This window comes from Leopardus geoffroyi, chromosome A1 (assembly GCF_018350155.1).
Source record: "Leopardus geoffroyi isolate Oge1 chromosome A1, O.geoffroyi_Oge1_pat1.0, whole genome shotgun sequence".
NCBI classification, from domain to species: Eukaryota; Metazoa; Chordata; class Mammalia; order Carnivora; family Felidae; genus Leopardus; species Leopardus geoffroyi.
The window spans coordinates 237,618,896-237,763,074 of record NC_059326.1 but is presented as its reverse complement, the minus strand read 5'-3'; positions in this window follow the sequence as shown (position 1 = coordinate 237,763,074).

Below are 144,179 nucleotides of genomic sequence, written 5' to 3'. Positions count from 1 at the left end.
TGGACGGATGTGCGGTGTCGTCAGGGACGAGGCTGGCGGTACGGTCTCATGTCTCTCAGCAAGGTGGGAGGGCACTGGCTGCTTCACACGCGTGCCAACACTTGGCATGCTCAGTCTCTTCCACTTAGCCGCTCTGGTGGCTATGACAGGTGTTTTCTCAGATTCTGTATTTGTGTGTTTGATGTCCATGCATCACAGCGCCAACATGTCTCATCAACATAGAAACAAGAGTCCTCATGCGTGTAAGGGAACCAAGTCCCGCAGCCTATCAGAGGGTAAAGCACCATGCACAAATGGGGTTCATCCCGGGAACTGAGAGTTGACTCAACTTGGAAAAATCGATGTAATTCACTATGTCAAGAGAGTAAAGGGGATAAATCATGTCAGTAGATGGAGAAAAATATGGACAACGTTATGACTCCTTTATTAAGAACGCTCAGAAAACCATGGGCAGAATGAAATTGCTCAATTGAACGGAGAACACCAACATGCACCACAGCGGACATCAGTGTTAACCAGAGAAGAGTTAATGCCTTTCAGGGTTGGGAGCATGATAAGGATTTGCGCTGGATCTTGGCATTGCACTGGGCATGTACATTGCACATGTAATGTATTGCATTACATAGCCAGTGTAATAAGATAATAAGCAGACAAGCAAACAAGCAAATGAAGAAATAAGGCAAAATTTGGAAGGTTTCTTAGGCAGCATGATTGTGAAAAACAAAGTATCTATCAGAATTAGTATGTGAATGTAGCAAGGTCACAGGATAGAAAATCCATATTAAAACAATTGCATTTCTCTTTATTTTATTTTGTTTTATTTTCATCATGACAAGTGTACTCTTTAATCCCCATCACCCATTTCTCCATCCCCTGACCCACCTCCCCGCTGGTGACCATCGATATGTTCTCTGTAGTTAAGAGTTTGTTTCTTGGTTTGTCTCCTCTTTTTTTTCCCCTTTGCTCATTTGTTTCGTTTCTTAAATTCCACGTAAGTGAAATCATATATTTCTCTTTCTCTGACTGACTTACTTTGCTGAGCATAATACTGTCTAGTTCTATCCATGTCATTGCAAATGGCAAGATTTCATTCTTTTTTATGGCTGAGCAGTATTCCATTTTCTATGTATACCACATCTTCTCTATCCATCCATCAGTTGATGGACATTTGGGCAAGAGGTTTCCTTTTTCTCCACATCCTCACCCGTACTTCTTGTTTCTTCTGGTTTGTTTTTTTTTTTTTTTTGTCTTTATAGATTTTATTTTTAAGTGATCTCTACACCCAATGTAGGGCTCAAACTTACAACCCTGAGGCTGAGTTTCATGCTCTACTGACTGAGCCAGCCAGGCCCCCTACTGCGTTTCTGATTTTGGTCATTCTGACAGGCGTGAGGTGATAAATCTCCAAGGTTTTAATTTATATTTCTCTGATGATGAGTGATGCTGAACCTCTTTTCATGTGTCTGTTGGATGTCTTCTTTGGAGAAATGCCTATTCATGTCTTCTGCCCTTTTTTAAATTGGATTATTTGTTTTGGGGGTGTTGAGTCGATCAATTCTTTATATATTTTGGTTACTAACCCTTTGGCAGATGTTTTATTTGCAAATATCTTCTATTCAGTTGGTTGCCTTCTAGTTTTGTTGATTGTTTCCTTTGCTGTGCAGAAGCTTTTTATTTTGATGTAGTCCCGATAGTTTATTGTTGCTTTTGTTTCCTTTGCCTCAGGAGATATATCTAGAAAAATGCTGCTATGGCTGATGTCAGACAGATTACTGCCTGTGCTCTTCCGAGATCTTTATGGATTTATGTCTCACATTTAGGCCTTTAGTCAATTTTGAGTTTATTTTTGTGTAGGATGTAAGAAAGTGCTCCAATTTCATTCTTTTTCATGTTGTTGTTCAGTTCTCTCAACACCATTTGTTGGAGAGACATTTCCCCCATTGTATATTCTTTCCTGCTTTATCGAAGATTAATTGACCATTTAATTGTGGGTTCATTTCTGGGTTTTTTTTTTTTTTTTGTTCAATTCCATTGATCTATATGTCTATTTCTTTAAAGTTTATTTATTTATTTTGAGAGAGAGATTGAGAGAGAGACCAGATGTACATGGGCATCCATGAGCAGGGGAGGGACAGAGAGGAAGAGAGAGAATCCCAAGCAGGCTCTGCACTGACTGTGTGGAGCCTGACCTGGGGTTTGAACTCACAAACTCAAATCATGACCTGAACTGAAATCAAGAGTCAGATGCTCAGCCAACTGAGCCACCCAGGCACCCATCTGTCTGTTTTTATGCCAGTACCATACTGTTTTAGTTACCACTCCTTTTTTAATGTAACTTGAAACCTGGAATTATGGCACGTCCAGTTTTGTCGTTCTTCTTTCAATTGCTTTGGCTATTCAAGATCTTTTGTGGTTGCATACAAATGTTAGGATTGTTTGTTCTCGTTCTGTGAAAATGTTGGTATTTTGCTAGGGATTACACGAAATCTGTAGATTGCTTTCAGTAGAATAGACATTTGAGAAAAAACAATTATATTGCTACAATGTAGCAATAAGTTATAGGAAATTTAATTTTTGACAATTTTTTAACAAAGAAGCATTTAAATTTGAACGAGTATGAATCAATTGAGTCAGATGTATCACACAAAAACTCTACCCAGAACACTACGCAAGAGTGAGGGAGGGAAGTGTCAATAAAATGAGAGTGTCACACTCCTGGATTGCAAACTCCATCTGTTAAGATGTCCATTCTCCCCGGATTGGTATGTAGACATATGGCATCAATCAACACATCGGTGGTTTGTTTTGTTTTGTTTTGTTTTGTTTTGTTTTGTTTTTTCGGAGAAACTGATAGACTTATTCTACAGTTTATGTGCAGTTACAATGAACAAGATAAGTTGAACAATTTTGAAGGAGAACCAACTTGGAAAGCTTACGCCACTTGACTTTAAGCCTGACTATAAAGTTATGGTAATTAAGACAGCTTGACACCGGTGAATAGAAAGACCTATAGACCCACAGAACAGAATAGGGAGCCCAACGTGGATCTGTACATAGATGATCACTTAGTCTTTTATTTATTTATTTTTTAAAAATCCATGTTAGTTAACACACAGTATAGTCTTGGCTTCAGGAGTAGAACCCAGTGATTCACTACTTACATATGACACCCAGTGCTCATCCCAACAGGTGTCCTTCTTCATGCCCATCACCCATCTAGCCCATCCCCCCACCACCTCCCTTCCAGCAACCCTGTTTGTTCTCTGTATTTGAGAGTCTCTTATGTTTCGCCTCTCTGTTTTTATCTTATTTTTCCTTCTCTTCCCCTATGTTCATTTGTTGTGTTTCTTAAATTCCACATATGAGTAAAAGCATATATTTGTCTTTCTCTGCCTGACTTATTTCGCGTAGCATAATACACTCCAGTTCCATCCATGTTGTTGCAAATGGCAAGATTTCATTTTTTTTGATTGCTGAGTAATATTCCATTGCATGTATATACATATATATATATATATACACACAACGTCTTGTTTATTCATTCACCAGTTCGATGGACATTTGGGCTCTTTCTGTAATTTGGTTATTGTTGATGGCGCTGCTATAAACCTTGGGGTGTGTGTATCCCCTCGAAATAGCATTTTTGTGTCTTTTGGATAAATTCCTAGTAGTGCAATTTCTGGGTCATAGGGTGGTTCTATGTTTAGTTGTTTAGGAGCCTCCATACTGTTTTCCACAGTGGCTGCACCAGTTTGCATTCCCGCCAACAGTGCAAGAGGGTTCCCCTTTCTCCACATCCTGGCCAACATCTGTTGTTTCCTGAGTTGTTACTTTTAGCCATTCTGACAGGTGTGAGGTGGTATCTCATCATGGTTCTGATTTGCATTTCCGTGATGATGAGTGACGTTGAGCATCTTTTCATGTGTCTGTTGGCCATCTGGATGTCTTCTTTGGAGAAGTGTCTATTCATGTCTTTTGCCCATTTCTTCACTGAATTATTTGGTTTTGGGGTGTTGAGTTTGATAAGTTCATTATGGATTTTGGATACTACCCCTTTAGATGGTCACTTAGTTTTGACATAAATACCTTGGTGCAAAAGCAACTCAATATCCACATGAAAAAAAATGAAGTATGTGTTCTACCTCAGACCATACACTGAGTTATTTTGAAATGGATCATAAATCTAAATGCAAAAGCTAAAACATCTGGAAAAAAATCATATGAGCATATCTTCACAGTTTCAGTGATTCAAATATTCCTTAGATAGGACACACACAAGAATATCCTTAAAAGAAAAAAGGCATTAGTTGGAGTTCAAGTGATCTGTAAGTGACAAGGACAATACAATGAAAGGACAAGCCACAGTGTATAATTTGTGTATAGATTATATTGTTTATAGCGTGAATCCTGTGATATAAGATATATTGTATGCGGTGTATAATTTGACCAAAATACATATATATGAACACATCATACACTTTGATAAGACAAGGAGCCTAATAAAAAATGGGTAAAAGTCTTGAATGGACACTTGCCAAAAGAAGACGTAAAATGGCCAATAAGCCTTTCAGAAATGGTCAATGTCATTAGTCATAAGAGAAATGCAAACTTAAAGCACAAGATACTACTACAAACCCATTAGAGTCAGGCTAAAACTAAAGCCTGAGAATATCAAGTGTTAGCAACGATGAGGAACAAGCCAGACTCTTCACTACCGCTGGTGGGGTGTGAAATCACACGCACACTTGGAAAACTCTTGGCACTTTTATATATAGTTCAGCATCCACTTGCCACTTGTCTAAGAGATTCTACTCTTAGGTATTTACCCAGGAGAAAAGAATACACATGTCCTGCAAACTATCTGACCCAAATGTTTATTGTGGTACTATTCATAACAGCCCCAAACTGGAAACAAGTCAAGTATTTATCAATAGATGAATGGAGAGTTAAATTGTAGTCTATTTACCAAATGTAATAATGCCATAATCAAAAGGCTGAACTACCACACACAACATGGGTGGATCTCAAAAACATTTTGTTGAAACAAGAAACTGGATACAAAAGAAGGTAGATAGTCTAGAAGGGCGTGCTGATGGTGTTCTAGAACAGTACTGGCTAAGATTAATCAGGAGCCTAGAAGCCGCCTGGGATGTCAGTGGTGGAGGACTAAGACGGGTCGGGGCAGGTGGAGACCTGACCCGATATGCTGATCGGTGTCATGATTGCATGCATGTGTATATTTATGAAAGCTACCAAATTTGACACTTACCATCTGATCTTTGTATCATATATAAATTATGCTTTAAGTAGCAAACATATACGTCTTACGTTTTACTAAAATTACAAAACGATGTTTAAAATACTCCTGGGGCTCCTGGGTGGCTCAGTTGGTTGAGCGACCGACTTCGGCTCAGGTCACGATCTCGCGGTCTGTGAGTTCGAGCCCTGTGTCCGGCTCTGGGCTGACAGCTCGGAACCTGGAGCCTGCTTCGGATTCTGTGTCTCCCTCTCACTCTGTCCCTCCCCCACTCATGCTCTGTCTCTATCTCAGAAATAAACAAACATTAAAAAAAATTTTTTTTAAATACTCGTAAAGAGTTTATGTTTACATCCCTCCGCCTGTTTACCAAATCCTGTCCGACCTGGACGTTCTCCATCATTTCTGTCTTTGCCAGTCTGACTGGAGATAAATAACGTTTTACCCGTGTGCTAACTCTCCTTGGTCTTTTGTTACATTGGAGCCTGAACACATCTCATATTTATTGGTCAGTTAGCTTTCTGCTTCTGTGAATTGTCCCTTTAGTTTCTTTTCTTTTTTTTAAATTGTATTGTTGATCTTTCTGTTATTAATAAGTGATCTTGTAACTTATGATACTAAGCCTTTTACATCCATGTAAATTGAAATTATTTTCCTAACGTTTTGATCTTTCAACTCAATTTAAAGTATTTTTTAACTTAAATAAGTCCTTGATTTATCAAGGACTTAGTATCGTCTGTCAGTGGTTTATAAGTTGTGACCTTTTGGTTGATTGAAGACATTTCTTCAAAGAACCTAGAACGCCAAATATGTGTTTCTTTTTGTAACTATAGGCCTTTCACAGTAACATTTTTTGTTCATTGGGAATTATCTTTTTAACGATGTGAGGTAACATTTACTGAATGGATAGCAAATTTTCCCAAGCTTCGAATTTGTTTCTCCTACAAATGACAAGTTGAAACAGCCTCCACTCTTTCATATTATGTTTCCACAGATTTGCGGGTCTCGTCTAGTGTGTCTTTTTTTCTAAGTTGGTTTTTATTTTTATCAAAGTTATATATCGTCATCATTTGAAAACTCAGCCCCCTCCTCCCCTTCCCTGTTGTTTGCTCTGCCCAGACTGTGCCCCTCACAGGCTCCTCACACCAGGAGGGAGAGGCCAGCCCCCTCTCCTTGCACCTGCACAAGCCTCAGGACAGGTTTTCATCAACAGAGTACAACGGAAGCAACTTTCAACGACATCCAGCTCCAGCAGGGGACGGGGGCTTTGCTTCCTGGGCCCCCGGCTACCATGTTATAAGGAAGCTCAGGCCAGACCCCCTCCTCCCCCAGGCAGACAGAGGCCACACAGACAGAGGCCCCGCCGGGAGAGGGTATCTCGGACGCTTCTGTGAGCTCCCGGCTGGATGTGGCCAACAGGAGGGGCTCCCATCTGAGTGCAGGCAGCTCACAGAATCATGAGACATAACACAATGTCCGTGATTTAAGTCACTAGGTTTGGGACAATTTGTGTCCCAGCAACAGGTAACTGTTACACTGACCTTGGCCAATTATTGGTTCTCTGTGACCTTCAGTCTTCTGCCCTGTGCAATAGGGCTACAATGGCTTCCTTAGAAGGCTGCCCTTTTTAACAAATTATTATTATTTTTTATTTAAATTCAAGTTGGGTAACTATAGAGTAGTACTAGTTTCAGGAGTACAATCTGGGGATTCATCACTTGCATACGACATCCCGACAGGCGAGGGGGCTGTTCCTTAGCAGGAACAGACCCTGGGGACCTAGCCCAGGGCCTGACACACACACCCGGTGTGTGGGGGTCAAGAGCCACACGTGGCTTTGGACGATATGCTTGCTCTCCTGGTTTCTCTGTAGCTGAGAACACTTTAACACTTTCTTCCATACTTTTTAATTTGGGGGGGGGGGAGGGGACGTTGGCGGAGGCATGGAAATCGACTTCAGCGTGCTGACCTCGCACGTTCCTGTCCTCTGATGGGGACGATGGCGACAGATCCCTGTTTTAGACTAAATCCAGCCACAGTCCCCGAGGGAAAACGGGGCAGTGACTACAACCGGCGTGACACAGGAAGAGGCGGAAAGGTGTCCGTGTCACATCTGAGCGATCCCCGCCGGCTCGTCACTAGACCGCCAGATTGGACGTGCCGTGGCGGAGACGGGGGTGCATGGACGTGGCCCCGAGAGGCAGCTTGGCCTGGAAGCATGGAAGCACTCCATGGCCCCACCAGAGGCGGCCCGCGGGACGCGCTCACTCCCGGCTCAGCAGGATGGGGCTGCTGTTGGCATTTGGAAAGAGTTGGCCGTTGAATGACTGAGTCAGTAACAACGCAGAGGTTGTCTAGGTATCTGTTAGAAGTAGCTACTTGGACTTCACAGTGGATGCGGTGTGGTTTCTGCCAAGGGCAAGGAGGGTGTCTCCAAAGCCTGGCCTCTGGGCAGTGGTGGTGGAGAGCCGCGGGCCCGGCCATGTTTCAGGCTGAAGGTGGCACCAGGCGCGAGGGCCACCAGGACGGCAGAGGCCAGGGCCCGAGCTTAGTGGCGCTCCCAGGAAAACTCCTCCCTCCCAAAGACAGGAGGATTGAGGCCGTTGAGAAAGGGCGAGCACAGAGGCTCGTAGCTGTCAGCGCAGAGGACAGCAGGTGCACACTGAAAATAAGCACCAAGACCTTGACGTGGGGGTTTCAGAGGAAATGGAACAGGGGTAAGAGGCAGTTCGTTAAATTCTGGGAAAGGGACGGTGGAAGGTGGTGGCCGTGGGCCGCTGTCGAGATCGCCTTGCAGCCCCCGGGACGGCGTCCACCGTGCGCGTGTGATCTTCTGGCATCACGATCGACCCTGGGGGCCTCTGCGGTTCCTGTCTTTGGGGTGTCCAGGCTCCCCACCACCTGCTTCGTCCTCACCACCGGTCCAGAACAGCACACCTGCCCAGGCAGCTCTGTCCTCGTGACTGGAGGCGTGAGCCAGTCCCCCGGCGCTCTTTGCTGGGCGTTACGTTTCTGTCTGTTCATTCGTTTGTTAGTCAAATACACCAGCAAATAGTTGTTGACAATGGTTGTGTGGTGAACCGTGTCCCCCAAATTCATCCTTTAAAGCCCTAACCTCAGTACCTCTACGAGCGACTGTATTTGGACATAAGCTCTTTTAAGAGGTGACGAACCCAGGGGCACGTGGGTGGCTCAGTCGGTCGAGCGTCCGACTTCAGCTCAGGTCATGATCTCACAGTCTGTGAGTTCAAGCCCTGAGTTGGGCTCTGTGCTGCCGGCTCGGAGCCTGGGGCCTGCTTCGGACTCTGTGTCTCCCCCTCTCTCTGCCCCTCCTCTGCTCATGCTCTGTCTCTCTCTGTCTCAAAAATAAATAAAAACGTTAAAAAAAATTTTTTAAAGGGGTGACCAACCCAAATGAGACCATTAAAAGTGGCCCTAACCCCATGTGACAGGTGTCCTTATAAGAAGAGGAGAGTAGAACACAGGCACGCACAGGGGGACGGCCACGTGAGGACACGGGGAGAGACGGCAGCCGGGAGAGAGGCCTCACAAGGAACCAGCCATGCAGACCCCCGTTTCGGGCTTTGGCTTCCAGAACCAGAGAATACATTTCTATTGTTCAGTCTGTCCAGGCCTGGCACTTTGTTACGACAACCTGAGCAGACCAACACAAGCACCTGCAAAGCGGTAACCCCTGGACACAGTCGTTGTTTTATTTTAAAAAAGGGGGGGCTGGTTGTTTCTCACGCGGGGGAGGACAGAAAGTCACTGGTTATGGCATCGGCCCGGCCAGCAGGAGCCTCCTACGGCCTGTCCTGGTGGCAGGTCCGTCCTTCCACTGGGTTCGCAGCAGACTCCTGCCCACTACGCTCAACCTCCTAATCAAATCAGGGGAGAATGCCACAGGCCGCTTATATCTCCCAGTTGGTGGGTTACACAAAATACAGGTTAGGGCCTTACGTTGGCAGGGAATATTGGCCGAGCCCTCGAGGGTGCGAGGCCATGGCCTGCGGCCTGAGTCAACACGCTCCCTGGGCAGCTGGGCCACGCCCGTGCCGCTGGCTGACGCAGACACCGAGGGCCTTGGCCCGAGCTTTGTGCCCATTGGACAAGAAGGGGTTCAGTGAGACCCAGTCCTATTTCCCTTGGGGACTGATGTCCACACAAGTGAGGAGGAGTGTTGACAGGGGAATATTTGGTTATTTATTTACATTCTGACTGTGTCCTCACTTTGCGTGAACAAACTCAGCGGGGTGGGGGGCGGGGGAAGCCTGTGTCGCGAGTGTCCTCCCCGGGCCGCTGGGGGCTGGGGACACACGCTCCCAGCCTGCACCGGGTCGCGCCACGCAGAAGCTGATGCGGTGCGGACGGCGTTGAGAGTTCAGAGCAGGAGCTGCAAACCATTGCCAGCATCCAGAGTGACCGTGGCTGCGTTGTGCCGGCCCGTCACCCACTCTCCACACGTGTGTGTCTGTGGTTTACGTGGACGCCTTCCGTGTTCTGCAGGATTATCGCTGACGCTCCTCTGATTTCCCTTCTCTGTCTCTCAGGTTTGCAAGTTTGCGGATGAGCGTATGAGTCTTCCGAGGGCTTAGAGCACGCTTCACTTTTTCATTTTCAAAAGTATTACAGCGTCTTGGGGCGCCCAAGTGGCTCAGTCGGGTAAGCGTCCGATTTCATCTCAGGCCATGATCTCACGGTATGTGAGTTTGAGACCCATGTCGGGCTCTGTGCTGACAGCTCGGAGCCTGAGCCTGCTTCGGATTCTGTGTCTCCCTGTCTCTCCACCCCTCCCCTCCTTGCTCTCTCTCTCTCTCTCTCTCTCAAAAATAATAAATATTTAAAACAAAAAAAAGTATTACAGCGTCCTCTCCAAAGAGCCTCTCCCTCACCTGCCTTTCTTTCTAATTGTTTTAAATTTTCTTTCTAATTGTTTTAAATCTTTATTTATTTTTGAGAAAGAGGGAGAGGGAGACAGAGTGAGAGCAGGGGAGGGGCAGAGAGAGAGGGAGACACAGAATCCGAAACGGGCTACAGGCTCCAGGCTCCGAGCCGTCAGCACAGAGCCCGACGCGGGGCTCGAACTCACAGACTGCGAGATCATGACCTGAGCCGAAGTCGGACGCTCAACCGACCGAGCCACCCAGGCGCCCCATCGATGTGCTTTTTTAATCAACCGTGAGCTACGCACGGTCTCTCACCCGTACCTCCCTCACCTGTGTGTTTGGAAACAAGAGCGTATTAATGGGCGTCTATCTCAGTGGGCTCTTCTAACTCACATGGGTTTTCAGGCTTGTGCTCCAAGGGTAAAAGAAGGACCCAGGCTTCTATTTCCAGAATGCTCTGTTGGTATTTGCTGGCGCACAGACAGATGTGTACACGGGGTCCCTGAATCCATGAGCTCAAGGCTGGGGCTTGTCCGTGTGGCTAGTGGTGGCCGGCCTGGACCGAGGCCCCTGGAGCTGTCTTGTGTTGTAAAGGCACATGTCTGAGACGGCTGTGGCCTGACCAGCTGTGCTGGACACATCGTCGTTTCTCAGGGGGTGAAAGGTGCTAGAGGCACAGGGAAACAGGGTAGGCGATCCGAGGGCTCTTTTATCAGTGCCCACGAGAGAAGGTCACGAGGTGACATCTGAGAAGAAACCAGAACGGAGGGAGAGTGAGTTTCCGGAAGGCGTGGGGAGGTCAGAGGGTTTATCTGGGGAATGTGGCCACAGACTTCCAAAGTCTTAGAGGGAGCAGCCCATGGATCCAGAAGACGGTTCTTCCCGGAGGCGGGTGTAAAAAAGGACCGCAAATGGGGTGGCTTAAAGCAACGGGAATTTATGGTGTCAGAACTCGAGGCCAGAAGTTGGAAGTCAAGCTGCCGGCAGGTGTGGGTCCCGCGTCCCTCGGTGTCTGGGGCCCCAGGCGTCCTGCCTGCCCTGTGGCCACACTGCTCCGGTCTCTACCTTCCCCACAGCCCCCCCTTCTGGGAAGGGCCCCCACCCTTAAATCCAGGCAGGTCTTTACCTTAGTCAGGTGTGCAGAGACCCTGTGTGTGAATCAGGCCACGTTACCAAGTGTGGGTGGAGGCTTTCTCTGTCGGGGGAGGGGAAAGGCAGGAAATGCAGACTCCAGGAGGAATTAAGACGAGAATGTTTGTTGACCACTTTCCAGAAGTGGGGGGAGAGAGCGGCCAGCCCCGGGCAGGTAGGTGCGGGTGGGTCACCCGGGGACAGGACTGTTCACCTTGAGACCAAAGCTGATTCACGCTGACCTGAGGGTCCTGGGGGGGGGGGGGAGGACTGGGCAGGTCTGCCCGGCTGGTCTCTGGCTTCTCGCTCCCCCTCGTCTCTGGTGACCCCGTCCTTTCTTTACCCCCAGTTTCAGGGGTCCCTATATTGTGCTAGGGCTGCCCAAGCTAGAATTTGTCATGGGCCTCCCTGCGCTCCGGCAAGGACCAGCTTCCTCTGTGTCCGCTTCCCGGCCCCTGACCCCCGGCAGCCGGGGTGGGGGGAGCAGGCACTTGAGTCCTTTTGAGATTGCTGTGCTGATGGCCGCCTCTAAGTGAGGAGCATGCTTTGGTTGTGTTTGGGGTTGCCCGGGGCCTGGTGTGTGCTGTTTGTTGCAGGGGCTGCCCCCACTCCCGGCCTTGCCCCCACCCCCCACGGCTGGAATGTGCCCTCAGGTGCCACACACCTCAGTGCAGGTGAGAGGTGCTCCCGGCACAACTGGTTCGACCTGTTTCCACCACCGGGACCAGGAACCTGGAACCTGGGCCATTCCAGGGCTAGCCCTTCCCGGGGCAGGCTCTACCCCACCCCCCCACCCGGCCTGGGCACAGGTCTGCAGGCCAGGGCGGCTCCGGGTCCCCGGTGCAGGCCACTCTCCACACCTGCTCTCCCAGGAGGCTCTGCCCTGCCAGCTGCCTCTGCCGCACCTCTGCAGGCAGGAGCCCCGCTTTGCTGGACGTGGGAGGAGGCCTGGGGTGGGGAGAGGGGGGGTGGGTTTGCTTCAAGATAAAGGCAGCTTCAGCTTTGATGTGGGGCTGTTTCCCCTGCATGGTCGCCTCCCTCTTTCCTGCTGTTCCCCTCTGCACATCCCCCTAGGGAGGGGGCAAGCCCCCAGCACCCACTCTCGCTCAGGAAGAGCGACGTTGCACAGTGTTCGTGAGCTGGCTTCTGCCGATGGCCACAACGCCAGGGTTAAGTTCCTTACGAAGGGTTTGCACCGACAAAGATCCTTGTCTCTCTAAGGGGAATTCTTGTACCGGCCGTTACTTCATTCATGTTATGGAACCAAATTAGAAATGGTGTTAGAGTTTCGCAAATATGTATGTATATATATTCACATATTTCCCACAAATAAAGATACATATGCTTGTAAAATACGTATGAAAAGATGCAAGTTTGAGGTTGCAAAATTATTGCATGGCTCCCCAAACAACACACGTCCAGGCAACAATGATATAAATTAACAACAAAATGACCCCCAAATAGCCTACCGGAAATTAAACATCAACAACAACAACAAAAGAGCTCAAGCTATTTCGTGAGCAAATGGGAGAATGTGCTCAAGGTGGAGGGAACAGAAATCATCTATTTCGGGGCATAGATATAAACTATGCTTTTTGGAAGCAATTAAAAAAATTTTTTAATGTTTATTTATTTTTGAGAGAGACAGAGACAGAATGCGAATGGGTTGGGGCAGAGAGAGAGAGGGAGACACAGAATCCGAAGCAGGCTCCAGGCTCCGAGCTGTCAGCACAGAGCCCGACGCAGGGCTCGAACTCACGAGACATGAGATCATGACCTGAGCCGAAGTAGGACACTCAACCGACTGAGCCACCCAGGCGCCCCTGGAAGCTATTTTTAAATGTTTGTCAAAATATAGAATCTTCGTAGTCTCTGAATAAGAATGCTGTTTCTGGAAATTTCAACTATGGAAATATCCCAAACTACGTGCATAGGAGCATTACGAAGGTGTGCTTGTCATAGCAGAAAACTGGAACTGGCTTAAACACCTGTCAGGAAGTGTAGTAGGTAATTATACACTGGCAGAGGACCATCCGTCAGCTCTAAAATCATGCCCACACCAGCTACATACGCAAGGAAGTATTTGTCAAGATTCGCACCATGTGGTTGGAGGTTTAACTTCTGAGGAATCGAATAAAGGGTCTAGGGTGAGTATGTGTCCTTATCAATGTTCATATTGCTTCTCACCACAAATATGTGGCCTTTTGTAAGTAAGAAAGACAGGGACGCCTGGGTGGGTCAGTCAGTTAAGCATCCAACTGTTGATTTTGGCTCAGGTCATGATCTCATGGTCCTGAGATCAAGCCCCGAGTTAGGCTCTGCCCTGACGGCATGAAGCCTGCTGGAGATTCTCTCTCCCCCTCCCTCTCTGGCCCTCCCCCACTCGTTCTCTCTCTCTCTCTCTTTCAAAATAAAAAAAAGAAAAAAGAAAAGAAACTATAATTAAAAATATAAAAAAATAAAATAAAAAAAGAAGTAGAGAAGAGGTCCTTGGTCAAAACTGCCGCGATGCAGCCTCGCGGTGGAACCCTGAGTAGACACTGAACAAGAAGGGCGCAGAGCCATATGGAAAGCATTGCAAGGAGAGCCACTACCAGTGGCTAGCTTGTGTGTGCGATAAAGCAGGTGCGATACTAATGAAACGCTGGAAATAATAAGTCACAGAAAATCTGGAAATAAAAGCCTGGAAAGCTGAGTCAGTGCTTCTGTGATGGAGCACGTGGCCGCGGGGTCTCCTTCCTCAATATCTGTGTTTGAGTGACGTCGGGGACCGACTGTGGAGGGTGACCCGTAGGAGCGGCTGTCTGTCCTTCACCAGCACCCCCTCCTACAGAGCAGCGATGTGACTATGACTTTTAATTGTCGTCATGACCGAGAAGCTGAATAGTTGAGGACCCTAGCGCACAGCAGATCACCCACCGCCCTTTCACAGGTCCTGGGTCACAGTGGTAGGACCCTGTGACAGCTCCCTCAGAGGCTCCGGGGAGAATGCTTTCATCCCTGTCTCTCTTGCTGTCGGGTACTTGCTCGTGATCCTGGGTGTTCCCGGGCTTGGGGCCGCCTTGCTCCAGCCTCTGCCTCCAAGTTCAAGTGGCTGTCCTCCCCGACACAGCCTCTCCTCTTCGGTCTGTCCTGGGGGCTGTCACTGGACTCAGGACACACACAGATAATCCAGGATGACTTTATCTCAAGATCCTTAACTTACTTACATCTGCAGACAATGGTTTTCCAAATAAAATCCTAGTCACAGGTTCTGGGATTAGGACACGGGAGAATGTTTCTGGGGGTCACCATTCAACCCCCTGTAGACCACAACCCCAAAGTCATTCCCCCTCCCCAGACTCAGTGTGTACCCCCAGCACTTTCTCTAAGCACTTCTATACGTCTACATGTACCTACAGACATGTAAGGCGTGTGTGCATGTATGTGCATACGCACCCACGGTCCCGTAAGTCGTGTGTACATACACATGTGCGCACCTGCGCTCACGGAAGCCATAGGCTACATATGCCAAAGCCTTCCAACAGTCAGTTCGTGGGCTGGGAAGACAGCCCTCCACCCCACCTCGCAAGACACTTTGAGTCACTCAACTTTCTGAACCACAGAACCGTGACAGAATAATTGTACTCACAGCGGACGATAGAGTAAGTTTTACGGAACACACTGCGGTCTGACACTTTCTTCTTGTGCTAACGTGTCTTGAGGGAGTTTCCATATCACCAAGGTCCTTGGTTTTTATTGACCACATAGTAATCCAGTGCTTTAGATTCCAGTTTTGAGACAGTGTTGGCTATTTATACCTCCAAGATCGTTTCATCATGGGTCGGTTTTACAATGTATTCCTATAAAGTTTTGATTACCTTCTACCTTGAATTTTGGTTACTTGTGCCTGTGCATTAATCTTTCCTATTCAATTTACATACAGTTTGAATATTATTTCTTTTCAAAGAACCGCTTTTTATATTTGTTGAAAGATAGTGTATGCAAAGATGGATGGATTGATTTAAAATATGTTGAGATTTCTATATGCAGTAATAAAGGCTCAGTTTTTGTGATCGTTTCATGAATATTTTAAAATAATGTGTATTCTCTAATTGTTCAATTTCAGTAGCAAAAGGCAAATTAGACCAAGCTTATTAAAGATAGTATCCAACTTTGCCACTTTTCTTTTTTCTATTTGATTTGTTAGTTTCTGAGCTATAAGTTCATGTCTCTTTACTATGGTTCAGACTTTTCTACGTGTCAATTTGCTTTGTGTGTTTTCAAGTTCTGTCTTTGGGTGCAAAAAGTTTCCAGTCGACATAAGTTTAGTCCTTCATTCCTTTTATCGTATGAAGATCTAACTTTCTCCACTGTGTTTTCACTCTGAATTCAAATTTATTTCACATCCACACGCTCCATTTGCTTGCTCGTTTTTAGAGTTTGATGATCACATCTCTATCCTTCCCGTCTTTCCCTCTTCATGTTTGATGTGTCTCTTCAACCGACTGGTAGTAGGATTTTTTTACCTAGTGTGTAAGCTTCTGTCATTTACAACATGAAAGGAGCTCTTACATTTATCATGAGCACTGATCTGTCTACTTAGCTTTTCTTTTCAGTATATTTTTGTCTGTTTCTGCTTTCGCAGATACCGTATTTTTCCATTTCATTCTTCCTTTATAAACTTTCATTTGTTTGACTTGATCATGCTTTCTTAGTTCCTTCTCAGCTTCTCTCTAATTGTATTTGTAAGCATATGACTTAGGGCATAACTTTAAATGTGCTCATTTACTGGCTGTTGAGAGCAAAACTGCTGTGAACACACATGAGCTGGTCTTTGTGTGGAATATTCTTTTGATTTCTCTTGTGTAAACACCCGGGAGTTTGTGTGCTGGGCCATAAAGTAAGTGCATGCTCAACTTTGTAAGAATCTTCCAAATAGCTCTCTGGAGTGGCGTACCGTTCTACATTTCCACCAGTGATTATAATGCTACCATTGGTCACCGTCCGAACCCGGTATTTTCAGGATTTAAAACGTTCATTATTCTGGTGGGTTTGCGCTGGTAACTTCTCGGGATTTTAATTTGCATTTCTTTGATGATTTGAAGAAACATGTTCCATGTGTTTATTGATCATTCACATATTTTTTGCTTACAGATGGAATGTTGAGACATTTGTCAACATTTAAAAAAAAACGTGGCTGTTTGTATTGTTTTTATTGAGTGATATTTTGGACATCAGCCTTTGGTCTGACATGCATATTGTGAATATTTTCTCCAGTCCGTGGCATGCCTTTCTATTTCTGTGACATCCTCCCGAGCACAAAGTCTTTAATTTGTGGAAGTTGCACTTGTCAGTTTCTCTTTTATGAGGTCTATGCGTTTTAGGTCCTAAATAATCTTGGCCTGTATCCGTGTCACAAAGATTTCTTATTATTTCTTCAAGAACTTTTATAGTTTTATATGTAGGGCCGTGACTCACTTCAAGTTAAAATTTGCGTTTGACGTCCACTTGTCCTAGAACCATTTAGTAGACAGACTGTCTCTCCCCCACGAACTTGCCCTGCCCTCTTTGTAGAAACGCCACTGACCGCGTCCGTATGATCTGTCTCTCGGTAATTGATTCTGTGCCATCGGCTGCACGTCCCTTTCAATGTCAGGACCACATGGGCTTCACTGCTGTAACAAAACAGCAAGCTTTGAAACTAGACTGTGGCGGCCCTCCCTCTCGGGTCCAGTTTACGACAGTCTTGGTTCCTCCAGGTCCTTTGCCTGTTTGGTCAAGTTTTCAAGTCAGCCTGTCGTTTTCCACTGGAAAGCCTGTTGAGGTTTTCATTTGATTGCAATAAATCTACTGATTAATGAAAGGACAATTGGTACTATAACAAATTGGGTGTTCTGATCCAGGTACATGATGTATCTCACTATTTACGTAGGTTTGTTTCATTTTCTTCAGCAATATTCTGTAGTCTTCAGGATGTGAGCACAGCACATATTTGGACATTTTTGTTTTTACGTATTTGTGATGCTATCGATAATGGATATTAAAATTCATTTTCCAGTTGCTTTTTGCTGGCATATAATGAATTATGCATATTGACCTTTCATCGTATGCCTTTGCCAAATCCATTCTGAATTCTAGACACTTTTGATGATTCCATATGATTTAGGACTTACATGTAAAAATTATGTCATCCACAAAATATATTATCCACAAATAAAGACAACTTTATTTCTTCTTTGAGAATCTGTGTGATGATGGCTTCTTTTTTGGGCCTTATTGCACTAAATAGAGTGTCTGCTACAGCGTTGATTAGAGGTGGTGGGAAGGGACACCCTCGCCTTGTTCCTGATCCTGGAGGAAAACATTCAGTCTTTCACCACTAAAGATGATGTTGATTGTAAGTAACTTCAGATGATCTTTACTGGTTTAAGGATGTTCTCTGCTCCCTTAGTTTGCTGATTTTTTGTTTTTGTTTTTGTTTCCCCCACTCAGTGCTCATCAAGATAGTGTTCTCTTAATCCTCTTTGTCTATTTCAATTACCACCCTTCACCTCCCTTCTGGCAACCACCTGTTTGTTCTCTGTGTATAAGAGTCTTTGTTGTTGTTGTTTGCTTATCTCTTTTTGTTGTTGTTGTTCATTTTTTTTAAATTTTTTAATATGAAATTTATTGTCAGATTGGTTTCCATACAACACCCAGTGCTTATCCCAAAAGGTGCCCTCCTCAATGCCCATCACCCACCCACCTCATCCCTCCTGCCCCCCATCAACCCTCAGTTTGTTCTCACTTTTTAAGAGTCTCTTATGCTTTGGCTCTCTCCCTCTCTAACCTCTTTTTTTTTTAATTTTTTTAAATGTTTATTTATTATTTCCAGAGAGAGAGAGGAGAGAGAGAGAGGCCTAGTGCGAGTGGGAAAGGAGCAGAGAAAGAGAGAGAGAGCATGAGCAGGGGAGGGGCAGAGAGAGGGAGACACAGAATCCAAAGCAGGCTCCGCGCTCTGAGCTGTCAGCCTAACAATGGGCTAGAACCCATCAACTGTGAGATCATTACCTGAACCAAAGTCGGATGCTCAACCAACTGAGCCACCCAGGTGCCCCCATTTGTTTTGTTTCTTAAATTCCATACGTGAACGAAAACATATCATATTCATCTTTCCCTGAATGACTTAACTTCACTTAGCATTATACTTTTTACCTCCATCCACGTCATTGCAAATGGCAAGATTTCTTTTTCATGGCTGAGTAATATTCTATTGTATATATACACCACATCTTCTTTATCCATTCATTGATTGATGGATACTTGAACTCTTTCCATAGTTTGGTGTTGTTCATAGGGCTACGATAAATGTGGGTGTGCATGTATCCCTTTCAATTAGTGTTTTTGTATTCTTTGGGTAAATACTTGGTGGTGGAATTACTGTATCACATGTATTTCTATTTTCAATTTTTAGAGGATCCTCCATACCGTTCTCCTCAGTGGCTGAACCACTTCGCGTTCCCTCAAACAAAGCATAAGGGTTCTTTTTTTCTCCACATCTTCGCCAACATTTGTTATTTCTCGTGTTTTTGATTTTAGCCTTTCTGACAGGTGTCAGGTGATATCTCATTGCAATTTTAATTTGCATTTCCCTGATGATGAGTGACGTTGAGCATCTTTTCATGTGTCTGTTGGCCATCTGGATGTCTTCTTTGGAAAAAATGTCTGTTCAGGTCCTCTGCCCATTTTTAATCGGATTATTTGGGTTTTGATTTTCAGTTGCATGAGTTCTCTATGTATTTTGGACATTACCTTTTATTGAGTGTGTAATTTGTAAATATCTTCTCCCATTGAGTAGTTTGCCTTGTTGTTTTGTTGACGCTTCCTTCATGTTTAAAAGATTTTGATTTTGGTGTAGGTCTAATAGTTTAATTTTTCCTTTTGTTTCCCTTGCCTTAGGAGACATATCTAGAAAAATAATTCTATGGCTGATGCCAAAGATATTACTGCCTATGTTTTCTTTCAGGAATTTTATGGTTTCGCGTCTCACATTCAGGTCTTTGTTCCATTTCGAATTTATTTTTGTGTATGGTGTGTAAAAATGGTCCAGTTTTTCCCATTGTATGTTCTTGCTTCCTTTGTTGTAAGTTAATTGACCAGATAAGCATGGGTTTATTTCTGGGTTCCCCATTCGGTTGCATTGATTTATGTGTCCACTTTGTGCCAGGACCATACCATTGCACTACAGCCTTATGTAGTACATCTTGAAACCTCAGTTGTGATACCTCTAGTTTTATTCTCCTTTCTCAAGATTGCTTTGGCTATTTGGGGTCTTTTCTGGTTTCATACCGATTTTAGGATTATTTGATCTATTTCTGTGAAAAATGTTGGCATTTTGACAGGGATGGAATTAATCTGTAGATGGCTTTGGGTAATATCTACATATTAACAATATTGGTTCTTCTAATCAGTGAGCCTGGGATATCTTGCTACTTGATTTTGTGATCTTCAATTTATTGTTTTCAGTTTGCTGAGCCTTAAATCATGAAAAGGTATTGAATTTTATCAAATATTTTTTTCCATCTGTTGAAGTAATTTCTTCTTCCTCTTCTCCTTCTTCTTCTCCTCCCTCCTTTTCTCCTTCTCTTTCTTTGTCTTCTTGTTAATATGGTGAATTATATTGATTGATTTTCGAACGCTAACTTAATCTTAAATTTTTGAAATGAACTCTATTTGGTCATAATATATTTTCTTTTTGTTGCAGTTTTTATTTGCTGATATTTTGTAAAAGAATTTGCATCCTTTTTTTTCATAATGGATTTTGATAGTTTTTTTTTCTTCTGTTTTTGGTGTCTTAGTAACAAAGTAGTTTTGGTTCACAAAATGAGATCGGAAGTATTTCCCTCCTCCTTTATTTTCTGAAACATTTTTATTGTTGTTGTTGTTCTTATTTCTGAAAATATTAATAGAATTGATCACTGAATTTTTGGAGGGACTGGGTGGCTCAGTCAGTTAAGGGTCTGACTTCAGATCAGGTCATGATCTCATAGTACATGGGTTCAAGCTCTCCATCGGGCTCTGCTGATAGTGTGGAGCCTGCTTGGGATTCTCTCTCTCCCTCTCTCTCTCTGCCCTTCCCCCCACTCACTTGTGCTCTCTCTCTCTCTCTCTCTCTCAAAAATAAATAAACTTAAAAAAATAATTGATCACTGAATTTTCTTTGTAGGGAATTTTTTCATGATAAATTTAATATTTCGATAAATATAGAACTACTCATATTTTCTATTCTTCCTTATGTTTGATATCTTTCAAGAAATTGTCTCAGTTTTATATAAGTGATTGAATGCATTGCCATAAAACACATTATAATGTTTCCTTATTATCTCTTTAATATCTGTGGGATCTGTAGTGATGTGCCTTCTTTGATTCTGGATATTAATAATTTATATCTTCTCGTTTTTCGTGTTAAGTAAACTAGAGATTCATGAATTTTATTGATTTTTTTTCAAAGAATGAGCTTTTGGTTTCATTGATTTTTCCCTATTGTAAGTCTTTTTTTTTTAATCATTGATTTCAGCTCTGATCTTAATATTTCACTCCTTCTCTTATTTATTTGATATTCTTTTTTTTTTAGCTTCTAAGGGGAGGCCTAGACCACTGATTTTCAACTTTTCTTCTTTTCATATTTAGCATTAAACTACAAATTACCTTCTAAGCATTGCTTTTGCTGAAGCTTACACATTTTTATGTGCTGTGTTTTCATTTTTATTTAAACTATTTTCTCAATTCCCTTTCTTCTCACCCTCTTCTTTGACCCATTGGGTTATTTAAATATATTTTGCTTAGTTTCCAAATATGCAGGAATATTATAGATGTATTCTTATTATTTATTCCTAATTTAATACCACTATATCAGAGAATATGCTCTGTATAATTTCATCCCTCTTAAGTTTATTGAAACTTGTTTCATGGTCAATTATTTGGTCTATATTGGGGAAGATACCAGATTCACTTGAGAAATGCATTCTGCTGTTGTTAGGCAGAGTATTCTATATAGATCAATTGATTAAAGTTGGTTGATGATGTTATTTAGGTCTTCTATGTCCTTATTGATTTTCTTTCTACTTGTTCTATCAATTACTGAGAGAGGAGTGTTAATATCACCAACTGTTCTTGTCTAGTTCTCCTTCACTCTGTCAATTTTTTTTGCCTCATGTATTTCAACACGTTATTATTGGGTGCATACAAATTTAGGATTGCTTTTTTTTTCTTTATTAACTACTTTATCACTATGAAATATCCATATATATATATATATATATATATATATATATATACACACACACACACATGCACACACAAATATTCCCAGTCCCGAAGTGTATATTGTCTGATACTAAAATAGTCCCTTCTGCTTCCTTATGATTAGTGTTTTCATTGTGTGCCTTTTTTGATCCTATTATTTTAACAAAGCTCTGTCTCTTTTTTTAATGTTTAAGCTTATTTCTTATAGACTTGCAGTCTATACTCGGGTCTTACATTTTATTATGTCTAACAACCCCTGCCTTTTAGCTGGTGTCTTAGATTTTTTAAATATTTAATATCACTTGTTGTGGTTTGGCTTAAATCTACTATATTGCTGCTTATCTATTCTCTCCTGTACCTTTATCTTTTCCTGTCTTTTTTAGATTGATTTTTCTGTTTATTTCACTTAATTTCCATTATTGGCTTATTAGTTATATCTGTTTTTAATTATATTTTTAGCGGTCTCTGGAGCTTACAGTATGCAACTTTAATTCAAGAAATCTACCTTTAAATATTGTCTATCTATGTATATAATATAAGACCCTTACAATTTCCAGTGTCATACTTTTATTTATACATATGATATTAACCTCATAATATATTATTACATTTTGTCTTTAAATGATCGATTATCCTTTTAAAAATTCAAAATTGAGGGGTGCCTGGGTGGCTCAGTCTGTTAAGCCAGTCTGTTAAGTCTGACTTCGGTTCGCGTCATGATCTCGTGGTTCCTGAGTTCGAGCCCCGCACTGGGCTCTGTGCCAACAGCTCAGAGCCTGGAGCCTGCTTCGGATTCTGTGTCTCCCTCTTTCTCTGTCCCTCTTCTGCTCAGGCTCCGTCTCTCTCAAAGATAAAATGAACTGGGGCACCTGGTTGGCTCCGTTAAGTTAAGCATCTGATGCTTGCTCTCGGCTCAGGTCATGGTCTCACAGTTTGTGAGTTTGAGCCCGGCATGGGGCTCTGCACTGATGGTGCAGAACCTGCTTGGGATTTTTATGTTTCCTTTTCTGTGCCCCTCCCCTGCTTGGGCGTGCGCTCTCTCTCTCTCTCTCTCAAAATGAATAAATCAACATAAAAAATGTTTTTAAATAAAATAAACATTAAAACAATTAAAATAAATAAATAATTCAAAACTGAGAAAAATGACCTTAGTATTTATCTACGTATTTACCATTTTTGGAGCTCTTTGTTCCTTTCCATAGACCCAAGTTCCTATCTAGCATTATTTAATTTCAGCAAGAAGAAGGTTTCTTTTTTTTAAAAAACATTTATTTATTTTTTAAGAGACTGAGAGAGACAGAGCATGAGCAGGCAGGGGCAGAAAGAGAGAGGGAGACACAGTATGTGAAGCAGGCTCCAGGCTCTGAGCTGTCAGCACAGAGCCCGACGCGGCTTTGAACCCGTGAACCACGAGATCATTGCCTGAGCCGAAGTCAGACACTTAACCGTTTGAGCCACCCGGGTGCCCCCAGCATGAAGAACTTTTGAAATTAACATTGTTTATAGTAAATGTCTTCTAGTGATAAATTCTTCCCGCTTTTATTGATCTGGACAAATATTTTGCCTTATTTAAAAAAATGTTTCTCTGGACACAGAATTATAGCTTGATTCTTTCTCCTTTCAGCACTTTATAGATTTTGTTTTTTCGTTGTTCTGGCTTTCACTGATTCTCAGAAGTCTGCAGTCATTGTTATCTGCGGTCCCCTGAATTGTGCACTCCCGCCCCTTACCCCAGCTGCCTTGCATGGTTTTCTTTGTATTTATCCTGACTGGGCTTTGCTAAGTTTTTTCATTGATTTGTAAAAGTATCCACTGTCATTTATTCAGATGTATTTCTGACCCTTTCTCTTTCTCAGAGATTCCAAATGGGTTTACATTAGATTGTTTGACCTTTTTCCGCTGAGGCTCTAGCTTTTGTTGTTATCCTTGATGTTTTGACTTTTTTCCTCCTCTGTGTGCTCCTTTTTGGATACATTTTATTGCTGTATCTTCAAGTTCCCTAATCTTTCCTTTTGTGGTGTCTAGCACTTTCTCTGTCTCTTTGATTCTTTTTTAAATGTCTATTTATTTAGAGAGAGAGAGTGTGAGCCGGGGAGGGGCAGAGAGAGAGGGAGAGAGGGAGAATCCCAAGCAGGCTCCACGCCGTTAGCTCAGAGCTCAATGTGAGGCTCAAACTCACGAGCCGTGGGATCATGACTCGAGCTGAAATCAAGAGTTGGACAGTTAACCGACTGAGCCACCCAGGCATCCCTTTCTCTCTCTTTTTTGCATGGTGGTGTTATATTCTGTGGCACAAAAGTAGCTTATCGTAATTTATTCACCCATTTCCCCAAGGAAACACATGTATATTCATTCTAGGTGTTTGCTGTTCGCAATGGTCATACAAAAAACATCCTTGCACATATATTCTCATTCAATTTTATTTGTGTGTGATAAGGTACTGCGTGTCTGGGATTTCTGAGCCAAAAAGCATATGTATGTGTATATGTATGTATATGTATAATTTATATATATGTGTGTGTATATATATATATATATATATATATATATATTTCATTTTAAAACTATTGCCCAATGCTCTTCTATCTCAAACATGTCTGTTTGATTATACACTTGCATAATCTACAGCACACAATTAATGTGAAGATTTCATACATTTTGCTTTAGCGCAGTCCTTCTTTCTTTCCTTCTGTGCTCGGATGTCTGCTCCTTCTGCCCTCCGAATTTTCCTTTTCTGTGGCACTTAATCTGCTAAGTCCATCAGCCACTTTTCTTTTCAGCTCTTGACTTTTTTACCTTTAGAAGTTCCACTGGGCTCTTGGCTGAAGTTTTATAAGTTGTAGCACGAGAAGGCCTAACACATAACACTGAGCACAATATAAATCAATGACTCAAACCAACCAAACAAAAACCCTGTATGTGCTTTGATGTAATAATACGTATGTATTTAGTGTAAAATACATACCAGATTGTCTAAAGGTAGGAAGGCACAGCGCTACTATAAATAAATAATGCCAAAATTAACTTTCTTATACGAGAACCTATGTGCATAAGTCTGTCTACAGTTTAAACTTAAGTGGAAATGCTGGCGTATAAGACGTGGCTCCTTCAACCGCACCAGACACACCACCTGAGCCGGGTGATGATGATGATGGTGAGGGAGAGGAAGCAGTGGGGAATCTGTATTTGGCCGCTGATATTTTTTTAAAAGAGCATATTAATTGATTTATATTCTCCCTTCTGGCCTCAGTTTTAGAAGTGGATGTTATTCTTTTAATTTGTCCGTTCCATTCAAGTCTGAAGCAGCTTGGTCTAACCTAAGCCAGGAAGGGAAGGAAAAGCATAAATGGGAAAAGGTTATCTAGGGCATATTTTCCTTGCTTGCCAAACATTCAGTTCCTAAGTCCAAGTTACTAATTGCCGTTAGCCAGAGTGAGTATGCGTCGTATGCTATGTTGAAAATTCATCGATAAATTAGAATTGCAGACAATCGTTTCTAAAAAGGAAAGACTAATATTTACAAAAGTGTATGATTTCTCTTTATAAAAGCTATTTTTTAACCCTCTTGGCAGATCTCAAGATCCTGTCTGCCATAGAAGAAAATAATATATCTGATATAGATGAAAATTTTCGAACATTAAATATCAGTCTCTTAGCAACCATAGAGATTTAAAGAGTTGACTTTCTTAATACCCATTGAGAAGTGTGTCGATGATTAAATGTTTCCTAAAAGAAAGATATGGAACACCACCGGCTTGGGAGGGTCCCGTGGAAGGCTCACGTGATTGATGGCCCCGACCCCCCTGATAACACTTGACGGTGGTCTTGATGTATGGTCCACCTTCACAGCCATCTTGGGAAGCAAAACTGTGTGTCAGGGTCTGGGATCACATTTACGGGCTTTCGGGTGACTTTCTCTGAGTGGGTCTCATTTGTAATCCGTTTGATGCTTTGATATATAGTATTATGGGGAAGTAAATGTGATATTTCTGAGGATTGATAGCCAAATTCTTCACAGTCCAAATGTTTACACTCCGGGTTCTGAACAAAGCAGATAACAAGAGCTCAGTTAGTCATTTCTAAGAAAGAAAAGTTACATTCAAGGAATGGAATAATTTTATAAATATGGTTCAACTTCCAGTACTTAATAAAAATAAGTGCCCAATTTGAGAGAGATTCTCCGAGAGGGCATTGAAAGATGCCAAGTGAACTGAAACATTATCGTCAGAGTAAACTTTTCTAACATGACAGCATTGTTTTAGACTTTGGGTATGATCTATAATTTGGCTCAGGTTTGGATTGTTCTTGGAATAATAATGCATCGCTCTGCTCTTTGCTGACGTCACGCAAAGCCGTGGTGTTTCATTTCCTTGGCTGGTTCCTCTTAGCCCGTCCAGGTGCAGGGCCGTAGGAGGGCTGGAAATACCCGGCAGGTTGGTGGAGGAAGCCTCTGCTCTTCTGGTGTTTTTTCCTTGGGACATGCAGGCTTTTGTGGAGATCTCTACTCTGGGACAACGGGGCAGCATGGCTCTGGCAGTTCTGTACGTCCTGTCCGCCACACTGCCATCTGTGACATGACATTCCTTCTGGGGACAGTAGTAAGTTCTCCGCCTGGGAGTGAAGATCCACATAGAACGTTCCTTAGGCCAGAGCAAGGAGTCGACCCTGAACTCACATTTGCCAGGAGAAAAAAGCCTAAGGGCACACACCTAGCCTAAAACAAAAGCAACTTCAAAACGTCAGATAGATGATCAATCATGAATTTCTACATAAGAATATATGTGAAAATAATTAGGGCTTTTGATGACGTATAAATTCCCAATAAATCAGCAATGATAAGGATTCTGTCACAATCCGATGTCGTCTTAGTTCTTATTCATAAATACCTGGTATCTAGATGCGGACTAGGAGGCTGTGTGCACTGGTCAGACAGTACAACAGCTAAGATGTTCAATCTGGGGATGCATATTTGAAAATGAGATAACTGGGTCAGGGGGACGTTTCAGTGCCTGGGACTGAGGACGAGAACACTTTCTTCTGAAAGAAAATACAGGAATTGTCCCCTAAACTGACGCAAGTAGGATTGACTTCAGAAGAGGTTTCTTTGGGGCTCTCTTCACAGGGTTATTTGTCCAAGGGGACGAGGAACCCGTTATGAAACAATTTGTGTATAAAGCTATTGCAGGGAGGAAATTCTGAGGCAGCTGTTAAACTGAACTTCAAGTATGGGGAACTCAGGGCTGTGTATCGGTCTGCACGGGTTGCTGTAACAAAATATCCCGGCCTGGGGGCTTAAACAACAGACTTATTTTTTTCCCCCACAGTTTTGGAGACTGGGTGTTTAAAATCAAGGCATCAGCAGGAATGCTTTCTGGTGTGCGCTGTCCTAGGCTTGCAGGTGGCCTTCCTGGTGTCTCTTCCTCTAGTCAGAGCCCACGTCCGCTGGATTAGGGTCCACCCTTCGGCTGTTTACTTCTTTATGAGGGCCCCGTCTCCACATAGCTGCATTCCAAAGTGCCCGAGGGTAGGGCTTCAACCTACAAATGTGGGGGGAGCACAGTTCCGTCTGTAAGGGACAACATGAGATCTAAATGGCTTCTCAAAGTGAGGATGGCTGGAAGCAGATTCCCAAGACTTAAGTTGGCCTTTCCTGAAAGTTCCTCCTCGTGTTGGAGGAATTTTTGTTTTTTCAATGCTTAATTACTGTGTGTGTGTGTGTGTGTGTGTGTGTGTGTGTTCTGCTTTCACCAGGAGAGGTGGTGCTAAGAATGACAACAACATCCCACTTCCCAGAAATAATAAAATTCAGGTTCGACTGTAAGTAAGCAGATCTTACAAATGGGGAGCCATCCACTCTTGAGAGGAGCTTCTCCGGCATTTTCTCCCGCGCCCTTCATGTCAAGGCTCAGCAGCCTTACCCTCCAGTACACCGTGAATGCAGCTTCTGGCTCGGGCTCATGTGTCCAGATGTCGAGTGTACGAATTTGTCACCGGCAAAGCCCCCCTGTCAGGGCGCTTGGGATCAGGCAGCTCTCCCCTCCCTTAGGGAACAGACCTCTCAGGGGCTCAGCGACACAGCTCTTTCTCCGTGGGCACTTGTGGTCAGAAAAGAGCCAGGCAAACCCTGTTAGTAGGTGTCTTGGGTGAGCAGAGGCCGTCTGACCAGCGTGTGACAGGGTGATGGGTTCTCCACTTGGAGGGGCTCATGCCTGAATTTCATGACCAGAAATCAGCAGGCTACATGAAGGAATGAATGAATGAATGATCCAATAAATCAATCCAATACCTGGGATCCCTTGCAGGCACTCCTGAAAGCTGCCGTTCACATTTGTATTTCGCAGTCCTGGTAATCGCTTCCTTTCTGCGCCCTATGGCTGCGATAGATTTTTTTCCTCATCATTATAATTTCAGCAAATTTTTTTGCAATTGTAAAATACTGAAATTTTAGAGAAATCCAGCTACTGGTACCCACTGAGCAGAGCCTCGACTATGTTGTTAATTCAGTTGTCTTCCTCACCCTGGGCACCCAGCTCCAAGGACTCTTTACAGGGATGGATTTATGATGGATGCCATCTGGTCTGATAGAAGGAAACAGATATTGATTTTTAATATTTTCTCCCAACGTGTTTACTCCAGGATAATACAGCAGCTATGTGGCAGCTTGTCTGGGAGTGGAAAGGATTATTACCACTGCCTTTTGATGAGATAAATTACCTAGGATGCATAGCTAAAGGGTTTACTTTGATGTTATGTCGCTTCATTTACCCATATGACTAAATGATTATTGATTTTATATTTTTGAGCTCTTGAAACGTGAAAATAAGTTGGTGGAGGAGCCCGGCTGTGTTAGTTTTATTAATTTATTTCTGCGGGGCATAATTCACTTTGGACCAGGTTGTGAAGGTTTTGGGTTCATGACCGGCTGTAGATACAGTTGCAAAGAAATGGCTTATTTATATAGTCATTGCAAGTAGTCCCAAAATCAATACAGTCTGGGATTGGATGATTAAACTCAGTCCCTTTGTGGGACTCATTCCTGTAGCTGCTGCTGGAATCATCTGGACACCAGCAGACCCATGTGATCAAGTGTACAAATAGCAAGTTTGTTCAAGTTGAAATATTATATTTTTTTTGCTCATCATTTTTTTTACCTGCTAGGCTCACTCGGTGACATTTTAACAGCCTGGAAAAAAAAAAGGGGGCCGGGGGTTGATTGACTACTTCAGTGAAATCAGCCATCTGCATTCTGAGCTGCCTCCGGGGCCTTCTGGAACGCCAGCGCGTGGCTGGACGCGGTGCGCGTCTCGATCGGAGGTCCCGCTGCGCGCTGGGTGTCACCCAGTGGGAATCCGGGGTGCCCGCTAACCCTTGGCGGCTCCGCACGGTTCAGACGGCTCGGCGTCTCCCTGTGTGAGGAGCAGAGACACTTCTGTGAAGTGTTGACTTTCCTACGCTCGTTGAATGTGCCGCACCGTTTGGCCTCTGTCTGGAGCACGCTTGTGACGCTCTATTTCTCACCGGCTGCTCCGCGGTCAAGTGCAGAGACCCCGTCTGCAGAAAACTGGCCTGTTTTGTTTGAGTTTTCGTGATTTTCGCTCCATTTATTTTCACAGGTTTTTAAACATAATTCACCACATCACACCTATTCCTCGTTAATAATAAAATTTGGTATAATTTCTGGGCCTCATGGGCGTCTTTGAGGTGGAGTTTACATTCGAAATTGGGAATTTCTGCTTGCCCCACACTCAGATGAAGACAGCTCGGATGCTGGGTCAGGGGACATGAGCAGGAAGGAGCCACAGTCTAGGAAGATTCCGCATGTATTTACGCAGACGGTCAAAACCCAGGGTGAATGGAAGCTGGGAGTTGTGGAGAGGAAGGGAGTCTGGGCTTTATTTTTATTTATTTATTATGTATTATTTATTATTAACTTATTATTATTGATTTATTATTTATTATTTTATTTCTTTATTATTTTATTTATTATTTATTCATTATTTTATTTATTATTTATCATTTTATTTATTTATTATTTATCATTTTATTTATTTATTGTTTATTCTTTATTTTATTTGTTTATTTTTTATTTATTATTTTATTTATTTATTTTTAATTTTTAATTATTTATTTATTTATTTACTTATTTATTATTTTTATCCAACCAAGTTCCCGGTCCATGACTTCCCTTCTCTGTGCCTCATTCTCACTCACCTCAATGGTTAGCCCAGGGTGCTTCAAGAAAAGGATGAGCAAAGTTCAATGATGGGCCTCATCCTGGGATGGTCTTTTCCTTTTCCTTCTCTTTTTTCTTTTTCTTCCTTTCTCTTCTCTTTTTTCTTTCTCCTCAATCTCTCTCTCTCTCTCTTTCTTAAGTAGGCTTCACACCCAATGTGGAACCCAACACGATGCTTGAACTCAAGACCCTGAGATCAAGTAACCAACTGAGCCACCCAGGTGCTCCCCTGGGATGATATTTTAAAAGCCAAAATTTCACACATCAATTAAATATATATATATATATATATATATATATATATATATATATATATATTTCCCCCCCCCCCCCCGGAAACTTACTTCACATAAAGCTACGTGTTTGCAGAATCTGAAACCTGCTAGGCAAGGTAACTACTCTATACACGCCGGAAGTGAATGTAAGACATCTCGTTTCCCAGACTGGACTTCTCAATGTTGTAAGTGATAGTGGCACGTTTTACAGAGTTAAAAAAGGCGTAAAACACTCCTTACTTTAGTCAGCGTGTATGTATAATTAATGTGTAGTAAATTATATGGCTGCGGTTTAAAGCTTGTTTAAATGCATAGAATTTGAAGTCGAATGAAGAAATAAAATAACTTTTGGAGCAGTGTAATGTAATATGTTGATCAATTTTATAGGGGAGTGGTGAATATTTAATTAATCACCTTTTGACAATTATTCACACTGGTCGGGATCAAGGTCTCCATTAAAGCCAAAGAATAGCTTCATTACAAACGACCCATAAAACTGTCAAGTGCTGGCTGGGAAGACAAGTAATTTCCTTTCCCTTTAAAACCATTAGATGGAATGATGGGGGTGGGGAAGGTGACAAAGTGTATAATCGCGTGATTACAAAGAAAAGCTTAAACAGTAAATTTGACAGCTAGGTTGCACAGGGTAGGGGATAAGGGTTATAAAGCGACGCCTGTATTCCTTCCAGGAGCTTTTAATTTTCTAAGAGGACAGGAATGGCTGCGTTCTATTTTTTGCTGGACTTTTTCTTCATCTTGCAGTATTTGCTTAGGGCTCAGGCGTGCCAAGTTTTTAGTGCCGGTGGATGTAAATAGAGGAATAACACGGACTTTTTTTCTCCGAACGCCTCTCTCTCGATGACTCTCAGCAGAGGGAGAACACGCTCGCTGCCATCCGGATTAATGCCTGAGAAAGTTGTCCTATCAGAATGGCGTCTGGACGGCAAAGAGGGACCAATATGTCAATGGAATCAGCACATGCATTTTCGGGCCCGGCTTTGAGGACTCAGAACAGATTGATCATCGTGACTCGTCTTCTGCCCGAGTACAATCTGGAAAGTTGATAACCGCTTGCATTTTACTGAATCCATTTCTTAATTCTTCAATATTGACCAAGAATCCTTGACTCTCATCAATTTTCACATGCCCGGAGAGGTCTCTGGGCTGCCGGAACTCGTGCAGGTATTTCCCTGAGTGAAAACGATGTTCTTTCCCAAATGACTCAGTGGTGAAAAGTCATTTATGAGAACCTCAGGACTCCACTGCCTTGAAGAAAATAACACAGAACAGACCTGTTCGCAAGATCCTCTCCTCCCCAACTGGTGGAGAGAGGCATGTCAGGTGTTAGCAAATTTCAGCCGTAAAGGAGCCTGCTAGAGGCCAAGGCTTAGAGGCCGAGCTCTCCGCGTTAAGTGTTTCAGACACTTGAATTTAACTGTAATTGTACAGAACCTCCTTAGCCGGTAGAATTTCCCTAAAAACTGAGCAAAATGTAAACAGCCGTTTCTTGCTTCAATGGAAACAGATAATACTGGGGTTTACAAAAGTTCAGCAAGCCGTAGCCGCCACTAAGACGGGTCTCTTAGACCCGACTTCTCTTTATTTCTTTGAACCTCGTCTATTTTAAGATCCTACACCCAGGGCTCCAATGCACACGCCCACACGCACAAGTTCAAGTGGCCACTCTTAAAAACTAATGGCTATTGACTCTTGTTGGGATCTCTGTGATGTTATCTCGCCCCGTAAAGATTTTGCGGTATGCCGTTTACACTGTATCTGGTGATTGTATAATCATTATTGATTTTCCTTGTGTGTGGTACCTATGTCAAACAACCTAATATATTTAAATGGTGATTATTTCAGTTCTCTATCTGCTATTAGATAAGATCAAAGGTAGTTAAATGTGCGGTAGATGGGGGGGGAGAGATAGCGTAACTCACTTGCGCCTCTGTCCCTGCTATTGTACAACTCAACGACAATCGAGGGTATTTAATAATTAACTTTCTAAAACGTGTGGAGATTTTGGGCCTGCAGAAGAATGAGGCTGTCAGATGGAGGGAGAGCGTCCCAGACGCGCAGCTAAAGGCGCGCGGCCGCGTGAGTGCCAGCGCTGGGATGGATTGCTTTTCAAAGATCCTGGGAAATCACTCTGTGTGCTTAATTTACTCCTTGTTTTTGTACAAATGCTCCTGAAGACACGAGAGCCAAATCCGGAGCGCTGGGTAATTTCCCCCAGGATGTTGTCACTGCTAATCCAAGGAGTGGGGTGCACGGGAACCCGGGCCGGGGGGTGAGCGGGCCTCGGCAGGTCAATCTCAGGGGCGGCATCCTTACGGGGCTTCATTAATCATGGGCCGGGGCCCTGCTCGTGCCGCTGGGGAGGCTGTCTGCCCGGGCACATTTATCTGAAGGCAAAGCCAGCTGATTTTGTGGCTCCTTCACAATTTTCTTAATGTCATCCCCTCCCCCCCCCCCATACACTGTGGATTACAGTTTTTGGAATCCTTTGTAACCTATGTAAATAGGTGCTTATTATTTTGAAAGGTGCTAACACGACATCTAAGACCATCTAATGAACACTTTTCAATCCCGTTAGAAAACTAAATCTTGAAATGAGGCTTCACGTTCCCACCGCGATAGACACCATGGGCGGCCATCGTTCGTCAGGTGTCTGTGCTACGACCCGTGCCGAGTGTGAATGTGGCCCCCCTGCCCCGTTGTCCCTCCCTGGGCTCTGGGTGAGGGGAGCCTGACGGAGGTTCGTTGCTTCCTTGGCGTCCCGAGAATATTTCCGCAGAGGGTCTCCTGGCCCTGCGTATTCCCCCCTTACGTAATGTTGGTGACAAGTTCCCTGTTTTGTCGAGGTGGCTGACGGAACACAGGGCTTTTCCTGGGAACTGCCGAGGGTGCTGAGAGTCCCGTGCTTCCATCGGAACGGTTCGCTTTCCCGGACTGGCTCACGTCAGCAGACGGAAAGTTCTTGGTGCAAAATGCACCGAAACATCTTTCAAATTTCTAAAACGCTTTTGGATGTTATTTCACATACAGCCAAACGATGCTTGGCAGGGCAGTGCCCCGGACGACGATGGCCCTAGAACCCAGGTGGAAAATCCGATGGCGAAGCAGGTGTGTGGCCTGCCCCGGGAGGCCAGGTCGGCCAGCGTGTGCCTGCGTCTCTGAGTTCTGGGGTGCTGCCCCCCCCCAAGCCACCTGTCGTGGGATGGAGGGGACACGGTCGGACACACTTTCCTGCATTTCCCTCAGTTTCCCCGAACACCGTGCTCGGCTGCCCCGTAAACACTGAGGTCCCAGAGACCCTTGTGCACGCTTCGCCGTGACCCTGGTGGGGAAGCATGACCGGGTCATTCCTCTCCACACCCAGCGTCCTCGCTGGGAACATTTGATTAGGTTTTCATTGGATTTGCTGATTTTCACTGACTTCATATTTAGTTTTGGGGTCCAATTCTTGACACGAGTTACCCCTTCAACTAAGTTCATGAGTTGAATGACCTACATTTTTTAGTTGTTTAAAAAATATTTTTTAACGTTTATTCATTGTTGAGAGGCAGAGACAGAACATGAGTGGGGGAGGGGCAGAGAGAGGCGGACACAGAATCCGAAGCAGATGCCAGGCTCTGAGCTGCGGCGTGGAGCCTCATGCAGGGCTCCAACCCATGGACGGGGAGATCGTGACCTGAGCGGAAGGCCGCCACTTAACCCACTGAGCCACCCAGGTGGCCCTTTTTAGTTATTTTCCATTGTTTTCTTGTAGATCAGACCGTAGAAGATGTTTTACATTAAAGGGGGTGCATTACAGACTGTTTTTTTTTGCACCCTTCTTGCTTTCAAACACGACATTTTAGGCACTATGAGAAAAGGCCACTTTCGGCCTCGGTGAGGTAGAAAGCCTGCGGTCTCGCGCTCGATAGCGCATTTGGTCACCAGCGTTGGCACCCGTGTGGGTGACAGGCAGGGAAGCGTCTGTGGAGTTGACAGGAAGTCACCCCGTGCCCCGCTCGCGGCCCGCGGGGAACGGAGGCAGGGTGGGTGCACCCCCAGCCTTCGGGGCACACCGGACACGCGCACACGGCCTGCAGGGGCGGGAGCCCTCCAGGAGCGAGCTGGCCGCACGCGGAGTCTCGGCCTTGGCCGGGCAGCCTCCACAGTGGCGTCCTGACCGCGTGGAAGCCGTGAGGGGAGAGCCCGTGCTGTGTCAGGTTGGGTTCCCCCAGACCCGCTTGGAGGCAGGCGCGGAACCTGGAAGCGGGGAGCCGCGCTGGGCGGGCGTCCGGCCAACCCCACGGAGGGAGCCTGTCGGTGCCCCAGGAAGAGCTATCCACGGGGTAAGGGGGAGGGGGCCTGGGACACCCACTCCCCTACCCTGCAAGGATTGCTTGGGGGAGCCCTGGGAAGACGTCGCCTGCCAATTTGCAGGCAGAGGAGGTTCTGGAAGCCAGGGCAGCCTCTGACAGTGACTCAGGTGCACGGTGAGGGGTCCAAGGGGAGCTCACAGACCACCAAGAGGCCAGGAGACACATTGGCTTTAGGCCGTTTCTTGGAGTACAGGATCCCTTGGACGAACAGCCTTTGGGCAGAATAAGCATGACCTGGACAATGTTTTTATAGGTGAGCAGGGAGAAGGCGTGGGCCGGGAGGGGCGTGGGCCGGGAGGGGGCGTGGGCCGGGAGGGGGCGTGGGCCGGGAGGGGGCGTGGTCCGGGAGGGGGCGTGGGCAGTGGGGGGTTGTGCCTGGGACGGGGTGTGAGCGCTGAAGAGGTGTGCCCAGGGAGGGGGTGAGACAGAGTGGGGGTGTGTCCACACTAACTTAACAGAGCTGAAAGGGTCCCTCTGAACCCCGCCACACTTAATGCTGGCCTCCTTCGCACACACACCCGCGCACTCCAGTGACAGCGTGCATGAACACGGGGGCACACCTGAGCACGCGTGCGCACCCACGCACCCCGTACACACTCATCGACAGGCACACGTTTATGTCCACACTCTCTGCGCAAGGCCGCTTCTTGCAGGCATGTGTCCTCACCCCCTTGTCAAATGTCCTCCGTTGTCCTCTCCAGATGGACGGCAGGTTGACCCTTAGGTGGGATTTCCTCCTGGTGCTGCAGGAAGATGGAATCTCGGTGTGAAGCCTGAGCATTTAGTTCACACCAGTGAGTGGCCGTTTCTGCCCAACCAGACCGCTGTCTGTCTGGTCTCCCCAGGACCGACTTCTCCCGGGAGATGTGTCTTTAAGGGTGACCTCGAGTAGGCCTGTGGCGGCCACGCGTCCTCGAATGCAACATTACAAGTTGACTGATCCTAACCACTCTGCAGATATTTAAATATCAATTACCCCTCCTTATTATTTTGATATGTTTTTACCCGGATGGCTAGCTAACTTCCCAACTGTTGTCTGAAAAAGGTCATTTGGTCGTGATGGCTCAGCAGAAATGACGAATGACGCCCCTGGCAGGTGGATAGGGCACAGGGCCGGAGCGTGTCCCGTGGGGGTGCGGGTGCAGTGGGGACAGTTACGCTGCAAACGAAGTTTTTACTTCACATTCAGGGAACGTCTTTGTATTTAATTCACGTCTTTTGACTTCCACACGCTGCAGAAGCATCTCTGGCCGTGGCGTTTTTATTAGCAATTTCCCGTGTCCCACCAAGAGGGCTCTAACGTCAGGGCTACCTTCCCTCCAGTAGTCGGTCCCTGCCATGTCCTTTGCTCCTCGTAGTCCTATGTTTTATTTTTGTTTTTGTTTAATAGGAGTTTATTGGCTCTCACAACAGCTAAGCCCAGGGGTTGGTACGGAATTCAGGGATGGCTCGATCAAGCGTCTGGCTAGTTTAGCTTCAATCATCTAAGAATTGCCCTCCACCACTTGTAGCTGTCACCCCGGAATCACTTCTCTTACAGTGATGAATAAGGAACCATTGCTACTCTGTGCTTTCCTGAGGACGGAGGGTGGTTCTGACCAGATGTTTTCTCCGGGTTCATCCACCTGAATGGGGCCGTAAGGCTTTGCTGCCCCCAGGACCGAGCCAGGAGATCGGGTTGTGCTCATTGACCTTCCATTGCCGTGTGCCTTACTGCACATGCTGCTGTGGTCTGCTTCCCGCAGACCAGACACACAGCAGGGGCGGCTGGCGGATAACCTTGTCGTTCTCCACGCCCTTCAGCACACGGACAGTCATTCAGTAGTAGTGGCCATCCTGTTGTAAGCTTCAAGAATTGGTCTTGGTGGCGGGGGAGTGTCTGGAGAGAGGGCCAGAAGTGCCTGCTCTCCCTTCCACCCGGACCTGCCCACGCCCTGCCTCTCGGCGCGGGCAGCCCTGCGCTCCAGGTCTTGTGTGCCACGTGTGCAGGTAGAAGGTGCCACTCTGCACTTCGTTCCCTTTGACCCCACCTTGTCATGATTCTGAGCTCTCAGGCCGACCCCCCGACCTCAACCCAAGCCTTGTTGTCCCGATATTAGGAACACAGCTCTCTCCTGCTACGTTGAATAGACTCACTCACCAGCCCTGGAGTCAAGTGTGGGCTTTCAGGGAGGCTCCCACCATGACCTTGTCCGTGGCTGAGGTCCCTCCACACCTGACAGCTGCCTGGGAGGGCAGGGCACACTTGGATAAATACATCAGACAGTGTTTCGGAGGAGGGCCTGTAACATCACCGAGCTCCCCTGGGGCTTGGTGATCAGAGTGACCCAGAGGAGGCCAAGGCCATCACACTCATGGCAGGAGGCCAAGCCCATCAGAGGCTCCTGGAAAATGCCAGGACCATATGTTCAGCGTTGTTTCAAGACAGAAAAGCAGCCAGGTGCTCTGGAGTAAGATGGTGTTCAAAATCAGACCCTTGCCTCTCGGGGCACCTTCTTTCTTCTTTGTCTTTCTCTCTCTTTGTCTTTCTTTGTCTTTGTCTTGTCTCTCTCTCTCTCTCTCTCTCTCTCTGTCTCTCTCTCTCTCCCTTTCCTTTCCTTTCCTTTCCTTTCCCTCCCTCCTTCCTTCCTTTCCCTTCCTTCCATCTTGCCTCCTTTCTGTCTTTCTGTCTTTTTCCCTTGGCAGACAAGTGATTTATGCAGACAGTGATAAATCTGTTGTGAAAGCACATTTTCCACTTAAGGGCGAGCCTGGGTTTCCGCCCAGCTTGGCGGCCTGCGGGCACGTGCTTGCCCTGGAGGAGACCCTGTTAGGGGACGAGGGTGGGGTCGGGACGCTGGGTCCTCGATGCCGCGAGAAAGCCCTTCATTTGTGGAGCGGGAGCCGTCTGTCCGTCCTTTGTGAGGCAGGAAGTATCAGAAACTCATTTCGATTCAACCAGAAAACTGGGGCCGGCTCAGGGGTGAGTCACGGAAGGGCAAGTTGTGAACAGGGGTGGAGGGGACCTTGAAGCGGGGCAGGCCAGTGGGAGCAAAAGCGTGAGAGCACCCTGTCCCGAGCGCAGAGCGAAAGCAAGAGCAGTCTCGACCTTTCTTGCCCACCTGAGGAGGACGATGTGATGCTGAACCGGGAAGCCCTGGATGAGAAGGAGCTGGGGAAGGGCAGGGCCATCTGGTCGACCCACGTGCTCGGGGCTGGAATAAGGACCGGAAATGGAGAAGGGTGGTCTTTGAGGGGGCCGGGAGGGAGAAGTTTTGGACGCCTCCACTCCTTCCTCTCAGGAGTCCCTCTCGGGACACCCTCCATACCCTCTGAGGCCATGGGACCGACAGGAGGAAGGCAGCTTACCCCACTCGGCCTCGTGCTGAGGGGAGACCCAGAGGCGTGTTGTGAGCCCCGTCTGGGTGCAGGACGAGCCAAGTGCAGAGGGCCGCCTGGGATCCCTGGCGTCCTTATAAAGGAAGACTGTCCTTGGAAAATAAGAAAGTCTGAGCCCCGGCGGGACCCCTGGGCCCCACGAGTCAGCCTGGCTCCGAGGCCACGCAGAGGACTGGCCCGACCCCCCGCCACTGGGCCCGCCCTCTGAGTGTGCCCTTCTCTGGTTCTGCTCAACCAGAACGGGCTCGAGGGGCACACAGTCAACAGATTCGGGCCACCAGTTGTGGTAGCTGAGATGCTATGTAAACAGGAACATTAAATAGCTTCTGGACTTTTCTCATCGAGCAGAGGAGATGCCTCGAGAAGCCCGCGGACCGCTCTGCAGCTGTGGTGCGAGCTGACGTCTTTCACTTCGTTTCCACGTTCCTCTTGCCAAACGTGGCACAAAAAGTTGCCGAGGCGAAGGAGAAGACCCGCGGGCCCACTGACCACTGCCAGCTTGCAAACACGCACACGGACCGCCCGGCTGCCCGTCGACGGCCCAGCGAAGCCGAGACAAATCGCTTCTGCCTCCGGTGTGGATAACAGCGTTTTGACAATCGCAGGCTCCCGGTACTTAAGGTCTAGATTTATTATTATTGCTAATAATAATAAAAATGAAGATTGCTTATGCTCTACCACAGCGCTCTACAAAAAATTGATTTTCCTGAGGTCTGCATGGTGTTCTAAGACTTCCTTTTCTTTAGTCTCCAAGGTGGATGGGTATTTCATAGCCTCCATCCTTTATATTCCAAACAAATGATTGACATAATATTGATATCCTCACGAGAGGATGGTTTTAAGATCACATGCCTTCATCTAATGCCTTTATAATTCAATCGATTACAGACGTTGGGCAGACCCTTTGATTTTTATGAAGGAATTCCTTTTAAGCAAGGAGAATGCCCATGCACGGAGATGTCTGTCCCTTCAGACCATCAACTCAGCAGGCTCTCCTGTGGCTGAGGAGGTTGGTCCGGACGGCAGGGCCGAGGACAGGGGCTGCCCTGTTTCCCCCGGCAGAGGGCTTCCGTCCGCGAGATGCAGCCTCGTGTTATTAAACAGTAATTAAACCCCGCAGATGCAGTCCCTCGCGCTTGCTAATCTTGGTGAGTGTTTACATGCTACTATTTGTTAAATGGCAACGTTTATTGATTTGGCAAATTCAGTCCCACATTGTAGATTTTCACTCAGTCTGTGTTGCTGCATGTGGTTCAGCATTTTTAAATGTCAACTGCAAAGTATTATTGATCGGTAATTAAAAGTGTAGAGAAAAATTAGCAGAGTAGAAGTTTACGGTCATTAGTACAAGTACCGTCGGGCAATTATTTAGTATGTTTTCACATTTAGTTTCCTTCCCGCTATTGACAGAGAGCATCTTGCTCACCCGACAGTTTTTTGTTTTGCTAAAAAGGAAAGTTTTAACATCAATAGGAATTAATGACATACAATTCTTTTTGAAAATTTGCCTGTCGGTTTCCCTGGTGCATAAATAAACGAATCCAGAGAGTCCTTTGTGCTCCGAGCAGAATGAGAGAGAAGCCTGAGCTCTGCGGGCCTGGCCGGAGGGACCACACGGCTCCCCGGACCCGGCGGCGGGGGTCTTGGCTGAGACTGCGCAAGGAAACCCGCGGTGTGAGCCAGACGGGGGCCCCTTGCTAAGCGTGCGTCCCGATACTGTCAGACGCACTGAGGATGGTGATACACTGCCCCGAGTAAGCATATTTATGGGAATGGGCTTTGTTCCGGAAACACGGCCACCCTGTTCGGGGTAACCCGGGCCCTCGGGAATCTACCATCAGATCATGTTTAAAAATCCAAAGCACAAAACCAACACCACAAGTGCGCTACCTATGGGAGTGTGGCCTGAGGCGGGCTGGGGAAGAGAAGGGCCGGAAGGTTCTCTGCACAGGGCGCACATTCTCAGGAATGAGCTCACGTCGCGACCATGTTTGTGTAAGGAAGGGGACGTGTGAGGGTCTCTGAACCTCCACGCTTAGACTGCAGGTGGAGTCATTATGGGATGACTATAAATTTCAGCCCCCAGGCTCATTTCCAGAAGATGATACGGTGAACACCTGGGAGATACGTTTCATAAGGGAAAGATCTTGGGGAGGTCAGGGCAGGGGACTGGGGCCTGGCCCAGGGCGGTGGCTGGGAGCAGAGCGGCAGAGGGGAGGGCAGCCAAGATTTCATACAGACCCTCCGGAGAGGAGAGGTGAGAGGTGGAGTCATCACTGCACCCCCCCCACGCCCCTCCCTCCCTCACGCCTTCCTCGGTCCTTCCAACAAATCAGCACCTACAAGTCTGTAGGGTCACCTCCAAAGAACCTATTTTCCACAAGGAAATGGTGTAGCACTTGAACAGTTTGGATGCGGAACCACAACCTCCACGGTGTCGCTGTGCCAGGGTATTCTGGAGACGGACGCCCACGCAGATAGGGGGAGCATTTGCATGGCTGAGCGCAGTTGTGGGGGTGCAGGGAGGCACTCGGGCAGGTGGGAGGGGAGCGGTGGGGGCTTCTCGGTTTGAACAAAGCAGGTCAGTAAAGTTGCAGACAAGCGGCAGCCACGGGTGCAGAGAAAGCCTCAGGAGACCCGAGTCCGCGGTAGGAAAAGGTTGCGCGGAATTTGACAAGAAACAGGTGGTCATGACCTTCCGAGGGAGTGTTTTCGATGCCACAGTAACCGTGGAGTCACGTTGTAGGAATTCAAGAAATACAACGGATGAAATTACATAAATGTACCTCGTGCACACAGTAAATGCAAAGCGGAATGACATACGGTCAAACGAGGTAGGAAGTTGAGCACAGACAGAAAGGAAGAAATCACCGTGGGAACAGACGGAAGAGCGATTGCGTAGGAAGGCAGAGGGAGCCTCCTCTGGGTGCGCCTTCTGCGGGGGCCTCTTTGTTTATTCCCTCGCTCACTTCCTAGCACTGTTGTAACCATTGGCACACGGTCGGTGGTGCAGGGGCCCCCTGGGGTGGTTGAATAACCCGTGTCCGAGAGAGAGCCCACGAGGGCGGGTCACGAGATGGCCAGGCGGATGGCATCGCAGGGCCCAGCAGGACCGCGTCCCAGGCCTGGGCGGCGTCATGGCTAAGAGTGGGGCCCCGGTACCAGGTTACCTGAGACAACATCCTCCCCGTCCCTCATCGGTTGGCAATTCTTGACAAGTTGTAGTTAGAGCACCTTCCCTAGACCCCGTGTGCTCAGACTGAAACAGAGACAAGACTGACCCGGCGGAGAAGGTCTACTTTGAGGACCAGACGAGATGACGCCTGTAAGACGGTTAGCAATACCCAGAATGGTAAACGTGCGACAAACGTTAGCTGTTTCTACCACTGTTGCGGGGACAGTCCGTCCTCGGGGGCTGTGGACGATCAGCCCACATCTAAAAACAGCGCATCTAAAAACAAAGGCGGAGTTTGTTTTCAGAGTGGGCACGCGTCTGTGGAGAGACCGCCAGGCTTAATGAAGTGCGTTTCGTCTCCCAGTAGACTGTTGTGTTGGGGTCACCACATAGGTTTGGTCTGGTTTGTTTCCGCAGGTGTTGGACACAGGGCCCCAAGGACTAGGCGGGTGGGGGGGGGTGGAGCTGGGTGGGCTGGTTCACCGCGACTGCTTACCTGGAAGGTGCTCCCCGGGGTGGGGGAGGCCAGGCCGGGCCGGCGGTGATGAACACATCCAAAGGGCAGTCAAGACGCCAACAGGCATGAGGACAGCGGCCTGGAGACACCGGGAAGGGGGAAGAGCCGTGCTTGCGGGAAAGCTATCTTAAAGCAGGACTTGGACTTTTGCCCTTTTTGTTTTTCTAGAAAACACACCAAGAAGCATATTGCCATGGCTGGGGCACAGATTGTGGCTCAGTACGGTGTGAACGAGTGTGCCCCTGCTGCATACGGAGCTCCCATCTGGGGAAGGGTTCGAACATAGCCCCGGTCGGCCCTCACTGCCCGCATCCTGTGGGCGGCTGCCTCACGTGACCGACACCACATTTCCAGGCTGGAAATGGCTCAGGTCACGATCCTGAGCCATTTCCAGGCTGGAGGAAGCCAACGGGCACAGGTTCTAAGATGTTAGGATGTGAGGGTGCAGGTTTGAAGAAACGGGGCCCTGTGCCCCCCTGAGGCCAGCAAGGCCCGGTGGCCACCGGGTGGTACACGTGTAAGGACAGGGAGGATGGTGGCCGCTGGGCGTAGCTGGGCCTTACTTGGAGCCCGAGGAGCTTCACTTCCAGGAGCTAGGTGATGGGCCCAGCAAGCCACGGAAAAGGGTCAGAGCCACAAAACCGGCGAATCAAGGTTGCAAGCCAAGCGAGACCAGGCAGAAAGCGGTGGGCCTCGTGGCCTTGTTCCCCGAGTGAGCCGCCACTCCTTCACCCGCTTCCTTCTCCCTCGCGGACAGGTGCTCACTCGGCCGGCCACGCGCTCATCCCTCGAGGGCCGAGTGTCTCCAGCTGGGACCAGGAGCTGCACGGTGGAGGGGCCGCCCAGCCCGCCCTGGCCCAGCTGGAGTGCGCTCCGGACCTCACGGCCGGCGGAGGGGGGGGGGGGTGGTGAGCTTCTCACCTGGGGCCGAACACGACAGTTACACGCAGATATAACCCGGCTGGAAGAACTAACGCCTGGGCCCTGGGCCGTCGCCCAGGGTCCCCCCGGGGAGAGGGGTTCCAGGGGCAGCCCCGGGGGGGCTCAGCCCACAGGTGGGCCAGGTTGCCCCGCAGCGGGACGCTACGCGGTTAGCCGTGGGGACAGAGGAGCGAGGTGGGGTTCCGGAGGCAGGGGCGTGCACCCCCCTGGCTCGTGTAAGGAGAAGGGAAGGTGGTCCAGACATGGGGGTGGGGGGTGCCGGGAAAGGCCGGCAGCGGGAAGGACGGTGCTTCTGGGGCAACTGGCGGGTGGCAGGGAGACGGGCAATGGGCCTTCTGCTGCGCGATCGTCCTCCAGTTATGGTTTCCTGCGCTTGAAAAGCCACCGTCACCCCAGCAGTCGGGACACATTAGACGCGGGGCTGGAGACAGAGGCGCCGTGGGGGCCGCAGTCAGTCTTCAGATCCCCACACTGTGTGCCCGGGGAAGGTGGGGAAAGGCCAACCCCAGGGGCCGTGATGGCCCGCGCCTCGTAGGTGAGGAAGCCTCAGTCTTCAGCAAGGTGAGAACTGAGGTTTAAAATGTATTTTGATACTTACTTATTTTTGAGAGAGAGATAGAGACAGAGCACGAGCAGGGGAGGGGCAGAGAGAGGGGGAGACACGGAATCCGAGGCAGGTTCCAGGCTCCGGGCTGTCAGCGCAGAGCCCGACGCGGGGCTCGAGCTCACGGAGTGTGGGATCATGACCTGAGCTGAAGTCAGACACTTAACCGACTGAGCCAGTCAGGCGCCCCAGAACTGAGGATTTTAAATGAAATTAGGTGGAACGTGGTCACTAGAAGCCGCGCTCCGAGCGAAGACCACACAGCAAGCTTTCCGGGTTTGCAAGCCCACAAAGGATGGAGGCTGGAGTGAGGCTGGAGGCTGGAGGGGGAGGGGGAGGCTGCAGGCTGGGGTCGTCATGGAGGGATGCAGGCTGACCCCGGAGGGGGAGGCTGCCGTCTAAGAAATTAGTGCCCTATTTTTTAAAAGCCACATTTTCTATTAAAAGCCACATTTTTATTGGGTTAACAAATCCTATATAGGAACAACAAATAACCACATAATTAAAGCAAATCCAATCTCTTAATGCAAACAGCCTTTAAAGAGCCCTTAATTTACTTTTAAATGTAAATATTAAATAACACCCAACCTTCAAAGAATCACTTCGCGAGCTTTCTTTCCGGATGAGCTCTGCCCCTCAGTTTTCTCTGTGTGTGAAAACTCTTTTATCTGGTGGCACGGAGTCCGCTGCCTGCCCCTCCCCTCTCTGCCGAGGGCGCGTCAGCACGTGTCCTCTCTGCTGGGGACCCATCTGATACAGTGACGGAAACACCTGTCACTTAAGGTCACCCCTCTCTTGGGCAGTAAAACTTGGAGTTAGAATTTGGACTGCAAGGTTGGACATAAAGCTTGAAAAAGCGTTTTCATTTGATTTCTCTGATTCGTTCTATACATTGAATTATTTTTTTCCCTTTTAAAACATTGCAGTCTGGGATGTGGACGGATTTAAGAGCTCCTCCAGTGTTGGGCATAGTAGTTGCCGAACAGCATTTCGCTTTACTAAGATCATCTGAAAAGAAATAAGAACAGAGAAGGATTACACGTGTTTTCCTGTTCTTCTTGTTCTCATTATCTTTCTGTATTTATGCTTCAAAGATTTTCAGGTAGAACTCTCCGGGCTGCCGTGAGATAATTCCCCGACTCCAATCCGCCGTCTCTCACAAAGGGTAAGGAGGAGGCTCGGGGAGAGCTAGGGACCGCCTCAAGGTCAAGTGACAATGGCTGAAACATGTCACATGGGTCCCGAGCTATTTACTCACCGAGCGTTCCTTGATGCTGTGCCTGGAAAATAGCTGTTAGTTGACAAAATCACCTGGTGAGTATTATCTGCAAAACAGATATCTTTTCATAATTTGGCTTTTGTTGAAAGTGCTGCTGTAAACATTGGGGTACAAGTGCCCCTCTGCATCAGCACTCCTGTGTCCCTTGGGTAAATTCCTAGCAGTGTTACTGCTGGGTCATAGGGTAGATCTGTTTTTAATTTTTGAGGAACCTCCACACTGTTTTCCAGAGCGGCTGCACCAGTTGGCATTCCCACCAACAGTGCAAGAGGGTTCCCGTTTCTCCACATCCTCTCCAGCATCTATAGTCTCCTGATTTGTTCATTTTAGCCACTCTGACTGGCGTGAGGTGATATGAAAGGAGCCTAAATGTCCATCAACTGATGAATGATAAAGAAACTGTGGCTTATACACTCAATGGAATACTACGTGGCAATGACAAAGAAAGAAATATGGCCGTTTGTAGCAACGTGGACGGAACTGGAGGATATTATGCTAAGTGAAATAAGTCAGTCGGAGAAAGACAGATACCATATGTTTTCAGTCTTATGTGGATCCTGAGAAACTTGACAGAAGACCATGGGGGACGGGAAGGGGGGAAAAAAAGAGAGGGAGGGAGCCAAACCATAAGAGACTCTGAAAAACTGAGAATCAACTGAGGGTTGATCCAGGGGTGGGAGGGAGGGAAGGGTGGGTGATGGGCACTGCGGAGGGCGCCTGTTGGGACGAGAACTGGGTGTCGTAAGGAAACCAATTTGACAATAAGTTTCATATTAAAAAAACACAGATACCTTTTCTTCTTCGTGGACAAGCACATCACAGCCCAATAGAGGGGAAAAATACATTTACTTGCCTACAAAATACCATACAAATACAAAAAGATGTTTCTTAGACAGTGTTCCAAAGTGAATGAAACATTTACCTCTACTTGCCGTATGGAAAAAATGTTTCTGAATGTCCTTCGTTAAGGAGTATTTCCTATTTCCTTTTATAGCTTGGTATCAAGTTTTTTTGTTGTCGTTTGTCTTTGTTTGATTTTAATAATCACAAAGTAGAGCCCGAAACCCTTCCAAGGTTTGGGAGTGAGTCTGTTGCTGATTGTTTAACACAGAAGGTCTTTCTTGAAATGCAAAGTATTGAAAACGTTCATATGATTAGTATGTTGGTAATGAAGGCGTGTCTTACATACGGTGTCTGAGGGCGTCTCAAAGCCCTAGACTGCTTCCCACGGCCAGTTCGTCATCCTGTAAATGGAATATTGTCCTCAGTATCCCACCTCCCGATGCACAACATCGCATATATGTCCTGAGAGAAAGAGATCGGTGTGGGAGGCATTTCTAGGGCATCAGGCATGATTGAATGCGAGCTAGGCCTCTGGTCCCAACCCTTTGATGGAGTTGAAATCAATCCCTTTGAGTGGAATGGTCCTATTCATCACCTCAAACTATGTATCAGCACAGCCCCCTAGCCCGAGGCTGCACCTGCCTACCTGCCACGGGGCGGTGTGGGGCAGCGCTGGGTGGGCCATGGTGACAGGACCTAAGAAGGGCCTTGGGTCAGGCCAGGGCTGTGCTGACATTGTGCTCGGACCCTCACCGGCTGGGATGATTTTACGCATTCCTGCCGCTGGGTCATGCGACATCTCACATCCACCGGCCTGCCCCCTAACACCCACGCCCCAGAACCGTTTTCTACCCTCCCCTCCCCTTAATCGATGGGTGATTGTCTCTAGCTTGCTGGCCTTCCCTTCTGCAGTAGCTTTGGGGAAATGGAGTCGCCCTGCAAAGACAGATTCCAGCTGACTGCTTCGCCCAGGGAGTCTGGCATCGAGTCTTCAAAGGGAACCAGGGCCACTAGGTTAGCAGGGAGGCTGCCTCCATCATCCAGTGATGCCTGAGTATGCTCTGCTCACAGAGGAGCCAGGCAACAGGAGCACAGAGGGCTGCCCCCTGGAGCCTGGCTCATCTGGGAAGCGAAGGGAGGGCTGAGGCCGACGACTCTAGAGGGAGGGGTCCTTCCTGATATCACTGGATGCCACGAACACGGGCTGTGGCCCTATGACTTTGGGGCTTTGAAGGCACTGTGCCTGGAGCTTCAGGGGGCTCAGACATGAAAAAGGTCACCACTGGGAGCCTTCAAGCCATGCCCGGACAGGACACTCCAGGAGAGGAGTGGTAGTGCCTGAGGGTTATGGGGTCCCCCCCACCCAAGGAAAAGGAGGCATTTGGCGGGGGATCTGTCGGATAGTGGGGCTTGACAGGGAGTGTGGTCTGCAAGAAAACAGTAGGATGGAGATCGTTGCACCATCAAGCGGTTTTGTCCCCGGGAAGAACCATTGGCCTGGACCAGGGGACGTGGGAGAGCCTCCCACAAGCACACGGCTTGGGCGGTCACGTCACAGACGTCAGGTTCACCGTGTGATTTGGTTTTCATTTAGCGATGTCGGTCTTGGAGGGCTCTTCGTTGCCAGATTGTCTTCTCTGCAGCGTGACTCAAAAATTCCTGTTTGCTGCACTGAATCGTAGAATGAACCAGAGACGGTCAGATCTGCCGAATGTTCTTGCCCGTTGAATTTGCACGTTTATGTTCCTGGGTTGCACCTGAAGGTTGTATCGATGGCCAGTTATCTTTGCAAATGAGAAAGCAGGATAACACAGAAAAGTGAGCTGGGGTCTTCTGAAAGTTAGAGAGATGGAACACGTAGAAGAGCGAGAGGGTGATGGGGATGAAGAAACGTGGCCGTCATGTTTATTTATGTAGGAGAAAGAGAATTCACTGCGTCCATGTTACAAGAGCACCCTTGCATTTATTGAAGAACGGGCATGTATCCCATGTTGTCGGAGACCAAACTTAGGGGCTCGTGCGCACACGGTGTGGCACCGGGGGACTGGACCCTGGGAATCACCTCACACACATCTCCACACATTTCAATCCACCTTCAGCGAAGACAAAAATGATGAACAACAGCGTAGACGAGAAGCAAAGTGCTGTGAGGACGTCATTTCGGAGTCTGAGATGGATGCTTTGTTGGCAGACTGTGGAGAGTCACAGAACCCATGGGAACAGAGGTCATGTCTGCTGGGACGGTCCCTGGCCTTGGCTCATGGCCGCCCTGACGGCCCGAGTGCTCCTGGGAATGACCACGTCTCTGAACCTTGGGTTCCCCATTTGAAATTAGAGGTAAGAGCTGCCCCCTTGGACTGCGTTGGGATGTAAGTGACCCTCACCATTGAGAGGAGTGGCTGCCGCAGGATGAGTGCATGTCTGTGCTGAGGCCACCACTGGCCTGTGACCAACACCATCCAGCCTCCCAGAAACACCCCGTAATTCGCTGTCTCTACAGAACGAATTCTATCAAACTTCCTTCATAATGACCCAAGACATTTGCTGTAAGTTGAATACTGTTCTACTATATCCTGAAGAAAATTTGGAAAATGTTCATTTAATAACCAGGTTTTTAACAGAGTTTCTTTACTGCAACTGGGAGACATTTAGTTCTTAGACCCAGAAATTGTAAACAACAAATGCCACCTAAGCTAAAAAAGAAAGGGGGGAAAAACGCCTTTGCATCTTTACATCAAAATACCTTAGTCTTTTCATGATCGTAGACATTATGAATTTTGAGGTCACTTCAAAATTGACATGTGGCCGTTCTCCATATTCTGTTACATTTAAACATTTATTGGTATTTGAGAAAATCACCGTGTAGGGAGTCCTGTTCATTTTTTGTGTGTTTGGGCTCGACCAGAGCAAATAATTATCCCTGAAGCCAGTTTAAATTCACTCTCTGCTGCCTTAGCTTTGGGCACCTTTCATCCCAAATTATTTCGTGTTGGAAATAATTTATTTTGGAAGCCAATAGGAAAGGGATGTATGCTTTCCAAAATCTTTTGAATGAAAGATTTGATTGAGAGACATTTCTTCTTTTCTTAAAACCAAATGTGAATAAATCCTCTCCAGCCTGAGCCGTGGCGTGAAGACTTGAGTTCAGAATGGCGCCATGTTGTGGGAAGTCACACCCGCGGGACCAGGGCGGTCTTCGTGGAAGCGCCTCTTCTCTTTCACGTCCAAGGCCGCTGCGAATCAGGCTCTGGGTGTCACACGCTCACAGAGGACGAATTCCCCATTTACCACACATCTCTGCTGCAATCTGGCCAAAGCAGCAGAGATGGGCACCCGCCCACAATGAACAGATTGTACAGCACTGATGTGGAAAACTTATCTCACTTTGGGGGAGACAACTTGATGGTTTTCAACGCAAGTGTATTTGTTGACCATCATCACAAAAAGGAAAAGTCACATATGCCGAAATATAGAACACGTTCATGTTGCGTTTTTGAAGACGCCCTGTAACACGAGCGCCCTGCTCGAGGTGCTGAGACCTAGGCGGTGCCGAGACCGTGCTGGGTGCTGAGCGCCACAAACGTCTGGAGGAAATGCACCGCGTGCTCGGGCTCCCGCTCGATCTCTCTACGGCCAAACAGCATGGGAAAGGCGTGCCGAGTTTCCTTTCCTCGACATGTGCTTTTTGATTGACTTGTCTGTGACTACCACCGAATGGTTTGAGCCCCCTCCCCATTTAAATCGCAGCCATTCACGGGTGTAATTTTGTTTGCGTGCCGATGCGATGTCAACTGTTTCTACACTAACTAATCCAAACCGAGGTGACAGTGAGCCCTGACACCTAAATCTTTTAGCTCTGCACGCCTCTCACTTTCTCAATTCTCAGTGATATAAAAACATTACTGTTATGTACATGTGTTAAGCACTTGTGTGGATTCCTTTGAACCCTACGCCGTCGCATTCGCGAGGAATGGCTGTGTGTGTGTGTTTCTGTGTACCCAGGCAAATATCATCAGAAAGCCTTGGCTGTGATGGTAACCTTTCCATACACTTTCCAACTTGTCTGGGTTTTCTTGAAGGTCGATTGGGTTTTCAGCTGTGTTATCTGCTAGGTGTTTGATGGAATGGTCCAGATAACAGGCGAGAGCAAAGGGAAGAGAATTTTTTGAAGATCAAAAGTGGCTGTTCATTTTGTTATCTGACCCCATCTGTTGTCATAGTAACAGGTTTCTTTTAACCTCTGTCATGGGATGATTTGTCTCTATCCACTCCGAATTCTCTTTTGACGGGGGAACTGCCTCTACGGCATCCTGGCTGTTCCAGTCTTTCTGTGAAGCCCTGCTGGGGTGGGGGTGGGGGGGGTGGTGAGAGGCCCGACTCTCCTGCCGGAGAGGATTTAAATTACATTTTCAATTTAAGCCGCTATCTTAATTTCGGAGGAGATAAAGCCAACACAGACTCTCTCTCCCCTGGCTTTGCAACGTATAAGTAAATGTCATTTAGAAATGAAATGAATTAACGTGTTGACTCGGTGACACCCAGGACAGGCTCCATAGTGCATCGTGCCCGTGACCGCCCGTAAAGTGACCAAGCGCGAGATGCCGTTTGAAGCGAACTTTTAATGGAAGGGACAGAGTAAAAGCTGCTCCCCCTTCCTCTGCTGCCCCAGGAGGGGGGCGCCAGGAGGCGAGGGGCTCCCTGCGTGCACGCGGCGTTTCTGCAGTCCGCTCACATCGGGCCGCGAGTGACCGGAAACATCCGTTTCGTTTTAAACAAAGCTTTCGGAAAACCGAGTTTCAGAAGTGAGATGCCTCCCGTTGCTCATTTCCAGCAACTTAATGCACCTGCACATTTCCTCTTAGGTTTTGCAGGTAAAGAGATCTTGGAAATGACCACTGCGGCGCCTTGTGGCCCGTGGGCAGGCCCGGCAAGCCCTGTGGCTGGTGTCGGCCGGCCGGGGCTGGGGGAGTTCTGGAACCCGCCTGTGCCCTGGGAGGCAGTGCAGCTTGGCGGGGAGGCGGGCCTGTCTGAGGCCGGGGTTCCTGCTCAGCGCTCCTTCAGCAGAAAGCAGGAGAAAGTTCCTCTTTGTTGCCTGGAAGCTTCTAGACCCATGTCACTGCAGTGACTTCATTTCCACGTGCCAAGGATGGGGGCGCATGGCCTTTGCTAAGTCAAAACGCGTGACCTCAAGGCTTTCCTGTGGCTAAAAACACCACCACCATCACCCTTCCCTTTAAGCACAAAGCACCTGACCCAGAAGTCTGAGATGTGACCCAGGAGACCAGAGTTGTCACCGGGCAGTTTCCTAACGGATTTGCCGAGACCTGTGAGCCTTCCCGCTTCCTGGCTCTGGACTGACTCCTCTTCTGCTGTGGAAAGTTCCCTCTAAGAACATGGATATGGCCACCGGGTACAGGGACAATATCTCAGCCCAGACCATCCTGGTCAGGACAGAGGTCACCTCAGAGAGCAGAGTGGAAGTCCCCTCCATGTCTCTAAGGTTACTTCTCCCTTAAGTCGGGCGTGACACCTGTCCCGTGAAACCTCGCTGTTTTCATCTACAAAGTGCAGACAACACAACACTGGGCCCACAGGACTCGGAATAAATGAGACATTTTTCCAGAGAGCTTGCCAAGAGCCTGACACGGAGCCAGCTTGTTGTCCTTGCTATTGGCGGCTGAGTGCGGGAAGTGTCTCTGCTGTGACCTGGCTTCATCGTCCCCCCACTCGCAATGTGCCTGCATGTGCGATGGCATCTAGGTGCATCGTTAGGGTCAAGGGCACATGTAGTAATACCTAGGGCTAAGTTTTGTGCGCAAACTAACAAACAGTGGCCGACGGCATAGGGACAGTCACCTGTACGAGGGGCATAGGGACAGTCACCTGTACGAGGCCGGGAACCGTGTTCCTGGACAAGGTCATGGTGACGTGGCACGTGTTTGACGGTGGAGACCTCGGTATCCTAGCAACTCTTTGTGAGCTCCTGGTGCCTTATTTCTTTGCCGCTGCTCCAAAGATCTAACCTGATGACCCAACGTCGGTCCCATTTTTGCTGATACACCTTTCCCTCTGACAGTGTCCCTTATGCATCACCCAGGCAAAACCGGGAGGTGAACTCACACATGTCTGAGCCACACACGCCAGCCCCTGCTCCTCATGGCAGGTGGTTCCTCAAGCCTCACTCCATGCTGGGTTCCTCTTCGCGAGACCCAGGTGGCTCAGGTTTGCCATGTGGGTGCCTAGCGGGTGGGGGTCTTCAGATCAGCGAAGGAGTAGGAAGTTCTCAAGGCCAAGAGCCAGCTGTGGCCGAGGCCAGAGGAGGACGGGGAGAGGAACCCACGCCCCGGGCCCCGCCAGCGTAGAAGCAGTGGGGAGGATCCTCAAAAATAATGGCGACAATAGTTCTGATGCCGAGCCAGGGGGAGGGAAGGGTGAATTGTGAGTTTTACGGGCAGAGAAATGATTCATATCTTTTCACAATAAAATTGGTAAAATCCACATCTTAATAATCTCTTGTAGAGACTATTGTGGGAAGTGGTTACAGTGTGTGTGGGTGTGTTTCTTCCCTGCCGCTCTGCACAAAGAGCCTGGAAGTTAAGGGAGCCAAGAAGGTAACTTCGGATCATTTAAATATTCACAGACATAGTGAAATCCACTTGTGAGATTCGGGTACGACCATCCATTCTTCCATTTCTACTCATAATTCTTAACAGAAACACGAAGAGCTTCCAAAAGGGCGTGCAGTGAGTTAGACGGTAAGGTGCGTTGAATTTATTTCCTCAGAACCTTAAATTTAGCTTCCAATTCTGTAAATTTGATGATACATTTATTAACCGAGTTTTCTTTTTTTTTTTTTTTAATTTTTTTTTTCAACGTTTATTTATTTTTGGGACAGAGAGAGACAGAGCATGAACGGGGGAGGGGCAGAGAGAGAGGGAGACACAGAATCGGAAACAGGCTCCAGGCTCTGAGCCATCAGCCCAGAGCCTGACGCGGGGCTCGAACTCGCGGACCGCGAGATCGTGACCTGGCTGAAGTCGGACGCTTAACCGACTGCGCCACCCAGGCGCCCCTATTAACCGAGTTTTCAAAAGGAACTTTCGGGATAGAACAAATTCTGTTCTCCAAAGAGCTATTCACATTTTATTTTTAGGCCGACTGATTAAAATACAACTTTCTGGACCTTCCAGATATATTTTTAAAAACTATTCCATGTGAAGTTTCATAAAAATAAATAAATAAATAAAGGTAATTTCAATGGATTCATTTAGCCTTTGGGCTGCTAAATGCACATATCAGCCACTTTTTTTTTTTTTTTTTTTTATTGCCTGATACATAGTTAACCTGAAAGCATACCTCATTGTCCTTTATTTTGTGCCTTCACTGTTCCCCTGGGCATCGTGGGTGAGGCTGCCTCTATGTGTCATAGGCCAGAACAGGCAAACCAGGAGCTCCCAGAGATGACAGAAAAAGGTTTCGTTAATCCCCAAGGGTGAAAGGGACATATTGCTTACAAACGTGGCATTTTAGGGTTCTGGGAACAAAATCCTTCCTGGAGCAGGCATTTCAGAAGAGGTGACAGAATACAAGATCCCACCCCCACCCCCCGCCCCACATGTGCGGGCTCAGCCCTGTCAGCTATCAGAGGGACCTGGCTGTGTTGAGACACATCTCTGTAGGGACCACATCACCCAGCACAGCACCTGCTCGTTGGTACTGACACAGGTGTGCACAAGCCCCGAGGTAGTTCGCTGGGTCCTCTGCTTCGGATTCTGTGTCTCCTTCTTTCTCTGCCCCTCCCCGTCTTGTGCTCTGTCTCTGTCTCTGCCTCTCTCTTTCTCAAAAATAAACAAACATTAAACTATTTTTTAAAAAGGGGGCACCTGGGTGGCTCGGTCAGTTAAGCGTCTGACTTCGGCTCAGGTCACGATCTCAGGGTCTGTGAGTTCGAGCCCCGCGCTGGGCTCTGTGCTGATAGCTCAGAGCCTGGAACCTGCTTCGGATTCTGTGTTTCCCTCTCTCTCTGCCCCTCCCCTGCTCGTGCTCTGTCACCCTCTCTCAAAAATAAATAAACATTAAAAAAATTAAAAAAAAAAAAAAAGAAGTTTGCTGGGTCCTGTGTGACATGAAGACATTACCTTTGCATGAACTCTGCACATTTCTTACCTTTAAACCTTTAGCTCCTGCTGCCATTACAGCGTCTCCGATGTGTTATCAAGCTGGTCATTCTTCCAGCGGCTCCAGTCTTTGAGGCCAATTACACCCACATTCTACTATCAGCAAAGAGTTTGCGTGTTAAAGCCACCTCCTGTGTATCACAGGGAATCAGTATGTCCCCTCTAAACCGTTCGAGAGGTCCGAACGGAGCAGGGTTAGACTTCGCAACTTCACAACTGGCCTCATGTTGCAGCATTCGAAAATACAAGCATGAAAAACTCGTAGATGAATGGTAGGAATGTTTTCAGGAGAAACGATTTTCTGTGTTTTTGTTTTCACATAAAAATGGTTCCTAAAAGCCTTACAAATGCTTCAAAGAATAGATCTTTTGCAGCCAGTGGGAAATCATGTATCAGTTGCCTACGATATCTGAGACACTGGCGAGAAATGACGTGAGTAAACAACGTATCGCACACTGATTGCATTCAGTACCTGGTTTTAAGCGCATATCTAAAGATGACTAAGAAGGTCAAGAGAAAAATGATTAAAATTAATTAGTGGGAAAGGTAGAAAAGAAAACCCAAGAAATGAATTTTAAAAATAATAAAAAAAGAAAATCCAGGCATGTCCCCCCGTTTAGACCACGTCCGGTAAGAGAGTCCTTCTAGAAACTTAAGATGGTGCGACAAAAGAAGCTTACGGTGCTTCTAAATAGAAAACGCTATCATTCTTTTGAATTGATTAAGTAAATATCAAGATAAGAAATAAATAATATCTGACAAGCGTATCAAAAGGAGCGAGTGGGAGCCAACAGAAATGAACCTTATTCTCATGATGTACGATAACCCCTGGTTGCCTTTTTTTTCTTTCTTTTTTTAAATTCTAAAAATCCATTTAAATAAGAGTTTGGTGTTGAACATTGTTATGTACGTAGCTCCTTTTTCGTTAAGACTCTCCCCCCACAGAAAGCATTTTAAAGTAGTTTTCAAAGCTCTCCCACCAGACTTGTCTCTGAGAAGCAGGGCAGAAGACGGTCTGACTTCTTCAGATCTGCAGACTTGGGCTCTCCCAGCAGGTCAGACCTCAGGAGAGGACTTTGTCATATGGAAATGTTTAACGGTCCAGCTCATAGCCTGTGGAGGCCGCCTTTTATCTTGGCAGGGTTTGAACATGATCCTTTCAAAGCCAGATAACCCAGGAAAGGCCTCGCAGTGAGTACCCGGTGTGTGCTCCCAAGCCCCTGACGGCAGTCTCTACGGAATCAGTTATTAGAATTCTAGAAGGAGGCTTTCCTGAGTTTTCTATTTGGGCTTCAATCTTCATATCCCTGCAAAATAATATGCTCCCATCATTTTTTGAACCAACAGAAGCAATCTTAAAATTCAAAAAAAAAAATGTTAGCTATAAACGTAGGCTTTGAGATTTCTTTGAATTTGCACACCTTTTAAGTATATTGAAATATTTGAAATCACATGGAACGCTCGGCCTTATCGGTTCCATTTGCTGACCCCTTGCTTCTGTCTGATCCCCAGATCTGCATAGTCTGACTTCTTGGCTAATTTGAGAAAGACAGTGCGTTCTTACTAATTTTTCACTAATAGGGCACTTTAAATGATAAAGACTTTGCATTTAACACAGATAAGAGCAGATGCAGATTGTTCTTGGCCAGACTGTGTCCGTGTAGATTTCATACCCACAAATGGAGTGTTTGCCCATGAACCGATCAGCTTCCTACACAGCAGCATTCCCTCTGGGTCTCCCCACTCCCCCCGCCCCGACCCCCCATCTTGAAGATCACGGCTTCTCCAACCAGCTTGCAAGAAGGACCAGGATTGCCCTACCCCCAATCCAGAGAAGACCGCCTTTTTTAAATACAATCACAACAAGCACAATGAATATAAATGATGAAAGAACAAACTTTTAAATGATGAAACTCAACAGACATAAAATTACTGTGTCACAGTATGACAACAGTTTCTAAATGCTTACTTTCTATTTCTGTTCTTAGCTGATCTTGGACAGAAGATGAACCTTTTGCAGACTGTCTCTGCTCAAGTGTGTCTATGGTCAGTTGATTTTGGACAAGGGTGCCAAGACCATTCAATGGGGAAAAATAACTTTGACAACAAATTGTGCTGGGATAGCCGCGTGGCCACATGCAGAAGGATGAAGTTGAATCTTTACGCCATTTACAGAATTAGCTCAAAATGGATCAATGACCTAAATGTATGAACCAAAGCAGTAAAACTTTTAGAAGAAAATGCACCAGTAAATTTTCATGACTGTGGGTTTGATGGTGGATGGTAGGTATGACACCAAAAGCATGAGCAAACTACAAAACAGACAACTCAGACTTCATCAGAATTAAAAACTTCTGTCCTTCAAAGGACGCCAGGAGGAAATTTAAAAGAATGGATAGGGCGCCTGGGTGGCTCAGTTAGTTAAGCGTCCAACTCTTGATCTGGGCTCAGGTCCTGATCTCAGGCTCGTGAGTCCAAGTCCCACATTGGGCTCTGCACTGGGTGGGAAGCCTACTTAAAAATAAACAAAAAAATAAATAGATTAACTAATTAATTAAAATAAAATCAATGGATAGGATGGGAGAAAATATTCACAAATCATATATCTGATAGGGGTTTGTACGTGGAATACATAAGGAACTCTTACGCTCAAAAATGAAACACAATAATTCAATTTAAAAAAATGGCCACAGGCTCTGAATATACACCTTCTCCAAGGAAGACACACAAATGTGCAATAAGCAGGTGAAAAGACGTGCATCATTGGCCTCCAGTGAAATGCAAATCAGAACGATATTGAGATGGTACTTCCCCCCCTCCTAGGGAGGCTGCAATCCAAAGTCCAATAAAAATACACTTGGGCATGGGGCGCCTGGGTGGCTCAGTCGGTTGAGCGTCTGACTTAGGCTCAGGTCATGACCTTACAGTTTGTGAGTTCGAGCCCTGCTTCAGGCTCTGTGCTGACAGCTCGGAGCCTGGAGCCTGCTTCGGGTTCTGTGTCTCCCTCTCTCTGCTACTCCCCCGCTCACGCTCTGTCTCTTCTCACTCTCAAAAATAAATAAACATTTAAAAAAAACCCATGTGGACGTGGACATAGAAAATTCAGAAGCCTCACGCACTGTTGGTGGGAATGGCTGATGGCGCAGCCCCTTTGGAAGCAGCCTGGTGGCTCGTCGAAGGTTAAATTAAACACAGACTTGTGGTAGGACTCAGCAGTTTCACTCCTAGATATACGCTCAAGATAAATGAAAGTGCTCTCCACGAGAAAGCTTGAACACAAATCCTCACAGCGGCATGAGTCACAACAGCCGAAGGATGGAAACAACTCAGAGGTACATCAGCATATGGATGGATGAGCAAATAGGGTCCATCGTGCACAGGAAAATGAGTCGGCCACCAAAGGGAGTAAAGTGCTGACCCGTGTCTACAAGGTGGGTGCCCTTGAGAACATGATCCCGGGAGAAAGAGACCAAACCAAATGCCGCAGAGTTAATGATTCCAGGACGTACAATGTCCAGAAGAGGGTTATAGAGACAGAGAGTCGATGAGTGGCCTCTTAGGGCTGGGTCATGGCGGGAGAAGGGAGTTCTTGCTAACGAGTTTGGGTTTCTCTTGAGGTGATCAAAATGTTCCAACATTGACCGTGGTCACAGTTGCACGCAACTGTAAGCGTACCCCAAATTATTAAGCTGTACATTGCAAATGGATGAATTATGTGGTATGTAAATCCCATTCCAATCAAGCTGTATAAAAAAAGAAGTGGCATGTAAACGTCTCCCCCGCCATGGGGACCACGACTGAACTCCCCGCCACCAGAGAAAGCCTGCACTCCTGCCCTCACGGCGCCGTCCGGGGACCTCAAACTGTGCTTGGCTGCCCTCAGAGCAGGACGCAGCCCTTCCAGCCCGGGACAAGTGGCATTCCGTAGTAGATCCGGAGACCACCTCACAGGTCCTGGAGGCAGACTCTCTGTCCGGCCAAAGGGCCAGCTGGCATCCAGCCCTGTAGATGTAAGGATGTGAAGGAGGCCCCTCCTTCCCATGGGGTGCCCTGTGCTCAGCTCCCTTCTGTTACCTTCCCTGTGTGCTCTGCTCCCAGGAGATGCAGAAGACCTTCTCCCCAGACAGTAGTGCACGTGGCGGCAGAACGTCGCCTCCCCAGGATTTGGGAAGAGCCTCCACGGTCCAGCAGTACCTGATAGCGGGATAGACGGTGGCGGCACTCGAGGGCGTCCGGCTCGAAAGACGATTCCTCTCATGGGCCACCTTGCTCATGATCTTACCATCTGCTCGCTTACCCAGAGACAACGCATCTTTCTTACTCAAGGCAACCAACATTTCGGCTGCCCTGGTGAACCTCGCGAGAGACACGGATCCCACAGCTCTGACCAGGTGGTGGTCTGGATTTCAAGTCTATGGCACAAATGCTGTTGACCTGTCAGGCAGTTAGCCACTCAACATCACACTACCCCACCCGCAAACCATGTGACATGACCTTCTGCCATTTATTTAAAGGAGCTGGGACCTGAGTCGATAGAATGTCACAGAGCACTTGCGACGTCCGTGGATGGGTTTGTGTGCGTTGGAGCTTTCCTGCAACTTTGCTTCCCGCACAGCCAGGAGGAGATGGTTCTCCAAGGAGATTCATTCAGGCATTTGGCCACTTTTCCTGGCAGTCTCCTCCCGATTTATTCTACCCCAACTTTAGAGTCCTAAAGAACGTGGGAGACGCATGAAAATTTTAATGACCTATTTAAATGGACCGTTTGTGCTCAGTGAAAACAAAACCTCTTGGCTTCAGGGAGAGACAGGAAGGTTAAAATTGTCTACCCCAAAACTTCAAAATGTTTGGAAAAGAAAAAGAACACAACAAAACAAGAGACCTCTTGGTTTTGGTTTTCATGAGGCTGTGCACAGTGTCGGTGGCTTTGGCCCATTCACACACCAAAGCCTCATCTCAGAATCTGGTCCGGGATGTGACACTTGCAGCCTTGAGACGAACTGTCACGGCCCAACGCGACTCCACCCGGCTGCTTAGGGACCTCCTTTATCAAGGGAAACGAGGTGATTGTTCCCCCACAGAAACGTTTTGCTCCCCAAACATATTCCTTTGGTCCTCTGTGGATGACGACACATCCTGTCTTTTAATCAGAACACGTGTTGGTGAGACAGGCTGGGGGATTTGGTGGGGGGCGAGTCAAGTTGTTTTCAAAAATTAAAAGTCATGAAACTTCCTTCCTGACTGGTGGTATTTGATCCTTAGCGCTGGGCTCCACAGCTCCTACCTTCAAACACAGACCATCTTGGAAAGAAGGAAAGGAATAAAGGTAGGAAAAGTAATGAATGTTCATAAGCCCCTCGTTTGCTCTAGGCAGTTTGTATATCGACCGCTTTCTGTTTCTTATAGCGATCCTTTGGGATCGATCGTATTGTTAGTGCAATTTCAAAGATGAGCAATCTGAAGCTTGTAACAATGTTTCTGAAAGTGGCCAAACATCACAAAAAAACGTTACAGAATAGAACCAAGAATGACTTGGCCATTGCTGTCTCATGGTCCACCCACCGGTTCCCGACGGCCAAAAGACCCTTTTGCAAGGTGACTTTCAGCCCCGTTGGGTTAGTCTGGGGGACGGTCCAAGTTGGTAGAACTCTTCCTGTTGCCTTCCTGCTTAAGCCCCATGCTTGTCATCATTTCTGCCTTCCTGGAAAGTCGGAAAGCCCAACGAGGCCTGCGTCTTGTTGGAGAGTGTGATCTGGAAGCATGGTAACTGATGCAAACCTTCAGGCAGGCAGTGCTGCTGGGATGGTTGACCCATCCATGGCATTGCACACTGAGCCCATTCCTAGGAAGGTCAGCTCTGGCACAGTAAACGGACACACCTGGGTGCCTGGCTGGCTAATTTTGTGTGCGAAATGGGCTTTTCTGTAAACAGCCCCTGGAGTGCGGGCTTATTCCCCAGGGTGGAGCCCAGCTTCCTGCAGCAGGTGTCCTGGGGTGCCCATCTCAGACTCCGAGAGCCTCTGCTGTTGACGATAGCCAACAATAGCCTAGAGGACACCCTCACAATGTTCACTGTGAGTGAGCACTTACATTTGCATTTTAAAGGACTGTTTTTTGGGGGTTCCAGCAGCACTGAAAGGAAGATGCAGAGATTTCGCATACAGCACCTACCCCCACGACACCCTCCCTCACTGTGAACATCCCCTGGCAGAGCGGGGTATTTGCTATGATGGATGAACCTACAGGAACACACCATTATCGCCCAAAGTCCACGGTTCACAGCGGGCTCATTCCTACAGCGGTATGCTCCATGAGTTTGGACAAACATGTAACGTCCTGTTTCTGGGGTCACAGTGTCATGCAGAGTATTTTCACTGCCCTGAAAACCCTCCACACTCACCTCTGCATCCTTCCTTGGCCCCCAACCCCGGGAAATGCCTCACCCTTTTACTGTCTCCAGAGTTGTGCATTTTCCAGAACGTCATATGGTCGGAGTCATACAGTGTGGAGCCTTTTGAGATTGCCTTCTTTCACCTAGTAATATGCATTTAAGTTTCCGCCATCTCTCCTGGTGCCTCGAAAGCCCATTTCTTTTTAGTGCTGAGTAATACTCCATTGTCTGCTTGGACTATAGTTTATTTACCCACCACCCACTGCAAGGGATCTTGGTTGCTCCCGCATTTGGGACATTACGCATGAAGCTGCTGTAAACATCCACGTGTGGGTTTTTGTGGCCATAGGTTTTCAACTCCTTCGGATAAACATCAAGGAGCACGGCTGCTGGACCACGTGGTGAGAGTAGGTTTAGTTTTGTAAGAAACCAGCAAACTGCCTTCCAGAGCAGTTGCAATACTTCTCATTTCCACTAGGGGTGAGCGAGAGCTCCTGTGGCTCCATCATCAGGATCTGATGTTGTCAATGTTCCGGATTTTGGCCCTTCCAGTGTGTCGGGGAATCTCGATGCTATTTTTACACTTGTTTTTGCCCAGCTTTTCCATGCCATTGGGACAGATTTTCCAAAACCCAGTAGACCTAGACCATAAAGCCTTCTGAAATTCCCTGCCAGGTTTTGGTATTTCAGTCCCTGAGGTGTGTGTGTGTGTGTGTGTGTGTTTCAGAGGTGGAGCTGCATGGGTAATCTAACTGATGTTATGAAACCCATCTGCTGTAACTACTGTGGATACAGAGCATCAATAATAAAATATCATTGTCTCTTTAATTAGATGGCTACACTCAAGGTGTGTGTTTATTGCTTAAAGACTTGAGGTAGCATCATTCAATACTTTTTATGGTGTGTTTTTTTTTTTTTTTTTTTGCTTCAAAAGGCAGCCTGATTGAAAAACATCAGCATTGATTAGGCACCCGCTGTGTGCCAGAGCCTGTGGTAAGTGCTTTTATGTTATTACTTTTGAGCCCGCAACATGCTGTGGGTCCCCCGGAGTCCAGGTGGTGGAGCTGGGGCTCAGACCCTGTCAGCTACTGGCTGCACAGCTGGCCCACCGTGGAGCTTGGGTGCCCGTGGTGCACTGCTCATTCTTCCTCCTCTGCCATGCACCACCATGGAAACCCTGTGAATCAAATAGCTACGTTTACCGAGTCTGACCACATACCAAGTGCAAGCATTTGTTATTTCCCATCCAGAGACTGAAGGGGGAGTGTCTAGGCAGTTACTGGTGTCCCTGTTTTACAGACAAGGAAAGGGGTCCATAAAAATACACAGTCAGTTGCCCAAGGTTATACACCAAAGCTTTGACTCATTCCTGGTCTGCTGACTGCACGCCTCCTACCCACCTTCATGCACTAAAAGACTCTATGAGAGAAACTTTAACAGAAAACTTCCGAAAGGTTAGTGTTTCGTAAAGAATTGTTGAGACGCAAATTAGCAGTTAGTATCCCTTTTCAACATGACTTTATTGAAATACAACTTATGTACCATAAAATTCATGCATTTAAAGGGTTACGAGCTAATGATTTTCCGCAAATGTAGAGGGCTATGCGGCCACCACTGGTCTAGTGGCAGAACAGGTAAATCACCTGAAAAAGAAAGCAGGTGTTCACGTGTAGATATGGCCCCATTCTCACCTCCAGCCCCTGGCAACCACTAACCTTTCTTTCCCTACGGATTGGTCTTGTCTGGGCATTTCAGGTAAACGGAGGTGTGCCATAGATCTGTAACTTCTGTGATCAGCTTCTTCCATGTAGCGTAATGCTGTTTGGATTTCCCCGTGCTGGGGATTGGTACCATGATCCGTTTCACAGCCGCGTAGCATTCCGCACATGGATATTTTGCATTTTGTTCATTCGTTTGCCAGTTGATGGCACGTGGCTGGATTTCCCTTTTGCGCTGCCATGACTAACGCTCGCTGAACATTCACACACGAGCCTTTGCGTGGACGTAGGTTTCCGTCTGGGGGTTGGGGTCTCAGTATTATCTCTTCAATGTGCATGCAATATTGAGACTTATAATAGCCTAAATTTTCTTTTTACCCATCCTGAAAGAAATCATAGTGTTTTGAGAATGCAAACATAAGTATAGATACTGTTTCTTAAATATGACTGGGGTGATGAACCTAACCCATGAGAATTGATCAAAATTCTTTTTTTTTTTTTTTAAATTTATTTTTTCAACGTTTATTTATTTTTGGGACAGAGAGAGACAGAGCATGAACGGGGGAGGGGCAGAGAGAGAGGGAGACACAGAATCGGAAACAGGCTCCAGGCTCTGAGCCATCAGCCCAGAGCCCGACGCGGGGCTCGAACTCACGGACCGCGAGATCGTGACCTGGCTAAAGTCGGACGCTTAACCGACTGCGCCACCCAGGCATCCCTCTCTGTATTGTCTTTAAAATGAGTAGTTTGAACCGAATAGTTCAAAATGTGATCTGTGCGTATCACTGACACAGATTTTTGAATTTGGAATATGTATTTCCTCATCTCAGTAGTGAAAACTCAGTAATGAAAGCCACAATTAATACTAACATGAAACTACCTTTCGATGTGCTCTGGGACGGAGCCCAGCAGGTGTCTGGATTCTGCGTGTTGGGCTCTATTTCCAGACCTGTTTGTTGGGTTTATGCTGCTGTCCTCACACGCCACCTACAAAGGAGCAAACCGGATTTGGAAGAGTGTTGTTCTCTCCCCCAGCACACGCCAGCCTCCCGGCTCCCAGGAGGAAATCAGAGGTTACAGCTGTTGGGCTAGGACCCCTCACTAGGTGTGATCAACGGCTCAACCGTCATGGACTGTTATTCTGGAGGTCCTAGGCATTAACGCAAAACAAGTTACCATATTGGAAAGAAAGAGAAAAGAGTCACATCATTTTCGGAAAATGGCTGTTCACCTAAGGGTCTCCAGAGAGGCAGTGAAAACCGCATGTTCTAGGAGAAACTCAGCAGAGAGTCTGGGTCCAGAACGATGCAGGGGACGGTGCAAGGCGCTCATGTAAGAGCCAGGGAGGCAAGATGGTGGGAAAGGAGCTCGCCTCTGGTAACAATAGAACCTGAAGGGCGCTGAGAAGCAAATGGTACACAAACACACAGGATGTCCAGGAAGAAAACCACCCGATCTGAAGGGAAGCCAAGGACTGGGGAGGAAAGCACCCGGTTCCTGGACGAGACTCGGCACGAGAAATGCCGCCATCCCCTGAGCTAATTTATAAATACTATGGGAGTCCAGTCAAACGCTACAGTTCACGGAAAAGGCAAAATGGCTGTAACGATGCAGATCGTTGAAAGGAATGCTGAGAGAGGCTGTGTACTCAACCAGCAGCACAATGAAAGCAGAGACGGGAGTGGGAGAAACAGAGAGAGAGAGAAAGCAGGGTGGGAATACCGGAAACAGTCTGAATTCCAGCAAAACGTTCCACTGATGACAAATGAAGCATTTGGAATGGTCCAGAAAAGGGCCACGTGTTCGTCAGCATTGAGGAACATGCCACCAGCTGTCTCTTGCACACCTCATGCTAAAGCAAACCTCCGGCAGGTCTGAGTTCGGAGTGAGAAGGACAGAGGACATCCCCATGAGAGCAGAGAGTGCGTCTGTCTTCTTCAGAATACTCAGAATGACATTGGAGACAGAGCCCTAAGAGACCGACAGGGCACTCAATTAAAAAGAAAAACAAAATCATTCAGTATGTAAAATAATCAATACCATCAACATATTGACAGTCAAAGAACATAACAGGACCAGGTCTTCCCCCCCCCCCCGCCCGGTGCCCTCCCTCCCCCCCATGGCTGACAGAGGACTTTTATTCCCCATGTGGAATAATGAGAAAACCTGTCCTAAAGAAAAAATATAACAGGGACACTTGGGTGGCCCAGTCGGTTAAGCGTCTGACTTCAGCTCAGGTCATGATCCCACACTCCGTGAGCTCGAGCCCCGCGTCGGGCTCTGCGCTGACAACCCGGAGCCTGGAGCCTGCTTTGGATTCTGTGTCTCCCTCTCTCTCTGCCCCTCCCCTGCTTGTGCTCTCTCTCTCTCAAAAATAAATAAAAACATTACAAAAAATTAAAAAAATAAAAATATATAGAAATGAGAAAAATAAAACTTAAAATTGTGAGATAAATTTTAGCTGTCAGACGGGCTTGGATTCCAAAGAATGCCACTGTTCAGTGCTGGTGGTGGTGTCGGCTGGAGGGAGAGTGTGAGCACGAGAGTGACTTTCTCGAGGACACGGCATCCTGTTACCAAACATTCCCTCATGTATGTGCATGCGAAAGCTCATTTCGTTACACGTGTAAACATATAATAATAAAGCACTGCTTACGAAGAGAACATTCTGTTCAATACACAGGCATATATTATCCTCCACAGAGGCATATGTTATAACAAAAGAATACCGTTTGTAATGTTATGGTACTAAATTGCAAGTTTAAATATATTTTCTTTAAAAAAATTTTTTTTAATGTTGACTTATTTTTGAGACAGAGACAGAGCATGAGCAGGGGAGGGGCAGAGAGAGAGGGAGAGAGAGAGAGAGAGAGAATCCGAAGCAGGCTCCAGGCTCTGAGCTGTCAGCACAGAGCCTGACGCGGGGCTTGAACTCACGGACCACGAAATCGTGACCTGAGCCGAAGTTGGACGCTCAACCGACTGAGCCACCCAGGCTCCCCTGTTTAAATATAATTTCTGAGCAACCGTAGTTTTTGCCTTGAGTGTGTTCTGATGGTACAAGAAATGCTCTTTGAGAAAACTGAATGCTTTAGTTCGTGAAAAAGTAATTCAATAGTAGCCATGTATAAATAAATAAGTAAAGTAGGATATAACTGCTTGTTTATTCTTTAAATAAGCCTTATACTCCCGAAAAGTGAAAGCACGAATCAAACGATGATCTTAGGTACAAGAATAAATCTCAGCACATATAGACCATAGGTGCAGCTGAATTCCTCCTCTTCTGTGCGTGTGTCCGTGGCAGGACCTAAAGAGCTGAGTGATCCCGTGGTTTGGAATGCACGCTCGCTTCTGCGAGACTGCAGGCTGTCCAGCCCCCCCGAATCGTGCTGCTCCCCGGAGGTGGAGTTCTCGCAGGGACCCAGCATGGCTGTATGCTCCTCAGTGTGGAGCCGCCCAGCTCACGACCGCCGTCTCTGTGGATGCGTGGGAACGACCCTCAGAACCACGATTCCGCTGTGGTCTGGATGCAAAAGTGTGGCAACCACCCTGCACACAGAACGTGAGTAGGGAGCCCACCTCAGCGACCCCTTTGAGGAACCAGGCCGTCTAAAGATAAGGAGGCCAAAATTAACACGCACAAGCGACTTTTAGTTCGGGGGCCGATCTTGCGTGGCCAACTTTCTGCTGAACCGCCACACGGAACGAGCTCACAATCCCTTTGAATGAGTATGGTTTAAAAAAAAAAAAAAAAAAAAAAAAACCTTCCTAAAATATTTTCCGATTTTACGGCATTTGATAAAGTCAGGGGGTTTCTTGATGTGTTTTCTCTGGAAGTGAATGGATGCTGTTTTGGCAACTTTGATATTTCATTCGAAGGGAGTATAATAAACTGTTTTCTTTGTATTGATTGAAGAAATATGGTGCTTATTTTTTTTGCTTGGTCTTCTAGTAGTTGTTCAATAGGTTAAAGGGCAAAACCATCTGTTTCCTAACAGGACATTTTGTGTAAGATTTGCAAGACCTACAAGCACCTTGAAGCATGGATAAGTATATGCACTCTTGGTTTCAGATGGCTAGGTTTTTACTACCAAAGGATGATTATGTTGTGTGCCTTGAGACATTGGCCATAATATATTTCCTGTCCCTTTATTGCATTTTGGAATCATAAACAATGACTGTTTGGCTCAAAGCCATTTATTCAGCCCAAAAAGACATTATTTGCACAACAAAAATCAATAAAAATGTTACTAGGTCTGGCTGGATACTTTGCTTAACTGTGATATTTGTCTATCACTGATGGCAAACCATCTCTCGCAGGAGACTGGGGCCAAAACACAGATATTGATCCAGTCAGCGATGATGGATACTGGCATTTGGAAAGGGCTGCTGTAGAGAATCTCGATTAAAAAAATATTTCTAGGTTTTGCCTGGAGCAGAGTCAAGATAACTCGACTGAGGAGATTTTCTCTGTTCTGTTGGGTCTCTCCCTCTTGTGGTGGAGAAGCACTCCAGACCAAAGTCATTATTGAAAGAATTAAGTCAATCTCTGTTTAGCCAAAGGCTTTGGCATCATATCAAGCTCAGCTGATTTAGACGCCTTCCTCTGTCCTTTTCATCACCTCGAAGCTTGGGGAAAGCATTTTATAGACACCGAGGGTGGGAGGTGCCGTGCGAGGCTCCTGTCTGCCTTTTCTCTCTTTCTACGTTATCTGTCTATGTCTAGAAAAAGCGGACAGGCTCTTCCCCCAAATAATTAACTATGCAGTGCTGCTTTTGAAATGAACAATTTAGTTGAGACTCACGGCTTTAACTGAAACTGAGCCCGCGTGAGTGACACAGAAAACATGCCGAGCAGGCTATAGACAATTTATTGCAGTGAGCTTGAGGAGAAAAAAAAAAGTGATATATTATCCTCCAGTCTCATAAATTTAAAATATGAAATTGTTTTTCATTTTTCATTTGCTATCTGCCCCCCTCCAGCATAAATCTGATCCGCGGAGCCACGGTGCATGGTGGTGGGAGGCGGAAAATATTTTTATTTTATTTCACTCCATTTCATTTTATTTTATGTATTCGTGTGTTTATGCCACACCTTTTCCAAAAAGACTCCGTGGAAAAATGGAGCCATTTGAACAGAGTTCCGGATGCATGTTGGCCAAGTGCAGGTGTCCCGAGCTGCCCTCTGCACGGCCGGCAAACAGCAGAGCTCTGCCCCAGGCTGGGAGCGGACTCCGGAGCGGGTCCCCGGGGGCCGCCGCAAGGGTGGCCTCTGTGGTTCTCCCACCGCCTGCGAGGCCGCCCTTCCAGTCAACCAGCCTGACCCCCAGGGCAAGCGGCGGCTTGGTCCTCGCTACATCGCGGGTGAGGGGCTGTTCTCCTTTTTCTTTTAAACCAAAGACACTGGTCCTAAGGTCCATGCATGTCTCTGTTATTAACTATTAATATTTTTAATCCCCAAAATCCCCTGTTTGGGTCGCAGATGGGTAGAATGCACAATTACAAACCGACGGATATTGCGGGCGTCAGCTCTTCTCGGGTCGGAAATTCGGTGGCTGGTTGAGGTTGAATCTCAGCCTTTTGGAGACGGCCGCCAGCCACGTTTCCCTCACGTTCCTCTGCAGCCACCGCTCTGTCTAGTGCCCGTGAGCTTACACTAATGATAAGTGAGGCCTTGTGGTCTTTTACATCGTGCGTGACTTTCTAGACTCGTATGAAGGCTCCATTTGTCCGTAGATGAGAAGTAGTGAGTCACAGTAATTCGGGGCACATTTTAAGGTGGTTAAACGGCCAACAAACGCTGAAAACGTTGTGTGTGTACATTTTGTTTGCGGGAAGTTTACACATGTACCATATGTATAGATATTTGACGTGTGTGCACGCGCATGCCTGGGTGTGCGTGCGTGTGTGTGCGCGCGTGGGCACCTGTGTGTGTTGTGTGCTCATTCCCCGGGGTCGGTAACTGTCGATGCATCGGCCACAACGTCCCCTCAAAAGTCTGTTTTCCACGATGCTGGATTTGGTAACGGTAATGCGCTCCGACCAACAGACCCTCTGAGGTTAGCATCTCTGACGGCCGACGACGGCTCGGCTGAGGCTGTCGCACCCTTTAGAAAGCGCGTCTCCTAAAGCTCCTCGAGCGGCCGCGTCCACCTGGCCCCACCCGCTCCCCGTCCCCGCTACTTCCCTGAACGTGCGTGCTCACCAGTGATTAAAACTCAGCCCCCTTTCATCTTGCAATAGAGACAAACCGAGCGAGGCTTCGGATCTAAAGCAGATGGCCTTTAAACACTGCGAGGCAAACACACACCCGTGGCTTGCTCCCCATGTAACAGCTCGTTCCAATTTAATAGAAGAATAAACACTAGGAAGCCCCTTGTAAATGACAGTGAACAAATCAATTCTGCCCTAAATAGATTTGGTCTTATCCTGCAGGTCCCCCCTAAAATTTAAATGGGCTTTAAAAACATCTCTTCCGCAAGTTGAGAAAGAGCCCGCTGGTGCTGTGTCTTGCTCGCCGTCACTTAATTTGCGCGGAGATTCCTGTTTTGAGATGCGCTCCCATCTCGAGTGAGCCTGTTTCTTTTTTAGTTCTTTTTAGTACTTGGCTTTGTATTAATGGCTTCCATGTGAGGTCTTAATTTTCATTCCTGGTAAAATGGGTAATCGTCCCTTCCTTATAGAGCAGAGGCCCGGGCTGCGTTTTGGGCAGGAATGTGCCTGCGTCTGGGAGGGCTTCCAAGAACAATAGACTGTGGATGTTGTTGTTTTTAATCAACTGAGAAACCACCCTAATTAGGGGACTTTAACACATATTTGTTGAATGACTGTTGAAGCGAACGTGTGTTTAGCTGAAGTTTAATGCTAAATCTAGTTAAGTTAATTGCATCTAAATGACTAATCCGGCAGAGTGTGAATGTAAATTATCTTTATTTGAACAGTAAGAACCCACCGGCCAGGAATTATTTTTGGAAAACGGAGGGCCTGGGATGACATCCATTTTGCAAGTGAATCCATCTACAATTGACATGACTTCTTGATTCTGCAGCAAGGCCACCCTTCCTGCCCTACCTGCACTGTTCGTCCGATGCTGTTACGGGAGAGCAATGTTTTGTGGTGCCATAACCATGCGGGGGGGTGGGGGTGGGGTGTGAAAAATTCATTTAGCGTGTAATTCATTAGCACACGTAGGACCCTGATGAAATATTGCGTTCAGATGATGCTTGAGAAATCCAAATAGCGAGGAGTAGCACGTGGGAGAGATTGAGTAAATACTTTTCTTCTCCCAGATCGATTCTATTGATTGTCATTAAAGCAGCGAGCTCAAAACAATGAAGTGGCTTCTAATTTCCAGGCTCCGGGTGGAGCCTGCCCTGCTCCTTCCTCCTTCCAGTTAAGAGCGTCATTAAATGTAAGAGCAAACAGCACATTGAGAGGCCAAGTGTTTTATTAATTCATCATCAGAATTATCTCTGTGCATTAATATTAATAGCCTCAAATTGGATTTCATTTAAGAGGTGAAATAAATATGCAGATAGTAAAAGCCTGCACAGCCGGGAGCGGCACGATGGGTATGCACCTGGAGCTTTGCCACAGGAGGGCTACGGTCCTACCTTCTTCCCGGAGCTGCTTGGAGGCAGGAGCGGGCGGCCAGAGCACAGCGAGCGAGGACCCTGGCGGGCCAGGCACGGGGTCAGGAGCGGGGGCCCTGCCTGGCCTGGCCCAGGAGGTCAAGGGTATGGGGCATGGCGGGGGGGGGGGGGCAGGGGGGTGTTCTCCTCGGATGCCTGTGGCTCGCTCATTTCTCATTCAGCAGGACAGAAGTGATACCCTTGCCCGTTTCATCAACAGGGACTCGTACTTGATCTCCTCTGCATGGATCACATGAGGAAAACCAGATGTGAAGGGGGCAGGTGAGCTCAGATTCTGGGCACGGAAGGGCCTGTACAGCAGGAAGTAGATCGTTTCTGCACGAAAACAGAAACAAACAAAACAAAACTTTTCTGCAGATCGCTTCAGTCCCGGACGAAGACGGGGAGAACAGAGATCGGGTCCCACGGAGTTCTACACACGTGAGAGTTGCTGGGACAGACGTGAAAATTGTTTGGTTTCTGTTAGAAAGCCTTCCATATAATTGAAGTGACGTCGAACTTTCTTTGGGTATTTTTACGTGGCGTATGTGGTTTTGTACCCGGGTTCACTAGCGTGGTGTTGTGCCACAATAAGGAGCCAGCCGCTGGAGGCTCCCTTCCGGCAACAGAAACGACTGTGTCACGACGTGGAGGTCCAGCGTCTGGGGTCCGGCTGCGTGCGGAGGCGTGCTCCCTCTGCGACCCTGGCTGGCGCGTCTGCTCAGCAATTCCAGCTGCTGGTGCTGGCGACGGGCCCCGAGCTCCGTGGTTTAAGGATTCCAGTCACAGTGGCTCCGGCCCACCCAAATGCCTTCACCTTGACTACGCCTTTCCAAATAAGGTCACGTTCACAGGTATGGGGAGTCAGGACGTCCACATACCTCTCACGGGCCGGACACAATTCTACTGATAACATCAGGATACTTTTGAAATAGGAAACAGATGCATTCGTAAATCAGTGTGCCTGGGGCTGCCGGAGAGTGCCGGGGTACAGGGGCTCAAGGAGAGGAAGGTGGGGCGGCTAAGGGTGACTTTGCAGGTGCTGAAGGATGGCTCACCGCGGCCCACAGAAGGACCAGCCCTCTGATCCCCTGGGCGAAGGCCCACATCACACAGTTTAGCTGAAAGACACAGCCCTGCGCCTCTGCTCACTCGCACTCAGATCCCAGCCCTCCCTTCAGGCTGTCTCAGGAGCCTGCAGACCCCACATGGAGCCACCCACACAGAGGGGGTGGCCCTGGGTGGAGGGATGCTGCCTTGGGATGGCTGCAGGGTCCAGAAGATCCTGGGTCTCGGGGGCAACGTGGAGAAAGGAAGCAGAGAAGTGAAATGCTTTCAAGAGGCATGGCATCTCTCTCACAATGTTGCCAAAGGTTTGTCTTTTGTTCAACGTAATCAGCACCGTTTAAAATCCCGCACTTGTTTGGGCAAACGTGGTCCCTGTTCAGGTGCCACGGGGCTCTCGACAATATGTACCCCAAGGAAATGTGGCTTGAATGCGCACGTATTCAAGATGGGGGGCACTGGCGCTCTTACCACTCGTGGGGGCCTGAGAGGGCTGGCACCCTGTCACCCTCCAGCCTGAGAGCACCCGCCTCGTCTGCTAATTCTTCATGCAGAACCGGGAGTCGTGCGGGGTGCCAGTTCCCGCCTGCACCCCTCAGCTCCACCCATTTCAGTCTCTCTCTAGCCATGCCAGCCTCGCCCGGGGGGAATAACTTCCTGTCCTTTAACTGTCTTGTAAAAAAAATAAAAGCAAATTCTCATTTCCCCCCCTCAGAACACTGAGATACTAGCATTTGAGGATTAATTTATTGTATTATAATGTATTCTCCTGTTAGAACGTTTTAGGATAGACACACATCTATTCCAACAGAACGGATGATTTCTTTCTTAAATTGTATTTCAAATGAGCGGTTAATGATTTCTGAGACTGGAAACTGAAACGGAGAGGAAATGAACAGAATCCTATAATTAATTTAACCATATACAAAAGTGGACTTTTGGGGAGGAGACACTTAATGAAAATGCAAGTGTGTTTTTATCTATCGTTTCTTTCCTAAATGATTCAAAACAATATTGTATTAGGAGGAGGAGTTTTTAAGATAAACTGTCACCAACCAACGTTCCTATACAAATACTTTTGGAACCTGAAATTCAACACTCTATTATTTTAAGAATTCTGACCCCAAGTAGAGATGTGTCTTCAATGTCTGTGTAGTTTTCTAGTTGTTGAAGGGCCAAAGAGTGGTAATTACGACTTCTTGAAATAGAGCAGTGCTTTTCTTATAAATCGCACTCGTACTCGATGTGCCCTAGCACCGAGGATGTTGCAAGGTTTCCATGGTGATGGGGCAGGGCCTGGCTCACATCCAGGGCTTTTGCAGAGTTCTGGGGCACAGGCATCCCCCTGCCCAGGACAGACCCTCTGCCTGTGGGCACAGACATGAGACTGCCCCCTCCACCCAGGCCTGCCTGCCAGGGTCTATGGCACTGGTCGGCCAAGAATAAGCGATCGCATTGATTTGAGGCTCTGTCGCTTGTGTAATGTGGGCCCCTGATGATTTTTTTGTCACTGGCATTCTTGGTCTATTCTTGCAAACCTCCTACTCCTATTACAATTTTAGTTCGTTTTAACTGTGTCGAGAATAAGTCGATATATTCTAATTATAACAAAGCTAACAACACACAAGTGGGTGGGCGAAAGAGGGAGAGACGTAGTTTGACGTGCTACCATCACGTCCACGATCCTGGGGAAAAGAAGAGAAAACAAAGTCAAGGAACAGCACAGGGGAAAGAGCAGAGCCGCGCCAAAACTGTTGGATGAAACGGATGTCCGACCCTCGACCTAACTTTCCTTTCTCGTCCCTGCCACTATTCGTGATGTTCTCAATCTCTCTCCATCTTCATTTCAAAGTAGACATCCCACGAGACGCCATACTCCGCCTCCCAAAGTAAGCCCTTATTTAGGCGGACATTCTTCCTGAAAATATTCCGTATGTGCCTATGCACACTGGTTGCAGATTTTTCCAAAAATTAAAGCAAATCACACTTACTGTCCTGCATCTGGCTGCCCCTCCCCTTAGAAACATTTTGTGTTAGTTCCTGAAGAGGCACATTGCAGTAAACTAGGCGTGCATTTGCACACCACAGTCTCATGGCCCGTGACTTCTTTTAGGGCCAGGGAGGCATTTCCCACCTGATCAGTTAGATCGTTTCTGGGTCTTCTGCCATAAATAATATTCCAGCGAGCAACTTTCCACATGGACTTTTGTTTTCTTTGCCTGAATAAAAAATAATATTTTTACACATATTCCCAGTGGTGAATTTCCAGAATTGCAAACAATCACCTTCCAGAAAAGTGGCTCCAATTTACTCTTGCATCCGGCATATAAAAGAGCTAGGCTTTCAGCCCAAACAGCTCCTTACTTCTGTATCTGTGTCTCCAATTACTTGTCCATTTGTGCACATTTTTAATTCTCGCAATGATTTCTTTTGAGTAATTTTTATTTGGTCAGTTTTTTTTTCTTATTCATTTGTAGTACCGGTCACACCTCATGGATGTTATAGAGGTTACAGATATAGTTGTCCAGTTTGCTAACTGTTTTTAACCTTTGCTCATGGCTTTGTTTGTTGCATAGTGTTTCATTTCAATGAATTCAACGCTGCCAGTCCTGTGTGCATATGAGGCATTTGGGCTTTGAAAATACATATTGCACACACACAGAAGAATATATATATATATATATATATATATATATGCACACACATATAAACACATATTACACATGCATGCATATATGTGTATATGTATATGAGCACATACACATATATGTAATTGAAGCTTTAGTTGTCCTCCAGATAGTTTTACAAACATTTCTCAGCATGAAGAAGACAGGGAGCCCAGGCTGAGTGTGTAACTTCTCTAACTGCAGATCCCCTGCCCCTCTCTGCCAGCTTTCCATGCTGACAGTCCAGGGCAAGTGGGTGGATTTATGTGGCACAAATGGGCCAACGGGGACAGTGTGCTCTCTTCACTTTCCTTCTTGTCATGGAGGTGCCATTACTTTTGCTCACTGCACGGGGCCCCGTGCACCCCGTCCGGTCTGTCCTCGAGGCCCTTTGCATTCCTGCGTGGCTACTCTCCCACCCGTGGTCGGGCAGAACCGTGATCTGGTCTCTAATTCCATACCTGGGCATTTGCTTCATTTCAAATGTGTCATCACTTCAAACAACACGGATGTATACATCCTCTAGATGTTTTCCTAGATATTGGCGATTTTCATTGTTCGCGATAGATTGCAGGAGTCAGAACGCTGGACCAAAAAGTATGCTATTTTAATTTTTATAGGAGATTCCAGATTGCTTGTCAGAAGTCAAACAATTCACAACCCTACAAAGAATGTATGGGAGTATCTTTTTTCCTAGCATTCCTACATGGGATATGTAGGCATTTTTAAAGTTGTTTTTTCCTTTTTAAGCTATGAGTTATTTAATCCATTGCGTTTTGAATTTCCAAGTTTTGAGACTTCTTGAAAATGCTCATCTGTTTTTTCTTTTATTGCTCTGGAAGAATTTGGCTCACATGACTCTTCTGGGGACTACTGTTTATTGACATTCTCTCACAGGGCCTAATTCATACGATTTTTGTAATAGTTTCGCGTTTGAAAAGGATGCATACACTGTTGTGTTTGTGCTCAAACTTCACAACTGTGCTCAGTCCAGTCTCGTTATTCAAAGCCAAAGTGTATCCTTGGGGAGCCTGGAGGGCTCAGTCAGCTGAACGTCTGACTTCAGCTCAGGTCATGATCTCACAGTTCCTGAGTTCAAGCCCCGCATTGGGCTCTGTGCACTGACAGTGCTGAGCCTGCTTGGGATCGTCTTTCTCCCTGTCTCTTTGCTCCTCACCTGCTCTCTCTCTCTCTCTCTCTCTCAAAATAAATACATAAACTTAAAGAAAAAAAGAAAAAAAGAAGCATATCCTCACTCCTTTGGGGGCTACTTTATGTGAGCAAAGAATGTGCAAATAGTTCTCCTTATATTTCTATACACTTTTACCTTATTTATTTCCCAGTTTTACTGTTCGATGAACATGTTTCATTTACTTGTAACTCCTTGCTGGATCTTGTGTTTATACACAGAGCAAGCCTCATCATAACAAAACCATTTGTTCTTGATAATCACTGTTTGCATGAACCCTATTTTCTCGGATAGCCTCCTGATTACCATTTCCATGCCAGATTGCTTCCTGATTTGCATTGCCCCTGACCTGCGTACAAATGATCCCCACTCCTGGAGATGACTTTCATCTGGTGACTTGCTTTTAAGGAGCAGAAACAGGCAAAAGTGATGGGTGGCCACCTCCGAGATGAGGTTGTAAATAGTCATGATCTCCCACTCCCCCTAGACTTTCTCGCTTGCCCCGTCTGATAAAACAAGCTACCATGTCCTAAGCTGCCCCAGGTAGCAAAAAATAGTGAGGAACCGAGACCCTCTCCAGTCGCAACATGAAGAGCTCAATCCTTCTGACCACCCCTGAATGAGTTTGGATCCCGCCCCAGTCAAGCCTGAGATAAAACCACAGCCCAGGGCAGCCCCTTGGCTGCAGCAGTGGGAGATTTTAAACCTGAGGGCTCAGCTAAGACTCACCCAGACTCCCAGTTTACGAACTGGGACATAATAGCTGTCTGCCGGTTTAAGCCTGTGAGTTTCGGGGTGATGCCTTACATGGCAATACATAATGCAGACAGGAAGAGAACACAGTTGGGAACTCTCTCTACCATAGACTCTTTTTTGAAATAGTTGAGTTTAACATTGATTCCATGTCTTGGCGCTTTGGCATTTTAGACTCCTTTTTGTTGCCTTATTTTACGTTGGCAGTTCTCTTAGAATTTTAGCATGCGGAATTAACTTAGGGAAACACATTTAAAATTATGTTGTTCTACGAATATCTAAATTCAGTACACATCCTCACTGTTACACACAAAGCATTCATGTTAAAAACTTCTTAAACGGTATTTATGTTTATATCAGTTATTGTCTCATTATGACTCAAAGACGTGTTATATTTAAAGATCAGTTTTACTGATTTCTGAGTTTGCCGTCATTTATTCAATCCCGCATTTTGCTTTCTGAGGACTGTTTTTTTGGTTGTTGTTTTGTTTTGTTTTGCCTGAGTACATACTTAAGTAATATTTTTTCAGTGACAGTGAGTTTGCCATTCAGCACATTTGACAATATATGTAAACACTTTCTTTTGTTTTTAAACGTTAAAGCTTTATCTCGTTTGGTAAATGGTTCTTTGCTTAAAATAAACATCTTTTTCACTTTTATTTGCATTTATTTTATGAAGAATTTATTCCCGGGCCATACATTTTTGTTTCCACATCTTCTGGGATATCTTTTCCTTCTGTGCATCCCTCTTCTGGTTTAGGGACAGTCTGCTCTTTCCCGTCAGGATCGTCTCCGTGAGGCAGGGAGAGCTACGTGAGGGTTGATCCAATTGTGAGTCCTGGAAGTTCTGCCCTGCATCTTGGGGACTTTGTTCACCTGGATGTGCTCAGTGACCAGAGAACCTACATCCCAACCCTTAAGCTTGGCATCACTCTCTGCATATTTAAGCACGTGCCGCAAAAAATCTCACACTCTCTATGGGTACCTGACCCTGTGTCCAGCCCCACTGTTCGGCCTGGGCACACCCTCCAGCTCCACCATCGTAGCGACGGAAAGGCACATGCTGCTTCTGCAAAGCGACATCCTTCAGAGACTTGGACTTTCCAGACATGCACACCCTTGATGTCTCGGGCAGTTTCACGTGTGTTCCTAAAGTGAACCCAAAGACTTGAACCTCTTGATTTGCATGATTTTGTGGGGTTTCTGGGCCAATTGAATAGCAAACCATTTTCAGAGATCACATCAGGCTGCTTCAAAATACTTTTTATTCTGAGCTTCAAAGCTGCAAATATTGTCACATAGCGTATCAAGGAGAAGCCTGAAGTCAAATGAACTCTTGTTCATTTTTAAGAAATTTGGGTTTTGTTTTTTTTTTTTTTGGAAAGATTTTACTCTTTTCTTTTTATCTTTGCCGTTTTAAAATGTCATCAAGTTATGTCTTGTAGTAACTAAACCTTTTAGAATTTATCGTACTCCACCTTGCATTTTTGTGTATGTATGTGTGGCAGAGCTGAAGAGCAGGTGTTTTTCTTCCTACTGATATTTTAAGATGAATTCTTCTCCTCTGCTCCTCCTGGAACTCTACTGGACAAGCACTGTAAGTTCTGTGTGTGCTCTGCTTGTCTCTTAGATGCTCTGACTGTTCATGGGATGCAGTGATACTAATCTTGTAGCTCCTGGGATTTGACCTCTGTCTGTACCTAGTCTTCTAGTCTCTTTGTTCAATTCAACTTTTTAAGAACTGATTAGTTTTTGTTTTTGTTTTTGTTTTTTGTTTTTAGATCTCATCTTCTTTATGTATGTGACTGCCTCTTTAATCTCTCTCAGGATATCTGTTTTAATTATTTAAAGTCTTTTTTTTCTGTTTGTTTTCTTGTGTTCTCTCTGGTTGTGGTTCTTCTGTTATTTAGATGAAGACTTCTCTTTTATTGTGTTAGTTTTTCTAAGGGTCTGCAAGTTTTGGGTTGTTTGCTTCTATTTGTATCGAAGACCGTCTTTCCCACAATGCAACTGATTTCCCAGACTGGTGGCTTTTCTCTTCTAGTGCCCTGTTTCTCTTTCGCCTTATTTATTTTTACTCTCAATTTGGGGTATCTCTGGAATGAATCACTGTCATCTTTGCAGGAACTTTGTCTTGTATTTTGGACTCAGATTTCTCACTCTTGTGTTCCCCAAGTGGATCGGTCATCTAAGAATTTATCAGTGTTCCTTCGTGGGGAGAGCATTCTGCTGGCCTTCTGTTTTGTCTGATGACCTCCAGGATTTCTTCCTGGGTAATACAGTGTGCTGGTTATTTCCATAAAATGTGGCTGAAAAGACGTGTGCTCAGTGTTTCATATTATGTCTCTTTCTCTCCATAAACACAGTTTTATTATTAAGATGCCATGTGTTACTGGGAAAAATTTTCATTCATATTACTGATAGTCATTTCTCTTACTCAAAGGTTCCCAGAAGATTTGAAATCAAATAAAATTTATTTGGATACGCGTTATTACCCTTTCCAAGTAACTTTTCTAGCTTGGTCAAAGAGATTGATCACAACCAATTCTACATTCTTGTTATCAAAAATTTGAATATTATTGATAGTACTACTTAATGGTATATATTGTATTAATTAGCATTATCTTATATTTAGTATTTATGATTAATTAGAAAACACCTGTGTCCACCTATTATCCGTTCTACATAGAAAATCAGTCTGATTCGTGGTAAGATTAAACTGTTTAAAACATTCCACCTAGGGCTTTGCCACCGTCTCCAAATCCAATCGCTGTAGCAGTACAAGCTCCCTTGGGGATAGAAGCAAGCCAAACCACGTGGCTCTCCTTCAGCAGTACACCTGAGCTGGGCAGATGGCAGTCTAAAGACAGGTGAGACGCACCTTTCCCTTTAGTTTCCCACCAAACTAGACCCGTCAGTGCAGTGGCCATGGGGCCAGGCAGCAATGAGTGAGTGGACATAGGCTTTCATGGTGCCCTCCTATGTCCTCAGAGAAACACGTGTGAAGGTCGGGTTCCACCTGTGAAGGAAGCCAGAACCCCAGCCTCCCTGACTTTAAATCCTAAGACAAGGTTGGGCCAACCCAATACCATAAGGCAAGACCTTACCGGACCTCAGTTAGGGACCCCCAAGTTTGGCTTCCCATGGTTGGCCATCAGTGTTCTCCAACGGAGTAGTTAGTGTGCATGTGGCACAGATTCTGGGGGAACGAAGCCTAAGAACATCTGCTCTGGAAAATTGATTATGCACTGGCCACGTGGACATCAGTGACTGACTTAGAAAAAAATACGATGTGAACTAATAAAAATCTGCAACAGTTCCCCGTCCCAGTTTTCCAGATAAGCTGCAAACACCTTCCACAAGTATATATGACATTAGTCAGTAGAATAGGGCCATCCCTACTGAGTATTTAGGCCAGCTGGGAGACACCCTTGGGACCCACGAGACTGCCAAACACCACTATGGAAAAAAAAAAGACTGATGAAGGGGTAATGCAAATAGAAATTCAAATTTATTATATAGGAAATATATAATCCAGTGGAGCATCTATATCTAGAAAAATTAAAACTTGATCCTAATCATTGAAACTTTAACGATCTAAAACTACGTACAGCTATTAACAACACAGAAAAATACCTCAATTTCTACTTATAAAAAAGTAAATAGAAGTACTTGGGTAATTTCCCATGAATGCTGTATCTGCTTACAGATGTGCTATTTTCTCCAAGTTTCAACGTGATTCACATCGTAAGTGTGAAGAAAACTGAGACAGTCATTTGCTTTTTGACAAGGCAAGGAAGTCTATTTAAAAACATTCCAGAATAAATGTAGACAAACACGTACAGAATGTGTATTGTGTGTGTGTGTGTGCGTGTGGCTCTTACTGTATGCAATATACATGTGTTATATAACATTAAGAAAAAAATTAATATTTATTCATTTTTGAGAGACAGAGAGTGCGTGGGGGAGGGGCAGAGAGAGAGAGAGAGAGAGAGAGACAGAATTGGACGCAGGCTCTAGGCTCCGAGCTGTCAGCACAGAACCTGACACGGGGCTCAAACTAACCGTAAGATCATGACCCAAGCCGAAGTCGGACACTTAACAGACTGAGCCAGCCAGGTGTCCCATATAACATTTTTAAACCATAGAGTTTTAAGTGAATATTCCAATTCCAATAGATTCAAGGGATTTTTTAAAAGAAGAGTTTGTAATTCACACAAAACTGAGCAGAAGGTAAGGATATTCCCCATAAGCCTCCTGTCCCTGCCTCCCGTGCACAGCCTCCCCTGCCATCAACACCCCCTCCAGAGGGTACGTGTGTCACAATTGATGAGCCCGCATGGGCACATCATTATCACCCAAGTCCATAGCTTACCTGAGGATGAAGCCTGGTGTTGTACATCCTATGGGTTTGGACAAATGCATAAGGACACGCCTCCCCTTCATGGTATCACACAGACTATTTCACTGCCATGAAAACCATTCATGATCTGCCCGTTCCTCCTACATCCCCGAACCCCAGAAACCACAGTCCATAGCTTCGCCTTTTCCAGAACGTCACGGAGCTGGGATCTGGGAATATGCTGCCATGTCTTACCCCCAAATAGCACTCTGGGATGCTGGGCTCTGTTGTCTGGATGGACCACGGTTCGTCCATGAGCTACTGAAGGACAGCTGGGGTGCCTTCAAGTTTTGGCGACCATGCAAGAAGCTGCTGTAAACATCCACGTGCAGGGGTTTTGTGGACGCAAGTTATCAGCTCCTTTAGGTAAATGTCGAAGAGTGCAGTTGTTGGATCCCGTGGCAAGAGTGTGTTTATTTCTGTAAGAAACCACCAAACTGTCTCCCAAAGAGGCCATTGTATTCTGAAAATAACGTTTCTTCGATGATGCCGAGCTGTGATTGTCAGTTTCACATTTTCCAATAAATTTCTCCAAGTCCCGACACCTTTCAGCTTGTTAGTGTTCTACCTGGAGGCAAATTTCATCCAGGGGGAGGGAAAACTCCATGTGGGACCCCCATGCCCGGGAGGCTGTGCTTGGTGACTAAATTAGAAAGACAACCTTCCTTGCTACAGAGGCAATTGGAAGATGAAACTAAGGGGCACCTGGGTGGCTCAGGCGGTTGAGCGTCCGACTTCGGCTCAGGTCATGGTCTCGCGGTTCGTGAGTTCGAGCCCCGCGTCGGGCTCTGTGCTCACAAACAGCTTAGAGCCGGGAGCCTGCTTTGGATTCTGAGTCTACCTCTCTCTCTCTCTCTCCCCCCACCCCCGCTCATGCTCTGTCTCTCTCTGTATCTCAAAAGTAAATAACTATTTTAAAAAAAGAAAATGAAAATAAAAAATAAACACACACACGCACATGGATGGATGAAAGGCACTCTTCCCCTCCGCAGAATTACAGATGTGAACACTTGGAAGTGTGGACGTGGACGAGGGCTGGATCAGCCTCCCAGGGCTGTGCAGGAAGAAAGCACAAGTCAGGTGGCTTACGCAGAAGTTGATTCTAGTGGTTCTGGGGGCCAGAAGGACAGAACAAAAGTGTCGACAGGCTGCCAACCCTCCTGATGCTCTGGGGCGCCTTCTGCCCTGCCTTTTCTCATTTCTGGGAGGTTCAGGTGTCTCTGGGCTTGTGGCTGCATCACTCTCCAATCTGTCCCCTGTGTCCCCATCTTCTACTGGGGACACCAGCCACGGGATTTAAGGCCCACCCTAAAGACGGAAAGCCTCCCTCATCTCAGCTTAATTCCATCTGCAAAGACCTTCTTTGCAGACAAGGTCGCATCCTGAACTTGCAGGTGGTCATACACTGTGGGAAACACCACCCAGCCCTCTGCATGGGCACAAGCACTATGAGACTGAGACCGAGGGTCAAGGCCTGGAGAAGGGAAGGGGACGGCAGAGAGGGGCCAGAGGTGCAGAGACAGAAAAAGCTTCACTGATGTCGGACATAAAATGATTCCAGTCAAGCCCAGTCCCTCTAAAACTTCCAAGTACTGAACTTATTAAATGAATATTAAATAAACTAGTGTTTCTAAACATTTAAAAACATATGAATCAACAGAATATTTTATTACAGGTCGCAGAAAATAATAATTTAACTTTGAACGGTATTTAATGCGCATTTGCTTTTGCATTTTTCTGACTTCCTTATGCTTTTAAACGGTTATATTTTCAACACTTAGCACATTTTTAGTAAAAGTGTTAATTCTTAGGTTCTCGCTACACATTATTCATCAGCACTCTCTCAAATCATTCTGTTCCGTTAAACATTTTCATAATCTGGAGATCTGACTCTTGTTAACGTGGTTCCCCAGATGGCCCAGCTCTGTTCACAGGGTCGCTCACACCTCCCGCAGCGGAGTGAACCTGGTGATTGTTGAAGGAGCAGTTCCGTCTGCCTAGGACTAGAATTCGTCTAGAGCACGGCCAGCGTCTGGCTAGGAGCCTGGTGGTTCTCGGGTCCTGCACGTGTGTGGTTCATTCTCTGCCCTGGACTTTGTCTCCTCATCTGTAAATCCAGGCTGATAAACCTCACTCCTCTCGAAACACTGCGTCACCATTTTCAAACCAGGAAGCAAAGACAGGAAGCTCCAGGGAGAGTTCAGCGTCCATCTAGAACCTTCTCCAAGGGGGTTCTGCACTGCACTTAGTGAGGTAGGATTTTGTCCCCTGCCCCCAGTGCATATCTGTCCCTGGGCTGGGAGGAGGTCTCAGGCTTCCTGGAGAGGCATGTGGGGTGAAACCCCCGGGCTGATGGCAGCGCTTGTCCCCACCGGTCCTCCTTGTGGGGACAGTCACGGCCTCAAAGAGGTGAGGACACCTTCTCCACGTCGTAGGACGCTCAGAAATCTCTGGAGTCGGGGCTGGGCAGGGGCCAACAATGGAACACAGCCGTGCCCTTGTGGTCTGCATTCCTGAACCACCAACCCCGTGCCATCAGGAAGCCGGAGGTCGGGGTCCCCGGCGGGCCCTGTGCCGTGCGGTCACCACGGTGGTGCACAGGTGGACACAGATGTGGCAGCAGGCTTGGGGACCTTTCATAACGAATGACGAGAACTGGGACTGCTCTGTCTTTGTCGGGCATTTTTAAAAAGGAAAATATTATTTGCTATCACCTAATTTAAAATGCCAGTGTGATTTCAAATATGGTGGAAAGAAGACACAGTCATCTACCAAAACTTAAAGAATTCAAGTAACTTATGCTTAGAATCTCTGGTTTGTCTACTAACACCCCAAAGAGCATCGCATTTCAGGCTCTAATGCCTTTTGAACCCTCTTTCTGGCAGTTAAAACAGGCCCCGAGAGACTCTCGCCCAAATATGCAGCTTTTAGAAGCACGCTATTTTTAGACAATTTTCTTATCTCTAAGCTTCCCTGAGATTTGCTCAGTTAAAGCCTGAGCTGAAGATGAAAAACAAAACCAAAAACAACCGTCTTCCCTCTGCCCAGTGCCTACCCCTCACCTACCATGGAACCACTCGGTTCTCGGTGACGGCCCGTGGATGCTCTCCCCGGAAATGCCAGGACGCCCTTGCTCACTGTGGCCGGTTCTGCACGGGAGAGGCTGGAGCAGAATTGTAATGTGAAATTATTTACTTTCTGAGTCAGGTTAATTAAAACTCTCAAGTCTGTGCCTATTCAAGCTAAATAATGTAATTAAAAAGACATTTAGTTTTTCACCTGTTCATTATAGCATTTACAGTAACAAATGTTTTCCCTGAAATTACAAAATGGTTTCCATTTTTAATCTTCTGGTTCATGATTTTCTGCTCCCAACTTTCTGATAAATTCCCTTCAGGTCGGAAGTCGGGAGTGCCAACATGCGGCCCTTTTGCAGGCAGCTGTTGCCCTGTTGCGAGTGGACCATAGTACAAAAGTAATAGGTCAGTGAGCGGGCTGTGAGCTCTGGGCTCGCATTTGACCGCAAGCCTTGCTCTCTTTACGCCCCCGTTTCCTAAAAACAAACACAAAGCACCAGAACTCAGATCGTGGTTTGTCGTCCGCTTGTTAAAAATGATCGCGGTTGGGATCGCTGAGCCGCGCTGTGCAAAGGCGTCCTGGTGCGTGATGTCATCCGACCGGGCTTTCCCCTTGACCGTTGCTTTGCCGAGAGTCTGGATCTACAACCATTTGAGAACAGTGCTTGGGTATTTCTCGACGTATTAAATTTAAAAACAAGTTCATATAAAGTTCATAGAAAAGGTAAATTTGTCATTTTGAGCTGCAACCTTACGTGGAAAGACAATGGGGGAAATCAAATAGCTGTGGGGCAACTGTAGCATCTTAAAGGGATGGCAATAAATTGCCAGGACGTTTTTATGGAGTTTCTTAACCTCTGGCCTTTGGAGGGGGGAAATCAATAAGATATTAAGAAAATCATGAATTAATGTTTCATAGAGTGTAGACACCAGCGTGAGCCCTGCCGACCGGTGGCCCTCGAGCGAGGCTGGGCCATCGGCGACTGCCCGCCCCACGAGGCAGTGTCCTCTGTCCCAGCCGGGAGGGCACCGCGGTGTCGCGTGAGTATTGACAGAATGGAGTGGTGCCCGGGATGTTATGAGGAAATCTCTAGAGAAGACAAAAACAAATAATCCCTTCATATTAAGTGAAGTCACTTTTGTCGAAGTTAGTATTTTATAAGGATTTTCTAATCAAGTCACATTATGTTTGAACAACTCTAGGCTGTGGAGATTAGAGTGTTTTGTGAATGATGAATGTTGGAAACACACCGTGGCAACCTTCCACGATCTGTTTGACCATGGATCTTTCTGGGAGGGGCAGAGTGCCTTTCCCTCTGTCTGTCTCCCTCTGTGTGTCTATCCCTCTCTGGAGCAGGGGGCGCACCCGCCAGGGCTCGACTCAGGGTTTGTGAGGACGGGGCATCGTGGCAGTGTTAACGGAACCCACCCCGCCTGGCACCAGTGGCTGACTAAGCCCTTTGCTCCCTGGGTTCCACTCCCGGAACTAAGAGAGGCCGCGTTCCAGCTGGTCCTTGTCGACCAGGCGGGTCCCTTGGCCAGCCAAGTCAAGAATGGAATAAAAAATCCGACAAGACACCAATCACGGAAGCACATTTGTACAGTGTCACATAGATCGTGGTGACTCCTGGCTCAAAACCTTCGGAGGGGTTCCCGTGAGACTCCGAGTAGAACCCCAAGCCCACCATGGTGTCCCCTCCGACCCAGCCCACCGTGATCTGGCCGGGCTCTGCTCCAAGTACTGTCGCCCAGGCTCTCAGGGATGTGAACGCACATTGCCCACTCCTACCTCCAGGCCTATTTGCCCTGCCCTCTGCCTGGAACTGCCCCCGGCTCCTCACCAAGGGCTGCCTCCCTCTTCGCTCAGGCCTAGGCGCGTGTGGGGCCCAAAATAACATTTCCACCCCCATCCCTCCTCCTGCAGCCCCGCCAGTTCCTACGACAGGCTTCTGTGGGGACCTCGCACATTTGCACGGGGACCTGTGTGCTGCTCCCTCCTCGCCCCCGCCCCCGCCCCGAGGCCAGGGCTCGGCCTTCCCCGGTGGCCACGTGTCCCCAGCTCCCACAGCAGAGCCTGCTGTCCTGGGCCCTGAGCCAAGGGCTAGGGAGACACCTCATGGCATTTGCAAGGCACTCTGTCTTCACACACAGCTTGCTTCGCCCTTCCTGAGCGGGAAGGTGTGGGTGCCTTGGGTTTCATTTGAGGAGACTGAGGCACGGAGAACATCGCTGGGTCTGGCAGCCTGCAGGGGCAGTGCTGGCCTTTCACTCCGGAGTCTCTGCTCCTGACTCTGTGTCACCCCGACTCCGTGTCGCCCTCCAGTCTGCCCACCCTGCACAGGTGGATAAATGCATATGCGCTGTCCTTCCAGGGAGGGCAAGTGTCCAGAACACACTTCCCCCTGGTCTCACGGTCCGCCTTGGGCAGACGCCATGACCTGTCGTGCGGCCGAGCACGCTAGGGGGTCTGTGGGGCTGGCCACACCCCCTCCCCCACATCCTCCCCTAAAGGGCAGCCCACCCCAGCGCAGTTTCCCCAAACAGAGGGCCCAGGCCGTCTCTGGGCAGAGCTGGGACCGGTGGTCACCTACCTGCCTCTGCCCGGCCGCCTCCATCTGCAAGCTTTGAGTTGATGCTCTAACTGGAGTCTCGGAGGGTGAAAACCTGTGGCTATTAAAAAACCTGTGGGTTTCCCCCTTCATGGGGACGGGGGTGGCGGGGAGAGTCCATCCCAGCGTGTGGTCAGCAGGAGAACCAACCGCCAGATTCCTTGGACGGTCAGGATCCCGTGTGGATATCGATCAGACTCAGGAAACTGCGTGTGGCCCCTTGTCCTCTGAGCCCCGGCTGGGATGGGGGTAGGGGCGCGGTGGCTGCGAGCCAGCACTCCAGGAGGGGCTGGAGCTGGAGGTCATCAGGGTCAGAAAGGGCTTCCTTTCCACCCCTTTTCAACCTTGTGACTTGTGTACCCAGAACTTGATTTTTGCTTCAGTTAAAATCATCACCACAAAAAACGGCCAGCACGCTTCTAAGTATGTGACCGAAGAATTAATATTTAACATTTTCTCCGGCCAGTTTTGCTGCTCAGCTAGCAGTGGGAGGGCGGGGGGTTGGGGGGCTGTGCTCAATGGAGAAAGTGGGTCCGGGAAGGTTACACCTGACCAAGGCACATCCTACTCCACAAAGGGAGCCACCGGGTCCCCTGGAAAGAGAAAGCCCGTGACCAGAAGACAGGGGCAGAAGCGTGGTCGTGCCTGCCACAAGAATGCATCTGGGCGTCGCTGGGATTCCAGGCAGGAAGCGCCTTGTGGGCGTCACCCCAGAAAAGCCAACCGGACCTTGGCGACGACGTGCGTGGCCTTTCATATATGCTGAAAAGCAGATTAGATGTCTATGATGGACTCAGGGAGGGTTTTGCGGGGGAAATGTGGCTTGTAAAATTAGGAGGTCATTGGCAACTTTGGATCTAACTGGGTATGTCAATCAGCCAAGGGTGGCCTCCTCCGTGGATAAGGGCAGCGGCAATTCTCTTCTACGAGAGGCTGTGACGAGGGCGTTGCTCTGACAGCAGGAGCACGCAGCGTGAGCAAGTCCGGAAGCACAGCCTTGTGTGTATGTTGACTCACAGATGGTCCCCCGCTACAGAACCCCGCCAGGCACCTGGTCAGTGCTGACATTCTGTGATTCCAGGGCCCGGGGAACGAGGCTTGAGTTCCAGCTGGCCACCAGAGAGGGATCTCAGGTACTGGCCTCTGTTATCGCTTCCACAAATACCGCTAAGTAAGGTTGGCACAAGCGAGAAGCCTCGTTTGGCTCTGTCCACAGCAGGAATCTTGCTACCTTCTAGAAGGCACTCGGCTTACTCCTATTTGCAATTGAAATGGTCAGACCGTACAACCGTGCGGCTGTGCGCACTCCGGCTTTTACGTGGTCCTGTTTCGGAGGCGACCATGTTGTTGGTGGGAAGTGTTTGTGGCCGGCCGGACACCATCTTGCAGGTTTGCGCGGCCTGTCTCGTTTAGAGTGGAGGTCAAAGCTCACAGGGCTCTGCAAACGCAGCGGCCGCGGCAGCCTGTTTCCTGAGCGGGGAGCATCCAGCCTTTCCTGCCATTTGTCACCCACTCTCTTTGCAAGCGCACAGGGGGAGGAGGCGACCTGGGCCAGCCACTTGGGTGGAGGAGAGGGACAGGATGGGCTCTGACACTGGCTGACTTGTGATCCCATCAGACCCGAGCGTCACCAGGCTGGAGCAGGCAAGGATGTCACCAAACAGGTGACGTCACCTCTGGCCGGAGGCGGGCTGCCCCACGGGGACGGCCACAGACATCTATTTCCCAGGTGGGCCCTGTGCTCCGTGCGCATCGGGAAAGGCCGCATGTGCGATGTGACGGGCCTTGCCGTCACCTCGCACTGACGTGTGGGCCCCCGTCAGCTCTGGCCGGGCGGCCACCATCCCCACGCTGAGGCCCGTGGCCGGAGCCACTTCCCCCACTGCAGAGACGCCCCTCGGTACCAGCATCACACCGCGATGCTGCACAAAACGGAAAATTGTCTGGAACGTCAGACGTTGAGCAAAATGCCCGTGAATGGCACGTGTCCATGTGGCACCGGCCGGCTGGCCCTGGTGGCACACGGGAGGCCTGGGGGGGGGGGGCTGACTCTAACGTGTGGCCCCCACGTGTTCACACGCAGAAGGGCACCACCCTGAGCTTTAAGTTGAGTGGCCACATCGCAAGGTGACTTCCCTGCAGGCCGTGGGAGGAGGCGTGTGGTGTTAAAAATTCACACAAAATGCCGCTATTTCCAGAGAAACAGGAGCAAAAGGTGTGTGCAGTGCCCAGGAGAGCCTGACCCAGGAGGAGTGCCCAGGAGGTTCCAAGCCTGACCGCGCCCTTCCCTTGAAAACCTGCCGGGCAGCTCCGGCCAGCGGCTCCGCCGGGACAAGTCAAGGGCAGCTGAGTCTAAGAGGCGGGTCTGCTGACTGGTGGGGGCCGCACGAGGCCTTGCTTTGTTACCGAGTCCAGAGCAAGGGGGACCACGGGTGACCAGGGCTCAGCGGCATTGTGAGTGAGCCCAAAAGTTATGTGGGTGCAGCCCCCACCCCTCGAGTCTCCACGAGCTTGTGAACGCGCTATGGGCACCCCTGCCGACCCGGCTGTGGCCCCGAGGGGGGCAAGAGGGAACGCCCAGCCACCTGGGGGTCACTGCTGCCTCCGCGGGGCTCAGTGCGAGGGGCAGGTGCTCCCCCGGGCCGCGGCCTGGTGTCCAGGTGTCGGGAACACACGTGGTCACAAACAAAGGGAAGTGCCATGGGGTCTTCTCTCAGGAGGTTGAACCCGGGGCCACCAGGCAGGCTCAGCACCACATTTTACGAGAAGCATCACAGGCCCGGATTGCGTTCAGGGGGGGAAGATGTGGTTGTGTGATAACAACTACAGCACAACAGAGGCCACAGGGCCACAGGGTCACAGGGACAAGTGTGAGGGCAAGCTGGGACCTGAAGCCACCATGGGGGAAGAGATGAGTGGAGGGCGGTGGGGGGGGGGGGGTTGGAGACATAGGGTGAGACTGGGCTCCTCTTGTATCTGAGGGTGGTTAGATGGGTCACCACGTGAACCACAAAGTGTCTCTGAGCCCCAGAGTCCCGTGGCTGAGAGACCGGGTCCCCTGAAGAATGACTCCGTCAGCGTGGCCGGGATCCCCCAGCCTGGGGGTGCTAGAGCGCTCATGTGACGATTGGCCATAGCTGCCCAAGTTCTGGTGTTGGGGGACAGAAAAGCTATCATTACTGGCGTTATACACCCGAGAAAATTACAGGTTTATTAGGTGAACTGTTAGAACCAGAAAGAGCTCAAGAAGTTTCCATCTACAGCCATAACAGCATGTCTTTGAACCAGCAAAGGCCATTCCAAAGTACAAACTATTCATAAATAGTCACAGAAACTACGGAGTATCTGCGGTTAATTTTACCAAGAACACATGAGCCCTCCACAAAGAAGCCTCTAAAAATCCTAATATAGGACACAGAATCTGATCTGAATAAATTGGACAGATTTTCTATGCTTTTCACTGGGGCAGCTTCAAAGATGTCAATTCCTTCAAAATAAATCTGTAAAATTAATGAAATCCCAATCAACAGTCCACTTTGATATACAGTAAATTTAAAATTTAATGGATGAATAAAATTTCATGAAGATCTGCATTAACCTCATAAAACAAGAGACGGCAGGCTATCCCTCCGGTCATTAAGAAATACGCCATAGTAATAAACACAGTAGATTTTTGGTGTAAAAGCAGGCAACGGAGCAGTGGAACAGAGTAGAGACCCGTGTACCTACAAGGACTACGGATATGGGGAAAGACGGTCTTCGAATCACCGGGGGATGAATCTGTCGTTCGGCGGATGGTGTCGGGGAAAGACACACACTGTGTAGAACTAAGTCGGCTCCTTACTCTGCAGACAGTGGTGGACCCCAGCACAGCACCCACAGGTGAAACGTATGACTGTGCAGTTACTAGAAAAGGTGGGAGCCGTGCAAAGATTTGGGAGTGGGCAAGGACGCCTGAGATAAATCTCTGTAAGCAGAGCCCATCAGAGGCGGGAGATGACACCAGCCACGGGGCCGTCAGGTAGAGGCCGGCCAGGATGCGTGAGCCGGGGGCTAGAAGGAGAGAAACGCGCGCGTATTCTCTGTTCATATTTCCGGGGGATCCTCAACTCAAGCTCTCAGAAGGTGGGTCAACCTACGTGATGAATTGAGTGGGAAAAATGCTTTGGGAAGAGCCCATTATAAGGTCGTCAATTTATTAAAGTAAGCGTGCAGTGTCAGACCATGCCAGCTTCCAATTCCATCCACGTGGCTAAGAATGGATCTTCCCTATAATTTACCGGAATCATAATTGACAGAGATTCAATTATTGTTGAACACATGAGCTATAATGTGCTAAAAGGATAGGCTCTTTTTTATTCATGGGAGTATATATTTTTAATTGTCTTTTAGAAAGTCATTAGGAAGGGACAATTGAGTAACAATTAAGTTTTCTTTTAAAAAATGTAATTAAGCACACGCTTTTGTCTTTGACTTCGGGGTCTTCTTTGCCATTAAGCGCAGGGGCTGCGTTGACGAAAGCGGGCAGCCCCCACCCCTCCGCCCTTCAGAGATTTTCTCAATGAGCAGGATGCCACCCGATGAGGCGGGGACTCCACGGTTTCTTGACTTTTCCCCGTGGATGATGGAAGTGATTCAAAATCGTGCATCACAAAATACATGAGTTCTCCTCCAAGCAGGGAGGAAGAAGTGACTTCTACGAAGCTACTAAGTGAACTGGAGGGTGTGTGATGTGGCCGGCGGGCAAGAGGCACTCAATGTGAGGGTCTGCGGCTCTCCATCCAACGCCAGGCACACAGGGTGGAGTCCCTGGTGTCTGCAGCAGCAGAATGAACTGGAAGCCCGGCTCCGTGGCATACCAGCTGGCTGGCCCTGAGCAAAGGCGGCTGTCTCCACCAATTCCCCGGGCCGGAGCTCAGATGGGCTCAGTGGTGACGGTGCTCCTACAAGCGGTGTGCTCGTTATTATTATTGCTGTGTGGGTGCAAATGAAGGTAAAGTCAGCATGAATCTGTAGAGACTAGAGAAACCAAACCCAATGCTAGCTGGACAGGACTACCTAAGGAACGGCCACAGGTTTTATGAGCTTATCTGTGATTATTATTATTATTACTATTAAATCTTCATTCTGTGCCAGGAAGCGCTTTTACTCCTGCAGAGGTGGAGGGAGCCGGCCACTTCTAAGCGGGTTTTGGGGGGGCGCCCTCTCTGGCCTCGGCAGGCCCTATTGGCAGACCCGCCTCCCGCACGGCACCTCCAGTGAAGGGGGTGCTGACCGCCCCCCAGGATCCGCCCCGAGTGGCTGCTGCGTGCTCTCCACTGGTCGGCAGAGGAGTGAGCAGGAAAGGCCGCCGGACTGTCCCGATGGTCAGGCTTGTCTTTGTGTCACTTGTCCGCTGCCCTTTCACGGCAACAATACCAGCACCGTCACAACTAGCTTGGCTTTGTTGCCGGGGGAGGGGCGAGAGGATCTTTCAGCCATGGCCATTTGCGTGTGCAATTCTTGCTTGCTGTGGCTCGCGGCCCCTGTCTCCCTCCTCCCAAGAGTGACAGCAGCTTTCAGACCCTGCAGCTTGTGTCACTGATGGTTCTGTGTTCCCGTCCCCAAACCGCGGCAGGATGGTTCTTGGCCGTTCATCGGTGTTGGGAATGGGCTTCCCCCAAACCACAGGCTTCTGATCCTCAGCTGTCGGTTGTTGCTGGAGATTCGCGGGCTAACGTGGATATTCGATATTCAGGCACCGTAGGAATAAACCTTCTGCCCCATCATGAATATGCAGGGGTGCTGTTTGCACTTATTGTTAGCAACGCATGGAAGTGTGCTTGAAGTTTAACGAGTGCTTTTCGTGCTCTGTCCCCCCATCTGTTCGACACATGATCTATCGTATGTTCCAGCCCTGCACCGAGCGGTCTGTGTGAACGGGCAGCCCGCACTGCCTGGGCGGTAGCCCCATGGACGCCTCTGGTCCAGGGCCCCGGACGCCCACGACAGTGCCGCGGGGCGCGAAGGGGGGTCAGTGGGCTCCAGGGTCTGCTGCTGGGACACTGGCTCTGCCAAGTGTTACTGCTGCCACTCCGGGAAGGGGACGGTATTTCCCTGCCCCCCAACAGCAGGTGTGGGCTCGTGAGTTGCTTTGGCCAATGAAATGTCAGTAGAAATGACACGCTGTTTCTGGGTGGTGGCTTTCATCTGGTTTTTTAATATAATTTATTATCAAGTTTGCTAACACACAGTGTATACAGCGTGCTCTTGGTTTCGGGGGCAGATTCCCATGATTCACCACTTGCATACAACACCCGGTGCTCATCTCAACAAGTGCCCTCCTCGATGCCCATCTCCCATCTAGCCCATCCCCCCAACCCCCCCATCAACCCTCAGTTGGTCCTCTGTACTTAAGAGTCTCTTATGGTTTGCCTCCCTCTCTGTCTGAACTAATTTTTCCCCTTCCCTTCCCCCATGGTCTTCTGCTAAGTTTCTCAAGATCCACATATGAGTGAAAACGTATGATATCTGTCTTTCTCTGACTGACTTGTCTCACTGAGCATAATACCCTCCACGTTGCTGCAGATGACAAGATTTCATTCTTTCTCATCGTGGAGTAGTGTTCCATTGTATCTACAAACCACAGCTTCTGGATCCATTCGTCAGTGGATGGACATTTGGGCTCTTTCCGTAATTTGGCTGGGAGACATCTGGAAGGCAACCTCAGCCCAAAGAACATCTGCCCGTGCCCTCGGCAACACCTGCCCGAGTGCAGCGGCTTAGAGCAGAATGACATCAGGGAGCTGACGGTGCCCTCGCCAAGGAGCCGCACGGAACGTGTGGTAGTTTTTTTGTTGTCTTTATTTGAAGAAAAAGTAAGAAGGTATTTTCCCGGTGATGAAATGGCTTATTTTGTATTTTACTGTTATAGCAAAAAAGATGGCCAACGGTATTATGATTTAAATGTTTGATGGAATTCTTAGCTTTGTATGTTTTTATTCAGAGCAGCGAGCCATTTTTGCAATTAATACCACTAACCTTTTATGTATGTTATCTTTGTGTTCGTTAAATATACTTTCATTGGCATAAAAATACACTCAATGCATCATATACGATTAGTAGCTAATTTATTATTTTTGTGTGTATTTTCACCCGTAGCAATGAAATAGATTCTATAAAAGCACGAATGCACTTTTTTGTCTTTAAAGCCTACTCTAAATGATAAATATAAAAATCCAATGTCATTAAATACATAAATGTTCTTCTTGGTAAACAGCTGATTTTATTTCTAGTGCAAGAAAATCTAATTTCTGTGACAAATTGAATGGGGGGCTGTAGGAAGATGAGCTAAGTTGAGGATGCTTATTCTAGAAGCGGCCATTCGGTTTTACTCTCATCTCCTGCCCACAGTTACAGAACCTGGGGAAGTTTAGCAGAAACCACATCACCGAGGCCGCCTTCTCTCCCTGAGTGCTGACCTGAAGTCGTACCATTGGCTGTGAGTCACTTTACTTCAGGGCAGTGGCTGTCCCTGGACTACGGGTCCCTGTGGTCTGGTCCTTCCACCAGAACAATTTGATTACAAGCCACTTACCGGGAAGGTAACAAGCATCCAAGAGAGCTCAGATGCAGTGCTCCCACTGTGACCTCCACACAAGCTGAGAGCCAGCCTTCTCCAGTCATGACCCATGTGAGAAGCCTTCTCTCTGGGCGTCCAGGCTTCAGCCCCTTTGTCTGGTTGCTTGTCAGGACCAGTCTTGGCCTTGTGAGAACTGATCATCTCAAATGGAGTTAATGGAGTAAGTCAGAGGACTGTGTGCTTGTTTACCTGGACTCTGCCTAATGAATGCCAAAGCTGTGATTCAGTGCTCCAGGATCAGGAGAATGTGAACCGGTTTCAGAGAGCTATTGCACAAGAAGCAACAGCACCAGAGGTCTGATGGTCTAGTTCTTTAAGCATCTACACTGCTGTGCAGAGGGTGGCCAACAATAGCAACAACCTGGTTGCAGAGGACTGCTTAGCCATCACACCCTCCTGTTCTCACTCACTACTCCCCCACCTGTGGGAGCAGCTGGGTCAGAAAGGACACCGTGCAGTTTACAGGTATGGAGACTGTCGCACAGACATGCAGCCGAACTTGTCAGAGTCACCCACCATAGGTGGAAGCAGGAGCCACACTGACCCTCTGCTGGTACATCCCCCCCTCCGCCCCACAGTGTGTGTGTGTGTGTGTGTGTGTGTGTGTGTGAGCTTGAGTGGGCTTGAATCTGTGTGTGCGAGCCAGTGTGAGTATATGTCAGTGTTATGATCAAATTTGCAGTTTGGAAGTCTTTCCCAGGAAGCAGTAAGAATAGAAAGTTTGTGTCCCCGAACCTTGCTGGAGGGTTTCTCTTGAGGGTTAAGAATTGGTGTTGAAGGCAGTAGAAACAAAACTGAAAGTGTGGTCCTCCTGAGTAAACACCCCTCCCCTCCATCAAAACCTATGAGAAGCAAAATAAAGAAAAAACTAATTTCTTAAGAAGAGAAATGCCATCTTCAATTAAACAGAGGAATTTCCACAACTAACAAAAACAAACCAGGGAGACAATGTGCCAAGGCCTGCAAAAATGTGCCAAATCCTCAAAAGTGATACATATGCAACAGTCATGCCAAAGCTGTTTTTCAAGTGCAATGAGATCTAGGGTGGTGGTTGGACCACAGAAGAGCAAACCTGATTCAATACCAAGTAATGTCAGGGGACAAGAAGCTGAAGGGAAAATTATGCTGACCAGCATTATCATCATCTCCAACTTGGCTCCCTTGCAGAGGAATTGACTCTGGGGGTTGGGGAGCCAGAGTGAGGCCAGTCAAGGAGGCAGCAAGGGCTGCTGGCATTGCAGAGAGCTCGAATGGGGTCCTGTTTCAAGTTATGGTGTGCTCATTCCTCAAATAACACAATTATCAGATTTCTCAAGATATGTTTGAGACCCCTTGTTAAGTCCTGTTCAAAGGTAAATGTTTTTCCAAGTGATTTCCATGTGTCCCTCCCTAGGCTTTTCTTAGCAAAGATCTGGCAGTAGAAAAATTAACGATAAGCACAAAGGAAAAAAGGGACCTGGCCTAAAGATTTAGGAAATAAAAGATGAGAGGTAATATAGGCAAAAAAGTGAGTGAACAACAAACACAAACAAGGTGTCCAACGAGTTCAGACAACTGGTTCACCATAATCTCAAAGATATTGTAGACAAGATCAGCTATCAAAATATGAACTCAAAAAATACACATAAATGTTCAAAAGGGAGACTATACAATCTTAGAAGAAAGGGATAAGTAAGTGCATTGTCAGAGTTCTGGAAATATTTAAGATGGAACAAAAGAGACATTTACAGAAATTAAAGCTATGCTATAAACAAACCAAGAAATACAAACAAAAAACTAGAATAAATACAACTAGAAACCAAACTATATGATAAATGTCTTTAGGAAAGCACACTATATGCAGTTTAGTAGATATCTGTCATTAATTCTGGCCACCGAGCACATGAATTTCTATGTTTGGTGAACATCTCATTTTATGCCAGATTGCTTGCCCAGATTCCCTTGCACATGAAGTAGAACAAAGGATTAGTGAATAAAGTAGCAGAGAGGATTAGCAGAAGAAAGACAGTAGAATGCGTCCAAACTGAAAGACAGTGGGAGAGACACAGAGGGAGAGAGAAGGAGAGAATAGAAACACACACACACAGGCTATGGTGAAGCCATCTTGGAGGAGTCCAAAAGAAAAAGGAGAAAGAATGGGTAGAAGAAATACTTGAAGAGATCATTACTGAGGATTTTCCAACATTCATAAAAGAAGACATCAACCCACTGATCTAGACTCTCACTTAACTCAAAGCAACAAAACTAAAACAATTCAACAAGACAGACACACACTTTGGAATATTACAGTCAAATTCCTTAAAACAAGCAAGCAAGCAAAAACAAACAAACAAACAAACAAACCTAAAGAAAATATCCTAAAGGAAGCTAAAGATAAGAGAAACAAGAAACATTGGATACAAAGGAGCAAAATTTAGACTTACAGATGACTTTTGAACAGAAATTATGAAAGCCAGAAGACAATAGATGAAGAGTCCCAGGGGAAATGTACCAATCTAGAACTTATTACCAGCAAACTTGCACTATAACAATTATTACAGAATGTTCTTCAGGCTATCCAATAATCTACATGGAAGCATATAACTTTAGGAAGGACCAAAGAGCACCTAAGAAGGTAAATATGCAGTAAACATATGAGAGACAATGTTGCCTCTGTAAAGCAAAAATAATTATAATTTGAGGTGTTTGTACTACATGTACCTGTGAAATGTATTACAAAAATTGCATAAAATATAGGAGAGAGTAAGTAAACATAAACTGTTGTAAGATATTTTTCCCGGAGTTTACAAAATAGTAAAGTATTTAAAGTATTAATAGTATTTAAAGTAAAGAATAATAAGTCAAAGATGCATATAGTATCTTTGCAGTAGCTACAAAAAGAATGTTCAAAATCCATAACCAAAGAGTTAATTAAAAAAACATAATCAAAGAAAAAATAAACCAGAAAAGACAAAGAGGAATAAAAGATTAAAAATAAATAGGACAAATTGAAAACAAATATCCAGTCGGTTGACTGACATCCAGATATGTAAGTAATTAGGCTAAGCGTGAATGGATCAAACATTCCACTTAAATTGCAAAGATTGTAACGCTGGGTCAAAATACAAGTTCAACTATATGCTCTTGGCCAGAGGTACACTAAATATAAAGGCAAAGAATGTATCATTACAGAGTCTACAAACATGAAAAAGGCAATAAGCAATTTTGTCAATCTACTTGAAAAGAACATTTCTTGGAATTAACACATTTCTGGAAAAATACACTGTATCAAAACTGACACAAGAATAAACCAAATACACCCAAAATCTGTCAACAATATTGAATCTACAATTAAAAATCTGCTCACCAACCAACGTCAGACACAAAGAGCTTCACTGGTGAATCCTTCCAGTTATTCAAGGAAGTGAGAAGATTGATCTTACTCAAACCCTTTCAAAAAATAGAGAAAATAGAAGTAATTCTAAATGCACTTTATGGAACTGGGGTAATTCTGAAATAAAAATTTGGCAAGAATTTATGCACAAAGAAAATACATAATACTAATGCTAATTAGTTCATAATACTAATGAACAGAATCAGTAGTATATTTGGTATATAAAGGACCCTGAACAAGATTATTGAAGGAGCGTACATTGACTTCGAAACCGGAAAGTGAATCAATGTGATTCACCATAGTAACAGAATAAAAGAGAAAAGCCACCTATCATTTATTAGCTTCACTGAAAGCAAATGGCTAATGAAAATTCAATATCTGCTCATAAGGAGAGACATCAGCAAAGTAGAAATACAAAGAGTATTAATATGATAATGAATAAAAATAAAAACAGAACCTGTAGGTAACCTTGTACTTAATGATGAAATACTGAACACTTCCTCCCTAAGGTTGAGAATAGTCAGAGAGTGCCCGCTTTCACCGCCTTTATTCAACAATCTTCTAGAAATCCAAACAAATAAGGCAAGAAAAAGAAACAAAAGTTGCAAAGGTTGAAAAGAAAATTGCTTGCTCTTGCCATGACTATGTGGGTAGAAAATCCAAGAGAATCTACAAACTGTAAAATTAATATGAATTTAATAAGGTCACTGAATCCAAAGTCAATATAAAAATCAATAGTGTTTTATGTGCAAATATAAACAAATGGAAAATAAATTTTTATAAAATGTCAGGTGTCAGCAAAATTTTTCTTTTTAAAGGTCCAGACAGGAAATTATTCAGGCTTTGCAGGCCACATATAATCACTGTTGTATACCATTTCCTTCTCTCTCTCTCTCTCTCTTTTTTTTTTTTTTTTCTTAATGGACTTTTGAAAGCATAGGAACTCTTCTTAGCTTAGAGGCCATATAAAAACAGACGGGTGGTGCAGCCTGGCCAGTGGGCCTCAGCTTACTGGCCCCTGAGCACAGAGACAGACAATACTAAATACACAGGGGTAGATCTCTGGGAAGCTATGCACGATTTCACTCTGCAACTAGAAAACATAGCCAAGAGAAATTCAAGAAAACACGAATAACAAAAGACATACCATAATTCAATGAGGATTGTCTTTTTAAATAATTGTCCTGTGAGAATGTCATTTCTGCATGAAAAAAAAATGTAAAGAACTTTTGTTCATTGTTAAGAGAATGAAAAAAATAAGCCACAGGCTGGGAGGAGGTATTTGCAATAAATGCATCTGACGAAGACACCCAGCCAGGATATGCAAGATCCCCTATAAATCAGTAAGAAAAAAAAATAAATATCAAGTTAAAAAAAGAGTTATAAATAAGCTTTCCCTAAAAAGGGTATGAAAATGCCAACCAGCAAGTGTACTCAACGTCATTAATCATCAGGGGCCTGCGAATCAAGTCCAAGATCAGATACCATCACACGCCCACCATAATGGAAAACTGAGAAAGACAGAAAATGCCAAGTGTCCAGCAGGATTCAGAGACAATGGACACTCTCCTCTGCCCATTTTAGCGTGTAAGTTCGTGCAACCTTTTTTTAGATCTGTTTGCTTGTACTTACTTGCCTTAGCTAGATATATGTCTATGCCGTGACCCAGCAATCCCATCCCTAAGTAGAAGTCCAAGAGAAATTAGCTTATCCATGCTTAAAGATACATATATAAAATGTTCATAGAAATTGTGTTCATAGTGACCAAAAAGATAAAGCAGGGGAAATGGATACAAACTGCGGGGTCATAGAATATAACGCTATACAACAACAAAAAAACCCAAGTAAGTTGTCAATTCATCCAACTACGTGTGTCAGTCCCACAAACCTTATGCTGGACTATAAAAGCCAGACACAAAAAAACACAGGCCATGTGGTTCTGTTTATAGGAGCTTGATAAGAGGCAAAAGTAATCTATTGAGATAAAAGTCAAATAGAGGCTACTTTTGGGCAGAGACGGGGCAAATGGCACTGAGCGTGTTTTATCTACTACTGATCTGGGTGGTGGTCATATGTGCAAAGACACCAATTCATCAACTTGTTCAGTACACACTTAGGATCAGCACATGTCACACGAATGTCTATGTGTGTTGTTCTTCAAATTAAAACATGAACGAGAAGCAAGAAAATAAAACTAAAGGATGTACTACTTTAAGAAATTTGGCTATAAAAAAACGACAGTTGCTGTGGAGGAAAACACACGTCTATGTGATTTTGCTGTTGCTTTTAGGATGAAGGACAATTGCATTCGCTTGTTGGCCGAGGGGTTGGGGTGCAGAAGGGTGGAATCCAGGAAGTACACCCCACATGGGGATGCTTGCCTGCGGACAAGCCAAGGGTGGGGGGAGATCCAGAAAGAATATCCAGCATCCAGGGCAAGAGAGGGGTTTTGTTGGCAAAGGGAGAAACGGAAAGCAGGAAGACACATCTTTACCCGAGGAGTGGGCAGTCGAAAAAATCCACTGCTGACAGCTGAGCCCTCTCAAGTCTGGGCATAGCAGGCATCCGACAGGGGCCCGGGTGGTGCCTGAACACCCCTGTGTGGTCCGATGTGGTTGCATTGCGCAAGCTTGTCCGGCAAGTCGGGGAGAAGATAACGCAGATCAGAGACTTGATCGTCGCTCAGAGAGTTTCATAATAAGGGAAGAACAGGGAAATGAGGGGGTTATGGACACTGGAGCTTAGGTTGGATGGAGTCTAAAGGGAAGGGTCTCGGTGTAAACACGCAAGAGTGACAGTCACAGAGTGACTTAGGGCACAGACCGGCACGTCTGGGTCAGTGTGAGGGAACATTCCAGGAAGGAAGTATTCCAGAAGGGAGAAGTGCCCAGCTTACCCAGAGGGAAATGATAAACACCTGTTATTTAAGCCAATAAATTTTGAATCATGTGTTATACAGCAAATTAACTTGTGCCCTTTACAAAAAATAAGAATGCTTTCATTCTTAGAACTTTGGAAAACCGTTGCTACAATAGTACTGTTTTTTTGTTAAATAGGTAAGTTTTGGAAAAAGTTATCTATTGGAGTTGGGACTGAAATTGATCAGAATATTTCACCCTAAACTAATCCATTTTGGTGTAAGCACTATTTTGAGCTGGAGGCAAGAATCAACAGATAACAGAAAAATTTTCTTCCGTCTCTGTTTCTACCTAAAATCAGGGCATACATTTCCTGGTACAGGTGTCCTTCTAGATCACTCCAGCGACACCCACCACCAGAGACAGAGGGTCGGCAGGGGGAGGAGAAACAAACCTGATTAAAATGACCCTAATCTTCCATTAGTTCCCATATATGTGTCTAAGTCACCTGCCAAGAGCTCATCAACTCTTAAAGTCCAGACTCTTGCCTTTGTTAAAATAGTGGATAAGACTGAGTCCAACCACTTTTTTAAATTTCACTTTTCTGTGAACGTTTATGTGCATAAAATACTAATAAATTTGTATTCCATTTTCCCTACTAATCTGTCTTTTGTCAGCTAAATTCACAGGCCCTCAGTTGAAGAACGTAAAAGGGTAGAGGAAAGTACAATGTTCTACCCTGGCAGTTAAATGAATCTCTTTCACTTTTCCCCCCACATTTTAGGATGATTTGACTTTTCTATAATAAGCCTGAGTTACTTTTACTATTAGAAAAAGAAAGTTAAGATGTTAAGAGACACTGAATCCATCAAATACACAATATTATACGATGCCAAGGGTATTGAAAGTTTCCTTGATTCTCTTCCTGATCTCCAGTTCTCGATTATTATTACATATATTGTGATGATAGAAGAATGGCGATAGAAGGATGAACGGGTAAATGAGATTGATCTCTCCAAAGACAGTCAGATTGGCGGGGCGTCTGGGGGCTCAGTTGGTGAAGCATCTGACTCTTGATTTCAGCTCAGGTCAAGATCTCACGGTTTGTGAGATTGAGCCCCACGTCGGGCTCTGCCCTGAGCAGAGAATCCTGCTTGGGATTCTCTCTCTCTCTCCTTATCTCTCTGCCCCTCCCCGATCTCTCTCTCTCCCTCTCTCTCTGTCTCTCTCTCTGTCTCACACATAAATAAACATTAAAAAAAAAAAAAAAAGAAAGAGGATCAGATTGGCTTCATGAAGTACAAGTCCATAGACCCATTTGGCAAACCGGAAGGGCTTTTAAAATGACAAAGCGATCTGATTCTCTTTAAAACATGCAATGCTGCCTACTGGCTTTGAAGATCTTCCTCTCTTTAAATCTGCCTCAGTACCACACAGAAAATAAGATAAAATGCCTTCTTTGCTTCTGAGCATTGATGTCTATGCTGTGTTTCGAATTTGAAGTTTTTTTTTTTTAACTTTGCAATGAAAATCAATCATTAAATGATGTTAGAGACAGCAGGAAGTATGTACGAACCACAGAACGTCTTGGTGCAGTTGGTATTATTTCATTATCTAAATCAGTGGGTAATGATTTCTTAAATATCAAAGCTTATAATTATTTTTCAGGGATGTGAACCATGGAGTGAAAGTGGGAGTTGGAGGAGGATGCCAGTAAAGAGCCAGGGTTTCTGCAGAAAAATGCAGAAATTTGCCCAAAGAGCAATTATGTAAATAAGATGTGCCTGGGGCTAGAATAATGTGACTGTCACCCACTGGCAGAAATGGCCCCGGGCTCAGGCCTACCAGTATTCACGTAGGCGGTAGATCCAGGGGGGGGGGCAAAAAAAAAAAAAAAAAAAGTTGTTAAAAACCCTTGTTTTTAATTTATTTTCCTCCTGATTATAGATCATTGGAAGGTGGGTCTTTTCTGTATCTATGTTTACCTGCTAGAGCGAGTGTTCGAGAGAGAGCGGTTTCGTTAATCCCCCCCTTTCCTTCTCTCTGAGCCCCAGACTGGCTCCGCCCTTCTGTCTGATTGCACACACAGGCTCCTCCCATGTTAAAAACAAACCCCGAAACACCCCAAACACACACTCACTCCTTCCACCTTCTGGTTTGCTGTCAGGCCTCAAATCCTTTGAAGACCACCCTCCACAGGAGGAAACCGTGGACGCATCCCATTGAAAAAATTAATAGGGCAGGCCAAACTGCCTCTTACTTGACCCAGGATGTTATTTTAAAAGAACATTTGCTATTGACAGGTTTTAAAAAGAAAGCACGTTGTAACCCCAAAACTTAGAGCAAGGAGGTGATTCCAGGCGATACTTAGCTTTCTGAGAAACTCATGAAGATGCCCATCATCGATATTTTTTCGTCCTGATTTTCCTGACCCCGCAGAAATGCTGTGGACGCCCTGCTCCGAGGCCGGGGAGGTGGCCGGCCCTCCCTTGTGTCATCCTGCCTCTTGCCCGGCGGGCTGTCCCGGGCCACAGCCCCGGGCCGGCTGTCCATCTGGAGGAGTCAGTCGGCCCTTCCCTTCGGATCCGGCCTTCCCAGACCCCGGGTCTCCCCTGGGGCCCTTCTCCGTCTGGGGCACGCCTGTCCCCCGGGCTCGCACGCTGCGTGAGATGCGGCCCGTGTGGGCCGTCTACACCTTTCTCACGTGCCTTGTGCCACTTTAATGCTTTTCGGGTAGTATCTCTCTACACCCTCCCTGCCCCGCCAGAAGAAGGTACTGGAATCGGCCCCATTTTACAGAGGGGGAAACTGAGAGAACGGGAGACCGAGGTGGTAGCCGGGGTCACAGCACCCTCCTGTTGACGGCCACGGGCTCGTCCAGCCCCTCGCTGATGCACAGGCCTGTCCTCCGGCGGGCCGCGGAGGCCGCCAGATGCGGTGGGTGTCGAAGCCCACCCGTGCGGCCGGTGGGGTTGGGAGGCTGCTCGCAGTGTGACAAGCAGCTGCCGTGTGCGTGGACGGTGGGCACGCGTGTGTCACCTGCCCCTGAGCCGTTAGCGCAGCAGGCCACACGCACTCAGGGCTCGCTGCCTGCTCCTGCGGGCACCGACGGGGCGGTGAGAGCCCCCAGCGCACGGGCCAAAGCCTGGCATCCAGCAGAGGTGAGACGGGCTGACGCAAAGTATGTAAACGGCTGAAATGGTTCCCAACAGCTTCCCACAGGGCCAAGGGGATTGATGCACTCACTTTTGCCCTCTGCTGAAGGGGCACCGTTTCCTCCTGCCGAGGGGGCGTCCCCCCCACCGAGGGGGCATCCCTCCTCCCAGAGCCTCCTGCCGCAAATCTCTCCTGGCTTTTGAGTCGCGCCTGGCCCTGCGCCTGCCCTACTGGCCTAAAGACTCAAGACAGGGCCACTCTCGGCCTCCTTGGGGCTCGTCCAGGCTGCACGGCAGCGTCTGTGTGGACAGAGGGCATACGCGGGGCCAAGCCCACCTACAATGGAGAAAAAGGTGGGCTTTTTTGGGGCCCTGGAGCAGGCCCTGGCTGGGGCAACCCCACATCAGGATTGTAGGAACAAAAGTCCCCCTTCCCAGGACATATCCTGTGTGTCCTTGGGGACAAAGGCACTCACGGGTTTGAGGACGCAGGTGGAATCTCTGTTTGCCTGTCATGCTCATTCTTCAGGCCCCCCTCTCCCTCCTGGACCCAGGGGCACGGGGACAAGAGCCGATGGCCTCTGCTCTCGAGAATTTTCTAGTCTAGAGCAGGAGGCTGGAAATTCCGGGGCAGGACTGTGGAGCACAAGGAGGGCTGGGAAAGGCGGCGGGGTTGGCCTGGGTGGCCGTGGGCCCCACGCGGCAGGATGTGGGGCAGTGTGCCCACGGCGGTAACGCCATGCCCGGAGCTGGGGTTGGAAGGACACAGCAGCGGCTGGGATGGCAGAGATTCATGGGCGTGGAGGGGGCGCCCTGCCTGCCGCCCCTGGACCATGCATCTGGGCAGAAGAGAGGAAGCCCCTTCCCTCAGGGCTATTCCCGCGACCACCTGTGGGTCGGTGTGGCGGAGAGAGCAGCTCCTAAGTAAGACCAACCTGACGAAAGCGAAGAGTGGAAAACACTAACCAGGGAATCTCTTTCGAGAAACCGTAATCCTTGATTTCAGAGCGCAGGTAGCGGAGTAAATTCTGTCTCCCCACCTCCCTGCAGACCTCCTGAGCCGGCCAGCAACTGGCAGGGGAGGAGCCTCCAGCCCCTGGCCTCAGTTTCCCCTTGTGTAAAAGGCGGAGCTGGGGCTTCACCGAGCACACGCAGAGGAGTAGTCAGGTTAGCAGCGAGAGTGCACAGCCCTCATAACCACATCAGCCAGGCTCTGAGTGTCGCTCCTCATGGGAAGGGATCCTCTGCAGCCCCCTGCCCTTGGGACATTGGCTCAGGACTGGACGAGGGAAGGGAGAGGAGGAGGGGGGCTGGCCATGTGCAGGACTGTCCACGTGGGTGAAGCCTCTCCGGGGCCAGGTGGCTCCTACCCACGCCCCTGTTGCAAGAAGCTGAATTCCAGCAGCCCGACTAACGATGGGCCCCCCAAATCCACTCCACCTTGTCCCGTGTCTGCGGTGGGTTCAGTGTTCACTGTACCCCCGAGCCCAGGTGAAATCTGTATAAATAGCTGGGGGTGACCCTAGAAATTAGAGAGCATCAAAAGGAAACTAGCACAGCACGGAAGGGACAGCTAATCCACACGGCCAACAGTGCGTTACAGACCACAAAATTTGGAACTTCTTTCCGGGTCTCTGCTTCCTGAAGCTTCTTTATTTTCAGTTCTGTTACTAAGTCCAAACGTAAGACATTTTCTGCCCTTCCTCTGCCCCGAGACAAGCTTCAGGGCCACAGGGAAAAAGCGACAGAAATGTAAACGTGTGTGGCACCTTGTGACATTGATAGCACCTGTTTAAATACCTACTGGTTTGGATCCGTGCATGATGAGCACGCAGCCACGGCTGAACCCGGGTTTAGGTGTGTGGGAGTCGGGGAGTGTGTGCGGATGTGCCCTCACCTGAGATCTCGTGGCCGGAGGGCTGCCTGTGGCCTTGGAAGCGGGGAGCGGACGGCCAGCGCAGGGCGATGGGTGGCTTGGCTGTCGGGCAGGGTTAGGGACGAGCAGGTGTGTCAAGCATCTGCCTCCGGAGCTGAAGCCCCTCAGACTGAGTCTCAAGACCATGACTTTGAAGGAATGCTTTAACTTGGCTCTTTAGCCAGCGAAATAAGGAGGACTCCAACCCGTGCACCTCACGATGCAGGCAGGAGCCGGTCCGGAGTGGGGGTTCTGAGATGGGTGTCTAACAGGCCCGTGGTGTTCTTACTGTCTCTTGTGGTAAACAGAGCCCTCGTGAGCCTGTCTTGTTGACAGTAGGGAAGCCTGCATGCATCTGGTCCTCCCCTCTGAGTTCCAACAAAATCCTACGGGCCAGGAGGCTCAGACAATGGACATGTGGTGACTCACAGCCCTGGAGCCTGGAGGTCCAAGATCCACGACGTGGGCCGGGCTGGTTTGCCCCAAGGAGGCTCTCCTGGCCACGTAGACGTCCCCCTTCTCCCTGAGTCCTCACGCGGTCAACCTGCTGTGCACATGTATGTCCTGACCTCTCCTCCTGTAAGGGGCCTGGTTCTGTCGAATCAGTGCCCATCCACACGACCTCATTCCAACTTAATCACCTGTTTAAAGAGCTTATGTTCAAGTACAATCACTTTGAAAGGTGGTGGGGTTGGAGCTTGGATGTGGGGGCTCATGCAGCCTAAGACACAGCCTTATGCACACTTGTGACTATGCGTTCGTGTCTCCTTGAGGCGGAAGGAAAAGAGGGTCGCACCCCTGCAACTAAGGGACATTCTGTATGTGTTTGCGTGAATTTATGAAAGTGATTTTGTTGGAGCTCCTGGGCAGCTCAGTCACTTAAGCATCTGACTCTTGGTTTCGGCTCAAGTCACGATCTCACAGTTCATGGGATCGAGCCCCACCTCCCGCGCTGCCCTGACGGCGTGCGGCCTGCTTGGGACTCTCCGTCATGCTCTCTCTCCCCCTCCCCTGCTCAAGCTCTTTCTCTCTGTCTCAAAATTAATAAATAAACGTTAAAAAATTTTACGTGAATTTTCTTGTGATCGTAATTGTTATGATAGTATTTGACTAGCATCTGATATGACTTCCTTGCATATTCAAGTCATTTTTTTTTTTAATTTTATCTTTTTAATGCTGTGGTCACAATGGTTTAATCTTCTCAAACTGTTCTTATCTGTCTCCTTTATGAGTCTTTTTCGTGTTAAACCCTAAGAACAAAAGTTTGATAAAACGTTTCTGGTATTTACCGAAGGGAGAGGCCCCTTTGGTGTGTTCCTGACTCTTTGAACCCTCTCGTCTCTGGTCCCCTCACCTTGTTAAGCAAATATTTTCCTTAGTTTTAATCAAGCGAGCGTTTGCACACAGATTTTCTCGCTGCTGCTTATGTTAACTTCCCTCTTTCCAGCCTCGTTTTAAGCGCGGTGGCACTAACTCATAAAATTAATTCCCTTTCCGTGGGATTGTCAGAAATGAGGATTGTTCTGACCCCTGTGTGAACTCATCAGCTGGAATGAAGTTGTTCACTGAGCTGGAGAAGACAAAGCTTGGTTCCAAGAGATTAATCAGCTCATGAGCCCTCGGAAGAGGCCCTGCCAACAGCCCCGTCACACTGACCCTGAACAGCTCCGACCCGCGTGCAAATGAAAGCCATCACTCCTGGCCAGGAAGATACTAAATTATAGGCTTTTAAATTTAATTTTCAGTTTACTTGTGTTTTCGATTAGCGTGCCATGTCTCATAAAGACAGTAGTACCTTTAAGTAGTAAACACCTCCACCCAGGAGCTCCCGCTGCCCTGATAATGAAAAGGCAAATCCCAACTGCCATCGGTTAGCAAACCAAACAGGAGTGGATTTTTTTTTTTTTTTCCCGGTGACACCTTAAGCAACAATAGCAAATTATTTTCTTCATACCAAAATCAATAACTCGCTTGGAAATAAAAAGTCTCCCTGGGCCTGGGGCCACAGGATTTCCTGACAGACTCCTAAAACTATCTTCTGGGCGCCGGGAGGCCCAGGGTCGGCCATCGACTTTCCACTCACAACGGAGTCGTGGGGCATGTCCCTGGGCTAGGAGAACGTAAAGGCTGGATGACAAATCGTCAGCTGGGGAAGTTCTGTCTTTGTCCACCGTGCCTGCGTGGGGACGTCAGTCGTGCGCACACACAGTGGAGGCTTTCTTGTGTTCCCAGAGGGAGCGTTAGAGTCGCCAGCTCTCGGTGGGGGGGCAGTGGGGGCAGGTGACAGCCCTCCCGGCCACACCTGTGATGATTCAGGGTGTCGTTCCCACTCTGCCAGCATCGTCCGGCCACTGTCCTGAAGAAGGGCTCCGGAGAGACCCGGGTGTCACCGTACAGAGATCCCAAAACGCCCTCGAGCATGGTGAGGGTCTCTGAACCCGCAGCACCCGCCCGCCCCAGGACCGCGTGCTCTGCGGCTGTGGCTGACCCTGTCCTCCTTCTACCGGTCTGCGTCCCTGACGACGGCCACTTGAGCAGAGTCGACCCGCTAACACACAGGGGTGTTGTCCGCGCTCCTTCCAGCTTCAGCTCACGCTGTGCTGGGCTCACAACAGAGACAGGGAGCCGAAAGGCAGGAGAAACTTAGAAAACGTTTGTGGGCATCTTCACTAGTCTGTAAAAATCAGTCTTAGTCTGCGTTGTTCGGCCTTCCTCCTCCTGCCTGCAGCTCACGTCCCTCGTTTTGTTTTTATTTAGTTTTTTAACCTTTATTTATCTTTGAGAGACAGAGAAAAACCGAGCATGAGCGGAGGAGGGGCAGAGAGAGAGGGAGACACAGAACCCGAAGCGGGCTCCAGGCTCCGAGCTGTCCGCACAGAGCCCGATGTGGGGCTGGAACCCACGAACCATGAGATTGTGACCTGAGCTGAAGTTGGACGTTCAACCGACCGAGCCACCCAGGCGCCCCCTTCCCTCATTTTAAATAATAAGTCCTTATAGAGTTGAGCACAAAGTGTACACAAAGGAAGACTTGACTGATGCTCCCCAGCTCAGCTTTCCTGAGCCGTGCATATCAATAGAATGTTCTAGACCAGTGTCAACACTCCTGTACTAGGAAGAGCCAGGTAACAACAGGTCGCACTTGAGTGTAAACAGCAGAGTTTTCTCACTCACGGCACGCTCTGGGCCTTGAGGGGCACGACAGGAGCCTAGCGGGTCTGTGTGGCCTGAGGGGGCCACCTCGGGCAGGTGGAAGGGGCTCAGCCGGGTCTCCACAGAAGCTCCATACACAGAGGCCCAGCCTCGGAGCCGGGAGAGGCCTGCACACCCGGCAGAACTGATGACCTTGAAAGGAGAATCAGTCCTCGGCACAGACCCAGGCGTTTCCGGAAGGAAGAGAAGCATTTGTCCCACAAACAGGGAAGAGCTCCACAGGAGACCTTCTACCCGGACAGACATCGTGCACCAAGTTGCATCCCACCCCTCGAAATTCCCACATTGGAAACCGGAGTCCCAGCACCTCATCCAATAGGGCTGGTGTCCTTATGGGGAGAGGAGATAAGGACACAGACAGGGACGTGGGGACGCCCCAGTGAGGGCGAGGGGAAGTCAGCAGGCCCCACGCCAAGAAGAGCGGTTCCGGGAGAAGCCCACCCTCTGGACACCTCGGGCTCAGTCCTCCGGCCTCTGTGGAATCACGACAGCAGTAACATCCCCGGCGGCAAACACCCCAGATGACCGCGTGCTGTCGGGTCCCACCGGCTTCCCTCCCGTCAGTGAGCTCTGCCCCCTGCGCTCCTGGTGAGGGGCTGACGAGCGAGGGTCTCGGTGTGTGGTCAGCCGCGAGGCTTGGACGTGGCACCGAGACTCCCCCAAGAACGAGGAGAGAAAACCCGAGGCCCGCTGGCCCACGGATTGCAGGGGTCCACTCTGAACTTCAGAATCAACAAGGAGGAATTCGAATCGGCGGGAACGTGGGTTGTGCGTGGGTTTAGCTGGCGACACTGAGGTTTGCCACCAACGGGTTCTCCCGTGGCCTCCAGGCTTTCCATTCCTCTCCGTCCTTCCTCCGCCGGCCAGTGGGCTGGCTGAATTCCCCCACGCCCTCTGCCCTTACTCTTTCCAGGCAGGCACGCTTCCAAGGTTGTGTCTGTCTGATTTGACGAAAGGAACACAGGTGTTTGTTTCCACATTGCTTTTGTCCCTGGGCCCAGAGCCGCGCGGTCAGCCCCGTCGGGGGCAGCGGGCGCTGTTCTCGACTCCAAAATGGGCTTGGGGCTGCTCTCGCTTGTGGGCCTTCCCAGGAGGAAACTCCTTTACTGTCAGACGCAATGATGTGATCCAGCTCCTCCCAAGTTAGGTCCTCAGATTCAAAGTCAAACGTCAGGCGAAAAGTTTGAAAGCCAGAGAGTGCCGTTCGGCAGGGACTGTGTCTGCCCGTCTCAGAATGAGTTCTTTGGGTTTAGGAATGTGTCAGTGATTAAACTGACCGTAAATGACAGGCCACCGGAGTTTTCACTCAAAGCAGGGTTTTCTAATTTTACAAAGAGAAAGAATCATGGGGAAGAAATGGGCAAAGGGAACTATTTCTTTGTTTTCGTGTCACACTTTCCCCTCACGTGGGTGATTCCATTTGCACGCTTTGCTTTTTCGTTCATTTGCACAAGAACGTGCTAGAAACCACTTGGCCGTGCACTGGAGTGTAGAACAAAATGTTGTAGAAATACTGAGTTTAATGGGCACAGCATGTCTTTTTGTGAAAAACGTTAAGCAAGACATATTTCACGATATACATTGGTTCTCACTCCAGTTGGACTCAGAGCTAAGAGTCTTCAAGTGAATTGATTAGCCAAATGGAGGCTGCTTCTGGGAAAGTTTGCAAACACAGTGGCACGGACGTTTGTAATCAGAATGGGGCTTGTGTGTGGGCGCCCAGTCCTGAGGACTCTTAGCCAGCAGGCTGTGAAGGGAGAAGGAAGGCCGGCGGCCTGTCCCCATGACCTAAGAGATGCCCTAGCCCGTCGCCTCTGCCGGCGAGCCCAGCGGTGCCAAAGGACTCCGATTTCTGCCTCTTCTCCGGGAACAAACACAGGGTTCTTGTCTTTTTCTTCCTCTCATTTCCTGTAAAGAATACAGGAAGGAAGGCAAACGTAAAAGCAAGGAAACGGGATAACTTTCTTTCTTCCACGGCTCAGGTGGGAAGGTCCCCTCGGACACCTCTCCTGGAGGCCGAGAGCTGGACTGTGGCAGAACGGTTGGCCCTCTTTGTGTTGAGTGACCTTCTCCAGTAGATGTGAGTTTGGGATATCATTACGTGAGTTACCACGGGAGACATCAGCGGTATCCCAGATGGCCCACCGTGCCGTCAGTCGAAAGAACCCGTAACAGGGCCCTCTGGGCACCCGCCCTTAAAGAGTTGCCTGGGCTGAGCTGTTACCCGGACTCAAGCATAAACAGGGGGTTCGTGCATGGCGTTGCAGCTCTCCTTCCGGCTGATGATAATCCCCAGCTCTTGGCTTGCAGTTTAGATGACTTACAGCTCTGAAGCACGAAATGCCGGGGACATCCTCCCGGGTCATGGGGGACAAGTTCTGGGCAGGCTCTTTGCCAGAAGTGGGAGGCGGCTGTAACGCAGTGCCTGGGGAAGACAGGTTTGAGAAAGAGTAAGTAACTACAGCGAGGGCACAGAGAGCGTGCAGAGACAGACGCCATGTTTTGTTGTCCAGGCGAGTTTGAGCCGAGAGCACGGGATGGACAGGACAGACACACAGTCAACCTTGTGCAGACAAAAGGCGTCTAAAGGACATGACGATGCTTTTGTTTTTCTTCGAAAATGGGAAGCGTGGATTCTGTCGTCGTACATTCTTCTCCGATCTTACTTGCCGCACAGGTCTTCCAAGTTCCGTGTTTATTAGGCCGGTGGGTCCACGGGGAGGCCCCCTGAGCTTGAGAGGCAAACATAGGTCGTCAGAATCGGGCCCATTCCTGAGGCCCGTGTGCGTGAGGGCTGGGTCAGCTCCGGCACTCAGGTGGGACAAGGATGTCAGAACGGTCTGATTCTCCGGGAAGCAGAGAACCTGTCCTGGTCACACGTAGGTGCCCCATGGCCCTGGTGGACGCACGGAAGAAGAGAGGCACGAATGAATGTGCTCTGGGTGTTTAGTGTGGCAAAGCACGCCGCCTCAGCGTGTGTGTGATGCCCTGTGTGATGCGCCCAGCTTCTCGGGCCAGGACCTGGGAAAGGGCAGAGGGCAGCTCGGGGCTGCTGCCTGGGGCCCAGGGCCCAATGAGGGGCCTGGAAGCCTCTTTGCTCACTGGTCCAGGGTGCAGGCTGGGCTGCCTCAGAGACCCAGTCATGTGGCCCCCGCCACCCGGCGGGGGGATCAGGTGCAGGCCGTGCTGGTTCGGGCAACGAGGGTGCATTATCTGTAGGGAATGTGAAATACCAAAAGGGGACTAAACGTCTGTGCCCCTCTAATTATCACCATGCACCGATTCTAAACAGTATCAGTAATAAAACTGTCCTCGCTGAACGCATTTTTGGATGAGTTCTAAGTAACTTCGGCCATTGCTGTAGAAAGCGCACAAACACGCGTATTAGCTCTGGCACTTGCTTGTATCCGCTGGGATCGCAGTGCGAAGCCCGTTCCCAACTTCGCCCCGCGAACGGTGTCACCCACGGGCCCCCGGGGGAGGTGAGGAGGTGAGGCCGCCACCCCAGGCTGCAGCCGGACACTGGGGCGCATCTCTGGCTGTGTAGTTTGGAACGGTAGGCGCCCTCCCGGGTCTGAGGGTTATGGGTGCCATCAGCCAATCGGTGCCCCGCACTCGTTTGCTTCTGTCTCGGGTTGGAGTCACCGCAGCCCCCTTGGCCCTAGACGGTCCACTCTTGACTCTGGCCACTCTGTGTCTGCCTGTAAGTTCTCCGACCCCGGTATAACTTCGAATTACACCACCACACTCCATTCCACATGCAGAAGGCATAAGATTCCATATATCGGCACCGTATTGTATTTCAAAACTGGGAGTTCAAACCTAAAATAAGTTATGTGTTCTCAGGACGCCCCGCTGGCTCAGCCAGTGGAACATGTAGCTCTTGACCTCAGGGTTGTGAGTTCAAGCCCCATGATGGGTGTAAAGCTTCCTTGAAGATCAGAGGCGCCTCTGTGGTTCAGTCAGGTAAGCATCCAACTCCTGATTTCGGATCAGGTCACGATCCCATTGTTCATGAAATCGAGCCCTGAGTCAAGTCTCTGCACTGTCAGTGCTTGGGATTCTCTCTCTCTGCCCCTCCCTCCCTCGCTCACATGCTTGCAAGCTCTCTCTCTCTCTCTCTGTCTCATAAATAAATTTTAAAAAATAAAAATAAATAATTTTTTAAATATGTGTTTACTTATTCATGGTTTGACTCGTCAAATCCTTAAGAAGAATATTATTTAAAATGTCTGACTTACTCACAAGGTATTTCCAGGGTATCAGTTATTGTTTAGAGGCATTTCCTTACCATTACATGAACGAGGATCTGCATCCCCCACAGCCTCGTGAGGGATCTACACAGAAGGCCAGTCCTCCCTCCCGCGGGCGCCTTGGCGTCCCCACCCTTGGGCTCTTTTCTGTGTCACCACTGCAGCCTGTGATGAGGCAAGACTCTGTTCCCACAACCGTGCCCTGCTTCACCGTGCTTCATGCTTTACTTATGAGAAAACCGCAGAGTGACGCAATGTGGCTCTTTTTGTTCTGGGCATCGCAGGGCTTTTACCCCATGAATAATTCATCTTTTTTGTCCTGGTCCCTGCCAAGTACTTACCTCTCCAGGTGTGCTGGTGGAGGCTGCACACTTCTTGTCTGAGATGAAGTTCACGTGGCCTCGCGCCCACGCCGCCCCAGCCCGGTTCAGGAGCTAGCGTGCTGGTTCACCCCTTGGCCCACCGCTCCCCACGTGGCCCCGCGGCACCTGCCGTGACCCTGCAGGCGGCCCGCGGTGGCTCCAAATCCCATCCAAGGTTGAAATTCCACGATCGAAAGGGAACGCTGCCTCTCAGATGCCAAAGAAGGCGTTTGCTGTCCACCGAGGGCTAACACGGGCAGGACCCAAACCCGGGCAGCAGAGTCCCATGTGGGGAGCCACCAGAGCCTTCAAGAAACCATTCCCGGCCATTTCACCGGGAAGGCAGATTTTGTCTTCAGCCCGGAGCTACGCTCCGCACAGATTGTGACTCAGTGGAAATGGGGGTGCAGGTGTGTGTCAGTCACATGGAGACGAGCACGCAGGGTCCTGGACGTGTCTCGAGGGTCCCCTGTGTCGAAAAGGCAGCGCTGGCTTTCCTGGAAAATATTAAGGTGGCACCTCTTCCATGCCGTTTTCACACTTCCTGCGTGATGTAGGGATTGTCCTCAAGTTATAATTGTCGGCCTGATAAGCGCCATTTGAATTGCAAATGAGAAATATTAAGTAAACAGGAAATGTGTCTTTGAAAGTGAGCTGCTCACGCTTTTAAGGGTCACGACTTCTAGGGGTATTTGGAAACTCATTCTGAACTTCAAGACAGGGCAGGATCAACGCACGTTTCCCCCAGATTTTTATTTTCTCTCTTTAATTCAGGTAAAGCTATTTTAGAGTACCCTAAACTCAGGACAGGTTTGGGCTCTCAGGCAGTGCTAGTGGGAGACTAGTAAGGGTCTTCCTTTAGTCAAGGCAAAAGCGACGATTTAAAAAAAGTTAACTTTAGTGTCCCATCTCCTGTGTTTCAGAACAGGTTAGATGGTAAGCTAAAAAGGAGATAGATCCTTTTAATGATTGAGACTATGAACTTAATCTGCAGTTTTAATATAAAATGTGATTTTTATAGGTTGATGGAAATCAGAATGCCCAAATACTAGGTATTTGGGGGAATTCTTAACGACTGAGTGCAGTTAAGATAATTTAATTTTCAGACTGTTTTGAAAATGTAAGCCGTATCAAGATAAAAACAAATTCACGCATGTGACAACCTCATGAACGTCTTTTAGAAAATTCAAATAAGCCACAAGTTATGGGCATGCTGGTGGGAAAACCAGGCCTGCACTTGGCTTCCAAGAGACAAATGACAAACTCAATGTTAGCCGGGTCTCCCTACGGACAGTGTCATTCAGAACCAGCATCCCCAGGAGAGAGCTCAGGGCCATCAGTAGGTGATGGGCGTCCCTGGGTCCTGGCTGTGAGGGGTGTGCAGGGGGGAGTAGGGTTGCTCTGGGCCCTCCAGCCTGGGGAGCAAACCCATCCTTCAGCATACAGAGGAGGCAAAGACACAGTGTTTATAAAAATCTCCTCTTCCCATTCTGGGCACCTGCATGGACCAGCTGACTCGAGTCCCCAGTCTGGAGACGCCCCTTCCTCCTGATTGCCAACCCTCCAAAGTCACATGGCGCATTTGCATGCTTGCCCAGAGCTGGGCTGATGGGAGCATCAGGGATGAAGGAGACAAGGGCTTGGGAAGGCGGGGAGCTACCGTGGGGAGCGGCTCCAGGCCGGGTCTACACTCCCAGGCCAGGGCGGGAGGGGCCACGAGCAGGACTCAACAAGGCAAAGGGTTTCTGCGGTGGGTTGGGGGGTTGGGGGGGAGGCAAAGGGCGGACTCAGTGGGCCCCATGGTTTGCAGAAGAAGGTTTACTTTCCAAGAGCCACCCTGTTTATTTTTATTTGTTTTCAGGGGCTGAACCTTCATATTCTTCCAGCAGGTAGAAGGAAGGGCCTTTCCAAGGCGGTTTAAATTTCAGAGCCCCAAACAGCAGCTGCGTGTCAGTGCCCAGCCCCCCCAGCCTCCCTCCCACCACCCCATGTGAGGCCTGCAATGTGTTCGTCGAATGTTTACCTTAAGAAGTATACAGTAAGCCTTCGCTTTAGAGGCAAATTAATAGTGGGGTGCCGAGAGAGCCCGACTCTATCTGAATATTGATGACCTCGTTCTCCGGGTCTCCCTGGGCCGGGGTGCGAGGTGTTGATCTTACTGATCAAGCAAAATTTTTTTTTTTTTTTTTTTTTGCTTCTTACTGATAAGCAAAATATTTCCAGAGCGTGAAGAATCGTGCGGCGTGTGGGGAGAATAACCGTAATCTGCAGCCGCGCGGGGCCTGGACGGCCCAGCTGCACAGACAGCAGCCCAGGGTGCTAAGCTCTCTATTAGAGCCGCGCGGGGAAGGGCCCGCTCATCCGAATGCGGCCTCTCCTGACTGTGAACGCAGCGCCGGGAAGGAGCGCGTCTTTAATTAGGCGGCTTGGAAGCCGGGGCCATGAATGTTCAGTGTTTGTGATGCTAAGCCGTCGAGTATTTGCAAACGCATCATCGTGGTCAGCAAACATTTTTACTCTTACTTATTTCGCAGAAAGGGAATAAAGGGCCCGCCTACCGCATCGAGGAAGGGTGTGGATCCCACCGGCTGTTGAGGCCGCAGGAAATTTAAATCCAACTGTTTGATGAAATGTAGAAATACGTTTCAATGCAGGATTAGGCTTCTAATATACGGAGCAGTCCGGAGATCAAAACGCTCAAAAGTCCTGCTGAAAAGGGGCGGAGGGTACCGGGCAGATTTTAGGACAAAATGATTAAAGAGAGTTTCAATGTGCTACATCCAACCTGGCTTTAAAATAAAATGACACAGCGGACGGACAGGTAGAGTGGGTGCCGGGCACCCCGACGCCCTGGACCTCCTGCCGGGAGCCTCAGCTCTGCTCCCGTCTCCAGTGCTCACCGGAAAGGAGGCATTTGGCCCCCCGAATCAAGGGTGGCCCTGGACAGTGACTTCACAGAGGGCTTCTTGGGGACGAGTGGCTGACGGGCCCCCATGTGAATGCGATTTCTTAAATCGTATTTTATTCTCCCCCTGTGTAAACAACACCCACGACAGACCGGACTACACCTGCTGAGACCCAAGCACACTCATCGAGAGACCAGATTTAGTTGCGACAGCAGCAGCCCACACCGCAAGCCCCGAAGTCCAAGCCGAGGATGCCCAGGAGGAGCTGTGTGGGCTGGTGCACCTGTCTTAGGAACCTGGAGTCGCCCTTCAGTTTTGGGCTTCCAGAAAGATCCTTCTACCATTTTCAACGTGTTTGTGAGCGTGTCCAAGTTTGAAAACGTTGGCATGTGCAGTAATCGGGAAAGTAGCAGATAGGATGATTCAAAGTAAATCAGCAATCCATCCAGGATTAAGAAACATCTCATTTCTATTCCTGTGTTAATCTGCCAGATTTTGTATTTTATGCGTTTGCTCATAGATGGTTTCTGTCTCTGTCTCTTTCTTTTTTTTTTTTTTTTAATTTTTTTTTTCAACGTTTATTTATTTTTTGGGACAGAGAGAGACAGAGCATGAACGGGGGAGGGGCAGAGAGAGAGGGAGACACAGAATCGGAAACAGGCTCCAGGCTCCGAGCCATCAGCCCAGAGCCCGACGCGGGGCTCGAAAGCCATCAGCCCAGAGCCTGACGTGGGGCTCGAACTCACGGACCGCGAGATCGTGACCTGGCTGAAGTCGGACGCTTAACCGACTGCGCCACCCAGGCGCCCCTCTGTCTCTTTCTTGTACCTAACATTTTATGCAAATGAAAACTTTAAGAATTGGACTTTTAATACCAAGAAGGACCGTTTATCACTCTTTAACATCTTTTTTTTTTTTTAATTTTTTTAACGTTTTATTTATTTTTGAGACAGGGAGAGACAGAGCATGAACAGGGGAGGGTCAGAGAGAGGGAGACACAGAATCTGAAACAGGCTCCAGGCTCTGAGCGGTCAGCACAGAGCCCGACGCGGGGCTCGAACTCACAGACTGAGCGTTCATGACCTGAGCCGAAGTCGGACACTTAACCGACTGAGCCACCCAGGCGCCCCTAACATCTTATTTTTATGACTAGTTTCTACACATAAGATCTTATGAATCGCGCTTTACACAAACAAGTACCACACCCATCATCATGTTTTCTTTCGTAGACGTTTCACGCCTTCTAATTCCTGTGCAGCTTTGCAACATGTCTCGTGACAGCATCTGCCTCGGCAACCTCCCCATGATTTCATTAACTTAAAGGCTTAAAAGTCTATAGTTCTTTTCGCACTTTGGAAAATTCGAAGTGTGCTTTGAACATGCGAACTGTGGACTTGTCAGTCAGCTCAAGAAGATTGCAACAGCAGCAGGAAGCCGTTTCTGTGCACAGGGAGAGGGTCTGAGAAGGCCACAGGAGGCACCACTCACCAGCACGCTTCTCCTGGCCACAGCCTTCACGTGGATGGTACCCGCCACGAGGCCCTCACCGGTGGAGGCCAAAGTTATCACACACGCTTTTGAGTCAAACAGACCTGTCTTTACATCATGGCTTCTCCGTTTCCCAGTTTTACCACATTGGGAAGTTCATCTCTCGGAGCCTTGATTTTTTCATCCGTGAAATGCGGATAGGGACGGTGGTGACCTCACGCAGCTGCCACTGAGACAGAGTGCGTGACAGGTGTGGCTTGGAGCCAGAACACGGCCGCACTCAGTCCCCGTGAGCCCAGGGTCACATTTTTCCCGGGCGCGTGTTCCTAAGAGAGACTAACAGAGGATTTCTAAAACCATGGACATCCCCTGAATTTTTTTAAAGGCTTCAGAAAGGGGATTTTTTAAAATATACTTTGTATAGTTTTGATGGGTGTAGATTCACTAAAGCTATTTTTAAAAATCTTAGTCATTTGACTGATATGCAACGGGTCGGATGCTGAAACCATGTGTATCTGGGTGTGGGGATCTGTGGCGAGGCTCTGTGGGCTGCCGCTGGGTCACAGGCAGGAATGGGAAGAGGCAGCAGGGGTCCCCTGGGACACCTCCTGGGCCCGCCTCCCCCCCTCCCCCCCGCTGTGCAGTGTCACCCGAAGCAGGACACAGAGCAGGGTTGGCTTGGCCTTCCCCTGTCCCAGGCGGTGTCCTCGAGAGGCAGACTTGAAGATCGGGTATGTGCTATGGCCCCAGATGTGAAAGGAAATAATCGTTTATGCCCAAGGATCGCCCAAGGATTTGTTTTTGACTTTTAATCGTTCCCTGGGCAATGCAGCTCGAGGAAGGCAGCCAGGAGGAGGGTTTTGTAGACTCCTTTCTCCCGGTTCCCCAGCAATTCCCGTTGGATTCCAAACACCTTTCCTGTAAGTTTCACACCATTTCCTGGGAAAGTTACGGGCCAGTCCCAGGAAGTTGGTCTGTGCCTTGTCACTTCTCAGGGGGTGAGTAGAATGACCCAATATCTACAGAACCCGGGTCATCTAGCTCACGGCCACTGGGTGGGAAGACCGTTAGAGTAACAAACGATGCCCGTGTAATAATACTCTTGAGTGTTTTTGTTTCTAAAGATAAGAACCGACCGTAGATTATATCTTCCACATGTGCCACGTGCTAGTTACAGGGACCCAAATATTTTGTTTTCTGAGCCGTGTGGCTGCTTCACTTTCCCACGGAAATGTGGGCGGGTCTCGCGGTCTCATCCCCTCTGTTCTTCATGCTGAGGGTTCTGTTCCATCTTTCTCTCGGGGCTCATAACCTGTCCTCCTACTTGGAACCGCCTTGGTAAACGAGGCCACTGCACTCGGGCGTCTGCTGTGCAGGACTGTGGTGGCACGGAGCGGGTGTGAGCCTTCATCTGGAGGAGGAGAAGCTTCCTTCCTTTCCTTCTTCGGCATCTTTGCCGTGCAGCGTGATGTTTATGCGCCTTGTCTGTGCCACAGTGATGGCTGGCGAAAGAGCAAGCAGGATGGGTGGCCTTTGGCTTCTGGGGCCCTTGGGGCCTTGTCACTAAGACTCCCTCAACAATCATAAAGTGTGAAAGAGAGCAGAGCGTGGGGACAGGGGGCCCGATCAGTGCCGTGGGTACCTGTGCCCCTAGAGGCCTGTGTCGTCGGTCCTTGCCCCCTGCCCCGGCCAGCTGTTGGCACTAATGGCTGCCACCCGCAGGTCAGGGGGTGCCCAGGCTTAGATGTGGGGCACCCTGAAAGCCAGTGTGAGCCTGGGGATACTGAGCCCCCATCACCTGGCTGAGTACCCATCCACACTGGCTCACTTGTGCCGCCTCCCACTCCGGCTCTCCTGCTTCTCACCCCGCTGATACCTGAGCCCTCCCTGGGCTCCAGCCTCCCCCAGCTCAGTCCTCCGGGATGAGGAGGCCACCTGTCAGCCCAGCCGCCACCTGGAAAGGAAGGTTCACAAGAGGAAGAAAAAGGAAGCGAATGGTAGAAAAACAGAAAAGCGAGGAAAAGTGTTTCTAACTGGAAATAGGAGCCAGTGTGCAGCTGTGACCAGGGGTTGGTCCCCGGCTCCCGGGGGCAGAGGGTCTGGGGGGTTCGCTGGTGCCCCGGACACCGGAAGGTGTGCGCACAGGCTGGACAGGGGGCAGAGAGCCTAAATTACGCTACATTTAATGTAACTTCAACCTAAATTCCGACAGTGTTTTTAACCTCACAAACGGCCCTCGGGTTCACCTACAAGTACGTACTCGAAAATTACCAGGAATATTTTTGAAAACAAGACAAATGAGGAAGGGACCACCTGGGTGGCTCAGTCGGTTAAGTGCCCGACTCTGGATTTCGCCTCAGGTCACGATCTCACGGTTCGTGAGTTCAAGTCCCGCACCAGGCTCTGTGCTGACAGCGTGGAGCCTGCTTGGGATTCTCTTCTCCCATCTCTGCCCCTCCCCTGCTTGCACACACTCCCTTTCTCTCTCTCACTCTCTCAAAATAAATAAATAAACATTAAAAAAAGACTAATGAGGGAGAATTTGCAATAACAGACCAAAACATGTAATATAAAGTTAAAATAATGTAAACCACATACATTAGCCTGAGGACTGACTGATATGTCAATAGAACAAAATGAAACAAATCAGAAATAGTAAAAAGAATTTAGGATGTGATAAACTTGAAGTTACAAATTGGTAAGAATAAGAGGGATTATTAAAAAGATCGTATTTAAGGGGCGCCTGGGTGGCTCGGTCGGTTGAGCATCCTACTTCGGCTCAGGTCACGATCTCGCGGTCCGTGAGTTCAAGCCCCGCGTCGGGCTCTGGGCTGATGATGGCTCAGAGCCTGGAGCCTGCTTCTGATTCTGTGTCTCCCTCTCTCTCTGCCCCTCCCCTGCTCATGCTCTGTCTCCCTCACTCTCAAAAATGAATAAATGTTAAAAAAAATTTTAAAAAAGATCGTATTTAAAAGATGGGCTTATTGTTTGGAAAAAATGAATATTAATGGATGCCACACTACCAATTTTAAAATTAACATTCAAATTAAAAATTTAAATCCAAAATGAAAAGACAGTCATGTTCTGACAGAAAACATACATAAATATTTATTTCATTTTTGGGTAAACCTTTATTATTAAACATGACTTCAAAATCAGAAACAAGGAAGCTGTTCAACTGATTTCGATCTAAAAACTGTTAAAAGTCCAGAGAAAAATACTACTGTCATCAATGATAAAAGATAGATAGTATATTGCCAAAGTAACGTGACAGACAAGAGTTAGTACGTACCGATATGAAATAAAGTGTTAATATCGAGAGGCCGCAGTAATTTTTTTTAACAAAAATTAGGCAAAGGAAATAAAGAGGTAACGTGCAAAAGAGAAAACGTAAGCATCAGAAATTACAAAAAAATCCTGAGGCTCACTGGTAATTAAATAAATGCTATTGCTGCTGTCACAAACTGCCACAAGTTTAGTGGCCCCAAAACAACACGAATTTATCATCTAACAGTTCTGTCAGTTAGAAGTCTGACGGGGGGTCTTCCTATCTGGGGGCGCAGGCAGATGGCTCCTCGGGTTTCTGCCCACATTCTCTGGCTCAGGGCCCCTGCCCCCATCTCCAAAGCCTGCAGGGCTGAGCCCCGGTCCTCTGTCACTGCTGTCTCTGTTCTTTCTCCAAATGTGCATCCTTGTCTGTGTCTCCTCTGACGGCACCTGGAAAGTCTCCTTTTTTAGGATGAGTATGACCGGACCTGGCCCACCAGGTAAAGCCGGGATAAGCTCTCTGTCTCAAGGTGCTTAATTTAGTCCTGCCTGCTCAAGTGCCTTTGCCCATGTAGGGTAGCATTCGCAGAGTCTGGGAGTTAAGAGTGGGCATCCTGGCAGCAGGGGGGCATTATTCTCTCTACCGCAGACATGTAAGAAATTTAATATCACTTTAATTTATATATATAATTATAATATACTTTTAATACATACAAATGCATATATGTTATAGCATATATTACAATATACAAGATGTTCTAACAAATTATAATGTAGAACATATTTACACTATTGTGTATTTATATTTATTATAGATTATGTACAATAAAAAGATGCATTTCTTAATGCAGTCTTGGACATCTGTTGAGATTCTATGACTTCTTCCATGAATTAATGTCATTGACTCTTCTAATGTTAAACAAGACTGATTGCTGGGATAAACAATTTGGCATGATGTATGATTTTTGTATTTCTTGTGTTTGGTTGGATCATGCTCCGTGATTTTGGCATCTATGTATACGAGTGAATTGGGCCTATAGTCTTCTGCGTTACCTCTCTTTTTGGTTTCGAGGTTAAACTAACCCCATAAAGTGAATGGGAGAGGACTGTTTCATCTTTTCTTCTTTATTTTATTTTGTTTTATTTTTTTTATTTTTACTTTGAGAGTGCGTAACGTTGAAATTATTTTTTCTTGACTGTTTCACAGAACTTGGTGTTCAAACCATCCATGCCCAAATTTTTCTTTCTGGGACAATATGTATCTACTAATTTCTGTGCTTTTATGGTTCTGAGACGAATCAAGTAGTTTAGTTTTGCACCCCTTATTAGATTTTTAGTGGCATGCATTCATTTACACAGGGTCTATGATCTCTTCCAGTATATGTATTTCTGATTTACAGATTCTGTAACCACTCTATATCTCAGTACGATGGAGTTATTACGTCATCTGGTTATCATTAAAATTAAGTGATTTAATAGCTGCACAAGTCTAAGAACACTGCTTGCACATGGAGAGTGCTGTGACAGTGACCGTCTGCCAAAATTACTCACTCAGCGTTCAATACTTTCTAGGTCCACAGCGATTCTCTCTCTGCGCCGTGAGTTATTTAGCAGTGGTTTTGGTTCCAGTCCAACATGGCGACGCAGAGAGTGCCAGAGCTCACCGCCCACCCCCCATGTACACACCAAATCCACATTATTTGTAGAATGATTCCTCCTGAAAAAGAACTGAGGGCTGACTGAATTAAAATGTTTTCCTTAATTTCCAAGTATGTGGGTTTTTTCACACATAAGCTTTCTATATATAGTTATAGATCGCTTTTGATTTTTAACTTGACTTCATGATGGTCAGAAAATGTATCCTGCATCATACAGTCCTTTGAAACTTGTCAGGATTTGTGCCATGAGCCAGTGTGTGGTCACATCACCTTAATGTTGGATTTTGAATTACATGTTTGTTTGACATTACCAGTGTGCTTGAAAATAATTTGTATTTTAGGGGTGCCTGGGGGGTTCAGTCTGACTTCATCTGACTGAGCGGTCTGACTTCAGCTCAGGTCATGATCTCACAGATTGTGAGTTTGAGCCCTGCGTTGGGCTCTGTGCTGACAGCTTGGAGCCTGGAGTCTGCTTTGGATTCTGTGTCTCCCTCTCTCTCTGCCCCTCCCCTGTTGGCATTCTGTTTCTTTCTCAAAAACAAACATTTAAAAATTTAAAATAAAAAAAGAAAATAATTTGTATTCTGTTATTTTTGGATGGAGTATTTTTTTTATTTTTTTTTTTAACGTTTGTTTATTTTTGAGACAGAGAGAGACAGAGCATGAACGGGGAAGGGCCACAGAGAGAGGGAGACGCAGAATCTTCAAACAGGCTCCAGGCTCTGAGCTGTCAGCCCAGAGCCCGATGCCGGGCTCGAACTCACCGACCGCGAGATCGTGACCTGAGCCGAAGTTGGACGCTTCACCGACTGAGCCACCCAGGAGTCCTTGGAAAGAGTATTTTAGATCAGGCTTATTAAATATGCTATTCTAATATTCTGATATTTAAGATCTGTGTTTAAAACTTTTATGATTGTGGATGTCCCTTTATAATCAAATCGATGTTTTAAACGTTTTATTTAAATTCCGGTTAGTTAACATACAGTGTAATATCAGTTTCAGGGGTGCAGTACAGTGATTCAGCACTTCCGTACATCACCCGGTGCTCATCCCAAGTGCACTCTCTTGTCCCTGTCACCTATTTCCCCCCACCAACCATCAGTTTATTCTCTAGGGTTAAGGGTCTGTTTCTTGGTTTGCCTCTTTCTCTGTCCCTCACTTTTCTTGTTGGTTGTGTTTCTTAAATTCCACATATGAGTGAAATCATACGGTATTTGTCTTTCTCTGGCTCCTTTCACTTAATGTAACACTCTCTAGCTCCATCCATGTCATTGCAAACGGCAGGATTTCATTCTTTTGATGGCTGACTAATATTCCGCTGATATAGTCACCACATCTTCTTTATGCAGTCAACAGTCAGTGGACATTTGGGCTGCTTCCATAATGTGGCTATTGTTGGTAATGCAGCTGGAAACATTGGGGTGCATGTATCCCTTTGAATTAGTTTTCTGTGGGTAAATTCCTAGCTGTGCAAATCAACTTTTGACTTATGTATTTTAACTCTACTGTTGGGTTTGTACAAATTTATATTTGTTGTATCTTTTTTCCCAAGTGACTCTTGTATCTATACGTAGTGTCCCTTTGCGTCTATATGCCTTTCACCTTAATATAACTGGGACAGTGTTTGGTTACTATTTTCCTGCCATATCTTTTTTCGTCTTTCTGTTTTCTACCTTTTGTTTCCTTATGTTTTTAATTGTATCTTAGAAAGGCTTACGCATTTTGTTTCTGCTTAATCCAGTTCGATAATATTAGAATTTTAATTAGAGTTCTTAGTCCATTTGTACTAATTATATTTGATGATTTATTTAGACTTGTTCCTACTATTTTTTATATGTTTCTTCCTTTTGTCTCTCTCTCTCTCTCTCTCTCTCTCTCTCTCTCTCTCATGCTTCATTTGAATTTATTGAGCACTATTCCTTTGTTCTGTTTCCTCTAAGAGTTAGGAAGTTGTTTTTGTCCTGATAGACTCAGTTTCGCTTGAAATGGTCATCCGAACCAAGCCGCTTTTAAGAATGGAAGGCGTCGTGATCCCTACTTTTGGCAGGACGGCAGAAGTCCACCTTGCCTGTCCTGTGCGTGCCACAGCGAATGATCGCTCTGAATGGACTACAGTAACAGCCAGCCTTAAAATCCCAGTCACTTAAACACAGTGTGTTTCTCGGTGATGCTGCTCGCCAAGCACAAGCCAGCAGGACAGCCCCTGCTCAGTACAGTCGCTCAGGGACCTGGTCTGACCTACGGTCTGTCTACCCACGTGTTTTCACGAACTCATGGCAGTGAGAAAAGAGCATGTAACATTACACAGTGACACCAAAAGTATATTCTCGCCACCTAAAATATGCAAGTAGTATCCAGATTCAGAAGACTTGGATAGTTTCACAGAAAGGACGCTTCAACCAAGGAGTCCTGAAAATAAAGTGAAGAATCAAACATCTTCAAAACACGCTTAGGTTCTTTAAGATTAGGTAATATGAGGTGGGGCTATTTATTTTATTAGTGACCCCCTGTTAGATCTCTAGGAACATGTGCAAGTGCATTTAAAGAGTTAATAGAAGAGGTAAATGCCCGTTGGTTACAAATTGTGATGTTTTTGAGACGATGCCAGGTCGTCCCAGCGTGATGTGAAGCACAGAGCGCGGGCAGCCAATTTGCATAATTCAACCTCAAAAAACCAACTACACATATTCACTATGTGTGTCTCAATTCACGACTTCACTTTAGTTAGTCAGTGTGTCTTCGTTTTGCAAGTGGACTTTTTTTTTTAATTTCAAAACACGAAGTTGACTCTAAAATTGTCACAGAAAACCACATAACGCTATTCATTGGTATTACAAGTTGGAGCTCATTAGCAGAAAATTCATTTGGAACACAGAGAGCATACGAGACAATGGATGGGGGTGCATGTTCTCAGATAATCAAAGTCGAAGACGCAGGGGGACAGTTAATGGCCAGAACTGGAGAATGGCGTAATGGGCTTCCTGGCTCGTCGTCCCGTGGGATGTCGGCAGCAGGGTGAAGCTCTGGTCTTCCCATCAGGCTGGTTCAATCATCTCTTCAATTAATACGTCACATTCCATCCATCCCTTCATGAGAGGAGGTACCATTTCACCCCCCTCCCCAACCTCACTGTGGAATTCCAGCAACCTGGCCGCCCTCGATTCTGGGTTCGACGGCCAAAGTTGTCGGGCCATTCCTTCATTCTTCTCCGCACGCCTCACGTGCGACACCCACCCCACCATCCCAGAGTTAACTTGACCCTAAAACTCATACCATTTGGTCCCTACTTTCAGCTAGTTGGGGGAATTACAGTCAAAACACCACACTTTAAGAAATAGCTTTTATTGAGCATTGTTACGTAGCAGTGCTTTTTATAAAATCCTGGTAACACTAAGGTAGCAGATAGTCTGTATTTAAAACATTAGTCAAATCCTCTTTCTCAGGTCGGCTCATTTTTGACCTGTGAGAGACACAGCATCAAGTCCAGGGGTAAATGCAGATACAGAAACAGGGAAGGCTTTTTAGAATTCTCCAAATCTGTTACTAGAACCAATTGTGTGTGTGTGCACATGCATGTGTGTTTGTATGCACATACGTGTGAATGCATGTGTGTAGGTTTGTATGTATGTATGCGTGCACATGTATGCATGTGCAGGGACACACGCTCGTACTTAAGTATGTACGGGTGTGCATATGTGTGTATGCATGTGTGTGTATGAACACAGGCATTCAAGGATCCTAAGCTGGCACATCTGGTTGGAACAATCACAAGTAAATCATAAGTATTAAATAAGGTTCCCTTGAGACGCAGCTAATTTTTCTAAAATACAGTTTTCAGCACAACACGTTAGTGTTGCCAACTGCGCTACTCCCCCGTGGTTGACCTAACAAAGTAGAAAAGAGCCTGAGCACAAAGGTAACAGCAAATATCCCAGGGGTCGTGGGACCTTAGGCAAGATCCTCACCGTCCAGATCGCAATGTTATTTTCTAGGAATCAGAAGTTAGACCTGAAATTTCCTCCCTGCTCAGGTCTCATGACTCTGTGAATCGATTACTGCCACGTCCTTACAGGACAGGGAGGCACCTCTGTGTTGCCCAACCTTCCAGCAACACCGGGAACCTGCAGGTGCTGGGCCACGGCTATTTCTTGACCTGCAGTGCTGATGGAAGGCTTTCCCTTCCTATTTGACCTGTGACTTTCTCATCCTCCGAGACCCAGGTCGAATCTCCTCTTGCTATTTCTAAAACCCACCCACTGGAAATACTTGCCTTTATTACCAACATCACTTCTTGCACTAGTGGTTCTCTTGATCGTTCTCTTTTTTTTTATATTCACATATTTATTCAATGTATTATATACCTCTTTCCGATTGGAAATTGATAATTCATAACAAAATCCATGAAATCAAATAAAACAAGAACTGGGTTAAAATTTTGAAGTAACTATTATGGATCTCACAAAATTGAGAACTCACATTTAGATAGAATATGTTTATAGTAGAAAATGCCAAGTTTTCTAGGCAAATTTCTCTTTCTTTCTTTCTTTCTTTCTTTCCTTTCTTTTTCTTTCTTCCTTTTTTTCTTCATTTGTTTGTTCTTTCTTCTTTCTTCTTTCTTTTTTCTCTCTCTTTTTCTTTTTCTTTCTTTTTCTTTCTCTTTCTTTCTTCTTTCTTTCTTTCATTCTTTCTTTCTTCTTTCTTTTTTTCTTTCTCTCTTTCTCTCCTTCTGTCTTCTTTCTTTCTTTCTCTCTTTCTCTCTTCTTTCTTTCTTTGTTTCCTTCTTTCTTTAATATACTTTATTGTCAAATTGGCTAACATACAGTGTGTAAAGTGTGCTCTTGGTTTTTGGGGTAGATTCCCGTGGTTCAGGGAGTCATGGTCTCTCTCTTAAGATTCAGTGCAGTCCTTTGACATCTCTGTCTTCGTATCTTCAGCACCTGAAACTATGCCGACACAGAAAAGGTACTCAGTGAGTATTTATTGAATGAATGCATAAGACAACCAGTCAAAATGTGCAAAACCAAGGAGCATGATACTGTACCCCCTTGCCTGAGGAGGACTTCAAGGAGGAGTAGATGGGAAGTGTGGGGACATGTGGCCCATCACACAGTCCTCTCAGCCATCCAGGCCAAGACTTGCACCTACGTCTCCACCCCTTGAATGTGGGTTGGGCCTATGACAGATGGGGTCCATGAGGCATTAGGAACTGTGACTCAAGCAGAGCCTTCAACCATGCTGGTGCATTGGGCCTTCTGTCTTCTCACTGCACTGGGAACTGGTGGCCTGATGTGAATAAGCCTGAACCAGCCTGTTGCAAAGTTCCACGGAGCAGAACCTGGGAGCCCGGTGGACAGCAATGCATGGGAGCCCATCCTGGACGTCCAGCCCCCGACACACTGACTCCAGGTGAGATGTGAGAAAATCACCCACGGGTGTCCAATTCAAGGTGTCCACCCACAGAATCATAAACTAGTGACTAATGATTATTTTAAGCTATTAAGAGTTGAGGCCACTTGTTACATAGGAAAAATCAACTGATACTGGTTGTTGAGTGTGAAGAAACTCCTTGCATTTTAGGCTTGTAAGTTCAAATTTCATTTTGACAACAATACAAAATTAGCACAGGCTATCCTTCTCAGCAAACTTGTGTTATCCTGTTGAATGTCATTTTGATTAGTATTGTTACTTCTCTATGATTGTCTCACCCTCTACCACAAGTTAATCCTGTCTACCTATGATTGTGTAACTTTAAAAGAAATGGACTCATGGAAGCAATTAATCATCAACTCCTTCATCGGGTTGTGGAGGACAAAAAGCTTACACTAAATGACAGTATTCATATTTGTCCCATTATTCCATTCAGTTGACGAAATTCAGTATTTGGCAACTGCAGGTTTAATTCTGAAAGCTTCCGGAGGAAAGCACAGTGAATCTGAGACCTGAGCCAAGTCCTGGGAGAAATAATGGCTCTTTGGGCACACATGAACTGTGTGACGTATGGGGCAGAGGGCGGACAAGAAAAGTCCCCAAGCTCATGCTAGAAGTGACAATGAAAACATCTGCCACATAGGGAGCCAGGTGAGACACGAAGGAAGGGTGTTTGGCAAACAGAGAGAGCTGAGAGCTCAGCCTGAGAGTGGCAGCACATTACTAACACAGTGAGGGAAAGGGGGGCAGCGAGCAGACTCTGTCCTCTCTGTAGAAGGGATCACTGTGGGGCGCCTGGTTGGCTCAGCCCGTTAAGCATCTGACTTGGGCTCAGCCCATGATCTCATGGTTCGTGAGTTTGAAACCCGAATAGGGCTCTGGGCTGACAGCTCAGAGCCTAGAGTCTGCTTCCGATTCTGTGTCTCTTTCTCTCTCTGCCTCTCCTCCTCTCTTGATTTGTCTCTCTGTCTCAAAAATAAACGTTAAAAAAATTTTTAAAAAGAAGGGATCATGGCACTGGTGGCACGTGGGCGCGATGGGGAAATTTTTCCTTAGAGTGGAGAAGGTCTCAGCTCCTAGATTGAGACTCACACTTGAGCACTTTTGTGTCAAAGGGACATTACAGCCATATACATATGTAGTGAGCCTAAAAAGTCACTTTGACCTCCTTCTCTTGGTTCTCGGCAGTACAGAACTGCTTTGAGTTTCCCCATGTTTGAAGATTACATCATGGATCAACCTGGCTTCTGTGATGTCAATTGTTCTCCCGAGGTGTCTGTCCCAAGCAGCAACAGGTTTCTGAGTTCTGCCCAGAGGCCTCATGGTGGGTGCAGGAAAATGTGGAACGGTGCATCATGGAAGCAGAAGATGCCACTGACAGAGCCGGGGCATCGGGATCAGACAGACCTGGGGTGGGATCAGTAGTTGTGTGACCAAAGTCCAGTTACACAGCCCCCTCTGACTCATTGTTTATTCATCTGCAAATGGGGACAAGAATACCCACTTCATAGGATGGAACGAGAAGACATGGAATGTACCTAATTCAGTCCTTAGTACGGAATAAACCCCCTTGCGTGGTGATAACACATGACTTTCCTGACAGCTCTCTGTCCCGTCTTCCACACTCTTCACCTGAAAGAGAAGTGATTCAGACTCCAAGACAATCAGCTGAAAGTGTGCGAAGCATCTTTCATCAGTTTATTCCAGGCTCGATTTTCTGCATCCTTCAGTTTCCGTCATTGGGGAGTAGGGGAGGAGCAGTGGCTTGTGTGGAAAGAGCCCACACCCTCTGCTACGGGACACCCAGTGGTCTTCCTGCTCTTCCAGAATTACCTGCATCGCCTGGTGCGTTTACGGAAAGACATCTGAAGCACATTTTTGTGTGAAAGAAAGGACAACTGCAGACACGGGTGGAATTTACAAATAAACCTTATTTTCAGTGACAATAAAGCCAAAGAACAATGTGCAACTGAGACAGGGACAGAAGTTTTGTTCTTGTCTTTTCTTAAAATCGAAAATTTACAGTAGTTTCCTCTCTCAGCGACACTGGGGACATAGTATCTCAAAATGTAAAAACATATTTTTTTTTTAATTTTTTTTTTCAACGTTTATTTATTTTTGGGACAGAGAGAGACAGAGCATGAACGGGGGAGGGGCAGAGAGAGAGAGAAGGAGACACAGAATCGGAAACAGGCTCCAGGCTCTGAGCCATCAGCCCAGAGCCCGACGCAGGGCTCGAACTCACGGACCGCGAGATCGTGACCTGGCTGAAGTCGGACGCTTAACCGACTGCGCCACCCAGGCGCCCCTAAAAACATATTTTTAACATACTTGGGAAACTAAATTCAAGGGACTTAAAATGTGCATGTGTATATAGATACATTATATAAAATATATAGAATATAGAATATGTAGAACATATATGTTATATAGGATATGTAGAATAATATATGTATTATATAGTATAATCCTCAAGCCTTCCAAACTTCAGGACAGGAGTTATCACTGTCTCATTCCTCTGTCCCCATGGACAAACAGTGATCGAAACATTACTCCCTCTCCTCATAGAACTATACTTGAAGGCTTTTTTCCCCCAAAACCATATAATAACTGAAAGCCACCCCAGCATGCTGACTAGGGACACCAGAAGAATGATGAGGACAAGGGTCAGAATATCAGAATAGACTAGAGACAGGTGGCCATTAGTGTGAACTCAAAGAGGTTAGTGTGGCTCTGTGTTAGCAGGTCAACGTGTTTCTTCCTCCCATGACCTCAGGGCCTAGCTCAGGGCTCAGATCACTTAAGAATCTCAATAAAACTCTTCCTTGGTATCTAGCCATGAAGATGTGAACTGAATTCATTATCTTACAGCCACATAGGAATCCTGGGCCGTTATGATAACTGGAATCCCAGCACCTAATATTGACCATGACCCAATATGGATGGGAGATTCTGATTAAGTAAGGTTACCGGGATGAGAGCTTAATTTTGCACAACTTCTTTGGAAAACTGGAGTATCAAAGTTGAATTGAAAACCTAGCCATTCCATTCCTACTCGTACAAACTATAGAAATGTGCACAAGGAGAAAATCTGGAAAACAACATGAGAAAAACAATTTGTCACATGCAGGGGAACAACAGTATGATTAATGGCTGGTTTCCCATCACAGGCAAAGGAGATCAGAGACCAGAAGGATTATACATGCAAAGTGCTTAAAGAAAAAGAAATTTAAAAAATATCAAAGAGGAATTAGTTGTTGAGTAAAAGTATCCTTCAAAACTGAAGGCAAATATTCTCAACTAAACAAAGACCATATGTTGTTGGTATCAGATTTTTATTACAAGACGTACTAAAGCAAGTTCTGGATTCATTCTCCTCTTTAAAAGACGGATTGTATAAAGGAATGATTATGACACTGTTATTGCGTTTATTACATAAATTCACATGAATATAGTTACATGTAATACACTGATATATAGGGAATATATATCAGTATATATTTATATACAGTGATATAACATGTGGCCATATTGATTATACTATATTATAGTTCTATTATTATATATACTGTCATGTAAGTCATATCACAGTAATAGCACAAAGGAAAGGAAAAGAAATGAAGCTGTATTAGGGAAAAATTTCTAAATTTTACCATAATTAAATTAGTATTAGTCTTAAGTAAATGTGATAAGATGATATTGGAATCTATAGAGCAAACACAAAATCATTTTTAAAATAGTTATTTAAATCTACAGAATAAAATAGTACACTAAAACATTTATTTTCCCAAAAGAGTAAAGAAGGAACAGAGAAACTAGAAAAAAATGAGGCACATAGAAATGAAATAGCAAAATGACAGACATAAATCCAATATTAACCATAAATAGACTAAATCCAGATTTCCACAGTGAATAAAAAGCAAGATCCAGCTATATTCTTTCTATGAGAGATATTCTTTAGATCCAAAGATATGAATAGGTTGAAAGTAAAAGGGTGGAATAGATACATCGTGCAACAGTAACCATAAGACATCTGGAATGGCTATAGTAATATCAAAAAAATATTATCACAAAGAGAGGCATTTCATAATGACTAAAGGGTCAGTTAATCGAGTACACTCTTCATAACCGATGAGTTAATTAAACTGAAGGCAAACAAAAAGGGAAATAGAAGACTTGAACAACATGACAAGCCAACCTCACTGACACTTCTAGAACACTCCAGAAATAGAAGAATACACATTCTTTCAAAACACACATGAAACATTCTCCAGGATGAACCATATGCTGGGTCATAAAACAAACCTCAATACATTTTAAAGGATTTTAATCATACAAAATATGTCACCTGACCACAGCAAGATTAAATTGGAATTCAATGATGAGGAGAAATTTGAGAATCACCAAATGTGTGAAAATTAAGCAATATACTTTTAAATAACCTGCGAGTTAAAGAAAAAATAAAATAGCAATTAGGAAATATTTTGAAATAAAGAAAAACAAAACACAACATTGAAACAGATGAAATGCACCCAAAGTAATATTTAGAGGGAAATTTAGAGATATAAATATTTTCACTAGAGGAGCTATGTCTGAAATCAATAATCTAAACTTCTTCATGAAACTTTAACAAATAGGGAAAATTAAATCCAAATCAAGTAGAAGAAAGGAAATTATAAAAATCAGAGTAAAAGGCAATAAAACACTCCAGAAAAACAGAGAAAAATTTATGAATCTAAAAGATGATTCTTTGAAAAAACTGACAACTCATAAATTTTATGTAGGATAACTATAAAATAAAAAGACAATATACAAATTACCCAAATCAGGAATAGAGAAGGGACATTCCTATGGCTCTCCAGAAATGAAAAAGATTATAGAGGAATATTACAACTTTATGTCAAGATATTAAACAATGTAAATAAAATAAATTCCTAGAAATACACAAATATCAAAGCTGACTAAACAAGAAATAGAAAATCTGAGTGGGCTATAGCTAGCGAAGAAATTAAATCAATAATTAAAAACCTTTCCACAAAGAAAACCCAAGGTGTAGATGACTTCATAGATTAATTCTATCATCATATAAAAAAATACTACTAATATGACACAAATTGTCCCAGAAAATACAGAAGAAACTAACACTTGCTAATTCATTCTATGAGGTCAATAACAGTGATACCAAAGTTAGATAAAGACATAAAAAGAAAAAAAAAATAGGACAGATTAATATCCCTCATAAAAAGGACTAAAAACACTTAACCAAGTCTTAGTAAACCAAATTCAGCATCTTACAAAATATATCCAGAAATGTATAGCAGCCTTGCTAGATTTGTTTAACATCCAAAAACAATTAATGTAATTTACCATATGAAAAGATCAATGAACAGAAGCCACGAGAATATCTCAATTGGTGCAAAAAAAATGACAAAATCTTATATCCATTCATAATTTTTAAGGTACTCAGTGCAGTAGGAATATGGAGGACTTTTCCTGTCTGACAAAGGACTCTATAAAAATTCTGCAATTAGCATTGTATTTAATAGTGAAGGCCTGAATGTCATGAACAAAGCAAGGATGTTCACTTTCACAACTTTTGTTCAATACTGAACTCAAGAATTAACATTTTTAAAAAGAAATTATAAATATACAGATTAGAAAAGAAGAAACAAAACATTTTTTATAATTCTTAATTTTTTTTATTTTTGAGAGAGAGCACAAGTAGGGGAGGGGCAGGGAGAGAGGGACAGAGGATCTGAAGTGGGCTCCAGGCTGACAGCAGCGGGACCGATGTAGGGCTTGAACTCATGAACCACAAGATCATGACCTGAGCAGAAGTCAGACCGCTCAACTGACCTTTTGTTTCAAGGTGCCTTGAAACAAAACTTTTTTATTCACAGATTACGTGATCCATTGTGTGGAAGAACCTAAGGAACACATACACAAACGCAGAACCCAAACTAATCAATGGGTTTTAAGAGATCTCAAGATACAAGATCAGTATTTCAAAAATTAATTTTATATCTTCATTTTAGCAACATAAAAACTGAAAATTAAATTGAGAATATGACTCCCATTACCAAAAAGTGACGAAAGATAAAATACTAGGAAATAATTTAACAGAAGATGGGAAGGCTAGTACACTGAAAACTACAAAACACAGAGAGAACAAGAAAAATGTGAGTGAAAGGATGTCATACTCACACGTTGGAATACGAAACAGGAAGGTGTCAATTCTCTCCAGACTGATCTGAAAATTCAGTACAGTCCCTCTCAAAATCCAGGTAGGTCACTTTTATGTAAAAATTGATTATCTCATCACAAAACTTATATGGAAACTCAAGGACTGGCTAAATAATTAGAAAATGAAGAAAAAAATGCAGAGGACATAGACCATCTGATTTCAACTGACTAAAAAGCTATAGTAATAAAAACAATGCGGCATTAGACTAAGGACAGGATATATTTATAGATCAGAGACATAGAATTGAGAAGTCTGAAATAAACCCTTTCATTACAGTTACTAGATTTTCAATAGAAAGCCAATTATTAATCTACAAATTAATAATTCTATAAGTAAAGGATATATTTTTCAATAAATAGTTCTGGGACAAACGGTTATCAATATGCAAAGCAACAAACAACACACACACAACGACAAAGGAAAACAAACTTGAGGGTTAGGAACCGTATCTCACACCATACATAATATTATGTAATAAAGGCTCTTATACCTAAATGTAGGAGGAAAAACTATAAAATTTCAGAGGACAACATAGGAAGTAATCCCTGTGAACTTCAATTAGGGCAAGAGCTTGTATCATGGCAGTAAAGGCATAGTACATATAAGAAAAAGATAGATAAGTTGGACTTTGGTAAAGCTAAAAAACAAAACTTGTATTTAAAATGATGTCATTAAGTAGCTGAAAACACAAGACACAGACAGGAAATATTGCAAAAATAATATATCCAATAAAGGACTTTTATTCAAAATATGTAGGGAAATTTTGAAACACAATAACAAGACAATTTCTCAGTGGGAAAAAAAAAAGACAAAGTATGTGGAAATAAATTTTACCAAAGAAGATTAACAAGTAAGTAATAAATGCATGAAATGATGGTTACCATCATTAGTCATTAGGAAAATCCAAATTGAAACAGCAATAAGGGGGCACCTGGGAGGCTCAGTCTGTTAAGCGTCTGACTTCAGCTCAGGTCATGATCTCACGGTTCATGAGTTCAAGCCCCGCGTTGGGCTCTGTGCTGACAACTCGGAGTCTGGAGACTGCTTCTGATTCTGTGTCTCCCTCTGTTTCTCTGCCCCTTCTCCGCTCATGCTCTGTCTCTCTCTCTCTCAAAAATAAATAAACATAAAAAAAAATCAGCAATAAGAAACCTGTACTGTCTCACTAAAATGGACACAAAGAAACTAACAATATCAAAAATTGCAAAGGGTAGATAAACTGGAACCTTCAGGCATTTCTTTTAGAAAAGCAAAACGTACAAATACTTTGTAAAAGTTTGCAAGTTTTTTTTCAAAAGTTAATGCAAACCTAAATTGTAATCCGGTAATGTCAGCGTCTTGATTCAGATGTGCAGGTCATTAATTTTTAGTTATTCTTCTTTTCTTACATGTGCACTTAGTTTCTGCATTTGTATTCTATATTCTATATTCTATTCTGGCTACATTTTTCAAATTTATGACATTTAATTGAAAATATTTCTAGCTTCCATTTCAATTTACCTTTTTTTTTACTCGTGGAATATTCAGAAACGTGTTCAACTTCTGAGTGTTTGAAGAGTTTCTATTTATTTTCTTAAATTAGTATCTAAATTAATTTCACCATGGTCAGAGTACATGCTCTTAATGGTTTCTGTTCTATAAAATGGTGAACATTTTGTGTGTATTAGAAAAGAATGTGTACTCTGTTGCTTTGGGGTTTAGTACATGCAGCCTACCAATTTTATAAATCATCTAACCATTCGAACTATGTAAATCCATACTGATTTTTCAATCTTCTAAATGTACTAGTATATACCTAATAAAATAGCCTTGCATTTCCTGAATGGCAAAGAAATAACAAATCTACATTTGTAGTTGCATATTTTAACATGACTATCTTAGTAACTAATAGAAGAAGTTAGGTATTATGTCATACTGTTGAATTAACCATTCATCATTATAAAATATCTTAATTTCTGTTTATACTTCTAGTCTTAATACTTATTTGCATGATGTTAGAATATTTATACCAGCTCTCTTCTGCTTAGTTGTTGCATTGTATATATTTTTCCAACATTTTGTTTTCAGATACGTGTATTTTTGTATTTAAGCTGTGTCTTTTACAACAGCATATAGTTTCTTTTAAATTTAGTCTGATAATCCTTTTTTTTAAATTGCAATATTGTAGCTTGTGAGGCCCTGAGCAGAGGACTCAGCTAAGCTGTGCCGGGGGTGCTGAGCACAGAAACTGTGGGATAATAAATAAATGCAGTTGTAAGCGTAAAATTTGTAGCGATTCATTATGCAGCAATAGAAAGCCAATATACACCACCAATTGGCCAATGTTTAGAAGAACAAAGGTGCAGGGGATTTAGGACCCACTTCAAAGCATTCCTCTTCTTTCTAGGATGTTGGCTTCTTAAGTCCTGGCTTAAGTTGGGTATTTGCCTATATCTTTAAACAGATTTTCTTTTCTCTTTTTTTAGTTTTCTTTTCTTTTCTTTTCTTTCTTTCCATCTTTCTTTCCTCCTTTCCTTCCTATCTTTCTTTCTTTTCTTTCTTCCTTCCTTCCTAAAAATTACCCCGCTATTACATTGGTTCTTGAGGAATAGACTAATATAAGCTACTCCTTATTAGACAAATGGATCCGAAAGTCAAGAGAACAACATCCAGATTAAGTAAATAAACTTGGCAATGTTGCTAGATATAAGACTAATATACAAAATTTAATTTTTATTTTAGAAATATATTAAATTATATACATATGTATCAGCAAAGATACTTTAAAAATTATCAAAATATACTAGAATAAATCTAACAAAATATGTGCACCGAAACTTATAGAGAATTATTTTAATGAAAACTTACATAAATAATGAGTGTGCCATGTTTATGATTAGAAGATTCACTGTTATAAAATTCACGTATAAATTCAAATGGCTTAAAATAAAGATGCCAATCTCAAAGAATGACAAGGAGGAAGGAATCATTTGACCAGATAATAAGACTTATTTAAAAGTGACAGTAATTAAGGCTATAGGTATTATCAAAATATGGACAAAAGAAACAGATTAGAGACCCAGAATCAAGACTGAGCACTTGATTTATGAAGCAAGAGGACCCAAAGAGTACTGATGAACAGTAGTAGTCTTTTAATAAATGATATCAGAATAAGACAATGTAGGTGGATCAGTCTGTTAAGCATCTGACTTTGGCTTAGGTCATGATCTCACGGTTTTTGAGTTCGAGCCCCTCGTTGGGCTCGTGATGACAACTCAGAGCCTGGAACCTGCTTTGGATCCTGTGTGTGTCTCTCTCTCTGCCCCTCCCCTGCTCACAGTCTCTCTCTCTCTCTCTCTCTCTCTCTCAACAATAAATAAACTTAAAAAAAATTTTAAAAAGAAAGAATAACACATTGGAATTTAATCCATACTTCACAACATAAACAAAAATTTATTACAGATGATTGTTGCTCTAAATCAAGAGGCAAAACAATTAAACTTCTAGAAGAAACTACAAGAGAATATCTTCAAGACCCCAAGGTAAGAAAAGATTTCTTAAGTAGGATGCAAACTACACAAAACAAAAAGAAAAAAAAACTGATAAATTTTCTTTATTAAAATTAAGAATTTCCATTTATCAGAATCACTATTAAGAACCTGAAAAGTAAGCTACAGGGTAGACAGAGATGTTTCTAATATCTATGACAAACAAATACATCCAAAATATGGGAAGAACTGTTAAAATCATTTTTTTTAATTAGGTAAGTCAGCAAGAAAAAGAAAATAACATAAGGTTTGAACAGATCATTCACAAACAAGGATATCCAAATGGTCAAAAGAAATTTTTTTTTTTTTTTGATGAAAAGGTATGCGATCTCACTGGACATCAGGAAACACAAATTACACTGTTATGAAATGCAATTACACAGGTGTCCTAATAGGTAACGTGGAAAGGAAAAAGTCACCAGACAATTCTAAATGTTGAGAGGATAGGAAGCGATGGGTACTTTCGTCCATTGTTCCTGGTGTTTAAATCTAAATACAATTGTTTTTGGGAGACTGTTTTGTGTATTTGTACAATGGAATACTACAAACTATCACGTTGAAAGAACCACAGTGCACAAAACAAATGATTGAATCTCCCCGATGTGATCAGACCAAAGAAGTTGGAACCAGAAGACTATGATCCCATTCATATGAGGTTTAACGAAACTTCAAACATAAATCACAGTACCAGACATGAGGACGGTGTTCTCATTTGTTGGGGAAGGTGGACGTCATGATTTGGAAGGGAACGAATGGCTTCCAAGGGTCTGGGAATATTCTACTTGCTAATCTGGAAGTTCACTGAGCTGTATCTTTAGGCTTCATGTGTGTTAGTGTGTGTGTCTTCAACGAAGTCCACAACAAAAAAGGTTTAAAGAGAACACAGTTTGTTTTACTAAACAGAGAACTCTTTTTCACTGAGGGTTATGGTGCAATGCTCAAATGTGCAAATTCGGGGAGGCAGAAAAACAAAAAGGACAGACACATGGAGAGAATCTCCTCACCATGAGAAGTGCTTTCTTCTTGAAGGCTGGTGCACTCTCACACTGCGGCTGCCAGGGTCCTACCACGGCCTGGGGCAGCCCAGTGCATCCACAGAGTCGTGGCCGATGACCTCGGGGAAAGTTTCTTTACGGAACTCGTCAGTGCCCAGTTAGAGCAGATCCCAGCTGCGAGGCCCAGTGACACGGCCATTAGGCACTCTCCGTGGGCAGGAACCGCCTGTCCCCAGTGTGTCCCGTCCCTTCAGGCAGGCCCTTCTTGCCCTCTCCTCTCACTCTGGACCAGACACTGAGCAAAGCGCCTCACGGCATCATTCATTTCATCTGGGCAGAAGCTCTCTGCAGGAAGCCCCGGCCGGGACAGATGAACAGGTCACCGTGGTCGCTGTTGCTTCTGCTGCGGTGGCGGTGGCAGTGGTTTTGTTTGGGGTGGCCCGCCGAGAGACGGAGGGTCGGGGACCACACCCACGGCAAATGTTCGCACCATTTTGTCCCCTGAAATACATGTGCATGTGCAGCACAGAGGAGGCTGGTTTCCTCCTGTGTCTGAGAGAACTTCTCTGAGCACGACAGAAACCTTTCCTATTAGAAACAGCAGACTTCAGCATCACAGAAGCCTTATTAAAGCAGATAGTTAGGTAATAAATTAATACCGAATGTCAGACCCTACATAGAACAGGGTCGTTACCTCTAGGAGCTTCACGGATGACAAAAGAAAGAGTGTATGCCCAGGGGTTTCCTTTGAAGGAGAGAACTAACTGACACAAAGGCCCTTTAACTTTCGACTTGGAAGCAAGAAAGAGCCGTATGCACCAAAGACCTCAAGCGTTTTCCAAAAGATGAGAAACAAGCGGAAAGCAACAAGATCTTCACGTGGAAGGCGTAATTCCTTCCACTAGGACACAATCATCTCTAAACCTGTCTTGACATTGGCAGGTGTGCAAAATGAGCACCGTTTGAAAATTTAAAATCATTTCATGATTTCCTCTCTTGCACTAACTGCTACCTCTACGTATTTAAAAGAGTTTAATCTTAAAGGCAACACGCAGGATTGCCAAGATGACAGATGTCTCAGAGTGGAACGCCGGGAAAGGTCCCGGTGAGGTCATTGTCCAAGGTTGCTAGCGGGCTTCTACCCCGTGGGGTCTCAGGTGGGGGGGTCTCAGGCCCCAGCAGAGCCCCGGAGTGGGGGCGGTCAGCCCCGGGCTCCAGGGCGACCGTAGGGACAAGCCGTGATGAACCTGGGGGCACCGGCGGTCTCCTTCCATCATTCCTGCGAAGCTCTGAAGTCGTGTTAGCACCTGGGGATGCATTTTTAAGCGAATGCCCCTCCTGGTGGCTCCAGGTGATGCATTACCGCCACTCACGGTGACGTCTCTGAGGAGCACACGGCATCCCCCCTCCAAATTGCTTTCAAATCAATCACCCACATCGGGCTGCTTGCTGCAGTGGATGGCTGGAGGACAGATGTTTCAGTATCTGGGATGAAATTTAGGTGTTGCCAAAACTTTGCCGAGGAAGGCTTTACGTGCGAGCCTGACGAATCGTGTCGAGAGCAGGAGACTGAATATTCTTTGTTGAAACGCTGCGCTTTGATCAATTGATCCCCGAGTTTTGACAACAGACACAATGCCCACCAAACACTTTCTAATCACATTTCTTTCCAAGGCCTTGTTTGCACCCCAAACATTTCTGTAATATTGCTGCTGTGTTTGTGCCTTGACACTGAAAAGTCAACCGGACGTCTGTGAAAATGGATCCGACACTGTGAAGCTAGCGTAATACGAATAACTTTACTCGGCAAGTTAGATATTTACCAAGACAAAAAACACCTGTGTGTGTCTCGTGTTTGAAATGAGGTTCAGCGGGGGCATCACTGAATCTTCCTTACCGGCACCCCCCCGGCAAGACTTTGTTAAGATGGTAAAGTGCTTTCGCGGCCGTGGATTGGTAAGCGCGGTGTGCATATTGACGTGCACTTTGAGTTTTCCAATCTTTTTATGACCTGTATTATACTATCAATTACTTTTAATATTTCCGCATAATGGAGTATTCCCTTTAACGATCTAACACGGATGGTATTTGCTCCTAGGTGGCCTCGCTATAGTTATTCGTGTAACTGTAACGTACCACTTTGTAAACTGTGTGTTTGTTATTTGTTTATAATTGAAAATAATGACAAAAAAATCACCCTGGATCACACAGGGATAGTGTGTGATGTCGTAGCCAAGGGCTTGAGCACTAGACAAAACCAGACCGTGGAGTCCTGCCTTTGAAATATGATTTAAAACAGAATTTATAATGTGGCAGAATTACATAAAACTGTGTGAAATTGTGCAGATAATCATTTAAATCTCCCTACATGTAAAGATAATTGCTCCAGAAATTAACTGTACCTGGGGTTCATTCATTTGGTCATGGCTAGTTTCTTGTGTAGCGATGATTTGATATTAGAGCTAATTAAGATCAGGTCAGAGTTGCTGAAGGTCAGACATTAATGTGTGGGATCATTGAAATGATAATTATAAACAGATTAGGAAGCCACGGTCTTTTATAAGGGGTTATTAGATAATTACTATGAGGGTGAACGGCTTACTGTAATAATGCATTATCGACCACTTACAGCATTTTAAGGGCGAGAGTATATTACTTCCTCAAGGACTAAAGAATAATGTTGTCAAAACTCAGAGCTCAGTAAATAAAGTGGAAGAGAGTTAGCTACATTCCTCTGTCTCCGCGAAGTGTTTTTATTTTCGGGGCACGCCTGTCATGCCTGATGTTGCCTCGGTTTGTGGCCGTCCTCATGGCCCTCTAGCACATGCCTGCATTTGGCCCAGGTATTAAATTCCCTGACATTTCAGTAGCTAAATGAGGCAAAGCTCAAGCGAAGCAATGGACCCCAGGCATCCGGAACCTGAGGCTCAGCGTGGGGCCAAGTTTCCCAGACTCGACCCGGTGGCTCGCCAGCGAGGCCACTGCCTCAGGTCGTCTCACGGAGGTAAACTTCCAGAGACACAAGCTCATGAGGAGGAAGGGATATTCAGGCCCATCTTCACAGGCTCTCAGCTGAGTGTGCTGGAGTCTGGAAACCTCTTCCCTCAGTGGAACTTTGATAAAACGGCTAGAATTCTTTTGAAGCCTTCGTCCTCTGATGGGATGGCACCACAGCCTGACACGTGACGGTTACGATGTGGGTCAGGAAAGCCGGGGTGGGCGGGGGGGGGGGGGGGAGAGCGCTGTGTGTACTGATCCTGACTCCACCTCGTTCAAATCGTTAGTCCCTGGCGGGGGTCCGGGGCAGACCCCCAACCCTGTGGCGGAGATACGCCTGGTCCCACGGGTGCCCCTGGGGCCTGTGCCGTGTCCCTGGAAGGTCGGGAGCAGCTGGTGCCCTGGGCCAGACTGGCGCTTTGGGGACCAGCCTCAGGACAGTCATTGGCCTCGGTGGTAGCTGCTCACGGGGACCGTGTCCCGCGTGCGGGGCCCAGAACGTGTGGGTGCTCGGCCCAGACCCGGGCCCCCTGGGGCCCCCCAGCAAGTGTCCGGCCTCAGCCTGGTCTGTAGTGTCAGAGACCTCAACACAGGAAGCAGACTGCTCGGCCTCCCCTGATGTGGCCAGAGGCCGACCTGCCAGAAACTCAGGTTTGGATTTCCCACGGAGTGAGGTCGGCATCTGGGAATGAAAACGAGACTGAGGACAGAGGCCGAGAAGGGAGACGGCCGTCCAGGGCGCCCGTTCGGCCTCCTGGGCCACCAGCCAGCCGGGGATTCGGGGCTGGTCCCAAGAAGAGATCGTGACGGGCACTCGTGAGCCGGCCCACAGCGCCTCTGGTCCGGGGGGCTTAGCGAGCGTCTCCTGGTCACATCATCACTCGTTTCTTCTCCCTGGACACACACTCCCGCTCCCCCTTTACGTGGCCATTGCCACAGATGCTTCTTGGCGGAGTCTGACTGTCCCGAGTGTCCCACATGGGAGCGCTCAGAGTTTTCAGTCATCCGAGGCAGAGGTCCATGGACGGGACACTGACGACGCACAGGTGCTTGGCCTTTTAGCTCTTCCCTCCCGAGAGCATCTCTGCTGATGTGCGCTGGCCACCCCTAAGGAGCAGGCAGCCCTGGCCACCGCTCACGTCCTCCTGGGGCTTTGCTGCAGGCAGGTCACCCCTCCACCTCGAGGCCGAATTCCATCTCTAGAGAAGGTCCGCACGCATGTGGTCTGAACGTCCCTGTCACTCATGATCTGGTGTTTTCGCACCCCGGCAGAGGACGCTTTGCTCTCCGGGAAAGAGATTTAATCAGAAGCACACATGGCTTGAAGCTTTGGCAAGACTGGGAGTCCCAAGAAAGGCAAGAGGGGGGAGCCCCACACGTGCGGTCTCACCAGGGTGGGCGGCACACCCACGGTTGCCCCTGCTTCCAGAAGGGACGGTACTCACCTGGTGGAGTGCACAGAAGATGAAAATGTGAAGTCTAAATGCGGGTTGAAGTCTGCTTTCAGAAGATCACGGCGGAATCCCACATCTCGTGCTGCGGTCCAGGACGAAGGGGGGCCAGCCCCCACGGGGCTCCAGACACATCTTCCTCCGAGCGTTCTGCTACAGCGGCTTTGAGTCCAAGTGAAGCCATCGTGGTATGTCCGTTCTTGACCGTCCCCCGATCAGAGGAGATGCTTTTCCGTGACTGAAAGCTGGCAGCATCTGGCAGCAACCTTCCCGCCTGGCAAGGGGGAGGTTGCTAGAATGCAGAGGTCTGGGCCCCACTGGGCTTTCAGGAAGGCCATGTGCCAGGCCGTGCAGGAAAGGAAGATGGTCCTGTCTGAAGCTCGGGAGGAAGAGGAATATTTACTGCAACCTGGACCTCTAGCAAGGCCACTGTCTCCCCCACCGCACAGAGCTCGTAGGTGGCAAACCGCCCCAGCAAGAGGGCAGTAACTTGCGCACTGTTGTGGGCAGTGGGGCGCAGGCCTTCGGGAAGTGGAGGAAGGCTTCACCAAGAGAGCAGCCTCTGTTCTGAGCCGGAACGGTGAGAGGAGACTTGCAGGGTCTTGGTGGAAAATGCAGACACAGGAGGCAAAGCAAGAAAAACAGGAGACATGAAGCTAATTGTTACCAGTCTCAGGCCTGGGTCCCGTTCAGACCCTCAGACTCTTTGTCGTCTGCTGAACTTCTTGAGTGAAAGGGACAGTGAGGGAGGCCTCATTTTGGCTGTGGCCATGCTCCAAGGAAAACTCTTGTGGTAGGAATTTCTGAACGGCCAAGAAGATTCCTGATTCCTTTTTTTTTTTAATGTTTATATTGGAGCTCGGGTCTTTCTCACCAGCATCTCATTCACCCAAAGCTCAAATGGCTTATTTTGTTACAGATGCGCATTGGAATTTGCAAAACATGGCCCAATCTTAAGTGGCATTCGTAGTTCACCTTAAATCCATGATAATCGGCTCATTCTACGAGCGACTTTTCATAATCACGTGGTTCCGAAGAGATTGTGTGGCTCCAGAAATGAGGTGAGTCCTTGCATAAATGAGACACTTGGTAACTGACTTTTGGATTTCATTGTGTCTGTGGTTGCTCAGCCAGATTTCATGCTCTCCCCAACCCGTGACGTGCTGGCCCAGTTCCTTCAAACCCCGAGTAAAACAAAACCCAGCCTTTTACCAAGGCATGAACTCCAGGACCCCCGAGGGTGTTCTTGGACACACGGAATCCAGGCCCAAATAAGTCTGGGAAGCACAACATGCAATATGTCTGTCCTAGGGACTCAGAGCACAGACCAATATGGCAAGATGGAAAATTCCTGGAGTAGGTAAAAGCCACTTTGACAAGGTGCCCGTTTGTCAGACTTCTTTGACCACTGAGAACACCTTCCGAAGTGACAAAGTACTGACATTCCACAAAGTGGGGTGTTTCCAGAATGCACCCTGGGGGACGTCTTTTATTTTTACGTACACTGAGTGGGAAGAACTGGGTTCATGTCAGTTATTCATAAGTTAGGCACGTGTCTGAACGTAGGAATTCTTACATGAAATGGTCTCTATAATTTTGTAATCCTTCACTTGAAGTTTCGCAGCAGGAAATCTATCACTGTCTCCGGCCAAGTGGCATCATGAAAGAGTTATTTGTGGTAGTTCTTGGGAATCTACTTTCAGTTTTCATTTAGAGACGTTTAAACCATATGACTCTAAGCTTCCTTTATCTTTCTACAAAAATCCACTATTAGATGTGGTATGGAAGACTTCACCCAGGCTGAATTGGAACAGAGCTTTGATGTGGGCAAGGCAGTCAGCTCCACGGATATCAGGCCATTTTGATGTAAATTGAGAATCTCAACAGTCCAGGAGGAGCCAGGCAGAAAACCTGAGGCTCACATCGGAAGCAGAAAGGCATTCACGGGTTGTGATATTTGAAGATCAATGAGGGTTCGGATTCTATTCAGAAATGCCCCACATTTCCAAAGCAGTCTTACTAGACAGAATCAAGTGTTTTATTATGATTTTAAAAATAAAAGTTTTAGGTGGTAGCCTACCTGGGGTGTGTGAAATTCATCCTGCATACTAAAAAGCTTATGACCGTCGACCCTAAATAGAAAACTTAGAGATCCACCAATAGGAGTTTAAAATTTCAGTCACGTCGCCCTTCCACAATAAACGAACTCTGTAAATTCTCTTTCTCTCTTCCTTTTCTGAGAAGTAGTTGTCGTGTTTTGTAACTCGAAACTTCACATTGTATAGTATAACCTTGTTTAGAGAAAGACTCGGGTTTGGTGCCCCAGCCCCGGTCGGGCCGTGGGGTCCTCACCCAGGCCCGTCCCCACAGTGGTGCCCAGCCTCAGGATGACCCCTCAGCCTCCTTGTCCACATTTCACCTGTCAAAGACACGCAGGAAGCAGATCTGGACTTTCCTCCCCGTGTCACTTACAAGCTGTGTACATTTGTGCAGAAACCTCCTTCTGAGTCTCATTTCCTCATCTCGAATGTCAGGGCGGCAATGTGTTCCTTCTCCTCAGAAGTGGGGTAAAATCAAGTGATTTCACGAAGCTGCCATCTGACCCTGTGAACTCCAATGCGACTGCATAAGT